The sequence below is a fragment of the Camarhynchus parvulus genome, chromosome 1, assembly GCF_901933205.1.
Source record: "Camarhynchus parvulus chromosome 1, STF_HiC, whole genome shotgun sequence".
Lineage (NCBI taxonomy): Eukaryota > Metazoa > Chordata > Aves > Passeriformes > Thraupidae > Camarhynchus > Camarhynchus parvulus.
Window position 1 is genome coordinate 87,915,015 of NC_044571.1, and position 119,776 is coordinate 88,034,790.

A 119,776-nucleotide genomic window follows, 5' to 3' on the forward strand; every position below is an offset into this window, starting at 1 on the left:
ACCAGTAAATTATTAAGTTAGGAGAAGGAAATGCAAGAAGATACTGTTATGTAATAGGTTATGTCATCAGCGTATGCATACAGAGAACGGTTTCTTTAAAAGGAAGGGAATGAAATGGAAATCTCCAGAGAAGTTACAATCAACTGTTGTCACAGGATCAGCAGCTTTGGTGAGTCTGTTTCACTAGGAATGAGAGCTATGTCCTACTCAGTGCAATTTGGCCTGCTGTTTGTTGCTGATTTTGCTGCTTCTCATAGAATTCTTTTCTGTTGAAGTTTGATATTCTTTTGTTTCCGTTCATCTGCATTTGTTACTTGTTTATGGGACTGCTATGTATAACTTGGTCTTCAGACTGTATTTTTGCACAAACTGTTTTGCCTGCATGCACAAATTCTTAAGATGACATCTGTGTAATTTACTACATATTTCAAAGAGCTCAGAGTCGCACTCAGATTTCTCTGACTTAGAAAATAGCTGGAACTACTGCTGTTTAGGCTGTGGGGTTTTTTTTTCATTTTAATTTTCTTTTGGCACTCTTAAAAGTTTTTACTTGAAGCTGCAAAAAAAGGAGCAACAGTAACACCTGCCATAAAAACCATGTTTTGACAAAGGTAAAGGTCACACTGCATTGATAAAATACTTGGATTTGGATCTGGATTTGGATCTGGATTTGTTAGGTGCCGGTGGTAAAGAAAAACACAAACTTAGTAGCTGTTGGTATTTAGTCACTTGTAAAGTCACTTAAAGAATGAGAGGGAAAGGTCACACTGAGCATAGGCTTAAGTTTTCTAAATGGATTCACACAGAAATAAACACTTAAGGAATTTTATAAACTGCCACTGCCTTTTGCAAGTCTGGCTTGGTTATTCCTCCTGTCCAGCCCAGAAACCCTGGGCTCTATGCCTTAGCAGCTGACCCAGGACATGTGCTGGTACCATCCTAGAGGCTGAAGCAGACACTCCTCCACTCCTGTTTTTAAGACCAGAGTTGCCAACACCCCTGGTGTGACCAGTTCCTAGTGCCAAGTCCCCTCACACAGGTCTGAGCTACAGCTTGCCACACACTCATTTAGTTGGTCCAGAGAGCTGTGGCTGCTCCAGCTACTGTTGCTGAGGCCGCACTTGCTTCAGCTCCTGTCCCCAGTCTACACCCCAATGTGACTGTAATTGGGCCAAATTCACTCATCCCAGTCTCACCAGCTGCTGGCACCTCAAACTTACAGCACTCATGTATGTGGGATAATGAGATTTCATGGAAGGATAGTTAAGGAAGCATTTAATATGAAGATAGGACAGATGCTGATCAGCCTTGGTTTTCATGAAGGCTGTCCTTTTCCATCTATTCCCCTCATCATTCCTCCCCAGCTGTCTTCCTTAACAAGTTTTGCATAGCTCCACAGACCTAGTTCAAATCCTTATGTTCCTTGTTTCCCTCTTTGTAATAGTTACAAACTCCAATCTGACCCTCTCCAAAGCTGTGAATGTTCTTTATTAATGGCTTGTCAAACAGTGACTGCAGACATTTGGTCTTTTGCATGATCTCTGCTCCCCATTGTCCCTGAGTCCTGGGTGGTTTTATTTCTGGCTTCCCGTCTGCATTGGAAAGCTCCCTGACTGGATAACCTTATTAAAGGCAACACTTTCACCTTTCACGTGCTCTTACATAACTCATTTTTATTTAGTGGGAGAAACAGCTTAGGAAGTGATGATGCTGCACTAAGTAACTGCTTTCCTAGATACAGAGTTTTTCCCTCAACGAAAAGCTTTACAGATATCAGATGACAGGGAAAAAAAAAAAAAAACAGTTGTCTGTGAAAAGAAATGTGGCCTATATTATCTGCTCCATTCCCCACAAACTTCTGTGCTTGCTGCTGCCTCAGGGTACAGCAGACAGTAGCTGTGACTCAGCTGAGGACGTAGCTGTTGCCACAGCTGCTCAGTGCTCTGTTTCTCAAGGCAGTAACCCACTGCAGCACCCTGGTTTTGTCCTTTCTACACTGTTAGTTCCTCCTTGCTTTTCTTGTGGCTAGGGCCCAGGACACACAAAAGGGCAGGGGGCAGGACCTCTCTACTTTGCACCCCTACAGATGTTCCAGGATCCTCAACAGCCTTCAAACCCTTCCTGACTATGCTGTTGAGCAGCCTTAATTGGCACAAACTGAAACCCACGAGGATCCATCTGAACATCAGGAAACACTTTTTTACCATTAGGGTGCCTGGAGGGAGTTACCCAGAGGCTACAGAGTCTCCATGCTTGGAGATACTCAAAAGCCATCTGAATATGGTCCTGAGCAATTGGCTCTAGAAGGCCCTGGTTGAGCAGGTAAATTGGGCCAGATGACTTCCAGAGCTCCCTTCCAACCTCAGCCATTCTGTGATTCTGGATATAAAAGACCCTGAGTGTTATCTGTGCCAGTGGATGAAGGTTCACGAAGGTACGAAGACTGCAAGGAGGGCTGTTTATTTGTGGTGAGGTAATAATGGGTATGCTTGAAGAAAAAAACCAGCAATGATGAGTATGCTTGAAGAAAAATTACATTAAATGTGGGGACAGCATAACAGTAATTCATATGAGGAATCGTCTTCCAAGGCCTGCTAGAGAACTTCCTCTCTCAGATGCTGACACTTCACAAAATTGTCCCTGAAACAGGTTGTGGAAATAATCCTCTTCAAAGTTGCAGGATGGTTCTCTTGTCTCTAATTTTGGTAGTTTGTCATTTCCATCCTTCTCTTCCTTAGTCTCTCTGCCATCAGTATCAGTTCTTTCTGTGGTTCCCCACTCTTTCCAAATGGAGTGAAGAATGACACTGCCTGAGAGAGGAGGAGGAAACGTTACCTCCTGTTAATTTACTGAGCTGTCCCATTGCCAGGACAGCAGAGAGAGATTAAAGCAGGGAAGCAGACAGAACAGGAGGGGGCAGGGAGTCTCTGGTTACACTCTCCCTCTGTGTCTTTCCCTCACCAGTAACCTTCTCTCTCGGGGTGCTCTGAGGGACTTCAGCTGAAGCCTTGTGCCTGTTTCACTCCATGATTTTGCTGGCAGACAGGAGGACATTGCCCTGAACAAACCCCGCTCCACAGGACGTTGTCTCTGGGGATATGACTGGGGATGCCTCTCCAACGAAAGCGTTCCGATACCAGGAAACTCTGGTGAGTACGATACCTGCAGCAGCACAGAATGTTTCCTATGTGAGAGCTGGCTTCCCTCCTCTGCTTAAGGGGCTGAAAACTTTCTTTGCCTACCAATATCCTTCCCTGTTTGCATTAGACAAACTCCCTGAGACATGTGCCCGAGCACATGCTCCAATAGTGGCTTCCTTCAAGAGAGAATGTGGCCATGTTCTCCTTGAATTCCTAATCCTCATGGGTGACAAATTCACAACACCAGGCAGGTTAAAAAATGCTGGCATGAGTCAGAGCTGAGTCTGCAGAGCTACACAGAAATGCAACTGCTGCTTGTGAATGGGTTTCTCTTATCAAGACAACCACAGATAAGGCACTGAAGCCATTCCCTGCCCTTTGTTACAGCTCCTACAAGAAGGATTCTTGTAGGATTCCACCATAGTGGTGGCTACAGGTGCTGTGAGAACATGGAGCATGTTGCTCTATGTCATCCTTTGGGAACATCCCAGTGGGGTCTTGCACTGCTTTGTTTTATAGGTATTTGGATGCAGACTGTTGAGCCTCTTTCTGCTTTAGCTACTTTAAAGAGTTAACTAGCAGAAATGAGATTCACTGCATGTCTGTGAGTCCTCACACTTTACTGGACAAGTGGAGGTAGCAGTTTGTCCTGTGCCTAAAAAGCTTCTTGCTTTGGTCCCTGAAGTGAGAATTAGCATCATACAGTCCAGATTGCCTAAGGAACACCATGTATGAAATCCCAGCTTTAAAAAGTAATAGCAGCCTTTTTGTGCCTGGGCATGCAAAGTTTTGGTAGCAGTGTTTAGAGAGAAGTAAGGCTCTGTTGGGGCTGAGGAAAAAAAATAAATCTCATCTTCTCTGAGCTGCTGCAAAGAAAGATGGAGACTTTTTTGAATGTTTCTTTCTGGCATTTCTTGACCACATCTGAGTAGGGTCTTGCACTTTGTTTTATAGGTATTTGGATGCAGGGTGTTGCCACACATTCTGGTTTTTGCTTCTAGAGCGCCTAGTTTAGTAAGGAGAAGGTATGGAGAAGGAAGGGATGTTATTTGGGAGCAGTAGGCTGAGGTGAAGAACTGGAGAGTGGCTCTTAGTCAAAAATATTCTGCTGCTGAATACTGCTCATGTGTATGACAGAGTACCTTAGACATGAATGAAGACTGTATGATCTTCAGTGTGACCATATAGCCCTTTATGACTGAAATCTTAATTTCAAATCCAGACTTACACAATGAAGGTAAATTTCTTAGTGATCCACAGTAGGCACATCACAAGCACACACCCTCAACTCAACAGTGGTTTATTAAGAATGCTATTTATCACATATCAAGTATTAACATTGCCAAAAGAGCCAATCAGTACAGTGGAAGGATTAGGATGTATTTCATCTCTCTTGGCCTGATTTTCTGCATTCAAATATAAAAAAGAAACATCCTCATGTCAGAAGTGAGTAGTGTCAACAGTAGAGCATCGAGGCAGAGCCTAATATAGGACATAAAGGGATTGCCATGACCTGTTTTATTGTTTGCACTATAAACAGACAAGTAGTGATTGCATAAAGTACTGAACTGTAAGGAAATACTACAAACCCAAACAAAAGCAGTGGTAAGGAAGAGAGCATGAACCAGCACAAGATGCAGAAGAAGTGAGTATGCTACTTGGATAAAATGGCTATATTTCTTCTGCAAGTATAACAAATTCATGGATCTCTACAATTTTCAGTTTTAGGTTCTTAGTGTAAAACTAGACTAGTCAGAGTAAACAGACTAATGAGAGTTTTCTTGAATGCTTGTGGGAAGACACAGCTAGGACCAGATTTCTTGAGTTCAAACAGCATGATTTGTATAACTGGAGCTAAGGCAAATCTTTGACAAAATATTTGTCCATTACTAAATAGCTGTTTGTGAGAGAAAGACATACAATGTATTGCATTATATTAATTTGTTCATAAATTTATCCCATATATTTGCCTCTGAGAGCTCTTCTAGGCTTCTGTACAGGACAGGATTGTGTAATAAATTATGTCTGATTCCTTGAGTACCTGCTTAGGTAAATCCCAAATGACTAGTTCTTTGTTGAATTCAAGTCATCCCCATCCCTGATAAGCTTTATGGCAAGGAGGCAGCAATGCTAGGACCTGTTTCATTAGAGATGATTCCAAAGTTAGGAATTCTTTGAGAATGACCATATATACTTGAGCCCTTAGGGATCATAGGCAGAGTAGCAGGTAGTTACTGGAGCAGCTATTTGCTGGATCTAATCCAGCATTAGTGCTAGGCATTAGTGCTAAGAAGGCACTGAATCACTAATCTCAATTGAAGATAAATTATTTCTCAGAACAAGCAAAATTAAGAACATTTATAAGGATTATGTAGCAAATTAAAAAAGGACTGTAATTCTGGATGTTGTTGCCTCAAGTGTTTTTGCCAGACGCTCTCAGGACTTGAGTATCTTAGCAATTTACACCTTAAAATGCTATCTTTAGGAGCAGGCTCCTCTCAAGTATCAGCATTACATCTGTTCACTCCATGTACTCAGTCATGTTGGTTTGTTCTTGTTTAGTGAGTGAACAGAAGCAGAGAGCACTTCTGAACTAATGCTGCACACATCAGTTTTCAGACAAAAAGCTACCACTGCTCTTTGGGCATGCTGCTTGGTCATAAAAGACAGACGGTAGGTCATTGCCTGGCTCCAAAGACTGTAGGAATGACTGCTATTTTCCTCTGATTTAGAAAATCTATTGCCGTGTCACAATCCATGGGCAAAGTCACTTATGAATCCAGTACATCTTGGGGTGAGGAGAGATGGTAGATGAGGTAGCTGCTGGTCAGCCTTCAAGGTCACAAACCATCTACATGAGAGTGCTGATGAGTCAACTGACCATTTCTTGGCCTTAAGTCCCTTCTATGACTGAAGTATCTGTGTTTGTTTATATACTGTGGCCACCTTATTAATTTTTTCTGCTCCTGGCTTTTTTTTTTTTTTTGCCATTTCCAATAATTTCTTTTAACTATTTGTTTTCCAGGTGTTCATGCCTCTTAGTCACTTACTCTTTTACCACTCCCTTGTTGCTCTCACATACCTTCTCCTCACTCTTGTGCTCTGCTGGTCCCCTCAATTTGTTTCTCTGCTCCTCTTGCTCTCAGTACACATGAGGCCAAGTGTTAGGTTTCACAGCTGTGTTTTTCTCTGTGCCTTCCTCACATCACTGCCATTGGATTCTGTTCTAAAAATATCCCATGTGACCCTTTCCCTGTGCTGTCCCAAGGCAGAGGGGGGATCCTCCCCAGCACCCCTCTCCTCTTTTTATTTTTGAAGGTGTTGTCAATCATACAGAAAAGTAATGTTAGAAGGCAGAAGAGACCTGGGAAACTGAGGTCATGAGAAAGATCCCTTGTGCAGATTTGTATTGCCAATTCCAAAGCTGGAGAGGACAAAAGATGTATATGAACATGGGGCCAAGTTGTATGTGGCAAGATGTAGGCTTCTGACAATGACAACAGAAAAGAAAAAAAAAAAAGGAATTCCTTCTTCAGTCCATCTCTGCATGGAAGAGATGTTTAGGGCTAACCTGCCTGCTTAAAAGATGGGGATGGGAATTTTTGCTATATTTTGCTGTGATTTTAAGCTCTGCTGTGAGAACTAGCAGCTTCTTGAGGAAATTTTCTCATTTCCAGTTTGTATTGCTAGTGGGTCTGGTCTCTATCGTTCTATTAATAATTGAAGTTTGCCTGCCAGTATTTTGGTTTTGTTGCCATCAAAGCAAAACCCCAAGAATCACAGAAGGATTCATAATGGAAGGGAACATTGGCAGTATCCAGTCCAGCCCCCTGCTTGGTAATGAATTTCCCTTATTTCAAGTCATGGCTGTTGCCTCTTGCATCTTCCTCATGCCTCTCAGAGGGGAGCCTGGTGCTGCCTTGTCTATACTCTCCCTCTGGGTGTATTTGCATTTGCTGTTTGCAAATCAGCCTCTTCCCTGGGGTGAATAAACCCTGTTCCTTCAGCTTGTCCAGTCAACCATCCAGGCAAGACTTCCTGAGGTGACACCCACAACTGCACACCCGTGCTGTATATTCCTGACTTAAACACCTTTCCCATAGAGAAAGTTCAGTTTAAAGTACCACATGCAACAGAAATGGTACCACAGGCTTTACTTTGCCTGAGTGTTGCCCACATTGTCCTGGTACTGGGTTATGGGAGCACCTACAGCCCCACAAGAGCAGGCTGCCTGCAGACACCACACCCTGGATTGCACCATCCTGGCAGGGAGGGCAAGGGGCCTTTTCTGCTACTTGCAGAAAAGCATTTTTTAAAACCCATTTCCAAAATCGTTCAGGTATTGGGCTCTGTTGTGAAGGTGTCCAGAATTACATTTCCATGAATTGTACAGGCCCAAAGAAATAAATTCCAAGGGCTGGCAGCATGCCAATCAGTCTAAACAGTGCCATTGATCTTGTGCTGTAGAAGGTAAAAAAACTTGTTCACGTGTAAAAGGCACATGGGGGTATCCCCCATTTGTGTGAAACCCAATAGGGTAGCTGCATGCTATAAGCTTTTTTAATATGGACAAAGAAAATACATGATTGCTTTGTCATCTGGGGTGTGCAGCTTTGGCAATATAGCAGATTAAATTATTTCAGACAAGTTTGGGGTAGAGGGTATATGTGTGGGAAGACCTTGTACAAGAATTCCTGACATTAGAAAAAGACAGACCTGTTGCTAGTATAATTCTCAACAATGGCAATAGAGGTGCAACTGGAGTACAGAGATTAGTGCCCCAGCTGTACAGCAGGTGGCATACAAAGTATGGTAGATGAGAAATAATTCATCAATACAGAAATGCACAACAAATAAAAATCCTCAGGCTAAAGTCAACTACTGTTGTGAATCTCCACATAATCACAGCAGAGAACCTGGGCATGCAGAAGAGAAGCTGGCAGTAAACATAACATAAAAATAAGTTATTTTGTCAGTGTTTACTTTAGCAAAGTAGCAGGGAGTTGTTGCTGTCAGTATTGATGGAAGAGCTTCCATGTACCTGTATGATAAAATGATCACTGTTAACTTGTTAATGCAGGGGCAGGACAGACACAAGTTGAATAATGCTGGACATTACCTTCTTGGAACTTGCTTATTTTAAGTGTTCATAATTACTATTAAGTGACACAGAGCTTCTTGGTGGAACCAGATTTCATTGCTGTTTCTTTGCATGAGAAGGCATATAATGTTTTTGTATTTGTTAATCACACAACTCTCAGTACTGAGCATAGAGGCAGCAAAGAGATCCTCCACACATTGTGACTGCAACAAACACTTTGGTCTTTGGACCTTGATAAGGACATAGTTGGAGTTAAAGGATTTGCTCATGTCTTTAAAACCCAGGCATTTATCTCTTCAACAAACTCCTGCCTCTTGGTGAAGAAATTGATTCTTACTCATTCTTCAGGGAACCAAGTGGCTGTTGGGATTGCTAGTCATCCACTTCCATGACACATTTGTAAAAGGTCATGGATCAGGAATGTTTGCCCATCATCTATCAGCACTGAGAGTGGATTCTAGAAGAACATAAAAATACAAAGCACCTTCATCTACTCCATGGTGCTGTTGTGAGTGTGAGTGGCACCTACACTTTTTAAAAGGAAGTCAAATGCCTGTAGCTCTAAAAACTCTGACAAATTACATGTGGTATGTTGTTTTCTGATTTGGTGCTGTGAGGAAACATTACTTTGTGCACCCCCAAGTTTGTTTCAGATGGAAGTTTGTCCAATTAGTCTTACCTGTGCATAGTCTGGCATACACATCCTTTGATTACATGTAAACTATTATTATGACTATAGATATCTATATCCTGAGACTTGGAGTTTCCCACATCTCTACTGGGACACTGAAGAGAAGAGTATTTGCCTGAAGACCAGTCACAGAGGCTGACAAAGTATTGAACTTTGAGGAGGAACACACTGCTTTTAACAGCTACAGAAAAATAACTATCCGTTTTTGAGTGTGTGGTGAGCCACAGTCCTGCAAACAGATTTCAGAATTAGATGATGCTTTCTTCAGACCATTGGAAAAGGTCATGTTCATAGTCCCTGGAAGCAAACCTGCTGCAGCAGTAAGAGCAGGGCACAAGCAATCCAGGAGGCTTCTGGAGTGCATTGCCAGTAAGTTCATAACAAGATAATCAAAGAGACAGCAAGAGGAGGTGCTCTGCTGGACCTGATCCTTACAAAAGAGGAAAGACAGGTTAGGGATGTGAACATCCAGGACAGCTTCTGGATCTGGGAAGGGAGGAGGACTCAAAATAATGTCTCAATCCTTGAGTTCAGGACAGAAGTCTTTCACCCTTCAGGGATCTTCTTGGAAGAATCCCATGGGAAATGGCCCTGAAGGGAAGAGGGGTATGAGAGAGCTGGTTGTTGTACAGGGATCATCTCCTCCAAACTCAGGAATGATCCATCCTTATGAGCAGGAAATCAAGCAAAGGCAGCTGGAGGCCTGCATGAATTAGGAAGGAGATCCTGACAAATGTCAGACAAGTGACCTGGGAGGAATCTAGGGACACCAGCCATGTGTTAAAGGATGAGGTTAAGAAAACCAAAGCTCATCTGCAGTTTAACCTGGTGAGGAACATGAAGGGCAACAAGAAAGGCTTCTACAGGTATATCAGCAGCAAAATTAAGGCAATGGAAAATGTGGGCCCTCTTCTAAAGAATCAAGGTAAATTGATTCTAAAGAAGATGATGAAGAGTAAGGACCTTCACTGGAGGAGGATGAGGTCAGAGAACATTTAAACAAACTGGGAATGCACAAATCCATGGAACCTGATGGGATGCACCCACCAGCATGAGAGAGTTGGTCAATCTCGTTGCAAGGCCACTCTCTATTTAATCTTTCAGAGGTCATAGGGATTCAGAGTGGTAACTGAGGACAGGAAGAAAATAAATGTCACTTCTATCTTCAAAAGGAGCAAGAAGTCCAGCAAACTGCAGGCTGACCCACTTCAGCTCAATCCCTATAAAGGCGATAGAGCAACTCTTCTTGGGAACCATTTCCAAACACATGGAGGACAGAAACATGATTGGGAGTGGCCAGCATGGAATTGTGAAGGGAAAATCACATTTAACCAACATACAGTTCAGTGATCAGATGAGACAACCTGGTGAATGAAGGAAGAGAAGTGGATTATATTTATCTTTACTTTAGCAAAGCTTTTGTCTCCCACCACATCCTCACAGTAAGCTGATTAAGTACAGGGTGGACAAGTGGACCTTGCAGTGGATTGAAAATTGGCTGAACTGCAGGGCTCCAAAGGTTGTGATCAGCAGCACATCCTTCTGCTTAGCTGTGGTGAGGCTAAACCTGGAGTCCTGTGCCCAGGTCTGAGCTCCCCAGTTCATAAAACCCATGGAGTTACTGGAGATGGTTCTGCAAAAGGCCACAGTGATGATGAAAGGACAGGAGCATCTCACATCTGAGGAAAGGCTGAAAGAGCTGGGGTTGTTCAGCAAAGGCTCAGGTGAGGTCTTATTATCTGACAGTAGGCTGAAGATGGTGGAGCCATTCTCTTCTCAGCAGAGACCAGTCACGGGACAAGACAGAATGGGCACAAATTTAAACAGAGGAATTTCTGTCTGAACATAAAGAAAGAGGCTTTTGTATGACTGAGCACTGCCACAGGTTTGCCTGGAATGATTGTTGCATTCTTGAAGGCATCCAAAAGCTGTCTGGACACAGCCCAAGGCAACTTTTGCCTGCTGACGCAGCTTGAACATGGTATTGGACAAGACAGCAGGTGCCCCATCCAAAGCTCAAAAACTCTCTAATTCTGTGATTAACTTAAGTACTCAGAGGAACAGCAGTGCAAATTACCTACTGGTCTACAAGATTATTGTCTTCTAAATATGACACAGAATGTATTTTTAATTCTTTGTCTGTAATGAACTCTCTTATCTACCCTTGTTGTTAAATGACTCATGCAAAACTGTCATTTACTTCTATTACAGAAAAGCAAATAAATACTGTTTGCCTGGATCTAAATTCCAAGGAGTTTGACTTCAATAGAGCAAGACCCTACTTCCTGAGATACAGCCAAATTAACCTTCTCAGCCAAACTAACCTTCTCACACTGCTCAATATTTTCCAGACCTCATTGTCCTTTCCAGCTTGGGAGGTTCTAGTCCATTTAACTGTTCCTCATACAGCAGCTATTCCATAATTTGACCACCCACTAAAAGTCTCCCAGTTCTACCGTATTCTTTTTGAGACTTAGGGAAAGAGAAAACAAACATTATTCAGATGTACTTGCATGTTGTATTTAATTAGGTATTATTATCCTACTTCTTAATCATAGTTCTAAATAAATGCTAAAGAGGTCATTATGATCATTCTGTGTAACCCAAAGATCTTATTCTTACATATTGAGAGCTTACATAGTTGAACAGTTCTTGTGTATGCAAAGCTAGAATGTCTGTTCCTCCTTAATCACTTCAGATTTATTGTGACTTTTCATCTGTAATTTTATTGCTCAATCATCCTGTTAAAGCCCTGTAAAATTCTTCAGCCAGTCTGTTTTTATTCCTCTGAATAGCTTGCTAGCATCCTGTGAGCCCTTATCCAGACCAGAGAGGTATTTGATATTAATTCTTCTTGGCATTGAGTTTGTTATCAACCGTAGGGGACATGGTACTGAGGGCAGGCTGCTTTTAGTTCCAATTCCATATAGAAATAGGGCATGTTGGAAACCTCATTTCCATTAGTTTGAAGTCCATAATGCTCCAGGCTCAAAGGGCAAAAGAGCTGCAGGTTCACCTAAGCTTTCCAGGAATGGGAAAGGCAAAAGCAGGATTAAACACACGGCAGCTATGCAACAGGGTAGTGGCAGAAGAAACAGTCAGTGTGGTGTAAGATCTTTATTCCAGAGATTCATGGAAATCTTACTCTTGGGAAGATGAAGCCAGGGCTAAGCAAAGTTCTCTTGCCTACACATGTGTTTTAGTGCTGCATGTGAGCATGTACATTTTGGCTGACATGATCTATTGACAGCCACGTGAACAGCTTTGTTCTTAAATGCTGCTTCCCTGACCTGCAGTGAACTCACTCAGAGCACGACTCTGAGCACTTAACTGTATGAAGACATGAGTGTTTTCCATCAGTTTACCTTTCACAATGCTCAGACAGACATATCAGAGCTGGTGCAAGGAAAGGAATACAACCATCCTTTCTTCATGGCACTCAGTTTTGAGACAGCTGTAACAGCTCAGGCCAATGCTGAAAAATCTTGAATCTCTGTATGTTCTCTCTTCCTTAACCTAGCTGTATTTCAAAAGCAGTACCATCTAGTCTTAAGCCATGACCCTAGAAAATATCTTTTTTTTTCCTTATAACTGCCTCATACCAAAAGATAAAAGACTAGACTTGACACTTTGTCTGGAAATGTGGAACAAGGGAGACTAAGAAGGTCAGGGCCTGATGCATCACTGGCTTTTGATTAGGCAGGTGCACAGTGTGACAGGCAGCTTTTTCTGTGCAGAGCTCAGGTACAGCATCTTGCTCCACTAGTAGACCCTCGGTGCAAGCCTCAGAAAGAGTCAGAATACCTACAAGGAGCATTCCTTCCCCTTGGGACTCCTCATTCCCCATTAGTTCTAGCCCTGAGCTGCCATATGTTATCTTTATTCTCCTTCACTTTTCCATCGCTGGGGGAACGACTTGAATGCTATGTAGCAAATAAGTAATGTAATAATAGTGTGGTGGATTAACAGAATATGCTAAGATACCCTCTCCAAATCCTTCCACAAAGTTTTTTCACTCAGAACCTCTAGTGGTTTCCGCTTCCAACCCGACTCTTTTTTCTATGTGTAGGCTTCTCTCTTCTTCTTTCCACTTTTCCAGATCTTTGTGTTTGGTCCTGTAGTAAATGGATGTTCTCTAAAGAGAATAGACAGTCATAATTTGATGATTGTTTGCTACTGCATATGGAGGACTGACACAACTGATTCCACAAAAATATTTCAGCTGAACCTGATACCACATTCAGCTTCTTAGCTGAAACCACTACTCCATGGTGACCACAATGTGCTTAGAGTCAATGCCCCCATGGAAACAGCAAGGGTCAAAACATAGACTAGAACGGATCAAATGGAAAGCTACATTAAAACAAAGAAGCTTTTTACCCTGTTAAGAGAAGTGTTCGAAAAAGTGAAACATTTCCAGAAGACACGAAAGGTTACTGAAGGACACCAGACTGGTATCTAAACAGAATAGGTCCATACAAAAAGGCCTCAGTCCTTCTTTAGTCTGCTTCAGATCCTTCACATGAGTGCTGTCCCCTTCCAGGATGCAGGTGATATGCTTATTGTCGGGTTGGAGGGTGTACTAAGAATCCTTTAGGGAGTGCTGACCTCCTGTCTTCTCAGTGATATCTGCCTCTTATTTCCAATGCAGCTCTGTGAGAAAAATTCAAAGCTGGGTCCAGACCCTCCTGTGGACAGACTGTGGACTGCAGAGGAAGGCATCTTGATAAAAATGACATTTCAGACCTGGTATCAGAACACAGATATTGAAGACGCTAATGCACTCCTAAGCAGATCTGAATACTCAGCAGCTGATTCAGGGCAATGATCATGTTCCCCAGCACACAAGAATATAGGTCAAGAGAGGACAGGACTGTAACTATCAGTGTGGCAAAACTCAGTATGAAATTGTATAGACAGACATGTCTGTTCATGGTCCTTCCACAAAGTACAGTTAGATTGGTGAAGATCTCTTCCAGGAAGACAGAGGAGGGAGAGGGAAGGAGGGTAAGGAACCTGTTGTCTGGCAGTGGTGGAGCCACTGGGGCCAGCTGTGCTTTCTACCAGCAAGTTCTGTAGCCAGAACTGTGGTCCCTGTGGTACAGGGAAGGCCCACAGCAATATCCTCTGCATCCCTTTTCTCTTTGATGAAGAGCAGGTTGAAAGCTGCCTGGGCAACGGTCAGCTGCATCTTCTTCCCCGAGCAATGAGTCTTCAGCACGTGGCATAGCTTGTCTGTCAGCATGATGAGTCTGAGGAGCCTGCAGATTTGTGTGAGCTCGTGGTCCTCATGGTGCCCAAAAACCAGTGGTCTGTGGCATTTCTGTCCTTCTCCTAAGTAAATGTCCCCAGCCCAGCCAGCGCACCTGCCAGAGAGCAACAGAGCAACAACTCTCTTCCTGATGCAAGAAAACCCAGCAGAGTGAGTAGGATTTGAAACATTTCACAACGTCCTTTTTTTTTTTTTTTTGTGTTACTGACTCATTCCTTTCAAAATATACTATAAACATAATGTGGAATAGAATCTGGCTCTGATATAGACAAGAAAATTTTTCTATACACCCCAGACCAAGAGCAGTGCTTGAAGAGGATACCACAAGTACTCTTAGGCATTGCTGCTGTTTCTGAACACCAGCAATGCACAATAATGCAAGAGCAAGACTGTGAGCAATGGTCTTGAACAAACACAACATCCAAAAATCTGTAATTTCTCCTGAACAGTCCAAGTTCAGCAGCTTGTAGAACTAATTTCAGGTCCCAAAATAAGTGAAAGTATGAATAGTTTCCACGATTTATTCTCAGCACCTTCCTCTTCATTGGACCATTATCTCACCACCATTCCTGACCTTAATCAATAGTTTCCAGCATCAACCTATAGCCCCTTACTGGACTCCTGTTCCAGGTTTAATATTTTTAGATGTCATGGGCATTAAATGCCAACCCTGGGACACAATGCCACTTATGGGGAATGTCCTGCAATTTCTTCTGCTCATTTGTCTTAATATACTGGACTTAATATACGAAGTTACCTGTCTCTTTGGCACTTGGAGATTGTATCCCCTCAGGGCCCAGGTGCACTTCTTGCACCACTTTTCCCCTTGTGACAATCTAAATTGGCTCTTGCTAATAGGTGTGCAGCAGCTCTAGTTTAAAAACCTTGACAGAGAAAAGATTTTTTTGCAGCCTTCAGGCCAAAGAGTGGCCCAGTACTTGAACCTGGACGCACGTGCTTGATGCAGTTCTTCTTCCCTTCCCCCAGCACCTTCCTGCAAGTCAAAGCAAGGGGCTAGAAGATAGAAGAGGGAGGGAGTCCAGTGAATGTCATGCTGACTCTCACTATCATCCCTGTATCAGCAGCCAGTGATAAAAACAAAGGTTATTGCTGCAGGGGAATTTCTTTGCCCTCATTTGGGATGGATTTATTATTCAGGCTGCCAAGAGAAATATTATCTTTCATCTGTTTACCTTAGTCTTTATCTCATATTACCACCAGGGATTGTTTCATGGAAAACAGGCAAGGCCCCTGCTGTGCTGGAGGGTTAGGTGTTTTTGTATGGGTATCTGCCTTTAGATGGGGGAAGATGAAGGAAAACAGGAAGCTTAATCAAAACTTTGCAGGATTAACAACTGTCCTAGTAAATAAGTATATTGAAAAATCTTCAATGGTAGTGATAACACATCTGTGCTACAGCCCTTCTATTGATATCCTGTATCTCAGTTGTCTGAGATGGGACAGGACAAGCCAGAGCTGCCAACAACTTGTACTTAGCAACCATGGCTCATGCAAGCAGCTCATAGCATTTGCTCTAACCATGTAAAGAGTCTGAAATGTAAGCAAGAGCCAAGTGTTACTGAGAAAATTTTTATGGTGGATGAAGGCTCTGTTGCAATCAGAAAAGACAGTCCCTTTTCTCATTTCTAGGTGTGTTCCTGATACCTTCTTTACTGCCATTCAGATGGCCATGCATCAGCAGGAATGAAGAGCTGAGCTGGCTGAAAATTATTTTTTTCCTTGCATCAAGCTTCTTGATCACTAGTTCCAGTATATAAAAAAATTAGGACTATCCTTTTCAACAAGTCTGCTCCTCAAGTGCGCTAAACTAGGCAATGTGATCAGTCTCATAGAGATCCACAGATCATATGGCTTCAGCTAAATTACTTTTCAGGCATTTGGAAGTGGAACATCTATCAGGAAAAAGAAATTATTTTTCTTGCATATCTCTGATCCTAGCCATGGCCTCCTGCAGGTACTCTGTCCATACTCATGGTTCCTTCTTCTTGACCAACCTCAGCTCATACACACCACAAACATGTCCTTGAAACTTTCCCAAAAATCTTCCCTTCACAAGCCAGTTCCTCCTCCTAAGCCTTTCAAATATGGCCACACATCTCCAAAGTTGGCCACATTTTACATAAGAATCATCATTCTCCAGTTGAAATTAGCCAAATCCAGTTCAAACCCAGGAGCCTGTGGCTGGCCAGCTCTGCACAGCTCATCAGTGCACTTTCTTTCCACCCTCGTGGTGTTGGTCAGGCTGTGAGTCATGGCATGACTGACAGATCTAATGGGCAATTATTCTTTTTACCTGTGCAACAAGCAATCCACACGGAGAAGGGGAAGAAAGGCACAAGCTACAAATTTTCTGTGCGGGAATAATAACAAATTTACTAGCTTAGAGGTGTTCTTAATAAGTTTTGATCATTAGAGAAAAGTCTGTATTTCCTAGATGTTCCTTGGTCCTTTCTGCTAAAAATATCTTCAAGCTGACTACATCAGAGAATGTTTGTGATGCAAAATTATTCTCCTAGAAAATAAGAAATCCACTGAATCTACTTCAATCAGTTATTTGAGTGTTTGCTAGTTCTCACAGACTTTAGCTGCTTTTGGATGCACAATCCAGTCAGAAAAAGTTTTCTCCTTCTCAGCAGTCTAATATTACTTTTTCATAATTGCTTTTTTCCTTCTTTTGGTACTTGCACGCACACTGTGCCTATTTGATTTGTTCTTGGTTTATCCTAAGACAAGACATTCATTTTTCTACCCCACCAGCAATACACCTCTTCATTTGAAAAGCCTTTTGGCCGATGAAAAGAAGAAATTATTTAATAGAAGCTACAGGGTGCTGTAGGGTATAGAATCACCAAGGGAATTGAGGGCTGCAATTTTAGAAGGGGGCAGCTGTAAGGGAGGAGGCATCCAAGCTGTGGAGATATGGAAACAATCTCCTAGGCAATAGAGTGTAAGCACAAAATTTTAGCAGCTCAGAAGGTCATCAACTTAATTGCAACCAAGGTCATAGTGGGTGAGGGAGAGTTGTGTGTAGACTATATATTTATTTCTGTCCTTTCTGATTTCCATGCTTGAAGTTTTCTCTATTTAAAATAATCAAATAATCTTATTTTTATTCTACTAAAGGCTGCTCTGTTTTGAGTTTTGAAGCCTGATGGTGTTTACCTGAGAGCTCATCAGGACAGTCAGATTCACTTTAAAGTCCTGAATGAGTTTGGATCCATATATAAAACCAAATTTTGCTGTCTTCTCTTTCATCTGGGTTTCTGTCTTGCTCTTATTGCTGGGTTTAAGTCTCTCTGCTGGTTATTTTTGCTCTCAGTTCCAACCTGTGACCACATTGTGATGTAGGACAAGACAACCTCGAGTTAACAAGTAATTTACCTTAGATGGTGTCATCAACATGGACATGGTGCTCTGTGCAGATTGTCACAGTCAGGTGACAGTCATTTGGTTTTTGCCAAGTCATGGCATATCATATTGTCATATCATGTCATACTGCACTGCCATCCTGCCCTATCCTGATCTGTTCAAATTCCTTCCAAATTCCTCTATTCCAACATCTGCTTCAATGGCTCCTTCATGTCCTTGTGTTCCTGTACGTATTTATCTGATGCCAGTTGTGAGATTTTTTTCCCCATTCTGCCTCTTTCTTCTTGAGTTATCAAAAGCTGATGATTTTCAAAATCTGCCCTGTTTCTGTCAACTCTGCTCTACTCAGTCTAGTATTAGTCAGTACATGTCCACTTGAATATCATCATATTATCTTGTTATTTCTCCATGATGAAAGCCCTTAAACTTTCTGGTCTTTTTCTTTTGAGTTTTTGCTGTGAACTCAACCCTTCTTTCAAGTGTCCTCTGAGAGTTCTCTGTCATTGTCTCTCCATATCCAGCCTGGCTTACTATGTGCCCCTGCACAGCCTAAATTTCTATCTTTTGCTGCTGTTCAAGCCTTGGTCCATGATCTATTTCTTTCTTTTACTATAAAAGCTGCCTTTTCTTCCAGTCTCCCTCCCTCATCCCAGACCTTTTCACAGCATTCTTTCTCTCCCAAAGCTCTAATTGCCTCCTGTAGCTCTTTGAAGCCTCCATGGTTATCTTGTCTAATAAAATGTCCTAGTCAAGAGCTTTGTTCTCATCTAGAAGCCATTGCCTTTTCTAACATCTACTGAAGTCTTTTTCCTGCTTTTTTCACTCTTTTTTGCTCCATCTAAAGGTACTGCTTGAAGCAAAATGTGCTTGCTGTATCTTCCTGTCCAGATTCTCATTCCCTGATGCCCTCCGGTGCTTTGTCTCTTATTGCCTCTGTGTTTCTCTTAGAGACTGTGTTAGTGTTAAGTAGTCATCCTTTTGTCACCTTTCTCCTCTTCCTCCTTTAAAACTCCCTTCTTCATCTTTATAGTTTCTTTTGTCCCATAGGCTATCTTTTCTATTATCTTCTTTACAGATTTGTGGACCTCTAGGGCCGGGCTTTCTCAAGCACAGAATATTATTTTTTCCTTGTTGTTAAATGACTGTTTCTAATCTGCATGCAGGATTCTATGTAACAATAACTCTGCCTCAGCAAATTCCACTCCTGTCAGTCTGGGGTGGCAGAGGGCTCTGCATCACCATCTGCTATAATGTCTGTGTATGCCGGGTTGAAAAAAAATAGATGTGGTGTTTCCAGAGGAGGCTGCAGTCTGCTGGTGGGCTGCAAGGCTTGTGTACAGTGATGTCATGAAGCGGTCTAGACCTTTCAGGACAAACCTGCTACAGCACAAACAAAAAAAAGCTCTAGCATAAACACAAGCCTCAGAAGCTGGTATGATGTCTGATAATTGTGTGGGCAGGGCGTAGAGAACATTAAGATTGTCACTGCTGATAAATAGCACTTGGATTATTCCAGGTTATAAATCTCTTGGGACCAGACCATGGGAGAAGCGTGAGTCTTCAGACATGCTTACCCCCCTTCCCACCAGCCTCTCAGAGTTTTCACTATCAAAGCATTAGGATGGGAAGGCTAGGAATTGTATTTCTGCATTCTGAAAAGCATTCAGGAGAAATAAATAAACGCAGAGAAAGGCAGATATGAGAGAAAACTGAGGAGTGAGAAAAATAGAAGCCTGACTGGACAAGAGATCCATCTCGGTTGACAGTTCTTCCAGCTTCTATTCTTTTCTTTATTGTCACTTAATACCCTAATTTGGACTGTAGCTGTATTTTCATCTATCACAAACATGTTTTCTTGAAACACATTTTGGAGTCCCACTAGGACCTGTAAAATGAAATGGACCAAAAAAAAAAAAAAAAGGTGTATGAGCAGGTCGTGTAACTTTCTTCTTGCGTGCCATGGGGAGGTCTAGAAACTTTTGTGAGCCTTTTCAAGAGGCTTAGGTGCACCTGAGGAGTCAAGCCATATGTGCAGGTCATCTGTGTTTGTGGCTAGTGCAAGATGGTTATGACACCTTCCTCTTATTTTTACGTCTTCCTCCAGCTCTGTGCTAATCTCCTGAGTGTGCTTGTAACCTTTGAAGCAACAGAAATACTCCATTGTGAGTCCTGGTGGAAGTGCAGAGCAAGGCCTGGGAATTAAAAAGCAAAACAGAGAGACAATAAAGAAAATATATAACGAAGAGCTGTGGCAGGAGATTGCAGGAGGATTGATAGGGGAGATTTGACAGCAGTTGCTGGGCAGCAGCAGTGCAGAAAGGCAGATTTTTTTTTTCAAGGTGTTCTCTATATTGTTTGTTTATATTTTTATCTGCAGATCTGAAAACATGGAAAAGATGATGAGTAAAGCCAGAATTTTACTTTTCTTTAGGTCAGCTGCGCCATCTGGAAAAAGTGGACAAAATTGGGTCTACGAGTTCTTCTGAGAGTGAAATAGAAGGAAATTGAAATCTCAGGCAAATACAAGTTGAGAGTAGCTGCTTGAATTTAACTAAGGTAGTGTCGGTGAGGCTGGAGGCTGTGAAAGAGATTATTGGTACCTTGTGAAATAGCAAGGATTGTTAATAATTTCCAGAGAGCTGACAAAGCACTTTCACCTCCAAGGGGAAAGAGGTTGATTTATAAGCTCAGTAGCATGGTAAGATTAATGTTCAGGACAAAGGAAATATTATGACATAAATCCAGTATCTCCAAAGATTGCATATATTTTGTCAAGCACTGAAATGACGAATTTCAGTTCTCATTGTTTCCTTGTTAGACAATATCTGGGTACATAGACTAGAGGCAGTGACTCTGTTTGATGAGAAGTGGGAATTAGTTGAGTATGAGGATCTTAGCTACAGATGAGCCAGGTCTTCCCTAATGCATAGGTGCCACCATGCACACAGTGATTGCTCAGGATCAGCTGCATAGGTGCAGCACTGCCATGCACTGGCTGAGGTGTGTTACACTGTGGGAAGCACGAGTGGGGACTCAGGGGGTTTGTAGGATGGCTTCCTAGTGAGGATAGTAAAGGTTTCTTCTTCAATAGCATCTGGAGTCACTTGGTTGGCCTTGGGGTCCTTTGTGTTTTATTGATGAGGTGAGTGAGGCCAGGGCCAGTTTGGAAGCTGAGGGGAAAAAAACTTTTCCAGTTCTTGGAAAAAGCCTTTCAGGGTAGAATTATCCTATTTTGAGCTATTATTATATCATTGTTTCCCATGGAAATTCCACAACAGTATCATGCTAGACAGGCAGTAGAGTTTGATTAGCTGGCAGTAGAGGGTTCATTTTTATACTGCAGCAATTTCTAATATGCCATTCTTGTGCCTCTTGGAAACAAGAGCTAGAAGAGTGCACTTTCAGCTAAAGGTTCTCACTGGTTTTCTGCAGTGGCTCTGATAAGTGTTCTCCTCCGGTACATATAATAGTGGCTGAAGATCTGGGGCTGTATTACAGCTTTGATATTTGCTGAGCTCTACTGTGTTCAGTTTTTAGGCTTCCTATACATGATGTATCTTATATTTTAGACTTTTTTTTTATTTTATACACTATATAGATTGTACTATGCATCATTTTTATATAAGCCATAATAACAATGGCCTTCCAAAAGCACCTCAATAGATTGGGAGCAATTAATACCTTTTTGATTGTAACCTGTAAGGGCAACCAAATGTTTTTCTCTGATTTCCTAGACACAGTCACTTAGAAACTCTTCTTTAAGGTGATTAATTTCAAGTTTTGTCCTGCCTATGGGACACAGTCTTCCTCCAGAAGATAGTGTTTGTTGGCAGTAAAGTGAGTGCTGGTGAGAATGAAACAGGAGAGCCTGTTAATTTTGGGGCAACACTAATATTGCTTTTGTAAATATTCAGTACATTCAGTGCTTGCCTGGCCTGATACGAGTTGTAGGTTGTACACACTAACCTTATCCATGTGGATATTACTCCTAATGAATATCTATATCTCAGCAGGAGCATGGAGAAGGTGGTTTGTGCAAGAAATTAAGTGTGTCTTCCTCATGGAGAATTTCTTTCTACCTTACTCTCGGGGACCAAAAAAGGCAAAAGAAGAAATGTTCTACAAGAGTCTGCAAAATGAAATAATGAGACCACTGTTCTGGGCCCAAAAAGGGGTGTTTTGCCCTTCTCTCTACCCCATCCTGCCTGCAAATCTCTTACTCAGTATGAGTAACTTGGCATATGAGGTCTTTTTTCTTTGTATACAGTTTCTGGGACCTTGAACTCTCTGCTCCTCCCTAATTAATAGCCCTCAGAAGAAATATGGTTCCAGGCAGCACTCTGACAGTACTGGGAGGTGTCTCTAGGCCAAGTTGCTTTAACATGCTTCTCATTCCTGTAGCTGGCTGGTAGCTCACTGGTGTTGGCTGAGCTTGTTTCTTCTCTCCCTGGCTGAGAAACAAGTGGCAGAGCGGAGAGGAGAAGCTGTTGAATGCTCTAGTCTGTGGAAAAGTGAGCATCAAGAAGAATTAAATTTCTGCATACACCTATAATTGAGTACCCACAGAGCAGTTTGGTGACGTGCTTTGAAGTGCAAAGTATTCCCCATAAGAACACCTGGGAAGGCTGAGATTAGACTGTAATGTTCAGCAGTTTACAGGGATGTCTGACTTCTCCATTAGGGCTTGCTGCTGTGAACTGTGCACTCAGAAAAATTGTCTTGGGACAGTCAGTGAACACCCATCTCATTCCATCTCACCATAGCTGCTGGCTTCTTTATGGTTGTTGCTCAGTCTTTAGGGCACCTGGTGTCTGGGGAGAAAATGAGGAAGCCCACTGACCTTTGTTCTCATTGCAAACAGAGTGTGTGGGATGGGGAGCTGTGAAAGAAGAGATATCCTGGATAATAATTTCTGCTTCCTCCTCTCTGCTTTCTGTCAGTGTGCTTGTAGCTCTGTCACACCACCTCCTTCCCCCTGCCCCCTCCCTCTCCTTCAGGAGTTCCCCTCTTGCTCACACCCGATATTCAATCCCATCAGAGTTATTGCCTTTTGCTGAGATCAGACACGGCACTGGGGAATCATGTGGCTGAGGAAGGTTGCTATAAATATAGTTGAACCCTTTGGGCAGGAAGGGAAGAAAGTGAGAGAGGCACAAGGAGAAGGAGGAGGAGCAGGGGCAGAGAGAAAGAGAGTGCAGGAACAGGACAAGGTGGAGTGGTCTGAGGAGAGAGAGAAAGGAAGGATCAGCAAAGAATGCAGAGGCCATGGTCTCTGCCAGAACATGAGGTGCTTCTAGGTAAGGCCCAGAGCAGCAACTCAGTCACAGAGGAGCGTGAGGAGGAGTGGAGGAATGGAGAGCTCAGAGAACAAGACAGAGGATCCCAGCGGGAAGCCAGCTTTGTGGGGGGGCACACCGCAGTATGACTATGTCTGCTTTGAGAAATGCACCCGGTACGGGATTCCCCTGGAGGCAGGACACGAGGCCGGGCCCACAGGGGGCGACCTGAGCTCCCCGGAGAACTCCCTCAGCTACCCACAGGTAGGGCTGGACAGCGGGATGGTTTGTGGCAGCACAGGTCTCCCTGGGGTCACACAGGCTCTGGGGCTCTCAGAACACACGTCCCTGTCCATCCCCAGTGCCACCAGCTCTCCCCTTGGCTTGGTGACTCCAGGTCGGGCTTTGACGCTCATGGCCGTACTTGCACCAAGGATCCCACCCGTAATTCAAGTCAGAGGTTATTGTCACCTGCCACGGATGCAATGAGACTTGGAATGGGCAAGCTGGGATGGGGAAAATTAACCAAAGCATTAATGTGTTTGTAACAGCAAAGAGAAGCTGCAGCTGCCTTCAAGCTGTGTAGTGATACTGAGTAAAGCACAGGAGTGAGTAAAACCAAAGAGTGCAGTGATATATGGGTATATGTACAGCTGTGTAGATGAAGTAAAGCTCTCTTGTGACTTTTCTCAGACCATGAAGCCCTTCATGGTCATAGATCCATACATGTATATTGGTATTTTTGATAACTCTTAGTGGAACTGTAAGTGAAGGATTTTCTAAGCTTGACCTGACTCTTCCTCTGGTTTGTAACAAGCACTGGTTCAGAAAAATGTGTGGGACATACATGTCTGGTTATGGCTTTTTGTTCATTATGCTCTGTATGTCCCTTACCTCTTCTTTTGGGACAGCCTCTTGCAAAGGGGAGGGTTTACAGAGGAGTCCTGGTGTCTTATTTCCTACCACTCTGTCCTGATTAAGCTGATCTAAGACAGCTTTGGTGCAATGAAAGATCCAGTCAAATTATGAGGAAGAGAGCATGAGAATGTGAAATTCATAAAGTGGATGTTTCTCCTTAAATGAATACAAATCCTCTTACATGGATGGCGAATGACTGGGGAATGAAGGAGATTGCATTAATTGTCTCCTAAAGACTGATGTGATTTAATGATAGGAAAACAGGCACATTTGCCACAAAGATCTCTTCCAGTAGATAAGCATCCTAGTGAGGATAGTTATGTGTCACATATTGCCAAAGTTCAGAGAATCAGCTCCATGGCCATATTCAGGAATTTCTCTTCTGAAACTGCCTACAACATCTGAGAGTTTGCATGTCTCCTCCACTAAAGTCTTCCCAAACCACCCCACTGGCTTACCAGCCCAGATGGATGGAGGTCTGACTGGAGCAGTTTAGGCTTTATTTACACCAACACAAGACAGAGCTTTGGCTGCAGCAGCCACACTAAGAGGGTGAGCAGGGGGAATGGGATGGGGTGGAGAGGTGTGTATGCCTGCCCCATGGGGTGCAAATGGGGCTGGAGAGCTGAGGTGGGTGAAGGAAATGCACCTTTGTGTGTTTGCCAGGAACCAGGAGTGAGCTGGAGTGTGGGGAGCTGCCAGATGCAAACCCTTGCTTCAGTAAAGCACATCCATGCACAGAAACATCCCAGCTCACACTGATCCAGCAGATATGCCAGTCCCACACACCTAAAACCACTGTCCAGTAGGCACAGATGACAAAGTGAGGCAACACCACCAGCTCTGTGCTCTTGCTCCCTGACACCAGAGTGTCTCTGTGCTCATTTCCAGAGGCTGATGGTCAGTGCATGTAGATAGATGATCTCACATACAAACAAGAAGACCATCAAACCCATTCCCATGCATATCTTCAGGCAGGAACATCCCCAAGCAAGCATGCATTCATGAAGACAATTTGTAATCTAAAACCCGGACAGCTGTATTTATAGTTTCCTGAAAAATATGTCCTAGAAATATTTTATATAAGCAGTCATGTACATGTGTGCATGTAGATTTATCATGGAACTTTGCATGCAAGCATATTCTGGCTAAGCCAGGTGTGCTGTGCATGTGTATATTTTGCTGGTCATTCATGCACATGCGAATAAATTATAAATATGCACAAGTACTTTGTACAAACATGCACACTTATTATCATGTAATTAGCATGAAAAACAACTCCTTGCACATGTTTTCGTACATTTCCACACAGAGTAAGCATTAAGATTTCTTTCCCCACTGTCATATGAAAAAACATTTGACAGAGATTTTGATTCTGTTGAGCTCTTTTTTTGCTACCTGTTGCCTTCTGTTGGACATGTGGTTTGGTTTGGTTTACACAGGCCCCAAAATAGTGAAATCTTCATCCTTGGCCTTGGACCTTCAGATAATTGATAGTCAAAAACCATATAGTGGTTAATAGATAATAACATAATAGTAGTAGGATGATAATGATGATGATGATGATAATATATAATAATAATAATAATTTTGACAATTAATATAAGAGATAGAAGATATATAACAGATGATGTAATATACCTTGTTAAAAATATACATTATCCTACACTGTAGGATTTTGTATTGTTTTATTTCTGCATGAGAAAGCAGTTACAGCTGGTGAAGTATTTAAAAGCTGTGCTATTTGTGGCCATAGAAAGGGTGTTCCTGGCAGGGAGCTCGTTCAGCAATACACAGATGGGGGTAGTGGGAGGGATGTGCAGTAAGAAATCAGGCAATGCAGTAATACAGAATAAGAGGCTCACAGAGAGAGGTAGGTGGGAGGGCCTCTGGAGCTCTCCAGCCCAAGCCCCTACCCACAGCAGGGCTGACTCCAAAGGTAGGTCACATTGTCCAGAGCCTTTTCCAGGCACGTTCTGAACGTCTGAAGATTCCCCAGCCCCCCACTGAGCACCTGCTCCTGTGCTGAACTATCTTCAAGTGGGGCTGGATGGGGACATGTGCTCCTTTGCAGGGGCTTTCCTTTCTTGCAAGCTGTGCTTTTTCCCTTTTGTCCATTTCTGTGCCCCTCTGAAATATCTCGCTCTGATGTCTCCCTCCAACCCCTCTCTCCCTTTAGGTAGTGGCACTGCTGTTAGGTTTTCCCTTTGCCACCTTTTCTTCAGGAACAACTATTGTTTTGTTGCTGTCCCCTGTCCCTTACATGTGCCTCATTGGCTCTATGTCTAAGCAGTGGACTGAGATATTTCACTGACATTTGAATTTGCGTATGTGCTGCATTTTGGGAGGTTTCACCTTTGAGGTCAGATATGGCTTCTTCTTGGTGATGCATCAGAAAAAAGAATCACCTAAGGAAGATAATTTTAGGAATAGCAGAATGGCTACAAGGCAGAAGTGAGAGGGAAAGGAGGTACAGGCTAAGGCTGCCTCAGTGGCTGGGAGCAGCAGATCATAAACAGGATGCACTGGCAGAGCTGGGGAAAGGGATTTCAAGACTGGAGTATTCAATGCATTGTTCAGTCTGAACAGCATGGGAGAGAGCTTGGGCTTTGGACTGTGGGAGGAGGGCAGTTTCATACAGGTGCTGACCCCTCAGAAAATAGCTCCCAGAAAAGTCTTGAGATTGTGATGTATTTTTTTTCCCCTGAGATTCTGTGCTGTTTTTCCTCTGTTACTCAAACAATGAAATTTCCCCAATTTTCGGAAAGACAAAAGATGATTTGCATAGATAAATGCTTCGTCTCTGAAAACAAACTTTGCCATGTTGTGCTTTCTCCTTGGATGGTTTGGTTGTGGTTTATTTTTGGGGTTATTTTGTTTGGTTTGTTTTTGTTTGTTTATGTTTGGCTGGGTTTTTGGGTTTTTTTTTTGGGGGGGGGGATGCATGTTCCTCCCGTCTATCCTGAGTGGTATTTATACCTTCCGCTGCTTTTACACCATTTTGGTGGTCTCCCTCAGCATTTAGCCAAGTAGGCATGATAGTACCTTTTCTGGTTCAACCCTTAGGTGGTAATTGAGAACTTTTAAAATTGTCTGCATTTTTTCTGGTGCTCAGAAACCCTGTGTTCCTCATGTTAGAGAGGGAGCAACAGAAGAAGGAACAGTCAGAGTCGTCCTGTGTTATATTTTTAGTTTTACATCTTCTAGTGGGTGGATATTTCTTGCCTAACCCAATTTTGCTGTAAGGTCATCCTCTGATTTCTGGATTCTTTCTCTGTTCCACAGTTTCCTACCATTTTAGATACTTCCAGAATCCTGGAGAAGCAAAGCACATGTGTGATGCATTCTTTAAATATATTGAGACTACCTGGTTTGCCAGGACAGCAGTTTCTTTTTTATGTCTGTGGACTAACTCCTTTTTTTCCCATATCCCAAATGCACCATTTTACAGCCAGGCAGAAGCAGTGAACTCAGATACCATATGAGGACTTTCAGCATTCATACTATTTTCCTGTCATGCTGTTCCATCTGACAGATGGAAGATTCTAATTTGAATCTCATACTTGACATGGGTTTGAGTTGTATTTGACATAAACCCATCTCTCATGACCATTTAACAGCAATGAAACTCTAGCTGAGGTGATGTGAAGATGCATTTGTCTAAAATCTGCTAGTATTTGGCATTTCTGTCTGAAAGACATTGTAAAAGAAAAAATGAGCTGTTTGCTAGGAAAGACTGCATTCGGTATGTGGCAGTTACTCTGTAGATGAAATTCTTCAGCCTGATGTTTCACTGTCCTGTCTGTTTTAACGGGGTCAGAGCATGGCCATTATTCCCTGCAAAGAGTCTGTGTAATTTACTTAGAACGTGTTGGTAATCATGTGGTTAATAATTGCATTAAATTTGTGTAGCATCCAATACAGTGATGAATGGAAGAATACTTTCAGCTGTTCAGACAGGATCAATCTGTTTAAGAGGCAGCAGGTGAGCCATCTTTAGAACAGGATGATTTAAAAAGATAGGGGTTCTGTGAAGAAAAAAAAAATCTACTAGGATTTCCAAAGGGAGCTATGGCACATGGTTTTTGTCACTTGATGAATTTGTGCAAATAAATAAAATACTTAGGACCTTCAGTCATATTTGTTATGTTGAAACACTAGTTGGTAGAGCACTGAAACAAGTGCTCAGAGAAGCTGGGTAATTTCTACTCCTGTAGTTGTTTAGGAGTTGCCTGGGTAAGGTCTTGAGCAGCCTAATCTGGTTTACCTGCCTCTGGAGTTTGCAGGCTGTGGGCAGAGGCTTGGACTAGAAACCTCCAGAGGTGCCTTCCAGTGTAAATCTTTCTGTGAGTCTCTGTATCTATTTTATCTCAAGGGAACAGGAAGATCAATTTTGTTACCTTGAAAGGGGGAGGCAGGAACTGCCAAATAGAAATGTCTCCTAAGTGTGTGGTAGTGCTTTGTCTCTGTCATATGTCCTGCCATTCTCCAGCTTAAGTGTCTGATTTTGCTGCCCAAGACATGGCTCATTCTCCTCCTGCCACTCAGAAAATCTCAGAGAAGCAGATGTGCTGGGGAGAGAGCAAAGGGTCACCTTGTCACAGGTGGGAAGTGCATCAGGTGGTGACCTGGCCTGAAGTAAAGCCAAACCTGGTTCACTGAAGGATATGCAAGGAGAAGAGGCTTATTCTCTACTTCTCAAATGCACACTTTCCCTAGCTATACTCTGAAAGAGTGAGGTGGGATAGCTGCTCTTCAGGGAATTTAGTAAACAAACACAGGGCACAGTCAGGGTTCTTCAAGCTCCCTTAAGATGTTGACAAGACAGCACAACTGCCCAGTTTACTGTAGCGTCGTGTAAGAAATGTCCTTGATAAGCACCTGCAGCTGATTGTGAACTGCATAAAACCAACTGCTTTTCAAGTTTAGTATCAGAAGAAACAGACTGGATTAAGCAACTAGGAATTTTAGAGGAATTGGAGATCCAGGGGTACTTAAAATGCTGATTTGGGTAAATAATGGTTGGAGGTGTGCAGCAGCCTGTGATATTTTTGAGATGATGCTGCTTCTTTTCCTCCACGAGCACCAGCAGTGGCTGTGTGCCCTGTTAAGCATTCCTTGGCAGCAGGAGGAACAGATGCAGGACATTCCTGCAGCCTGTTTGAGAGTGTAATGCCTCTCAAAACCTTCAGAGATGTTTTACAGTGCTGCTGAAATCTATGAGACAGCCCTGAGGATGGCGGCCTCATGTGAACTACTTTGACCTTCTTTTGTACCTCCAGAAAGCTGTCTCTTAATGCTCAAATGCTGTCTCTTAATGTTCAATCTCTCAGCCATTTTTTTTCCCCCAGGACATTAGAAAATAATGAATATTCTGTGATCACATCTTGTACTCCCAAAAAGGGGGTGAAAAGGTTTTGGAGAGATTGGAAAGAAGAAACTAGAAAGAAAAATAAGAAAAAATAAATGGGCTGCATCCGTCTGAGAGTTTCTATGTCTCAGTCTCCCTGCTTGGTACATGTGGGTCTGTACCTCAGGTAGATCTGCCTTGTCATCCTTAATGCTATTTGTGAAGGAGCATTTGCCTTGCCTTTTCCTTGTGATCCCTCTTGTTTTCTGCTGCTCTAGCTGTATGGCCGATACACAGACCGGATAACAGATAACATTTCAGACAAGGAAGCAGCGAAGCTGCTGAATAAACAGGCCCAAAGGAACAATGGAAGACCCCTAAAACGTGACAGTCAAGTACAGATCAAAGAAGTCCACTATTCCAAATGTCAAGGTAGGGACAATTCATGTTTCATTACCTATTACCAGATATTGGGTAGACCAGCAAGAGAGATGGGATTTAAGCAATTGTGACTGGGGAGAAGCAGAGAGGCAAGGAAAAGGAATTGAATCTCACTGGGTTGAAAAACCTTTTCTACATGAGCTTTCATCCTAGAAAAGATGTTTGGAATATAAAAAAGCAATCCCAAGTAAATAATTTTTTCCATAGCAGAGCTCTGTAATAGGAGGAAAAGGACCTTCTTGTATTAGACTTTGGCTGCTAGTGTACAAGATGTTAAATTCCACCCTGTGTGTCCTGTACATACCCCCCCCCCCCTTTTTTTTAATGTTTTTTAAACTACATTACATGTTACAGAACTGTGTGAGAGAGGGATGGGTATCAGTCCTTCAATATGAAGCCCACGATGCCTCCAAATAAATCCTTGTTTTAGTCAGGTCTCAGCACAGGAGAGACAGACACAGCTTCATCTGTGTTCACTCCGTTTTTCTGGTTCACTCTTCCCTCCACAGACTGTGCTAAACGCATCCAGAAATATGTCACCAAGAAGCTTGGAGAGGACTGGATTTTCTTGGTTCTGTTGGGTCTGGTCATGGCGTTGGTGAGCTGGGGAGTGGATTATGCCAGTGCAAAGACCGTACAGGGTGGGTCCCATTCAGGTGTTGCAAAAGCAGCCAGTAAATGATAGGAATGTGTTACAAAGCCCAGTGACCAGTGTTGCTCCTCCTTTAGCATCATTGTCCCATCCTCAACCCTCGCTGCTTGGGAAGTTTGAAGTTCTGGCAACATAGCAAAAGTTGGCTAGGGAGAGGTTCTTTAAAGGGATGGCAGGGAAAATTTTGGAAGTGGGAAGAAACAAGGGATATGTGTATGATGAGTCAAAGACAAACAATTATTTTGAGTCGCTTTTCTTTCTGCTCTCTTGAACATGCAGGAGCACAGGGAAGTGTTACTGTAGCCTTTCCTGTTCTACTGCTTCCCTTTCTCCCCAGGAATGTTAAGAATGTGGGTGATGGGGGGAAGGGGCTCTTAGATGCCCTCCTGGCACTGTTTCTGCTTTTTGGCTCGATTTTGTTCTTTCCAGTTTTTACTTATACAGTGCCCTGATTGGTTTTTTGCCATCTGGGCGTATAGAGCCCTCTCCTTTTGCCCTTTTCACAAAGATCTCCTATTCCCTGTCTTATACCCCTTCCCTGCATTTTTCCTGTGGTCTGTCTCCCTATGCCAGCTGCAAAAATTGCAAGATCTTTCAGCCCTCATCTCAGTGTGCACATACACACACCCCACCCACTGCCACATCCTTTTAACTGCACTGTTCCTTTGTCCTTACTCTCATGTCCCAGTCCTGACTGGCCCACACATACACCAACCTTTTCCTCTTGGCTGCTGCAATTCCTCAAAGCTCCCAACATTCCCTCAGCCCAGTGTTCCTCCCTCCAGAGCTTCCTCATCTACCAGGTGACTGGTATAATCTACTCTGACGGCTCCTGTCCTTTATACTCCCTGCAGCTGAGTCCTTTGGGGTTCTTTTTCCTTTTCCCCTGCCAAGTCTCAGCCCCTACTGAGCCTGTGTGGGGAGCCAGCTCAGGCAGAGAAGATGCAGTTGCAGAGGAGCTGCAGTTCAATTTGGATTCTCAGCAGCTCAAGTTGTTGTACCTGGCTGAGCAATGGTACCACTGCTGTTCTAATAGCTGCTGGCACAGCTTCCATTCTGCTGCTCTAGAAGGGAAATCACAATCAGAGCTTTTAAACTAGTTTTTTATGAAGGAATGGTTGGTGGACCACTTTATTGTCCTTCAGAACCCACACAAGACCCTCAGACTCCCAAATGAAGACACTGCACAGTGATTGGTCCTCACAGCTGCATGTAACACGCCTCTTTTTATGCCACACTTGTGCACAGGTATTAATAGTGTCTTCTATCCATCCCTGAAGAATGCCTGCTTTATTGGGGAACTCGTACTCAAAACAGGGCTCGTATTAGAAAAGGAGCATGAGGGCACCATTTCTGATGGAGCTTTAGCATGGGCACATTTAGCAAGTATGTGATTCTCTGATGCCTACCAGCCTGTTTGGAGCAGCTGTGGGCACTGATGGGCTCTCTGTTTGTGTGTTGCAGCCTACAAGTGGATTTATGGAGCGCTGCACCCCAATGTCCCCCTGCAGTACGCCGTGTGGGTGGCCGTCCCGCTCGGCCTGATCCTGTTTGCAGCCAGCTTCTGCCACTTCGTGTCTCCACAGGCTGTTGGTGAGGGCAGAAGGCAGGGCAAGATCTGTTTCTGTCTGTCTTGTTTTTCTTGTTCTGTTTGTCCGTGGATTTTGTTCATCCCTGGCTCTGCTGTTGATTTCAGGGTCTGGGATCCCAGAGCTCAAGACCATTATGAGGGGAGTGGTCCTCAAGGAGTATCTCACTCTCAAAGCTTTTGTGGCCAAAGTTGTGGCCCTCACAGCTGGGCTTGGAAGTGGCATGCCTGTGGGGAAAGAGGTAAATATTGCTCATTCTTTGTGCAGCAGTGACCAGGGTCCGGTAGGTGGGAGTTGTCTGTGAAAGAAGAATCTAGAAATGTTTTCTTACTTTCACCACCATTCCTCTTCTCAAAGCTCTGCTCTTTCCAGCCAGACCTATCTTTCACTGGCCATTTTCCTTCCACTTTCAAAGACATGATACAGGAAACATCAAAGAACCCAAGTCAGGTAGTCTTTGAGAGGGAAAATTATCAAATGGAGGTAGGAGAACTGAGGAAAATTGGAGGGTCTAAAGCACAAATCTTATGAGGAGTGGCTGAGGGAAATGGGGTTGTTTAATCTGGAGGAAAGGAGCCTCAGGGGAGACCTCCTCACTCTCTATAACTCCCTGACAGGAGGTTGTAGCCAGGTGGGAAAACAGTCAATTCTCCCAGGTAACCAGTGACAAGACACGAGGAAATGGCTTCAAGTTGCATCAGGCAAGGTTTAGATTGGATATTAGGAAAAAATTCTTCAATGAGATGGTGGACAGGCATTGAAAAGGCAAGTGGTGAATAAATATCCCATGAAGAGTTCAAAAGGAGTTCAACTGGCTGTGGCAGCTGGGGACATGGTTTAGTGGTGAACACAGTGATGCTGCATTAAAGGTTTGATTCAATGATCTCAGAGGTCATTTCCAACCTTAATGGTTCTATTACTGGCTGAGATGGCAGAGAAGTTATGAAGCCTGCAGTAGCTAAATGGTTGTCAGTAACCAGAGGGCAACCCTCTCTGATTTTCTCCTCCTCTTCTCTTGCAGGGTCCTTTTGTGCATATTGCCAGTATCTGTGCTGTGGTACTCAGCAAGTTCATGTCGATCTTCTGTGGGGTGTATGAGGTAAGGCACATATCTCTGCACACAGTTCTTCCTCAGGCTGAGCTCCTGAGACACCCAGGATAGTATGGGTAGGCCACGGAACACAGAGGAAACACAAGGATTGATGTTTTCTGTACTGCTTAGAGCAGTAAAATACAGGCTGAACAAAAGTAGTGCGAGGCCAGACATACAGGCCAAATAACTGTGCAGGACCACCAATGTTACCCAGAAATTACCCAGAGACTGGTTAGGAGTATGTGTTTGACAAGTTTTCAATCTCATGATTGATGCCTTTGCACTGTGATCATTGACTGTATAAAAAAGTAGCTGCAGACAAAGACCAATTTGTCTTTAAGCCAAATTTATACAGCATTGCTAATTATAGACACTGACACCGTCTCTGTGCTTTTGCTATCACCAAACAGCCTCTGCAGGCTGATCACCATATTGACTGGTTGTATAAAAAAATCTATTAACTGCACATATAGATAAATGTAGGAACTCCTTTATGTGGAGGCTCTTAGCAGAAAGTGACTGTGTAATATAGCTGGAGGTGCTGTTCTCCTTGGGTACGTCCTGTCTGTGCACAAGGAGCAGATGTCACTGCTGGAGACCAGCTGACAGTACTAAAGACCGCACTAAAGTGTGTAGAGCCTGCTATTTGTAATAGCAATGGCTGCCTGTGCTGCTGGCTGTTGCTTCTTTTCATTGTTCTGGGTCCTAACCCCGTGGCTTTGCTCCCTCTAACCCCAGCATGCCCGTCTCTGGCTGCACTCCCTGTTCCAGAATGCGCATAGGCAGCTCGACCTCCTGGTGCCGGCTTGCGCAGTTGGAGTCGGATGTTGCTTCAAGGCTCCTCTTGGAGGCAAGTGTCTTCCTATATGTGACATTTCATGTACAGTTCCTTTGACCTCTTGCTGTGAGACTTCCTGCTCTCATGAAAGGTTCTCCACAGATACCTCTCCACTGCAGCAACACGAGTTCTTTCTTTTCACATGTAACCGGTGGCAGTGAAAGGAAGGGAATGTTACAGGAAAAGGGGCACATATTTCAGTGCTGATTTCTAATGATGCAGCTTGTTCAGTCCCTGCCAGCCATTAACACTGCTCCACCTGAAGAGTACCAAGGGCAATCTAGAAAGTCAATAAGGATCAAGTAGAGAACAGAAGTAAAAAAAAAAAAAGCCAACCTTGCAAGAGGCAGCAGGCACAACTTGCAACAAGGGAAATTTTGACTCAGTTAAAGGAAATTATGTTCTTTTCTCCCAAAGGTGGTCCAGCACTGGCATAGGTGTTCAGTGTGTCCATGAAAATTCCACCCTTGGAAATGTGCAAGACTCACCACCTGGACAAGAACCTGACCTAGCCTTGAAGTTAACAGAACTAACAGCTCTCTGAGCAGGGAGACAGCTCCAGTGGTCCCTTCACAATTTTCCATGATCCCACTTGGAGGAGAAATTTGGAAATTTATGTCTCCCCCATGCATTTGTACTACTCTTCTAATTCACTGAATTTCTTTAAACAGAGGCACAAGTACAGAGGCCTCTTTCTAAAGCAGTGGAAACATATCAATAAATAATTTGCCTTTCATTTCACTTTCCCCTCTTCCCATGTGCTGCCCTGAACCTCTTTGCATGGTTATTGTGCCCAGAAGTGTAAGGAGTTTTTAAATGCTATGATTTTTTCTAAGATGGCTTTAGTTCTTCCATGCACTACTTTCCTGTTAGTCTTCAAATGGATGAGTTAGCTGACAAATGCAACATGGTCTTGCATCAGCAGTAATACTGATCTTTACTCTGGTTGGCTATTAAAAAAAAAATCAAGGAAGGAATATAGTTTGTCAGTTACAGATCAGAAGTTCTTCAGTTGATAACTTGAAAAAAGATGCCAGAAAGAAAATCAGGCTAAGCAAGAGAGAGGCTGAGAACTGTGCATATGTGGGCAGTCCAGCAAGATGTAGACAGCCTGAGCTGAAGCCTGAGGCTTCAAGGCAAAATTTGTCAGTCTGCCAAAAGTCTTGAGAGAAAGCAGTTTCAGAACCAAGGATCAGACCTCAGTCAGGTGGAACCATTGGAAGTATACAGGAGAATGGTATCTGTCTTAATGGTAAAAAAATAAAACAAAAAAAACCCCAAACCTAAAAAAATCTCCATAGAAGTTTATAATTCTTGTTTCTTTCTTTGGATCTGGAATTAACATAATCTCAGAGACTCCAGGATGCATCATACCTAGGTGACTGGGAGGTGCTAGAGGAGAACACAGAAGGCTAAGCAGGGACTGATCTAACTGCTGCATTTGCTAGATAAAGGAGATGTCAGACAAAATAGCCAAAGTCTTCTCAGAGGACAGCGAAAGAACAAAGAGACAGCAGGCACAACGTGCAACAAGGGAAATTCCATCTACACATGAAAATAATTTCTCCCCTTGTCCCAAAGATGGTTCAGGGTGGCACAGGGGTCAAGAGATGCTGAGGAATTGCTGCCCTTGAAGGTGTTCAGGGCTGCCCTAGCAGCCTGATCCTGAGCACCCTGATCCCATTACCCTAGAGCTAACCTTGCAGTTAGCCCAGTTCTGAACAGAGACATTGAGACACATTCAGAAACACAGGATTAAAACTTGCTGTGAATCTGTGATAACATTGTATTATGGGAACAAACAGAAAGTTATCATAGTTTCTGTAGGCCTAGTTCCTCTTTTGGATTTACACCAAATTGCCAAACGTGATTTCTATTACCTGGGAGTCATGTAATCTTCAGCTTGGTCCAGGATATAGCTTGCAGTTTCACTTCATATTGCCCTGGTGTGTAACTTCTTGGTGTTGTTGCAGGTAAATACCACCCTGTGTATTAAGGAGGATGGATTTGAGAAGCCAGTTTAGCCCTTGACAAGCAAATGGTACTCAGTCTCTTAGAAAGACTCCCCCTTTATACCTTCCAGTACTTTTTTTATTATTATGACCATTTTTGCCAGGTCAGCACAATGCTTTACTGGGTGATCTGTCACCCACTCACCTACCCAGCATGGAAGAACCTTCAGCAGCAGTCCACACTCTGCTCTGGACATGCATGTGCCTTGTGCACACTGAATCACTGGGTAGGTTTTTTGAGGCATTCTGTGGCACGTGTGCATCCTGAGATTCCCTGCCAAAGTAAAAGAGATGGAGTAAAACCTACTTATGCTCCTTCAACCCTCTCGAGGATTTTCCAGGAGATATTTCTTCCACAGTGGCAGAAATGTGTATGTTTCAAAGGAAAGTGAGGTGCTGCCTTCTTCATGTTTCTTGAATGTGTGATTCCAGGTATATGCCTGTCCTGTGCCAGGTCTTGCCTTTTCAATATTTTGAAGCCATCCAGAAGAGAGAAGTAAGACAAACATTGCTATAACTCTGAGACTGGAGACAGAGCTGGGTGACATCATGCAGTCATACCTGCCAATTTTGTTACTCACTTTCTGTTTTCTTTCCTTCTTTCTTCTGTTTGTCTGTCTCTCTTTGTCTCTTTCACCAGTAGCAGCCCTATTATTACACGGATGTCCTGACTGTGGGCTGTGCTGTGGGTGTTGGCTGCTGCTTTGGGACACCACTTGGAGGCAAGTGGCTGTTCTGTTTGCTTTTCCTCAGGTACCAAAATCCTCTCCCACCTAGTCCTCTTCTCCTCTGCCCCTCTCCTGCACCACATTTTTGATGTGACCTTTACTTTGGGCAGAGACACTTACCTTTAGTGTTTTCAACCTCCCCAGCATCTCTGATAGTCTCTTTTCCACATGTTGTCCACTTTCTGGAGGCAAGAGGAGAAGGCTCTCTAGAGCAGTGGTCTCCAAATTGGTGTGGATACCCCAGGGGATGCACAAGGTGATCTGCTGAGTGTGGGAAGGAAATACCAGCATTTCTATTTTTTTAATATAAAAAAGTGAATAGATTAAACTTTACTAATATTAAGTATTTGTATTGGCAGTGGTGCCCTAATATGTCACATGGCCACTTGTCACATGCACTGCATGAGGTGTAGAGTTGCTCCCAATGTGGGGGGTTGACCATGGTACCTTCAATCATTTATTCTCTTTAAGCATATTGCAGTGAATTGCAATTGATGTGTGCCCACACTGGATTAAGTGGATTTATGGATTACATTATCTAGTGTTAACGAAACTAATCGTCACAAATTGGAAAAATGGCTTTTAAAGGTTCCTGCAAAGAGCCTATGGATTGAAGATAATACTAATAATGAGAGCACAGAGAAATGACAAGAAATGGCAGAGCTGACACTTCTAGCACAAGCCCTTATTCAGTTCCATTATGAGGTACAAACAATGGCCAGCTAATCAGATCTGAGAGGAAGTTGGATAAAAAAAGATTAAAATTATCAAAAGTTATTTTAAATATTAATTTACATCTGCTATCGTTAATGATGAACTTTACCCTGTGTGTGCATTGTGCTTTGAGAAGTTAACTAATGAGGGTATGAAGCCATCAGAATTAGCAAGACATTTCAAATCTAGGCATCCAGAGCATGAAGACAAACCTCTACAATTTTTTCAGCGGTGTTTCAAGCCGTGTGACATTCAATCCAATACTTCACAAAATTCCACTGAACCTAATGACAAATGTGTAGAGAAGCCTCCTTTAAGGTCTCTTGCTTCACAGCAAAAGAGAAAATGCCACATAGCACAGGGGAACACCTGTTCTTCCTGCCATAAAATGTAAAAATGGCTGTGATAGTACACAGAAAGCAATAGGGCAGCAAGCTAAAATGTGTTCCTTCATCAGTAAACACTGCTGGAAGATGCACAGCAGACGTTGCTTAAGGTTTGAAGAAACAAGAGTCTGTACAAATTACACAGTAGGCAAGATTTCCTGTGCAGCTGGATCAGAGTACAGATGTTTCTAAAGTGCCTCAGATGATGGTATTTTCCAGATTCTGTTTCAGTGGTGAAATGCAGAACTTCTTTCTGTGAGACACTGAAAGGAATATCGACCACAGAAATTGTATTCCCGACAGTAAATTACTTCTTTAATAAAAACTGTTTCATGGAAGAGCTCTGCACATGTAACAACTGGTGGAGCAGAATAAGAGAAGAATTGGGGGGGTAAGGTTACCTAGGCACCACTACACCTGGAATTCATGCACTGCAGTGTTCACAGATGAGCTATTGCAGCAAAGAAATGGGAGCCAGACATGCACAAAGTGCTGCAGGATATTATTGATGTGGTACATTTAATAAAAACAAGACCCTGAAAGAGTAGAATCTTTACAATACTTCATAACAAGATGGGAAATGACCATGAAAATCCTACAGGCATTTACTGGTTATCTGATAGCAACTTCAGAGAAGAATAGAATTTAAAGTCCAGTTGCACTTTTTCTTTTACAAAAAGACAGGTGTTCTGAATTTGCTGATCTTTTCTGTGATGACAAGTGTCTGTCAGTAGATTGCTACCTAGCAGTTATTTTTGAAAAAGTAAACATACTTAATGTACTTCAAGGTGAACGTGATGTTCTAACAGTGGGTGAGAAACTGCTTTTCAAAAGAAATTTGTGGAGGTTTTGTGAATCTGTTGCCAAATACAATGTAAATGTCTTAGCTACAAAAACTGTCACTTTATAAATACTCAAAAAACTTGAAAACAGAGATTTCTACCTTTTTAAAAATCTTCAAGATTATGGTTTTCAGTGGGTTTTGAACCCACTTGTTAAAAAAATAAAAATTCAACATCATCTGATTATTTTGCAACAACAAATGATTGACATCAGGGAGGATGAAAATTTACTACCCAAATTTTAATAAAAATCTTTGCATATGTGGTGGGTGGGATTGAAAAAATAGTATCATGATTTAGCCAGCACAGCAAATGATACATTTCTTGCATTTGGATCTATGTGTCTTTGTGAGATATTCTTTTTAGACCAAGTATCAAAATAATTGAACAAGGAACCAGACCTTTGAATCCCTTTGTCACAGAGCATTAAACCCAGATTTTCAAAACTAAAGAATATTACTATTTTAGTGAGAACAATTTTTTGTTCCATTAATAAATAAAACAAATTATTTTAAAAATTATGTTAATTTCATCTTTATCTCATCCTTGTTTATTTTCTATTTTTGTACATGTTTGATATTGTACACAATATTTTAGTACATTAGTACACACACATTATTTTTAAATAAATAAATACATATATGGGGGGAGAGTACATGCTCAAAAACCTTTTATTGATAGGGGTGCATGGTCAAAGAAGTGTGGAGACCACTGCTCTAGAGAGCTATTTAGAACCCTCTCTCATGCTTCTAGCATGACACTTGTTATTTTAACTTTGCTCTCTTTCCAACCCTTTCTAGGGGTTCTTTTCAGCATCGAGGTCACCTCCACTTACTTTGCTGTGCGCAATTATTGGAGAGGCTTCTTTGCGGCCACCTTTAGTGCCTTCGTGTTCAGAGTCCTGGCTGTCTGGAACAAGGATGCAGGTAAGCTAAGAGCCATCCCTGGTCTTTGCAGAGAGGTTGCTCTGTTCATGCATTATTTTCCATCTTTCTCAAAACCACAATGTTTTTATGATGTTTGAAGCTTCTGCCACAGCATATGACTTCCAGTGGCACAGAAGGAAGGAGAAAGGGAAGTGTCTTGCCATCTTGTCAGCTGTCTAGCCCAACCTATTCCTAGGAGAGCTGGGGTGTATCTAACTGATAAATGACAGAATATCAGTCCTCAGCAAGCAAAAGACCCCCTGAGATGGGATTTTTTGCCTCTACTAAGAACAGCATCCAGGCTGCAACATAGAGATATCCTGTCACACAGGATGTAATCCTTGCTGGAAAACTCACGGCCTGCTTTGGTCATTTGTTGACTAAAAACAGATAGTCGAGAAAGTTGAGATGATTGAATGATTAAGAGAGTACAGGATTGGTAGGATCTGACTGAACGTCCTGAAAAAATAAAGTGTTTCAAGTAAGTGAAAAGCATGAGAGTGACATTTTTGCAGACAGAAATTGCACAAGTCAGGCTTGTTCAGGAGAGCATCTCAGCCACTGTGGGAATAGAGTTTTGCTGCAGAAGGCTGCCATTTCTATGTAAACTTCTTCCTTATAATGCCTTTATCTTTTATTCTTACAATTACATCTATTTTATTGAGCTCCATGTGGGCAGTTTATTTATTTATAACTGCTACAATATGTCTCTCTTGACTTCAGAGGGCTGGATTTTTTTTGAGTTTGAATATTCTCTGAAATATACCTGAATGTAGAAAGTGACTACCTGAATGTAGAAAGTGACTTCATTGTTCTTTGTATAAGCACTGCCTAAAAGTCAGCTGTATTTAACAATTGGGTCTGTCACAAAAAAACCAGAACCCCTATCTTTCTGTTCTTTCCAGAGAAAAATATAAGAAACTCAAAGACAGATAACAGGAGATAATGTCCTGTCCTTCACTTTGTCTGTTCTGACTCCCTTGTTGGTCTCTTAAACCACTAGAAATCACTAGAAATTAGTTTAATTTCAAATCACTAGAAATTAGCTTAATCCTGAAATATCTTGACTCCTGCCCCTTCTTCAAAATCATCCAGACAGCTTTAATACCCATATTAATGGCTCCTTAAGTTCTTCTTCATTGACTGTCTAGGTTTAAACGTTCCATGATTCAACTGGCTATGACAAATCATTCCTTTTCACAGTTCTGTATTTTCTTTGTGTTGTCAGTCTGCTTGTCCTTGTATTAAGGAACTAGGAACTTCTATCTAGCTAAGTCATTCATTATTTTATGATCTTTTATCATTTCTGCTCTAACTTGCATTTCATGTCTTTTCTTGCTCATTTGTTTCCCTTCAAAAGTTACACACCCAGCCTTTTCAGTCTCTGTTCATGTTCTATTATGCTTGCTGCCAGGAGGAAGGAGGTAGGGAAGTGATCACATCAGAATGACAGATGCAAGTAAGTTGTGCAGCATCTCACCAAAATTCTTTCATTTCTTGGACCCACAGAATCTTTGCTGGATTCTTGATACTCATGGCTTTGTTGGCTTACACCATTATCTGTACTTTCCAAATAGCATCTGGTTATTTGTCAACCACTCTGGTTGGCTACTGCAGATTGAGTTCCTCTTTGTCAGTCATGGAAGGCTGGAGTTCTGCAATTTGCAGGATTTCTGTTTTACCATGTTCCCAGCTTTCATCTTACTTGCCATAGGGCTTCATGCCTTGCCTTCCTCCTGCTCCTTCTGGTTCCTTCTACACATGGCTCAGTGTTATCTTAAAATTCAAATCTATTTTTAAATAAATGTTCACATTAACGAGTCTCCCATTCCTTTTTACTTCTAGCCTTGTAAGAATTGGACAGATGCTCTAAAGTAGTACATTTGGTAGCCAATGGAGAAAAAAGGGCTAAGACATTTAGTTTCAGGATGGCTTAGTCACTCAGGAAAGAGGATGTAGACAGGTGGGATGAATCTCTCTGTGCAAATCTCTTTCTCTTCTGTGGGAGTAGAGAAATGCCCAGACTAAGAAAGACCCAGACTAAATGCTGTGCCTGTTTTCCTTTCCTCTGCTCATCTTTGCCACCCTGTAGCAAAACTCTTTGAAAATGAGTTCACTGTACTTTTTAATGCTCTGCCATTTAATGGCTTGGACTATCTATTTCCTAAAACCGAATTGAGATGATCCCTTTCTTGGGCTGATCTAACAAAAAAGAGGGCACCCTGCTTTTCACCATCTTCCATCCCTGAGTGTTCTAACCCTTGCTGGTGCCACCTGGGTCTGTTGTTCCCCTCAATTCAACTCACTTCCCTGGCAAAGGAGTAATCCAGGGAAAGAGCAGATAGGTTTTCTGGCAGGTTTTGATGAGGCAAAGGAGCTCAGAGAAGGCTCAGAGTGTCAGAGTGGGCCCGATGGGAGAGGAGAACAATAGTACAGCCAGGAGGGAAGGAGGAGGGGGAAGAGACAGGGAGCAAGATCTTCCCAATTTGGATAGTAGAATGCAGTTCTAGGCTTAGCTATCTTAGGTAACATAACCCACTGAGACCTCATTAAATTATTACTCTGAACCTAGTTCTGTCTGACCAAGTAACAAGTACTTAATGCTTCCTGTTATTGTCATATGCTAGATTTTCACTGCTTCCTTTATTTCCTCATTGAGCAAATAACTTCTTCATCCAGGGCAAGTTGGGATTTATAGCCATACTCATTTGGCTGCACTTTCACTCTGTATTAAATTGCTGATTTATCCTTCACCTGTTGGCACACAGATGTTTATTGTTTCCCCATAATAACACACCTCCAGACAAAAGCAGCTCAGGTTTGAACATTTCATTGTAGCAGAGCAGCACTAGTGGGAGGGGTGAGCTGGAGAAGATGGGGCTTGGCTAATCTTTTACATCTCTGATTTCTAAGCTTTTCATTTTCAAGTTTTGGTACCAGTCAAAAATTTTGAATCTGTAACTTCAGTGAAGATCTGAGTTTTGTTTGTGGAAGGCAATCACAGCTGTAAGAAGTAATAGAGCTTCCTCAGCTATGCAGGCACTGCCTACCTCAGCAAAGAGACCTCTTGGTCAGTAAGGATACCAGGAAGAGCTTTTTTTTTATAGTGAATGGATGGTAGAAGACAAGAAAGAAAAACCCTGTAAAAATCAGGGATTGTTGCTAAAAATAATGCATATATTCTCTGAAAGCAAACCTAGACCATCTAGAGTGCTAGGGTTGCAAGTGCTCAGAAATAGAACCTACTAGATCAGAGCAGTCTGCCAATCTGTAATAATGTATATAACCACACAGGAAAACCACACAGGAGCATGTATAAACAAGTTTCCTTGTCCCCACCCTAGCTTTTATTGCATTTAACTTCTCACCTCATTATTTTCTTTCCTCCTCTACCTTTTGTCTCACAGTCACTATCACAGCCCTGTTCAGAACAAACTTCCGCATGGATTTCCCCTTTGATCTGCAAGAGCTGCCAGCATTTGCTATAATAGGGTAAGTTCCCAGGAAACTGACACCTTGCTCTACAAAGTTAGAATTTGATAACTCTTAGGAATTCTTCTGCCAAAAAGTTACAAACATCACTTTTAGTCACTTTGGTTGTGGCAAATTAGGCTTCTATTTGTTGGAATTCTTCCTTCAGAAATTGTGCCCATGTATCACAATGGCTAAGAAAAGAAATATGGGTATTATTAAGGTGTTTGTTATTTCCTTTCCATGTATCTTTTTCAGAAATAAAGCTTGGAGGTAAAAAAAAAAAAAAAGTCTAGCTTGGTCAAAATTCTTGGAATAAATTTACTGAATGGCCCTTTAATTGTTTTCACATTATCCCCAAGTGAACTGATCCAACAAGTATGGCCATTTCACATGACAAAGATGGAACAAAAGGTTTAACCTGAAGTTTCCTTTTCACAAGCTCAGACTGATTATCCTTTTTGAGAGAGTTTGGTATACCCGACATGGTGACAAGGGTAATTAACAGTAATTGGATTCAGTGAGAATAATTTGGTTAATTTGGAGGAAATGAAAGAATAAACTTAAGAAAAATAAAAATTGGGAAATACTAGAGAAAAGATGAATTTGGAATTACTGTGGGGAAAAATCTGTGGTTAGAGCTTGAGGGAGGCTTCGGGGAAATCACCTGAGAGCAGTAATGAAAGGAATACACTGTAGGAACAAACGCCTGTTCTGGTGCTGTGAACATATTCTCTTGCAAGACCTCCATCCAAGACCAGAAATATATTTGAGGTTTTCCAGCCTATTTTAGTAGGCTGCTCTCCTACTAATTTACTTGAATATGAAATCAAGTGGGTTTTTTAAAGACATCAGCTATATTGAAAAATCTGTGAATACACAGGAGCCTTTGCTAGCAACATGTATTCACTTTGTTCTTCCCCTTAAACAGACTTGCCTAATGAACTTGGAGGAATCTACTGGTTTAGATTGGCAAGGAAAAACATAATCCTTGTGATTTTACAGCTGGTTGTTAGAATGCAAAACTTCTTGTCACTGTGTTTTGGACAGAGTTGACAGAGCTGGCTTTTTTCAGCATTGCACATAGGCTGGGAAAGAAATATATGACAAGTGCGAAATGCTTTCAAATGCCTGGGTGTCCAGTGTGGTCTCTAAAATAAAAAACAACCCCAAAGGCTTGGATAGTCTTGGATAAAGTCCTGATGCCAACTTGGAATGCTCCAAATTCTCTTAAGTCTCAAAGTTGAACTTTCTTTCTACCCAACATATTTCTTCACCTTCAGGTGAGACAAGCACTATCAATGGGTATATCTTGTTTTTCTGTGACACCAAATGTTAATTTGCATAAACTGTACAGAAGGAGCACTTTTTTTTATTGGTAAAATGATAGATATGGAGAGACCTATATTTTAATATTAAATATTATAGAGCAATTCAGTTGACTATGCAGTCTTTAGGCTTATATTGCCTAAGGGACTGGTCTATTTTAAACACTGTTCTAATCAGTGCTGGCTTAAAATATTGAAGAGTAATTCATTGAACATGTTTGTCTGTGAAAAGCTTTATATTTAGTTTAAATGTGTTTCTCTGCAATTTTTAAATGATAAAGCAGGATTATTTTCAATGTACAATGTTTTAAATATACTAAATAATTTGTTGAATGAGATTGGGCAAAAGCATGCATAACATATAACAAAGCAGAAGTCCATTAATTTTAGAAATTAATAGAATGAAAATATTAACTGTTTATCCTCAATATTATGTGGGTTATTGCTTGCCACCTAAAAGCTTCCCCTTACTAATTTCAAATGCAGTATTTTTTCATTCTTCCTTTTCTTTTCATGTTCAAGTATTAGGCCCTATTTATCCAAGTCTCATTAAGCTACAGAGCCTAAGGATCACACCAATTCTTAGACAGCTACACTTTTTTTCTTACTTTATTAAAATCAAGAGCATAAGCCTAAGTTATTAAGATCGTAAAGATGATATACTTTGCTTTAGGCACAAGAGTTCCTATCACTATTAGTAATTGTTGTAGGCGTATAATTTTACTGAATCAGACTTAAAACTCCCCTCATTTTTACTATTTTCTATTCCAACCTGATGTTTAATTCTGACAATACTGCTCTTTGCCCCGTTGCTCTTCACGAGCCCCCACTGAGAACTGTCAGTCTCTTTTTATAAAGTATTTTATAGATTTTCCCCTGTCAGCAAGAGAAAATTGGTAAAATGGTAGTGTTCATGACAGAGGTCCAAGATAATTTCTCCTTTTTCATCAGGGAGTCAATATCTTCAAATGAGCTGCTGCAGGAGTAACCCTCCTGCTGACATTCAAAAGACTTCACGAGCAGCTGAAGATTAAACCACTTAAACTCATTTTCTTGGTTGATGGTTTGTGTATTATCTGTTGTTTGGCATGATTTTTTTTCTTTTTCTCCATTTTAGCATATGTTCGGGATTCCTTGGAGCCTTTTTTGTTTATCTCAATCGCCAAGTGGTCCTGGGCATCCGACGTCATAAAGCCCTGAGCCAGTTTCTCACCAAATAGTGAGTGCTTGTGACGATATTCTCTTTAGGGACCAGATTCTTACAACCTACTGGTACTGGGTAGTAGCAAATGCTTTCTGGAAGACAGCAGACCTATTTCATGTGTAAGATAGTAAATATATGAGAAGCTACTCCAGTATGAGAGAAAGATCTCTGCAAACATCAAGAGAATTTTTCGTGCACTGGATTTTCCTTTTGATCAGCCTCCATAGTTTCAAATAGCGTCTTGATTTGGAAGGGAGACTCTGCAATATTTGTTAAGAGGATAAGGCAAACTATTCATTGGACAGAAAATATTTTTAATTAGAAAGTCAATGATCATGCTTTTTAAAATCATGCTGTTTCTGGTTTGTTTGGGATTTTTAGGATCTGTGAAAAATTCAACATTATTTATATTTCAGGAAAATTAAATACAACTGAAATCTAACTATGTTTTTAAAATATGTAATTTGGTTTTTAATCCAAGTGTTGGCAAAAATGTAAGGAATGTTCTCCATTCTTATGAACCAAAAGCGGAAACTGATAGTAACCAGATGGTGTGAAATGCAACTTGGAAGAGAAATGCAAAATAAAATAAAAGTCTTGACAATAAAGTTTTTACAGGACACTTGAAGATATGTTTTTCCCCTCTGTATTAAAGTCCTAACCTTCAAAGTTCATAAATTGAACATGAAATGGTGGCTAGCTATAGATGTCTTCCGTCTCTTTACAGAAAAAGATCTGATACTATTAGAATTTTTGAAGTTGAGAGGCATGAAGGACTTCATTTCTTATCAAGTTGCAGGCCTGACAAGAAGAAAACCACTAAATAAACAGAAGTTCAAATTAGCTTACTTTCTTATGTGGAAGCAAAATTGTCTTTCCTCATCATGTAGCCTTACCCACAAACAGCAGCAGGGCTGTCAAATCAAGTTAATAGAGAAGTAGAGCCACACCTGAAAAATAGGAATCTCCTTTTCACTGATTTCTCAGAATTTTTTATGTCCTTAGACTGAATCAAATGAAAGGTTATATTTTGTCTTCCTAAATCTCAGCCAACGCTTCCTGTAGGAAACAGTAACTTGCCAAGGGACACGTGACAGGATTAGTCCAGCACGGGGAAGCAGTTTAGGCTCATGTTGTCTCAGTGCTTGTGAAGTGCCAAAGTGGAGCAGGGCATTAAACTGCCAGTAACAGCACTCCAGAACAATGGATACAAAAACAAGAGCTTCACAGAAATAGCATTCCTAGTCCTGAAGTGATGGTGCTGCAAGAACAGAATGTGAGGCCACGTTGTAATAACTTTCTTCCTTTACAGCCGACTGATATACCCTGCAGTTATAACCTTCTGTATAGCGTCTGTGACGTTTCCTCACGGGTTTGGGCAGTTCATGGCAGGAGAGGTGAGACTGGAAACTGTATTATCAATTCTGTGCAGTTCTTTGGAACGTTATCTCCTTATCCTCTGCCCCAATAACCTTGTGTCAGGGAAAAGGGAAGAGCGATATGGGAGGAGTTTGGACTGAGGAGGCATTATATGATCTCTGCTACCTCCTTCATAGAAAACTTGAAAAGGTGCACTCCTCTAAGCAACTAATAAGGAAGATGTTGTCCCATGTGTAAAAGTAGTTATTCACTCTTCTAAGCAAATAACAAGGAAGATGTTACCCCCTGTGTAAAAGTAATTACCTCTTCACCTGTTTGAGTAAAGTTCTGTCTCTCTTCCTGAAGATTAGAAATGTGAATTAAGTCTCATAGTCATGAATTCCCACTGTAAAAATCTCCTCCACTTCCTTGTAATAGAGATAGAATATTTACTTCATCTAATGTCATGACTCATACCTGGATTTTTTTGCTGTTTAGTTGATGCCACGGGAAGCCATCAGCACTCTCTTTGATAACTATACCTGGATCAAACACTCTGGGGACACCCATATCCTAGGGAAATCTGCTGCCTGGATCCATCCTAAAGTCAGCGTCTTTGTCACCATCCTGCTCTTCTTCCTTGTGAAGGTAGGCAGCCCAGCTCACCATAACCCTTCTCCACTCAGACTGAATGTCCTTCCCTTTTGTAAAGCAGTTTGTGAAGCGCCAATGAGGAGCTGCTGGGTATTGAATGAAGCACTACAGCTGCAATGGATTCCTACATCTTCTGATGTGATGTTTGTCTACCTTGAATGACCAAAATTATTAGGGAATAGTTTCCTTAATTTAGTAGTCTTTTCTGCTTCCTAGGTGTCCCTCCTCATGCATCCTGCTGAATGACCTGTGGTGTCCACTGTGTAGTAGCTGGTAGGAAAAACCAAATCAGGAAAGATTTCTGGAGTTCCACAAAAATAAATACTTGACTAACTAAAAAGCTCTCAGATAATTTATGTTTGATATAAATGAAGTCTGATACAGTCTATTTGATATTCCTGACTTCAGATAGGAGACAAATAGGAATATACAAGCACAATCTATAGCTGTGTGAGGCTCAAGGATTTGTTAGCAGTCCATCAAAACTTGATGGAGAAATGCAGCTGAAAACACTTTTGCTCACATCCCAGAAAGCAACAGCAGATTAAAAATTCTGAGCTGACACCATCTGTGGAAGTTGCAACTGTTCAGCCTTGAAAGGATCAGCTGTATAATAGGACGGAGCAAAAAAAAAAGACATTTGAAAGAAAAAATATGATATTCCAGTGTTCAAAATAAAAGTAGCAAGGAGGTTTTCCTAAGATGAAAAATAGATAGATAGATAGATAGATTTAAAAATATCATAGAATAGGTACTAATTCTTTTATTATTTACTTATTGCAAAAGGGCAGAAAAGCTGAGGCCACCTTGCAATGTCAGTTGAAAATTTCAGTACATCAAGAGCAGCTATCAATGACTGATTGACACAACTGTTTCCACCTGAAGTAAAACACTCTATCAATATCTGACAGGTAGTTAAGGGTTCTCCTTCTGTGATAATTCTTATTACAGTGCACCAAGCAGAAAAGGTCTTGTTTACTTGAAGAAAAGAGGAGAGGAGGAGTGGACTACCGAGTGTGTCTGTCCTGAGTCCATCTGTTTGCCTTTGGAGGAGCTGTACCCTGAGTCACTAGATTCATTGGCATTGTCCTGCTCACCAAAGGCTTTCTCTACTCACTAGATAACTGCTCTTGATTTTCTTCTGGATAAATTCAGCATTGGGATAGACCACATAAACAATAAATTGCTATTTTGACTCTGGGAAAAGGCCTGGCCTGATTCTCCACTGCAGTATAGTCAGTTTTCAGCTGTATTTAGCCAGGTTTGGTGCTGCAAAGACAGAGCTCAGTTAGCAGTACTACACCTCAGCAGCTTTCTGGTCTCTGTAGCCAGGCTGGGCGCAGAGTGGGGCAGCAGGAAATGCTACTGCTGCTCAGTAACAACTGCACCCTCTGCCTCTGTTCTAGTTCTGCATGGCTGTTATTGCCACCACGATGCCAATCCCCTGTGGAGGCTTCATGCCTGTTTTCGTATTAGGTGAGTTTCAATTTTGTTTTGCAGCATATTCATCTGACAGGGGGAAGAGAACAGGAGAGACACTGCCTACACACCCAGCAGGGTTCACCTGGCATATGAGGAGTCATCACTTGATGTCTATGACAACCTGATTAGCAGTCCATAGACCAGCCTCTGGGTCTCTGCTTTTGACATTTCCTCAACCCCCCAAAACCAAATGCCAAGTAGGTAATCCCTACCCTTTTACATAAGGAAGGTCACACCTGGGGACACATGCTGAGCCGTGGCCTTCTAATCTCTATGCCTCTTCACTTACAGAGAAACTTCCATCCTACAATTAATAGCAGCTGCTCCTTTCACCCCTGAAAGCCAGCCAGAAGAGATAACCTCAAAACTCGTACCCACAATGTAATCTAACTCCTTTCTTCTGACTGAAATGTGATAACATAAAAAGTTTATTGACTTTTAACTGGTTTTAATTCCAATAACAACAAAAAAAAAATTAAAAATATTGTGATGCTAATGTTTAGAAAGAGAGGCTGTGTTAGACTGAGCTGTACAAGCTCATGATGTTCAGCATTAAGTACCCACAACTCTCAAATGAAATAGGGATGCTCTAAGGACCTCTGAGTTCTGGCAGGCAGCAACTGAACATGAGGCAGTAACCATGCCCTTGCAGTGATGAAGGCTAACCAACATCAGGGCTGTATTAGGAAAAGACCTAGACAGCAATGCAAAGAAATTGTTTCTGTGCACTCAGCATTTTGGATACAATTCTGGAACACTGTGCTGTTTTGTGTCCACCAGTCCAAGAGATCCTTGCAGACTTGTAAAACCTGTCTGAAAAAGGCATGGGTGACTCCATCTCACTTTGAAATCAGCCCTTTTCTGTGCAGGGGTCAGAAGAAGACTTCCTGAAGTCCCTTCCCACAAAAACTCTTCTGTATGCTGGGATTCTAATGCTTAGACATTCACAGAATGAGAGTCTAAAGGGTCATAACTGTGATCTGGATTGACATTGTACACAGTCTGAAAATATGTCCTCCAGCTTGGGAATCACAGCTACTGCTGTGCCTGGTGTGCCCAAGTGAATGAACAAGTGGTCAGCTGTATTTACCAATCTTAGTACACCTCTTTCCTCTTGGAGTCTAACTTCTGTATTTTGTAACTGAGAACTACTCTTTAGTTATCAGTGTCATTTTAATGTAAGTTTTGGCTTTGTTTCTGTTAGAAAATATCCAAGTGATTGCACAGCACAGACTGGATGTTCCTTAAATGTTAACTCCATAACTGTCAGTGATATTTTTCAGGTGCTGCATTTGGACGTCTCATTGGGGAAATCATGGCATCACTTTTTCCCAACGGGATCCTCTTTGACGACATTCTCTACCAAATCTTACCTGGAGGGTATGCTGTCATTGGTGAGCCTTCACACCTTCCTTTTTCCTCACCTGGTCCCACTGCTGTAATTTTCCTGGTTGACATGACATGCTGTTTCTATATGACAGTCTTCTTCTCTCTCTATTCTTTCTCCTACCTGGGAAAGGTGCAGCAGCTTTGACAGGAGCAGTGAGCCACACTGTCTCCACCGCTGTCATCTGCTTCGAGTTGACGGGTCAGATCTCTCACATCCTGCCCATGATGGTGGCTGTCATCCTTGCCAACATGGTGGCCCAGAGTTTGCAGCCCAGCCTCTACGACAGCATCATCCAGGTGAAGAAGTTGCCCTACCTGCCAGACCTAGGCTGGAATCACATAAGGTATAGTAGCAAAACAGGCAAGGAATAAAGCAGGAGAGGGTTAAGACCAAAGGGAATAAAAGGTTATGAAAAGGGTCCAGTACTACAAAGGAATTAAGAAGGCACAATAGGCCTGCAGTAAGAAAAAACACGTGTTGGAGTAGAATTAGGTTTCATACACAAAAATAGAGAAAAGTCCTCTTCTTTTTTTCACTGAAAGGACAAGTCTGAATTGCCTGCAATGTTACTGAATTTGTATTAATACTTCAAAGTTGCTTCAGCTTAAAAATCTAAAAATCAGGCGTCTCATTTATCTAAATTCAGTGGGGGTTGGATTTTTTTCCCCAGAAGATGTTTGAAATACTTTATTTGGCTATTTTACTTGAAGCAAAACTCAGTTATTCCTATAAACCTCTTCCCCTCTCTAGTATATATCATACACATGGGTATGTATATAAAAACTATCTATACATATATGTGTACATGTATGTATTTTATGGTGAGGGTAACGGAGCGAAATACAAGTGTAATGGAAATCCATTTAATCTGTATTTATCCTCTTGGAAAGTCCTCTGATTACTCTCACAGAAGATCATTTGGCAGCTGTATTTTGAGCACTTTTTTAAAAAAGTAGTCATTTGGGTATTTCTTTAGAGAATTTATGAGCTTGGCATTTTAATATGCTAACTCTTCCTCTTATCCTCCCCAAATTCACAGCAAGTACAATATCTTTGTTGAGGATATTATGGTCCAAGATGTGAAATTTGTTTCCTCCAACTGTAAATACCGAGACTTGCAAGAGGTACTCCAAAGCACCACAGTGAAATCTTTGCCTTTGGTGGACTCACCAGGTAGGCAATGTGGAGAAACTGGTCCTTCCTGAAGACTGTCTGAGCTCGTAGAAACTAGCTTTCAAATTACATGGTGTGAAGCAGGCAGTGTGACCCACCACATTAAAAAAAATTCCTAAAAATCTCCCACTGTGGATGATGTACGGCAGACAGCTGTTTCAGCTGGCCAGACAGGGAAGCTGGAGTGTGGGCAGTGAAGCAGATCCAGCATGTAAGGGAGGTGTGTGGGAAGTCTGTAGACTGAACTGTGACAACAGGGCTCTTCTGGGATCCTGCATGAGCCAAGAGCATGTGTGGGGTGGCACAGCTCAGGACAGCAAGGTCCCTTCCCACAGCCCCACAGCCTAGGAGCCTCCACAGGGCGGGTCAGTGACTCTGGTACAGCTCTAGATAGTACAAGCCTGAGCACCTGGAAGAGGCTGGAAGGAGGAAGGGGTGATGTGTGGAAGGGGACCTTCAAAACCTGGAGGTGGTTTAATGGCTTCCCTGCTCTGTGTTGTGCAGAGTCCATGATCCTGCTGGGGTCCGTGGAGCGGTCGGAGCTGCAGGCTCTCCTCCAGGCACACATCAGCCCAGAGCGCCGGCAGCTCCTCAACAGAGAAAGGCAGCAGCAGCTGAACGAGACACCCTACGATGGACCCTGGGCAAACCTGCCCAAGCTGAAGCACGAATCTTTTGCTTATGTTGATGAGGATGAGGATACAGAGGAGAAGGGCGAGGTGAGGGAGAGAAGTGGACAGACTGCAACGTAGAGACTGCTTAGAAGCAGTTAGGCGTTTGGGGAGGCTGAGAAATAAATGGCACAAGGTGGACTTTATTTTCTCTCCTTTCTGTAACAGCTGCCTCAGCCTCCAAGTCCCACTCCCAGTTACCCAGAGGAGCCAAATGGCCCAACAAGTCCTCTTAAACAAATGCCTGAAACCTTGGAGCCCCAGCAACACTCAGGTATGGTAACTTCTGTCATGGCTCAACCACATCCTAGCCAGCTTGGGGAAGCTTTCATGCTAACTGTGTGTACCTGCCTGTGTGAGGGGCTGGCTTCCCAGAGACTGAGAGGAGGAGCTTTCTCTGCTGTTCCTGAGTGACACTTTGCTAGTGCATCCCAACATCTGTGTAATGTACCTGGAAATACCTTCTGGTATGATCCCTCAGGCAGCACGGAATAACTAGGCTCACTAAGGATGGCCTCTCTCTGTCTCCCCACTCCATTCTTTGCAATAACAACTCCTTGGACATTTTCTGTGGAGTCTGCATAGAACAGTCCCATCTCTTGGCTCCTTTAGCACATGAGTGCATCTCCCTGGGGAAAGCAGCCTGAGAGCTAAACATGTTTGCACTAAGTTTCTGAGTAACTTAGGCTGTTGCTCAGCCATCTCCAAAACGAAAAGGCTCCTCCCTTGGACATACATCTCTCTGATTCAGCTGCATCAATGTGATGGACAAACATTGATGTATTGTGCTCTTTTGTGTCACACCCCAGCTCTGTATTAGCTTTGCTTTCAAGACTGTACTCATAGCTCACTGCTGATTTATTTTTCATGTATATGTGATGCAGGATGGTGGGTTGTTTTTATCCTTTATGCATCCTGAAATATGCAGAGAGTGAGTAAGCACAGAGATGTAGCCTAGTCTTGAGAATGAGTACAGAGGATAGGGCTTTAGCTCATGCTTTTAGGCACCCAAGTGTTACATGTAATTGAGCATATAGCACATTCTGGTTCATTAACACCCCTCATGTGTGACTAAACCTCTAAGGCATAGAAAAATCCACTCTATGCTTCCAGAGCAGTAGAGTGGTGGGGCAGCCATCCACCTATCTTACCAAAGCAGAAAAAGAACCACATATGAAAACAAGGACAGTGTGTGAAACATTTTATGTGAAGCTAGAACTGGGTGACCCAGGAATGACAAAGGAAGTGGAACAGAAATGAATTCATGAGACCTTCCTTTTCTTTTTTTAGTTTGGCTCACAGCTAACACTGTTTCTGACCAAACTTCCTCCACAGCCTTGTTCACAACAGCACCAGGTCCCGTCTCCTCCTCTTTGCTAACTCCTTGGCTGGGAGTATAATTCTGGTATTTTCTATTCCCATCATTCCACTTCTGGCAGAACGCATGGACTCCTCATCCCTTGGCACCTGTCACATCCAGTTAGTTGAAATGTTTTGTTGCATGGTAATATTCATTCTGGAATGTCCCAGACACCATCTTACAAACTGAATGCCAGATTGTGACCAGCCCAGCTCTATCGTGTCCTTCATAGCATTTCCCAGCCTGCCTTGGCTAAGAGGATGCATTAGGTGTGGGGCTTTGTAATTTTGTCTCTCACTTGTTCTTCTCTCTTATCCACATGTTTGTTCTCATCCTTCAGGCAGTTTCAGGAGTCTGAGGAAACTGATCCAGCAGTTCTTGTGCCATTGCAGCCGTCCACACGAAACAGAGAGCACCATCCAGGTTAGGGCTACACAGAGCCTGGTAGTACCCCAAAGAGGGAAGGGAATGCAATGGAACTAGAAACTTGAGACATTCAGCATTTGGCTAAGGCATGGACACAGTTATGGTCCTGAACTCTGACAGCATCAGTGGGGAATTCCCCCCAAGGAGAAAGGCTGTGATTACTGTAAAGGAGTATGCATCTTCCTAAAGAGTCATCTCAGGATTGAGTTTGGGCATCTTTTCTCAGTAAAAAATTAATGATATTTTGGCTAACATGCAATAAAATGCAGTTCTATTCCATTTGGCAAACAGTTTTGGACAGATGGAGAAAAATGAAAAAAAAAAAAAGTTTTTGGCTCTTGCCATGTTAAACTTGCCCTTGGTTATCTGACACATCTGCACAGGGTTTGGGGATAACAGACAGAGCTCATGGGAGACCCATTCACTCCAGGACAGTGGTTGGGCCCTATGTGGGTTATCCTGAGAGCATCTAAATCAGTATTAGATGGTCATATTTAAGCACCTGAATTGCTCCAGCAGAACTCCATGGTGAACTGTCATTGGCAGGGGAAGCACAGTAAGGGCACAGTACACCACATAATGGATGAGTATAAAGAAAATCTAAGCACTTGGAAAATCTAATATACCATTTGGAACAAAAAGGGGACCACATGGGGTGAGGAGGCTGTGCAGATTTTCCCTTTCTGTACTCTGTGAAACTGTGGGTTCTTTGGCTGTCCTGAACAGTGTTTTCTCCTACAGGAGCCAGTGGAAGTCATTGAGACAATGACACCAGAAGAGGTAAGATGAAGTGCAGAAAGAGAGTGAGGTTATGTGAGTGCTCCTTGTACCCACTTCCTATCACTTGCAATACTCCAGGAACCTCAGTGCTTGCCAGACAAAGCCACAGCCAAAGTAATTTTCTTCTTGGAGTGGCACAGTGGGCAAGTCTCACCCATAAGAGAAGAGATTGGCTAGATGTGCTGCTAAGACTGACTAATCTGATCTAGCTTTGAAGTCAGCCCTGCTGGAGCAGGGTTTTGGACTAGAGGCCTCCGCAGGTGCCCTCTCATCTAAATCCTTCTGTGGGCCCACGATGTTCCTTCATTTCTTACACAATGGATCAATTACCTTGCAACAACAAAGGGAAGACGCATGCAGAAAGGAAAGCTAAAGATGTTCACTCCCTCTTTAAGAAGGAAAAAACAAAACCTCATCTTCTCAGAAAATCTCTGAATTGCCCTGTTTCCACAGGGACTTGACATCTGGCAAGAAAGGCACGGGAAACCTGAGGGGTGAGATAAAATGGACAAGAAGAATGCTGTACATAGGAAGGAAAAAGCATTAACAGGAGGAGGGGACTAGTTTGGGTACACAAGACAGCAATGCTGCAGGTAGCTGTAAGAGTGACTCCCCTTCTTTCCTGTGTCAGATAGATGCCTGGGAACAGGAGGAGCTGGACAAGAACGTGTGCTTTGACAGCTGCCGCGTAGATCCCTCCCCTTTCCAACTGGTGGAGAGAACCTCCCTGCACAAGGTGAGTGCAGATGTCTCCCTGAGACATACATCACTTTTCTCCACTCATTCCAAGTCCAGTCTATGACTTATTTCTTCTCCTTGTCTTCACCTACAACTACTATCACCAGCCACTTCCACATTGAGCTACAGAAGTGAGCTTGTTCCTGTAATCTTCTGTGTGTATCTCCAATCTCCTGCAAAATGAAAAGCCTTTGTGATAAGAAGTCCGAGTCCATTTATTAAAAAAGCTTTTGGACAAAAAAAAGTCTGCTACATTAACAGCAGCATTGTGAGCCTTGCTGCTGGGGCATTACACTGAGATTGACACTCTGCCCTGTCAGCGTGCAGCACTGGAATGAGCACTCCTGGATTTCTCAGGGTGTTTCTCAGAGGGTTTTCAGAAACCCTCTACTCAGAGGGTAGAGTCTGCCTGTGCCACAGGCTCTTCATGGAACTGAAGCACAAGGAAAGAGGAAGCTGGATCATGCAACACCTGGAGTCAGCATAGGATGACAGGGGAGTAAAGCAATCATTGTGTCAGGAGGAAGGTAGGACTGGGCTTTCCTTCAGTGGAAAGGGAAAGCAGTCTACTGATGCAAAAGTGCACAGTGCATGCTTTTACCAATATTTAATAGGAATGGTTAGCATAGGCCTTGTATTAAATTAATTGATTAATTACTGTTAAGATCTCAGCCTTGAGCAAAACAAGAATAGGCTAACATGCAGTTCAGATGAGTTTTCTGAACAGGTGGGTGAAGTAATCTGAAAACCACTAGCACTTATCTTTGAGATACATTTGAGACTTACATTCTCAAATGTAGACTTACATTTTTGTAAGTCTACATTTGAGAATGTAGACTTACAAAAAAATTATACTTGAAGGCTGATCATGGGGAAAGTTTTGTACCTGTCATACAAAAGAGCAAGTGAGAAACTCTGAAATAACAGACAAATTACCTTAACTTGGATGCACAAAAAAAAAAAAAAAAACAACAAAACCCAGGAATAAATAATCAAACTATGTGAAATATGCAGTTAGAGCAAAATGTGAGACTACTGGCAATGAAAAGAATACCACAATTTATCATGACCAAGCTATATTTAATCAGGTTTTCTTTTCTTTGGTTTTCTTTTACTTTAGAGTAAAATGTCTTATTCTTGAGAAATCAGATTTTTCCTAGTTTACACTTGAACATGACATTCAGTTTCTCATATGATACTAAAAATAAAGGGCAAACACTAGCTGTGACAGAATCATTTCATGGTAAAGGCCACAGGTAAAGTCCAGCTAGACCTCAGTTTCAAGAACCTGGAGGCTGGAAATATACCACAGATGAGCACTGAGAATGTGGAAAGTTTTAGAAACCCAGATCTGTGAATAATAGTAAAATAATGGGGTATATTTAGGCTGAAGAAAAGAAGACTGATAGCAGTGTGATATCTGTCCTTTCAAGGAGACTTTGTAAGAGAAAGGGAATAACTTGTTCTCAGTGTTCTCACTGCACTGGAGAAGCAGCAACAAGCTTAAGCTTTCACAGAAAATATTCTGGGACAGGAAAAAAGAAATCCCCTATTGATAAGGAAAGCACTATAATAAATAACCTAAGCAGCTTTTGACTTCACATATTACTATATGGTAGTTCAGTTTGCAGCACCAAAACGAAACAGGATCTGCATAGGTCTCCAAATGCACAGCACAGGGTGTTGTATGTGAATCTCCACCAGCTGCAGGATGAGAATGACCTTGAGAATGTGCTCTCCATCATCAGCACAGTCCCAACTACAGCTGCACAGCAGAAGGAGCAAAGAGCAGCATTTGGCAGATACAAAAGGGGAAGAAGGGAAGACATAATTTCTCACTGGGATAACTGCAGTTTTGTGTCTTTGTGATTGCCATTTCTAAATCCTCAGTCCCAGCTCTAGCACAAAGTTCTGTGTTGCCCATTTCCAAAGCCCCTGAGATGGTCTTTTGTGGTTTTGCTCCTAGACACACACATTGTTCTCACTGCTGGGCCTCAGCCATGCCTACGTAACCAGCATGGGGAAGCTGAGGGGAGTACTGGCTTTGGAAGAGGTGAGTACACATCCTCTGCCATCCTCTTAAATAGCTGCACGTGTCCTGTGGATGACTGCAGTAACTCACAGGTGCTGCAGGTTCCAGCTGGGAATATATATAACTGCAAGTGCTACATTTTCAGTCTAGTGTTGAATTCTGAGTCTGCTCTTTGGAAGCCACGTAAAGGAATGGATGACTGCATTTCAGAGGAGGCGGCAGGTGCTGTTTACAGGGATGTTAACAGGTTCATCTTTTGCATGAGTGCAGGCTTAATAGCCACTCTTAACTGAGTGGCTATTACTGTTTCTGAAAGAGGTGTGGAATTTGTTGTTTAATGTGGAATTTTTCATGACATCATCGGTGTAAAAGATTATCTCCACAGGCCCCAGAGGCAGAGCTGTGACTCCATTTGTGATCCCTTTACCCCAAGGAGTAGATGAAGTTCTGCTGGGTAGGGCTGGGCCAGCCTCCCTTTCACGTTTTTTATTTCTGAAGTGTTTCTCTTTTTTCAGCTCCAGAAGGCAATAGAGGGTTCCACCCGCTCTGGGGTCCGTCTCCGGCCTCCCCTTGCCAGTTTCCGTGACATCAGCCGGACTTCCAGCACCGTCAAGGCTGGGCAGGGCGCGCAGGCATGGGGCCGGGAGGACAACGGCATGGTGGCAGCAGAGGAGGCAGCAAACCTGGGCACTGAGAGCCCTCTGCCCCCCGGCTCACACTCCCCCCAGCCCTCACACTCACAGGAAGAGGGAGAAGTCCCCAGCTCCGCTTATGCCACGGATACCGAGTTGGAAGAGATGGAGCTGACAGGGCGAGTTGCTGAAAACATCTCGGACATCCTCAAGGACATAAACCTACGTACCACTGACCTGGATGAAGATGAAGATGAGGATGAGGATGTTCCCTTATAGCTGGTGTGAGGGTAGCAGTCCATCACACTCTTCAGTGAGCCAGTCTTCTTGTGTTTGCTCCTCCAAGAGAAGCTTTTGGATGTTCTTTGCAATCCCCACAGAGGAACGATTCAGCTGGGAGGAGGGACATCAGACTGACCCTTTCTTCTGGTGCTTTCCCTCTGGGCAGACTGTTGGGCTGCTGGACTGTTGGGGTGTGTGCAGGTGTCAGATGTGGACTGCAAGGAGCCTGAGTGCAGGCAGAGCACACAGTAACAGGACATGGATACTGCTGACACAGCCAGGATGCCCTGGGTCACTCTGCCTTGTGGAAAGGGGAGGAGGATCAGCTCTCACTCACCACTGGTGCCATCCTTCCAGCCACACCAGGCCTGCATGCAGCAGTGTAACACAGCCAGACCTCCAGCCTAGAAGCATACTGCTGCTTCTGACTGCCACCCTGTCCATGCTGCTGCAGCTCCTTTTCACTGGCTTTTATCTTGCACACCCCCAAACATTCCCATGTAGAACATTTTTATTCTTTCTCAATTTTTACTCTGGGATTTTCCTGGATGGGGATGCAGTTAGGAGCTTCTCCTCTGTCCTATAGCTGAGCCATGCCCTAAAAACAGATGGGAGGAAAGTATTTGGTGTATGTCTCATGTCTTGAATTCAGCCAAGGCTTTAGAAAACACTGGAAGGGAAAAAAGCTTCTTTGTTTTCCCATCATCTCTGAAATTTTAAAACAGAATGGGAAAATCTTAAGTGAGGGCATCCTCAGTGCTGGGGGAAGAGGAGTAAAACAGCATGTATGTACCTATATTTCAAATAACTGTTTGTCTCTCTGAATCACTGTTCACAATTTTCCACAGTTATAGTCTTAAAATATAAGAACTCAAGAAAAAAAATAATTATGGAGTGTTAGCAGGCTGCCAAGAAATACAGCAGAGGGAAGATACATTTTCTACACTTTGAAAACAGGTTTCTTTCTGAAAACTCCTGCTCTCTTTTCCTGGTAATTCTACCCTGCCTACTTTCCACATATTTCTGCATACCTCAGATCTGAGAATTCCAGCTCTCACTTTTGCCAGCTTGTCTCTGTTGTGACTAACAGCAGAGACCTCAACCCTTGTCTGCAGCATCCCTCTCTATTCCAGTTCTAAATCTGGAGCAGATCTGCATCTTGCAAAAAGATGTCTTGTCAGTTCGTGTCATGCATGCAAAACCTTGGCATCCAAAGGTAAGGTGCTGCTTTGTTTAATTCACTGCTCTTGTGAGGTTTTCTCAGTAAACAGGCAAAACCAAATTCTGTGTATTCTGCAGCTTCTTCTAACAGTCTACATCTTTTTCTAACATATTTTTGGTGTCTCATACCACTCAGATGCAGCCCCAAGCCATCTATCAGATGTGTTTCCCCTTATCAGCAACAGAGAAGAAATCCAGGCTCTGAAAATACGTTCTTGGGGGTAATCTCATTCCCCTCCTTGATATTAGTAAAGCATTATCTAACTTAGAGTGACCAGTTCTACTTTAACATGTGATTTTCCATAAGCTGTCTCAGGAGCAAGTCAAAAATACCATTACTTCTAACCCAGTCACCAAAGGAAAATTCCCTTCTGGCTTTAATTCCAAGGATTGACCTTGCACCAATTCCTCTCTGATGATGCTTATGGGTGGGAGAGTCTCTGACAAGCTTACAGTAAAAGGAAATCTTCCCTGCTAGTCTCTTGCAGAGAGAGAAATTTATTCTTGCTGTCTGGAGTACAGAGCCCACCAGGTCTGTTCTGTTTCAGGCACAAGATCACCCTTGATAGGGTGACAAGGCTGGGAACAGCCTTTCCTGCCTTAATAATGGTCTGTGCTCCGGGAGCCACCCTGTCCTTGTGAGGAGACAGTGGTAATGTGAGGGCAAGTCCCTTGCGCACAACAGCTGCTTGGCTCCACCAGAGGGGCACCTTTGTGTCTGCCGGGCACCAGCACGGCCTCCCCACTACCTTTGTGTCACCTTCTGCTGCCTGCAGGGAAGAGGCAAAACAACTGCTGCTGCTTTTTTTTTTCTCAGGGAATTGTGATAGTCCCTTATATAAGCAGAGGAGAAAGGACATTCCTTTTACAAAAGTATAAATATTCAGTGAGTGACAACACTGAGACCAAATGTGGTCTGAGGGTGCAGGCACACCCAAGAAGGATGAGTTTCTCCAAGTCATCCCCAGCCTTACTGTGCAGGCTTATATTTTACAGCTTAAGCACAGGCTTCCACTGAGCCAGATGAGACAAGGAGAAACTTTGAGGCTGGAGTCTGCACACCTCCCCCTCCTCTCTCCTGCATACAGAGATGTGCTCTGCTCCAGTCCCACACTTCTCCTACAGTGCGTTACAGAAGAACTGGGATGTGACTGGCTGAGAAAGCAGATGGGAGTCTAAATCAAAGCCAGTGAGTGTGTGAGTCATGACAGACAGATTGTGAGCTGGGGGAGATGAAGCTGGAACAAAAAATGATGCACATGGAGAGGCCTGGGGAGTGAAACACTGGCTAACCTGGAAAGCTTCTTGAGGCTCATCACTTGAGACTGCAAGAGAACACACGTGTGCCCGCACATGCACACACAGATACCTCTCCACTCCTGCTGCTTTTAGCAGTCCCTGGGTTACTGTGAGGAGCAGGATTGCTCTCTGGGGGAGAGCTGAAAGGTGGCTGTAACTGCTGCTCTTTGTGGACACTACTCAAGATCCATTCCAGGTATTGCCTTCACCCATGGAACAGAAGCAGCATCCATCTGCGCCATTTTCTCACCTTTACTCACACGTGAAAATGTGTAAGGAGCCAGAATGGGACAAAAAACACTCTGCAGAGATGGTTTGCAAAGGCTGAAGTTGTTTCCTCTTCCATCTTATCAATAAAATCTTCACTGAGCTGATGCCAAGTACATTAATAGGTGCAAAATGTGCAGTAAAATAATACTAAGCCTACCTTTGTCAAGGGAACTTTAGGCTTGCGCACTCTCAGGCTGTCCCATTACACCCCTCAAAGTTTAAACTTGAAACTTTTGTCCAGCAAACAGTCACACTGATCTGTCACTCTAAAACCTGCATCTCCCATCCTATCCAAATAGTACAGATTTGATTAGCTACAGGGAAAAACCTTTTTTTCTCAACCCAAAATATCCCCAGAATTTGTATCCGCTGTGAGGTCTTGCCATCCAGAAATTCGCATATAGCAAAAAACTAAACTCTTCCTTCACATGGCACTTAAGGGTGAAAGCAGAGTCTTGTTTTTAAATGCATCAATATAAAGAATTGAAAAAATAGGGAAGACTTAAGGATGGTAAGACAACAAGTGGGGCTTTAGGTAGGTATGACATGGCTAAGAGACTTGGCCATGAGCCAAATAAAGGAGAAAACACATGGGGATGAACTACTGAACAACAAGAAGGATTTGCCTCAACAAAGTGACATTTTTGATTGCCATTTGAGACTAAAGAAATTCTAGTTTTTTAAGCCTATGGATAACAACAATTAGTACAGGCAGAAACAGAGAGACAGATAGAGTCCATGAAAACGACATCCCCTTCTGCCCAGTTATGCAGATACTGTAAAGAAGTGTGTGTTTTGTGGCCAAAGAGTAAAAGACCAGCAAAAACCAGCTGAGCAAGAGAAGATCCCTCTTTGCCAATTAGTCCAAGCCCAGGAAGGGTATAATTAGAAACACACTATTAAAAATACAGTCACAGCAAGCACTAAGTTGCTCATGGCCACATAAGCAGATACCTGGGCACAGCTCTTATAAAAATATAATCAACACTAGAGACCAGTAATTAAAATTTACACATAAAAGCCGTGCCTGAGCATTAGGGTTAGGGTCTTAAGACGTAATGCAAAACTTTTTAATGCTGTGTTAGTGGGAGACAAGCTTCAACTGGTCCTGACCATGAGCCACAGGCTGTTCTTGTGTGTCCTCCCAGCCACTGGACAGACAACCCTGTGCATGTGCACTCAGGCACACACACAACATCACATCTGTCAAATCACGGCTGTGCAGTAGTAGAAAACTCTTCAACTCAGTTTCCTGTGCCTTGAGCCACGTATCTCCTTCCCTCAGCTTGCTGGATGTCAACAAGTCCCAGTGCAGCTTTGTCGTAAGACTCTGCTGGGGACACTGCTGGGATTAGTGTGATGGCTAAATGAGGTAGAGTCTCACCCAAATCTATTGCTAGTCCAAGCACTGGACTTTCAAATGAGCATTTGCTTCCATCCAGCATTTTCAGTGTGTTGCTAGTGCAAACATCTTGTGTGTAGTAAAACCAGTTACAGAAATATATCTAGCCAACCTGAAGAATTGCACCTGATATGGAGGACAATGTCCAGCTGAGGAAAAGTCCAGTAGCACATTCATAAATGAAACTGAATGCAGAAAAATGAAAATGTGAATTGCCTACTTTAGAGGAACAACAACCCAGGTACTGCTAGTATCTGACTCTTAACTGAATGGCTACTCAGTTGGAAGAACAGAAGGGTAAGCTACAAGGTATACTGAGATATATTCAGAATTAAAGCCACATAAACTCAAGTTAGAAGCTTTTCAGTTTTTTTTCCACACAGAAACAAATGCAAAATACATTAATGGAAGGTTGATGAGAAATAGATTTGAAAGAAAAAAAAATATCTGTTTTTCTCTCCTCCCTCAAACTTCTATAATGCACTTAAGCAAAGTGCTGTGAAAATAAATGGGAGCAGAGATGGCTGGATTGTGACCAAACATGTCACAGAACCCTATGCTTAACTCAAACTGGCAATTTCTCTGGCACAGAAGATAAGATCTGTCTGAGGAACCATGCAGAAAGTACCCTTGCAGCTAGCAAAGTGCAGATCCAATGAGGTGCACAGCAAGAATGCTCCTGTGCCCTTTTTAGTTACCCTTCTCATTAATCACTTAGAAGTAACATATGAGGTATTGTAAAACAGCAACGTGAGAGAAACATGTGGCAGGTTTGCCATCTAGTCTAAACAAAGAAATAAGCAGAAAGTGGAGATGAGAGCCTCAGGCAGATAGCATAGAACAAGGTTCATGCTGGGGCTAAGCAGCTAAATCCAGAGAAGATGAACTGAACTGAGGGGTAAGTCTAATCTAGTATGATGACAAAAGAATTCTTTTAGGTGAAACATTCAGCAGCTGGACAGCATCTTCACAGCATAATGTGAAATTAAGGAAAAAATATGTTTTTCCTGTGCAGAGGTATAACTTCCAGGACCAGAGACATTTTGTTTTCCCAGGGACTCAAGTCTTAAACATATGTGGAATAACTGATTTCATTTGACACACTACATTTCAAAAAGAAAGTAGTTTAGACACGATTTGGGGAAAGAAATAAAAAAAAAACCCAATAACAAAAACCACAATGTCAACAACAAAAAACCAAACCAAAAATCATACACAAAACCAGGAGAGAGTACAGGAGAGACTTACAAGGATTGACAAAAATAAAATTTTAAAAAACCCTCAAAAAACAACGAACAAAAACCTAAAGCAGTTAAGTGTGTCTTATGCAAGTCACAATTAATTCTATGAATGTAGTTATGCAGACATACATACCAAGTGGTGGGTGGCAATCTATTTGGTAGCAAAAGCAGGTAAACTGGAAAGAAGCAAATTAAATTCAAATAGAACACAGAAAGTAAAAATCAGTGCAATAGCCCTGATTGTAAAATATGCCATGCCTTGAGCAGGGCAAGAGACACTGCTTAGCTCTTGCAAGAAACAGAGTCTGAAAAGCACAAATATCTTGACAAGGAAATAATACCTTTTATGGCTGGAATTTAAAAGTCTCACATGGTAAACTACGGTGAACAAGCAACTGGATCTACTTCGTGTCCTGAATCAGAAGCAGATGACACAACAATTTTGGAAGTGCAGAGATGTTTCCTTTCCTCTGGGTGGACCAATTCCCCAATCTGCTATGAGGACAACGGGCTGAGAAGCATTTAAAACTGAAATGTGAACCCAGAGTCGTGCTACCCAATGTCAGTGCCTTTCACAACCTAAGCATCAGACACCTTTCTGTGTCCTAATGGGCTGTTGTGAAATTTCTGTCCAAGTCTGAGTCAGATGTGTCTGCATCTCACCAGTATTGGGACAAAACTTGTATGTATCACCTGGAAAATGCTTATTCAGTAGAACAGGGAAACTCACTCTGTGCTAAATTAGAGGATTGTGTTGATGTGATGATTTCTATTCTCAAATCTGGCCTAGGTTTCATGTCCTGGTAGTCACAGACACAGATCAGATTTTAGCCCTGTACAGTCAAACATGTGATGTTATTTCTTAATGAGAAATCAGGTGTTTCCTACTCTGGGGTGCTTCTCCAAGCCACCATGGATCCTTTTCAATGTGCTCCATCAGACTGTCTCCTTGAAACCCACCCCCTCTTCCTAATATCCTCCTTCCTGAGACGCAAGTCCCCTGGAACCAGTCCCACAGAAATAAAACACTTCCACCAGCCAGGAGGGCAAGACCACATTCTGTTTAATAACAACTCCATAAAGGACTGTACATGCTATTTTGAGCTACCTCCCCTCCTTTACTGTGGTTGCTGCCACGTACAGGCATGGAGGTGTGTAGTGCCATATAGTTCTCTAAGTCTATATGTAATGTGTGCACATGTATGCAGGTGGTTGCACATGGATGTATTTATATATAGCTCTGTAGAAGTGTTTATCTCGTAAGTCACATTATCAAAACATGCGAAGTATATCCAACAAAAATTTTCAGGCAAACATGTCTTGGAGCTGGAAGACCAAAGGCAAATCAGACTCATTTTAGTTATTAAGGGCTAGTGTGGGACAATGTAAGGATGAAAGCTTTCAGTAGTGGGTCCCTTTCCCTTTTTGTTTTACTTGCATTCAGTACCTTCTCCCCACACATCAATGCACCTCTGTAAACACTAGCTGAAAAGGATACAGAGAATCCCCATGCAGCCTCCCCTCTACAGAAAACACGTCCAGGCTTGGGGGAAGCCCTTGAAAACTGCTTTGCAGCAACCTCCATTGTCCCATACACTTATGCTAAAGGAGTTTCAGATACTGAGAATACAACATTTGAAGACCCAAGCCTTTAGTTATTTTTACACATGCTTCAGGAATCCATTCTGCATGCCACCCCTGAGACTCCCATCCACCACCCTCGTACCTCCCAAATCCTCTGCCTGTACCCACCCACGTCTGAAAAGAGCTGAAACAAGAGGAATCTTGTTCCCTGTAAAATTACTTTTGAGTTCCAGTTTTATAGTGTAGGGATTCCCAGAGACCTCCAATCATGCACAACATCCACAAATCAGAGAAGAAAAATTAAAGCCAAACAAGAATATATACCTGCAAAAGAGCTTTTGGCTTGCTACGTTGCTCAAGCATGCAGTATCTGAAAAGAAGGGAAATCCACCTACACTTGCCTCATGGGAACATGGCAGAGCTCTGGAAGAGGGTTCTTAACCTTGTGTCCTCCAATCCAATCATGACTGGATTTCCATGCCAAATGAAAATTAATCCAGAAGGCCAATGAATCTGGACTACATGCCTTTATCTTATTAGAAGCAAATCTTGATGCACAATCTTGTTTCCATAATGGAGAAAAGCCTTTTTAGATGTTTTTGTCTTGCAAGCATGGACATTTGATCCCTTATGGGAAAGCAAAAACAAGACTAGGTTTCAGAGGGCATTTAAAATGTCCCCAGCTGAAGGAGATGAGGAAGATCCTAGCAGGAGCATTCTTTCCACAGAACACTGTAACCCCTCTCTTCCCAGAAGACGGCAGCTACTACACATCAGTGGGTAGGTCCTGCCCATGGCAGAGGGGTTGGACTTGATGGTCCCTTTCAACCATTCTGTGATTCTGTGGTATCTGCACTGAAAACATTATTGAACAAGACTTTACAGTTTCAGTAAACATGCTCTCTCTCAGAATCACAACCAGACTAAATTTTTCCTCTTCCAACAATGTGTATCTGCACTGGAAAAATACAGCACATATTTCTTTTCTTTTGTGCAGACCAACACTGACAATCATAGAGCTTCTCTTCATTTCCAAGGGAAAAATAACACTTTGGTCTGCCTATGCTGGGGAAAATGTCAGTGCAAGGATGTAAATAGACCCTGATGTTGCAAGCGCAGATCTTCCATGTCCATTTGTTAACATGGTAACCCTCACGCCTTACCCCAGTCAATCCACGGGGCTGGTTGTGCTGCTCAGGGAGCACAGTGCCCCCAGGCTCCAGGACATATTCTGAGACACAGAGAGACACTGATCTGGCACAGAAGTGCAGCTCTTCTGCTTCTGCACAGGTTCACTACTTCTCAGCCTGGGAAAAGCCTGTGGTACAAAAGAGGCACCTGACATTGACTTTGCAGCTTGCAATCGTATTTGAGACTGTGCTTTAATGACTGTAGGCTGTCCTACACATACATTTAGTTCTAGTAGGCACCATTTTACTCACATTTTCCCTGTTTATTTTTCCTTTCCCTGAGCCATGGCATAGAAATCTTTCCCTGTCAGATTGCTACAGGGGAGGAAAATCAAAGATGAAAGTATTACTTATTTACATTTTTCTAGCTGTAAGCTGCTGATAATCCCTGTATTGGAATTAATTTTTTTCTTTCCTTTCTTTTCTTTTTTTCTTTTACAAAAAGTCAAGTTTGTTTAAAAGGTATGCCAGAGTTGTCTGAACAAGGAACACTGGAAAATCCACCTGGGAGAAATTAGAAGGAAGAGCTTAGACTTTGCCAACGTTGCTCCGCTTTTTATAGCATTTACAGGCAGGTTATCTGAGTTTACTTCTCCTTCTACAACAGTTAAGGCAAACTAAGCTGAATTTAGGTATTTTGGCTTTCCAGTGAGATCAGAACTCACACTAACTTCATTTGGGCAAGGAATAAGTTCTTATTTTGTGTATTACTCATATGATTTCCCTGAAGAACAAAGCACATTTTGAAGACAATGAAGACAAAGCTAGCAGGTACCTAAACTCAGGGAGGTCTCCTTCCTATCACTGTCTTAAAAAAAAGTGTGTTTGGACTAAGGAGTACCATAAGCTGCAACAATCCTGGACTTACAGCTTGGATAGCAATTCTGTACCTCAGTCCACTCTGCTGGGAGTCTGCCATGAAGCTTCTTACCTGTGTTGTGTAAAAAGACATCAGGCTTTTCTGGACCTTTTTCCAAGCCTTTCTCTCCATGTCTTTCCCTCTCTGCCACACACAGTGGTGCACAAGCCTGTGCTGTTGCACACAACCTTGCCTCACCACAACACCTCCTACCTCTGTCAAACAGAGAGATGACTTTCCTTCTCCAGTTCTCCAGGGCTACATTGAACATTTTTCATTGCTGCTGTACACAGTCTCACATTGGACTGGAACTGGCCTGAAAACAGGGATAAATATCCCTTCCAACAGTTATGCTTCACTCTTAAACAACTCTCCCCTCTTGCAATTGCAGGATAAGACTTGTCAGTATCTTTAGCTGCCATGGAGTTTGATCACTGAGTGCATACACGATTTGTGCATGTTAATTTTATTAATTTCATGCATATATCAAGTTACTCATGTCCTCCTGCCCAGTTTCCAGGGTTTACCTCAAAGGAGCCTGTGGAAGGGAACAGTGAGGGAAACAACCGGGCATAAATAACAAAGACCAAATCAAGTAAGAGCATACTAAAAATTCCAAGGAAAATACTAAGGAAGAAAATGGGGAATAATGTCCTTCTTGGTACCCCAGTGGGTCTTATTCTTTTCAGACAGACATATCAAAATCAGCTTAAGCCAATTTAAGTTGCATCTGCAACCAGTCTTCCACATGACCATCTACACATTTCACCGGCCCTCAGTGAAGCCTGCCTCGCCAAGAGAAGCAATACGAAGAGTTCACCTCACTGAAACCTTTATTTAGGTAGGGGACTGGGTTAGTTTTCAATGGGGCCAGTTCCTGAGCAGCCAAATGAGTGTTAGTGCTGGTGCTTTTTAGGCAGTACAAGTACAGAGCTGGTGGTGGTGGAAGAGAGGAGGCAGGACAGCTCCTTTGAGCAGCTTAGACTCATCATGAAGATGCCATTTCAAAGTGCACCTTTCCAGCTTCTCCAACCTGATATAAAGGAAGGCCAGCTGCTGAGAACAGCATTCTCTCTCCCTCTGCTCACAGCTCTTCCATCTTCACTTTTATAGCAGGGTAAAAGTCCCTGGCTTGGTGTGGGCCAGCTGTGCATCAGCACCTGCCCAAGGGTTGTGGGAGGTGAGCACGGTCAGAGCAGAGGTCCTCTTCCTTCAAAGCAGCTCACCACTGGATCAGCTTAGAAGCATGGCTAAACTTGTTCTCTGCAGCAAGCCTGTCCTGAAAGGTGATGTTACCATTTTTAAGGGGAAAAAGCAAGTGGATGACATTTCAGCAGCTCTCCAAAAGAAGATGATGATTTAGAGGCACAGAAACTGAAAGAAGCAGATAAACTTCTCTGTCCCAGAGCCTGAGGTAATGGAATTGAAGAGAACCCAGAGGGCTTGTAAAGAAAGCTTCAGATTTATATAAAAGAAAAGCTTATCAAAGAGTATAACTAATCAGGTATGAGCAATCATGGGAGAAGGAACAAGAGAGAATTTTCTTCCAATAGAAGATTTTAAATTAGGGTCACTTCTGGTTAAGCCTTATTTCATGTTTAGCACAGTAATTTCAACAAGTTCCTACTGAAGACAAAGGCTTGGAGGAAAGATAGGAATCTTCTATCTCCACTACTTCAAGAATATCCAAAATTTTCTGTAGTGCAGCTTTGCTTCATAATGCATTTGTGGCAACAAACAGCAGAGCGCAGTTTCTTAGTAACTGCAGATCAGGGATACTGAGCTCACCTTTCCTTCTTATTTACAGCCTCACAAACACAATTTGGGCTCTGACTATTTGGCTGGACTCTCTCCAACTCATCCCTCCTCACCAGGATAAAGGGACTGCAGGCCAAATTTCGCTCACAGAGCACCTGTGCCTCCCATATGCTTGAATAGGTGTATCTATATAATAACAGCTTTTCTGGGAAACGTACAGGAGGTTCCAGGTCTCTCTCTCTGGTATTGGATACACACAGGCAGCAGGCCTGTTATGTAAGAAAGGGCCAGATTACACAAACAATTTTCCACTTTCAAAGAGATTCAAACTGCCTTTCCAGTTCAGCTCAGGCTGCTCACTCGGGTGGCAAGTGTGAACTGGAAGACCTGCTCTCTCTAGTCAGACTCCTAGCAATGAGCTCTTTTGGACTGTGGGGAGGTATGGAAAATAGCCTTTTTCTTTCTTTCAGGAAAAGGCTGAAATTTTATTGTTCACAGAATATTAAGTCATTTATGAAAAAAAAAATTACAGAATTTAGTAAGCTGGAAGGTTTTTACAGAGAGTGGTGTTCAAACCAGTCTGCACTCACAGAGAATGAGGCTCTCTACAGGTTTCTAAGACAGCAGGTTATGGAACTATAAAGCAGGGTATAATTCTTTATCCCAATTCCATAGAGGCTAGAAGAATCTACAGATTTTCTCTTCCTATTGGACTCCACAGAATTTTCTATATGGTCAATTTTTTTTACACTTTTCCTTATGCAGATAACTCCCTGACACTGCTTTCCATGGAGATAAGGTATATCTTTTAGACATCAATCAGACATCTTAGTAAATGTACCACATGTCCATCTTAAAGAAAAAGAAGCCCGGGACAAGTTGACCTGCTTGTCCCAGTCCTGTAAACAACACAAAGGGATGATCAGAAGCTACTCTGAAAGTTACTGTAAACATCCAGATTGGTCCTGGAGAGGCACATGGGAACAAAATGGTTTGGAGAAAGAAACAAACAAGCCACCCAAATCTCCACAAAGGTACACACCTAACCATGTTTGTTTCCCTAAAGACCTTTTAAAAGAGAAATAAAAATAGCTTTAAACTTACTCATTTACTCATCTGCTGAAGTGCTCTTGGCACTTGCCCCATCTCTGGCTAGTGTGATTTCCCAGGCCCTGCTCCACAGCTGGACCCAAGCCAGTTCAGGACAATGAGCTACCACTGGCCCTGCAAGAACTATAGGAGATGATTTTTATCAAGCCTTGCTGCCCAGGGGAGGTTAGTACCTGAATGTGTAAACACCTTTGAAGAGATACTGAAAGCTCATCACCCAGGAGAAGAGCGACCTGCTTAGAAAGACAGAAGCAAGACCAAGCAAACAGGTAAAAAAAGATGGGTCACACAAACGTTTCTCTCTTACCTATGCCAAATTACCAGTGTAACTTAAACATCCCAGAGGTCTTTCATTTAGAGGTGCAATGGAGAGGGAAGACAGATCTGCTTGAAGTGGACTCGGCTGGAAAGACCTGGGTATTGAAAAAGGAGTCCCTCTTTTTGCAGCTGCCTGTGTCATTGGGAAAAAGCTGATTGGGGTAAAGTTCTTCCTGAGAGTCCCATTCCTACTTTTCACAATTCCTGGACATCATTTGCTTTGCTTGCCAGCTGTCTAAACTCTGAGACTTGATGATATTCCTCCAGTGACATTTTGTTCGCCTTAGACATTCTTCCCTGAAAATATGCAGGAACTGAACCTGAAGCAGGAAAGAAGCATGTATCACTCTCCTGTCATCCAAAAAACACACCAAGCCTGAAGAGGAGGCAAAGAAGAGACAAATGTATCATGAATTAAACAGAGCAAATATGAGTCAGAGTAAGTGAGAAAAGAGTTGCTCCTGGAACAGTATGGCAGTGTCCAGGCAAATTCCTGTCTATAGCTCATCAGATCCAGCATCTGATCTACACCCATGCTCTGCTGATGCTTCCTTGCAAGAGGTCTTGCAATTAAAACTCAGCACTTGGGTAATCTCTGCTGGTTCTGTTCAGTCCTCCAGCAAAATCAATAACCTTATACAATTTTTGCTTTTGTCCCTGTTTATTTTCTGGTGAGAGCTGAAAGTGAAACAATTTCCTTTCAAAACCTCTCCCTCCCAAAAGGAGGTCTGTGAAAAAATGGCGAGGAATTGCAAGAGACCAAATTCCCTCTAATCAGAGAATCATGGTTTTTTTTAACAAAAAAATATATACCCCGTACAAATACGGGAAACTCCTGAAATCAGCTTTCTCCACACCTAAAAAAGAGATGGGAGGGAAAAACAAACAGACCAAGTATTGAGCATTATTTACACTGCTTGGGGGTAGGAAAACAAAAGAAGAAAACATTGGCAGAAAGAAGAAGACAAACAGGAGGAGAAAATTTCCTCTCACCCCTTTTCATCCAGCTATATTTGGCACTGCAGGAGTGGCAGAAATGAGAGAGGTGCAGTATTTCTGTTAAGTCATGACTGGAGTACAGGCCTTTCCCATTACTAACTGCTTTTTTATGAACACTTATCCAGAATATAAAAAGGTTAAAAAAAAGTGCAAAAACTGAAAACTCTAATGTAAACTAGGTATCTGTGATCTCATAGCTGTACACACTGTTCCTGGACCTGCTGCCTACTCTCTGGGTCTCCACATTCTGCTGGCAAGGAAAAGACAGAAGGACACAGCAGCAGCACCAAGATGGGCATGTCCTCAAGCCCCCTGCAAGAGTCAGCTTTTTATGACTGTCTCCATAGCTGAAAATGTCCTTTCCACTGGCTTCCAGTGCCCACTGCCAAAAGGACACATCGCTCTTGCCAGCTCCTGGGAAGGCAGAAATGTCAGAGAGAAACAAACAAATGGAAGAGACCAAAGCATGAATATCTGAGAGCAGGGTTAGGTTTGTATCTGCGCCCATTTTTCCATGCCACAGCAGAGCCATGCCCACAGAGCCACTCTGGCAGCACAGCCCAGGCTCTGGGAGCACAGCTCATATCCATCAACCCTACAGCTCTGTATCAAGGTGCTACTGAGGATCTGGTTACACAGCACATCCTTCATGGCCTGATCCTCTGCATCAGCCACCTTCCCAACGCTAGTGCAATCTAGATCTGCAAACCCACAGCTTCATTTTAAACCAGTTTATATTCATATATTCTATGAAATAGAAGGGGGCCATGTCCACAGAGCAACGTCCATTCTGCCAAGATGAATTCTAGCCACAAAGTTGCTCCCTACACCAAGCCTGTCTCATCAGCCACATCCCCAGTACCAGAAGAGTTTGTATCCACAGCCAAGACTTTGTTTAAAAAGACTTAGAAATTATTTACCAATCCAGATCTCTCCAAGCACATCACATGTTGCCCAGAGCAATGAAAATCCAAAATATGTGTCCATGGGGGAGGGGAAGAAAAGGTTTTTATGTGTCAATCACTTTGAGATTTTCCTCGTTTAAAAAAATAATTAAATGTCAGGAATGGAAGGTATGTCTGCCTGGAAATATGGGGAGCTGGAGAGAAGAATCCCTGTAATTGCATTCCTTGCCACCCCTCTCTTTGTTCAGCAATGATGAGTACTTCACAGAAAGCATCAGTTGTTTGTTTCTCCCTCTTCCTCATCAAAGGACTGCACCCCAGAGGAGGTGACATCTGAGACTTTACGGCTCAGTGCAGCATGTTCCATCTCCTCTCGAGGAGACAAAGATTCCAGGTCCCGGCACACTGCATCATCCTCCTCTGGAGAGGGCTTCTTGTTTAGGAGAGGGGCCTTCTCCAGCCTTGGGTTCCCTTCATCCTCAATGTGGTCCTCCATGTACGTGCTGGACTCAGCTCCACCCCCACCCTGAGCAGTCTGCAGGGGCCACACGTGGACCAGCCCCGTGCTCTGGATGAAGTTCTGCTCCTGCCGCTGTTGCTGCAGCTGCTGCTGCTGGAGAAAGCTGCTCTGAAGCAAAATGCTTTCCTGAAGGTTTGTCTGGGACTCATCAAAATTCTGGCCTAGGTAGGAGCCAGTGGCTGGGGAGGCGATGAGGGACTGGTCACTGGCCTCCCAGGCGTCGGAGGAGCCTAAGCAGTACATGCCCTGCGAGACGTAGGAGTGAGGCCAGCTGTCATACTGCGTCTGGGCCATGTGCTCTGCAAGCAAAGGAGGCAAACAACACACAGTTAGACACTCTCCCTAGGCCAGGCTGGCTCATCCTGGTAGCCTGTGAGCCTGAGCATGGCACTGTACTGCACAGGGTGGGTGAATCCACCTTTAGAGGGAAGGAGGGGAAAGAGAAAACACAGTTCTGGCAGTTGGCAGGTGACCTTGATACCCACAACTGACTGTAAGAGCTGGTAGCTTTCCACAGTTGTGCTCTAAGAAGACAAAGGAACTGGGCTTTGGAAACTCTCTGCTAAGATTAGATTCCTTGGACAGCTCCACAAACAGGGACGACTCTAGCAGATCTGACTGGGGCTACAGAATAAAACAGAGTAGAGCAGAAGAGAGCAACCGGAGCAGGAAGGGGGTGTCTTAAGATTAGCAAGAAGCACTAGAGCTCACCTTGGCTCTCCATCAGCTCCTGATAGTTCTCAGAGTAGTTGCCTGCTGGGTTGTCCTGATTTGAGTTTACACTCATATCCTCACCATCCATGGAGGACCAGGCCATGAGAGTCGCTTCAGAAATAGCAAATTGCTCCATCACCCCTGTGCCAAAGGAGACAGGGAAGGAAAGCAAAGATGCATTGAAGTCTCCACTTCTCACCATCATCCTTTACCCCACCTTTTGGTCACACTGTCCCACTTTGGTCCTATCTCAGCAACACCCATCACCCACAACTGGCCCTCACCCTCTCCACCTTGCATTCCACTGGCAATGTCCCAGCCACCAAAGTCTCTCTCTCTACTTCAGCCTCTCCCAGAGTGCTTTTCACAAGCTTCTGCATTTTGGAATCTCTCAGGGGTTCCCCTCTGGGGGCACCCCAACCGACCCAAGGCAGGTGCCAGGAGGCAGGCACAGCTACCTGCGAGGAAGCGGGCCTCCTTCTCGCCGTCGCTGAGGTCCGAGTAGGCGTCGGCGTCCTTGCGCGCGCTCTCGTGCGTGTGCTGCTGCTGCTGGCTGTGCGCCTTGCCCCAGCCCTGCCACTCGATCATGTGCGCCACGCGGCCCTGCCCCATGGCCGTCGGCTTCGTCACGTGGTCCTTCATGCTGCGGGATATCCCTAAGGGGCCAGACATTGGGAAACAAGGCAGGGCTATTACACAGCTCCGGCGCTTTCCGCCGGGGTTTTTACTTCTCTCAGAAGTGGAGCTTCTCCCGTCCTGTCCTGACAGGATGCGTGACTAGGGCTGGGTGTCTCCCACCTCTCATTGTGTCACTCTCCAGGGCAGTTTCTCCATCTTTCCCTGGACAAACTCTCAGAAGGGGGAAAAAGGGGAACCCCAAATATGAAGGACCATTTCCTTCCTTGCCTAGAATCCATTTAGGATAGAGCTGGGCATGAAGGATGAAGCCTGGAAGTGAACAAATTAAGAAACAGAAAATGGGGTTAAACCCAAGACTGAGGGGAAGCAATTGAAGATGTCTGAGCAGGGGTGCACAGTGAGAAGCCAATGGTAGTAAGACAAATCTGTTCTTTAAAAGGGCAACAACTGTGAGATTTCTGTATTTAGAACCATGGTGGTGGAGACTCCTCTAAGGCCATGAAAAGGTGAAAGCCAGAAAGGAGCAGTTGTGAGAGTGACAGAGAGATATGGGAAGAGGCACAAAGGCCTGTGGAGAGAAGCTGCCAAGGATAAAGTCAAATTTTGAGGACCTCACCAGAGAAAGATGATTTAGCCAAAGCCCCAATCCCATAAGCATTGGAGTTGCGTTTCAGCTTGGGAAGGATGGAGGTCGTATCTTCCATGGAGAGCTGAAAAGAGAGAGAATATGAAGAAATGATATACAGGAAGGAGAAAGGAAGTGAACTGAAGTGAAAAAACAGTAGGTAGTTGGAAGATGAGGAACAGAAGCAAGCAGTAAGAACAAAAGAAGGAAAGGAAAATGAGAGGCACTTTAACCAGGACTGGATATTGCACAGCACTGGGACTGACTGAGGCAAGGCCAGAGGGAGAGGCAGAAAGAGGCTGTGAGAAGCCTCCCGTTGGCAGCTGCCAGCCCTCCACAGACACGCTGCACCATTCCCAACTCTCTGTTAGAGATGCAAGACATGGCTGTTGGACAATTCAGGGATCTTGCAGTGGGGAGCTGTCAGTGAAATAGGCAAGCCACAGTAATGTATCATATATGCATCATACTACCAATATTTTGGTACTTTGTTTTTTTTTTTCTTCTTATATAGTCTTAATAAAATTATCATGACGATATCAGTGATGGGTCCTGTTTCAAGCACCTACATCTGTAAAGAAATTTGGTCTACAGCTCTACTTCGTTTTCTTGACTGTCTTTTCTGTGTTCATCCTCAGTCCCTGAATAACAGGGTCAGGGCACTATTGGGACAGGCAGCCAGCACAAACATCATCACAAAAATAATCTCTCAAGATGAATTCATCAGGCTTCTGCAGAGATGCCAGGCATTGCATATGAGGCTTAACTTTCACAAGGGCTAAATAAACATTGCTTCTGCTCTTCATTTCAACCTCGCTGAAAATCAAGGCCAGAATCTTTCAAACACAAGGATACTCAAAAGTAGTGACTAAGACCCTGAAAATTTTAAGTCCTGACAGAAAACAAGCACTTGGACATAGGCGCAGACCTCACAAAAAGTGAGCAGAGCAGTAACTGGGCAGTGAAATAATCGGAGGCAAAGGAAGGCATTGTAAAGATCTCACACTGAGTATAATTCCAGTCAGTTGCTAAAATATGAGAGGTGAGATTTTCTGGAAACTGAGTGTAAATGCAGCAACTAAGGCATCCTGTAACTGTGGAGGCAGGAATGTGCTGTGTGTGTAACATGAGCTGAAGAAATCAGAAAGCAGAGGAAGAACAGTAAAAAGTGAGAGCACAGCCCTTGTTCCATGAAGCATTTCCTTTGGTGATGAAGCTTGTTGGAGAAAGTCCATCTATGCCCCCACTGGTCATTCCTGCCCAGGTGCTCCTGCTCAGTATCCACCCACTTGTTCCAGGAGAGCCTGGGGGCTGTGCTGTGAGCTGCCTCATAGAACCCATCAAAAAAAAGAAAGTAAATTGCAGAGGGCTCCCACTACTGCAAGGCTGAAGAGCTGTGACATGAAGGCAGGAATGAATTGGAAGGGAAGAAAATTCATGATCCAGCTTCGGTACCAAAGAAGATCTAGGGAACTACACTGGCTAAGAGCTGCCTTATGAAAGAGCTCCATGGATTCTGTATGGGTTGGAAAATGGGAAACTGCAAGTAAGGAAACTGTCTTCTGCTTTCTTTAAGGAAACACGACCTTGTGTACTTTGCTTTCAGCTAGACATAGGTGCAGTGAGGAAAAAAAAAGGACAAATTTCTTCTAGACAGTTGCTGCATGCACCATTATTTTCCAACACAATTTGTTCCTGTAACTGATTCTAGGCAAAAGATCCCAAGCCATAAGTGCCACAATGAAAGAGGTAAGAATTAGTTTAAAATTCTATTCAATGTCCCCCATGCTTCCAAATCACAGTAAAGAAGAAAGCTATAGGTATTTTAAAAGTTTTGAAAGAATCTAAAATTTGAAAACACTTATACTACTCAAAACGGAGCTGCTAATCCTGTCCTTCCAAGTGTACAGAACTATGAAGTTAATTTATGCAAAAATATTTTATAAGTACCCTTTTAAAAAGTCCAGTAGAACAAATATGCATTATTCCTTTTTCAGGATGCTGTTTCTGCATTAGAGAAAAATATTTTTTTTTTTCATGGCACAGGTACCAAGAGCAAAAGGATCATGTGTAATTAAATTGTTTGTTTCTCATCCGCTTTTTAACTGAAGTTAACTGGTACTCTCCATCTACCCTAGGAGACATAAGGAATTCTCTTACTTCTGTATGCAACTGAAAATGAGGGAGACATTTCTCCCAAACTTCTCCCTGGAGAAGATCCATGATACCCTAATCAAGGACTACTGTTTTTTAAAATATGCTGGACAGACACCTTTCTTATGTAGCAGTGCCCAGAAATCTCAAAAACAGAACATATGAAATGGCACACATTTGTCCCCAAAAGGATGAAAGCAATTCAACAGCCACCTGCAGATCAAAATATCTGCCAGACAGCAAAAGACTCAGAAGCAAACAAAAATCCATCACCATCCTCTGACTCGGAGACAACTCCCAGAATTTCAGCAGCACTAAGGACTTTCAGCCATGTTCCCATTCTGGCCTCCACTGTATCCAATGTCAGACAAACCCTGGTCTTCCTATGACTAGAAATTTGAAAAGTGATGCAGTTCATACTCACATTGATACCATCCCAGGAGAAATCCGTCCGTGTTTGCTAAAGAAAGCAAAGAAAGGCACCACGTCAGTGTAACAAACACACTTGCAAGCAGCCAAGCAACTCCAGTAGTTTGCCACAATCAACAGACACTACTTTATCTGGTGTATTCTAAAAACTTGTGTCTCTCAAGATGGTTTTATTCCCTGCTGGTGAATATGGTGCCTGTAAAGGTCACAGTGTTTGAAGGTGAAATAGGGAACAGGAGGGTGACAGAGTAGGAAAGCGGAGAGCACCTTTTCACAAGGCTCTCCTCCTAAGTGTGGGTTGCACCACTTTGAGGTTAACACAAGGAGGAGCTACACCACCTTGGTATTTTGAGTATCCTATAAGCTACTCAATTCTGCTGAAATTATTTTCTCCTGCCATGTTTTGGTTTGTCCATTCTGACTCACTCACCCCTTGTGAGCCAGAATCATTTCCCACATCAGCCATCACAGCACCAATTCAGAGTGTGTTTCCTGCAGCTGGGAGGACTCATCTCAACATCCTGGGTTTGGGGATGGAGACACTCAGGAAAATTTAGATGACTCACGTTACACCTATGGTAGCCATTCATATAAATCAAAATGTTCACTGAGGTGTGGTTTATGCTCGTTGACTTTTAGATCTGCTTTGATTTGACTGAATTCTCCATACAGGATTGGGCCCAACAATTTCCTGCCAGGACTCCATGAAACTCTAAGTGTCTTGAAGGTGCTTTCCAAGCCAGCAAGGTACACAAACAAAATAAAAATACTATATCTATATATATATGTACACCTATTAACATTTTTCAAGGTTTTGCAAACTGTATGCTATTTATTAAGCTTATTTGTGAACATTATTTGCGATTCTTCAAATATTATGCATTTAAAATAGATTTTATCTTTCTATTAATCATCATTGCATACTCTGAACCTTACAAAGCTGAAAATTCAGGTATCCAAGAATGCAGAAGCTGCAGTAATTAAATTAACCAGCCCTCAAAATACTGCATGGTAAGTCGATTGTCTGTGAGTTACTAGTGAATGCATCTCTAAAATTCAAAATGCAGACAAATGTGTTTCTTCAAAAGATTTCATGGCTGTGCTGCAGAAGCTGGGACAGACACAGTGCTGGACACTGTGAATCCAATGTGAATCCCTTATTCAAGGGATGCAGACCTACAGGCTTGTCAGAACTGTCACTGTTTTCTCATGTGGTGTTCCACTCCCATCATGACTGGTTAAAAAGCACTTTCATTTGCAAATTCTTACTCACTATGGATCTTGTGAAGGGAGTGACTCAGTTCTGTTCAGAGCAAGCCACACTGCCTAGGTATGATCCTCAGGAGCTCACTGGCATTCCAGCCGTCCCACAGATCATGCCTCAGTGATGCACAACACCCATTTCTCAACTCAGATTTCAAACTTTCTCATGTCCTTGGCTCATTAGCTCTGGGCCAGGTACTCACCTCAGTGGAAGGTCGATGGAAGCTGCTGCCATGCAGTGAACTCGTGCTGTCCATATTGATTTGGTCCACATCTTTCAGTCCCTTCCAGTCTACTGCAATCACCTCATTTCCTGTGGGAACACAGCTGGTCAGGCTTCTGAATGCCTCTACAATTTGTTCTACCAGTCTTAAGCCAACTCAGCTAAACAAGCAGGAGAATCATTGAGTTTAAGGCCACAACAGACTTAAATCAGACATTCCATTTGTAATCAGACCACCTGTACCCCATCAAGTATTGTATTTCTCAAGCTTTCTCCATATGAAGACAAGTCACTTGTGTTTTTCTCAAGCATGATGTATGCTTGGCTAAAATGCAGATTCATCCAGCCATGATGTGTGACTGGGAAAGAACCAATTCCTTTAATATCCCCTTTCAATATTAAACCATCATCTCTTAAAAAGGCATTTCACCATTATGGCTTGAATTGGTTGCACATCAGCTTAGAGCTGCTGGAGCCTTTGCTTTGCCACCCTCAGCAAGATAAAAGACCTTTGGAATACCTGCCATTACACTTCAAATGTTAAATATCAATAATACAAAATACACATGATAAAATTTTATTAAGATTTAAAAATTAAATAATATTAAATGTAAAAAGTGAAACTAAATGCTAAGAAGCACATGTAAGTAGTCAGCCAGGTAACCAGGACTGCTTTGTGCACTCAGCAATTTACTCTGTCTTCAGCCTGTGTGCCATCCTCAAATTCTGCTTGAAGTTATTTGCTCCCATGTCATGGAGGAACCATTGTACTGTCCTTAAACCTGAGCCTCCTATAATCTGTCAAGAAACATAGCTGTCAATAGATGACATCTATTCCTGGGATCAATTCAGCAAGGTCTAGTCCGGTTGGATTGAATGTGAATGGTTCTACTTTCACGATCTTCTAACTTTTTTTTTTACTCTTTATAGAAAATTTCTCCTCCACAGACATATGCAAAGCCCCTTGCTCATTCTAGCAGCTCTGGCACATTTATGGAGTGCTCATCACTGCACTTCCCCAGTACAAATCTTCTGACAGGTGAGAGATGCTGCACTCCACCCCACACAGGCCTGCAGGGGTCATGGAGGCACTTAAGGGTGGGGAAAGCTGAGGCACTCATCACCAAGAATTCAAAATGCAAAAAAACCCTGATTTTGTCCCCTAAAAAGACTAAACATGGCAATATGAAAAACATCAGGAAAACAACGTTGTTTGCATATGGTGGGGTCCATCACACCTTCACATCTCAAATTTCTGCTGTGCAGGAAGGTCCATTTCTGAGAGACCTAAAGGATATTTTTTCCTTCACATCCAAAGTACATTTCTGTTCATCAGAACCAAGTGCTTTAATAGCATCCCCCATATGTTTCTAATTAGGCTGAGTAAAGCTGCTGTTCTCTGAGCTGCAGATCCTTGCAACTCAGGGAACTCAAAAGAAAAAGGATTCCTGTACCGCATGTTACACAGGTGAGCACAGAGGTCAGACACAGCCAGATCTCTGGAGAAGGCAGGACATAGCTATGACAAGCATGACCAACACCACCCTTCAGGGCTGTGATCCTCTTGACTGGTTTTCCTGACAAGCACATCCATGTACTGGGCCTCACTGAGCTCTTGTTGACTGCACTGCCACAGACTGGACTGGCAACCTTGAGTCCAACAAGGCAAGAGAGGGAGATATGGGGACTTATGAACTCAAGCAAGAAGAGCAAGGCTTAATGGGCCACTTGGGAGTTGCCTGTTACATCTGGGGTCCAAGTGAACCTTCTAGGGCCAGAAGACTCTCTTATAGCAAAGGGAAGTTCCAGGCAGAGCTGTGAAAGCCCAGCTGACTGACCCAGGCACCATCAGCTGTAAGGTCTGGCTTAGAATGGAATACATCTGTCCTCAGTCCCCCTGAAGAGGGTAGGGGTAAAGGGAAGAAGGAGGGAGCACTGCCAGGAAGAGCAAATCTAGAGAGGAAGGATGGAGGGGTGGACTGTGATCAGGGTGGACTGAGGGTCCAACAGAGGTCAGTGGGAGGATGAAACTGGTGCAAAGAGCAGAGTAGGAGCCTGCCCCTGCACACTGGGATCCAGCTGCCTTTTCCTGTCTGTGCTCCTTCCCTCCACCTGCAGCCCTGCACACTAGAAGGGGAGAGCTGGGGCATTCCTGCCACAGAGCTGAACAAGACAGGGATGCTGGAGAGCAGGAGAGATGTCACCTCTCCTGAGCAGAAGGCGGCTGTACAGAACCCTTCGGTGCAGGTAACAGTGTCATACCTGCTTTATCTCTGTTTACCCCAGGTCTTTTTCCGGTACTGTCAGCTCTTTCTGAGCACAGTGCTGTGGCCCTTCTGTGAGTCTGGAGCCACCCTGGCACACACTGCAAGCAGGCTGCAGCACCATTCTGGGCACACACTGCAAAGACACCTCCGCCCCAGCCAAATAAAGAGGAGCCTCTTGCTCAGCACATGTCACTTGACAGCCCCAATGTTCCACAAATGACACTCAGCCTTTGCTCTCAATGCTGCAATCCTACTGATGGTTTTCTTGAAGCGTTAGAATGTGGAAAATATTCATAGAACCAGTCCATGATTTGTGTTGGAAGGGACCTTAAAAATCATCTAGTTTCACCCACCTGACACAGACAAGGATACCTTTTGCTACATCAGGTTGCTCAGAGCCACATCCAACCTGGCCTTGAGCACTCCCAGGGATGGGGCACTCACGGACCTTCTGGGCAACCTGTGCCAGTGCCTCACCACCCTCACAGTAAAGAATTTCTTCTTATTATCAAATTTAAACCAACCCTCTCTCATTCTGAAGCCACTTCCCCTGGCACCATCCCTCCATGCCCTTGTAAAATGTCCCTCTCCAGCTTTCAGGCCCCCTTTAGGTCACAAAAGGTGCTATAAAGTCTCCCAGGAGCTTTGTCTTGTCCAGTATTGATACTATTCTGGCAGATGGTGGCATCAAATGGTTGAAGAACATCAAACAATTATTTGTCTCAAAGTCCACACCTGTTCTATAATAGTAGAGCTGAACACCTACAGAATTTATTTACTACTGTTTCTCTCCAGTTGAAACAGCTCAACAACCCAGTTCAGAGAAGAAGAATGAGTAATATGTGATTCTGCATGCTCTATAGAGACTGAGTAATTTTTGAAAATAAATTCTTGGTCTAAACAGTTTCACAGGTACTAAGAGAGAAATATATTGAGAGAAAATAACTCTTTAACATCTGTTAAATGGTTTTAAATGCAGTCATATCTGCTGAAAAGTTACAGCATCACACTCTGTTTGAAAAGAAAATGTCTAACTGATGTTGGGCCTGGGGCAACATTACTTTCTCTTATTGAAAGTTGGATAAAGGTTAGTGTTTTGTTTTTTTTCTCTCCTGCTAGAAATAGCAAGAGCAACATTAACTCATGTTAGATCAAGACATGAAAAAATAAGTTCTGCTCTGGCAAATGGAAGGAAAGAAACATGGAAAATCAGAAAAAAAAAAGTATGGAGAATGAAGTGGGAAAACAGAAACTGAAAAAGCAGTACTTTGTAAATTAGTATTCTTTTTATCCAGTCTCTTGCCAACCTCTTTCTCCCTGCAATTAGTAGAGAGTTCTTTTCTTTTGTAATGGTATGTTTCTTCTCCAGTATAATTTCTCTTATCCATCTCCCATTCCAGCTTCTGCTAATCATCATGACTATTCCACTTGTAATTCTATGATCAATATCCCCTTACAGAATAGTATTTGCTCTTCTCCATATAGACCTGATAAGAACTTTAAAATGAGTGGGTCATAAAGCTAATTTTAAAGTGGAATTTTTACAAACATGCTATCATTCTCGTTCAGATGTTCTGAAATGAGGTGATGAAAGTTGAAAGATAACTGGGTTTCTGACCTTGTCATTGTTTCTGTACAGAAAGGATATAGAGGGGATTCATTTTCACTGAACTTCTAAAAGTTGTCTTCATTTTATTTAAAAATTTGTTATTTGGTTTGGGGTTTTTTAACATCACAGATTTCATCCTTGTTTTGGAAGACTCAGTAGATGGCTGAAGAAAAAGTAGGAAGCTGATTACATGAAGCAGAGAGGGGAAAATGAAAGCTGTCGAAATACATTAAGACGCATTATTTCAGATCATGGCTGCTTTGTAGTTTTTAACACAAATTAGATAAAAACAAAGTCGGCAAAAACACTCATAAGAAAAAGATGTCTCCATTACAACTGACGTAACATTCCAACTCAAGTCATTTAAGCCTTTGGGGAAAATATCATCCCTCTTTCTCTTACAGTACTGTTAAGGTAAAAATCAAGATTTAAGTCAAGCCTTTCTAAATAATAAAGATGAAAAACATTTAAAGAGGGAAAAATGTGAGGGAAAGGAAATATCCTTTTCCCCACCTCTTGCTTTATTCTGGGTTTTTTGAGCATCGTAACTTTGGACTCTTAGGAAGTAGGGAATACATGTAGTAAGCATTACCAAGCAAAGTGAACATTTTGATGAATGTACTGGAAGAATACAAAAATCATCTGGATGACTGCACCTCACCTTGCTGATCTATTACTACTACTTTTTTACCATTTCTGTAGCTCGTTTTGCCACATGCCTTAATTTACCATGAAGACGCTGAGCTTCTTAGTTGGTCATATTTTCAGTTTCTTTGCATTGTATGACCATAAGAAATTCACCTTGTTTTGAATTACTCAAAACTTAATCTAAACAAGCCCATTCTCCTTGGGTTTCCTCTTGACATTTTCTCAATTGCTGTTTCCACTGTGCATTAATTGATTCTATATTTGGTACCTGTGCCTGCATTTTGTTCATTTACCAAGGTCCATGCTTAAATCAGGCTTCTGCACCTATGACTTCAATCTGCATCTACAGCCTTTAATAATCTATTGTGTTGTAACTTCTGTGCTGGATGTTAAACATCATCTCCAATTTGTCTTCTCTATTTTGTGCCACACCAAATAGATGAACAGAGTTTGAGAGTCTCAAATTTTGTTTTTCCCTTTTGAACATCATGCTGGTGAACATCTACACCATATACCAAATAAGTATTTGTGTTATTTGCTTTCTGATGTGTCATGCCAATTAACACAAGAAACATTTTAATTAAACAATGATTTTCCAGCACTGCTATTATCCCCTGTTAGCACACTTTCTTCTGTTTCTCAAATATTACTTTCCAGCAGAGTGCAGAAACCTTGTCATTTGATACTGGTAGCCAGCATTAATGTTGGTAAAGATGAATATTTAGAGTAAATGGTTCAATTATTCCTTTCCATTCCCTTTTTTTCCCCCTGAACAACTAAGAAAACAACAAATGTAATTGCAGTAATTATGATCAGTCTTTAAATTGTTCTTTCCCTGATACCAATTTTCATGATACTCGTGGGAGTGTGTTTCTTTGTCAAACACAACATCATCGCGTCTTGTCAAATGTGGTTGAAATTAAAGCAGTTGAAACTACTGGGAAGGACTGACAGATGGGTGGCTAGAATAACCATAGAAACCTTATCCCTCCCTGCCTGCTTTACACAGAGCCAATCAAAGCTATCCAAAAGGTCATCAAGGAAAGGAATAAACCCCTTTCACTGGAGCTGTCCCTGAGGTGAACCTCTGAAGGAAGCACTCAAATTCTCTCAGGTAAAGCTGAGAAATCCATCAACCCAAGTTATTCACCTAACTCTGTAGGAATTCTAGCTTGTACTGCATAAAGAAGCATAAAAATTAGTTATCTGCTGGCACCTACCAACAGGGTCAATTGTGGAAGAGAAACAGAAAAAAAAACCTGTTTAGGTGGAGGAGACAGAGCATAACAGTTTGGTGCTCATCAAGGCAATGTCTTGGTGTCCACAAAACAGATGTTTTTCAAATTTCTGATTAAAAAATGGAAACACCTATAGCTCTGACCTGTCTCTAAGATTAGGAATCGGATGGGCAGTTCTCAGGATCTTTGCTTTGAATTTGGATAATTTGAGTACTTTTCCAGACCATTCTACATCTTCCTGCAGGCAGATCCCTTTTCAGAGCTGTTTAGGAGACAGAATTAATGAACAAAGCCCTAACACCTACATTTTTCTTCTTGACTGGAAACACTGTCAAACCAATACTGAAGGCTACTGCATATCTTTCAGTAAAAGATGAGCAGAGAGCCTGATGCTAGACACAAGAAGCTCTGCTCTCAGAAGCCATCACGTCGTGTGGGCTAGGGAGGTACTCCAAAACGAAACACAATTGGAAACAGATCCAATTAACACAAACTCAAAAAACCCAAACCTCAGAGCACCGTCTCATTTGCAGAACAAGTATCAGCCAGCAGGAACAGCAGCCATGGGTTTATCCTCATTCTTCACTGCTTCTCTGAAGTGCAGGGAATGTGTCCCCAGGGCCCTCACTCAGCACAGTAAGTATGAAAACGTCGATATGAACCAAGGTAGCAGCCCCTTCTGGCTGGCCTGCAGCCAGCCTCACAGAAGTAATATGCAGCAGGCAATTGCATACGTTGCTCTCCATAGGTGTTTAAATTTTAATCCCCCTGTAGCCAGCACATCACGTGGGCACTCTCCTGGAGCACAGGAATACTATTAGATGTGCCATCTTTGTGCTGTAGCTTCATCCTTAGCAGTGGGGAAGAAGAACCACCCCCAGCGCTCCTCAAGAGTCAATCAGCAGAACACAAAGCACCTTTCCCACCTCAGGGATGCTCCTGGTCCCTCTTTGTGGAATGGACAAAACCAGAGCCTGTTCCGAGCACCGGCACATGAGGGCAGTGGCAGCCTGAGAGTTTCAGGCTCCACCCTCCTCACCTGCCCTGCCTCAGCTGTGGCGTGTCACCCTGGCACCCCCAGGGTTTACAGCCAGGGGGCTACACCCTTCACCGCTTGGTCACAGTCCCCACAAAGCATCTGGTCTGGGGACAGCAGCAGTGGTCAGAGCCAGACAGGAAGCACTGAGGCTGCTGACCCCTGCAGCACTCTCCTGCCACCACTCTCCCTCAAAAACAAAGCGTATACCTCAGCCTTTTTCTCTTTTTTTTTCCACTATATTTTCCTCCACATCCAATAAAGGATGAAAATTCTCCTTAGCCCTCCTTTGGCTGCTTATGCATTTGCAGAAACCTTTTTATTGCCTTTTATGGCAGCAGTCAGACTAAATTCTGGTTGCTCTTTGGCCTTTCTAATTTTCTCTCTGCACACATCTCACAACACCCTTGCAGTCTTCCTGAATGACCTGCCCCTTCTTCCCAAGGTGAAACACTCTCCTTATTTCCTGAGTTTCAGACTAAGCTCTGGTCTTTCTCCCCACCAGCTCATCTTTCAGCACACAGGGATGGCCTGCTTCTGCACCTTTATGATATCCTCTTGAAGAATGTCCAGCCTTCCTGCACCCCTCTGCCCTTCAGGACCGCCCCTTAAGGGACTCTGTCAAACAGTCTCCTAAACAAGTCAAAGTTTCACCTCCTTAAGTCCGAGGTGGCAGTTCTGCTGATCCCCTCCTTACTGCTCTGAGCATCAAAAAGTCTCTCATTTTGTGACGGCTGTGCCCAAGACAGCCTCCAACCACCACATCACCTACAAGTCCTTCCCTGTTCACAGACAACAGGTCCAGCAGGTGCCTCCCTAGTTGGCACACTCACCAGCTGTGTCAGGAAATTCTTACACACACTCCAGGAAACTCCTGGTCTGATTCCTCTCGGCTGTATTGTATTTCCAGCAGATATCTGGTAAGAGAAACTGTTCCCAATCCTAGAAAGCCACCAGCAGGGCTTCAGGTGTCCTCTCCAGACAGAGCTCCACAGCTCCCGAAGCAACTGGGGAAAATGACCAAGAGCAGCTGGCACTGAGACTGCAGGGGCTGAGCTCACCAGGCAGAGCTGCAGGTACTCAATGCCCAGCCCTGCACCTGCTCAGGTGAGGCCACATCTCACCATCACACACACCATCACACCGACCCCTAACCCCACCCCATGATTTTCCCTGCTGTCCCTGAGGGCATCCACACCTACACAGGGGGTACCTCCTGTTCAAGAGGCCCCTCTGATCTCCACTCAAGGGAACAGGCATCACCTTTTCCAGGTATGCACATCATTTGTGCAACCTTCCCCTCAAATCCAAACACAGTTAACAGCCCCTTAGACCCAGGATAAGTGGTTGCAGGACCACTCATTGTCAGAAGAGAATGAAGAACCCCGGTGGCCAGTTTCTACTTTGAGCTAATTCAGTGGCCCATTGGGAACATCATCTGGGAAAATCTTTCATCAAGCAGAAGGTTCAAGTTTCTTCACAGGACTCCCCAAGTCAGGCCTTTTCTGCAGTCAGAGGGAAAACTGACACACCACACATGCCAATCTTCTGTCTCCTCCAAAACTCATTATTTTGATTCTGGCTGCACTTCTCGCACCTTTATTGCACAGTTTCTATCCCAAGACCTACTAAATTATGGGTCCTCTTTATCAACTATCCTGTTTCTCACCAAGCTGGATATGTCCAGCTCCAAGATCCCGGCAACTAACAGTGCTATTTCTACTCCTGTGCTCTGGGCAGGGCATCACTAGGCAGCATCTACCAGTTCCTGGATATCAATGGAAATACATGGGCGCTCTGCTCACTGTTCCCCCTTGGTTCCCTGTTTTCCAGGTTTCAGCCTGTTAGTCTGTTCTCTTATTGTTTTCTTCCCATCCCCCCACTCCTCAGTGATTGGGTTTTTCCTCACCAGTTTCTTTTCTTCATTCTCTTCTTCTTTTGGGAAGTGGTGGGAAAGGAGGTATTTAGTATTTTTTAGGGATGGGTATCAGCTTGTCCTTAAAGTGGGAGTGGATGTGTAAGAAAGACAGGGAACGATTCAAACAGGGGAAACAGCAGCGGTATTTTCCCAGAATATCTGTCCTAACCTGTCACAATTTACACCTCAAGTAGCGCCCAAGACAGACATCATCTCTGTATTTAGTCATCTTTAAAGGATTCATCTGTTCACTTCTAAAATCAAAAAAAGTACCCATGCCATCCTATGTCAAGTACTTCCACAACTGAATTCTGTGTTACATGAAGAAGTGCTGAACTTTTATTTGCTTTAAAATTGGCACTTGCTAGTTTTGTTTGATGTTTAGACTCTGCTTTAAAATTGATAATTAAATGGTCTTCCCTCATCATTTTCTCCATGCTGTTCCTATCCCAGAGAAAATTCATTATTTTTTAGATATCTGTTCATATCCTTAACCATCTCATTTCCATACTTGAGAAATCCTTATTTAAATGGCTCCTTTCATATTAGCCACACAATACCTTTGATTGTCTTTCCTGCCCTTTTCTGAATCTTTTCCAGTCTTTGATTATGGCCTTTCTGAAATGGGAATAGACCATTAGGATCAATGCATTATAAAATGTCAAAACAAGGGAACCATATGGATAGATGCATAGTATAATGCTATTTCTCATTTTATTCTCTCATTGTTTTCCTAATTGCTAACATTTGATTGGCATTTTTAGTGGTACTAAGCATTAAGCCACACATTATAACCACAAGATCTTGTTCCTGCATGGCAACAGTGAACTCAAAACCTCCATCATTGCAGATGTAACTCTAGAGTTGCTTTGCCTGTGTGCATCATTTTACATTTATCCACATCAAATTTCACCCATCATTTATGTCATTTGATATTGCGAGATCAAATAACCTAGTAATTTGATATTGTGAAATCCTTTCTCAAATCATTCCATGCAGTTTTCTGTCTGCACCCCCAAATGATTACTTTATTACCATAGTTTGTTACCTCATTATGTAGCCCTTCCCCTTTTTCATGTCATTTACAGAAATGCACTTATCTGAAAAAACATTCATATCATTTATGGATATGCACAAATCTGAAAAAAATATTTCTGTGAAAAACTGACATTTCATGCTAATCCTTGTTTCCTATCTTTACCCAGCTACTTAAGGAACTTCTCTGATTCAACAGCAGATTTATGTCTTTTAACAGCCTGGGGTGAGTAACCTTTACAAATGTGCTTTGCAAATCCAAGTGGACTATTGCCACTGGACCTCCTTTGACAATATTGCTTGTTGACCCCTTCTAAGACTTATAAATCGTGATATCAACTAACAACTGTAGGGTTAACTCTTTCTCAATACATCTTATCTCTCCATGCTGACAATAATTATGTTCATCAGAGTAATGTTTATTAGCTTGCCTCCTAGGCATATCTTGTTTACTAGCTTACAGTTCTCCTGATCTCAAAATCATTTTAAAAACTGGCATCACATCATCTACCTTCCAATCTCCTTGTACCCAAGCAACTGGAAAGCATTACAGATAACAATCTGCAGTTCAGCTCCTCCAGCCTCAAACTTCTCCAGAAGTCTCACATGAACATCATCTGACCACTTTTTTGTCTACCTGCTCTACAACCTCACTGAGGCTTTGATCTGAAGCTGATGTGATGCACGTCAAACAAGAAAAGGTTTCACAAGATAAAATTCCACAACTTCTTCCACAATGAAGAGATACAAAATTGTTGGGTTTTTGAGGCTGGGGGCGGAGGCTGGTGATGTTCTGCTATGGTCTTAATCTCTCTAAGTCACCTGAAGCCTCTTTATTAGTAACACCACGCACTAAGTCCTCCTAATCATTGCAAAAGGCAAGTTATTTGCCTTTTACAGGCTCTTTGAATAGCTCCTGAAGTAAACATTTAATCCGCAGCCTGCCGAGCTTCCTGCCTCCACAGCCTCTTTGATCCTCCTCTGCCTGTCACAGCTTTCTGTCACCACCCTGGCCAATGAACATAAATGGCCAGTAGTATAAACTCTAAAACTCTTTTTCCTATGTGGAATGTCAATCCATATGCTCACCATTTGGGTCACCAAACTGTTTTGTCCAGTGCACTTTAGAAATTTTGAACTGAAACTTTCCCCATGAGCCATGTCTGATCAGCATCTGCAAATACAACCCCATTCGTTAAATAAAAATATATATAAAAAAATTATGTTTCATTTAAAAGTCTGGTATACTCCTGGACCTGGGAATGTGTAGCTTAAACTCATGGAGAAACATCCTGATCATCTAGTCTGACCTCCTTAAAATAAGAGAGGCTAAATGTACTCCCTTTGTTAATTATACTTTCTGTTGCTGTGCTTCAATGAGGGCATTTTTTAAAATCTTGATTTTATTGTGTTCATGTGACAGAGGGCTCAGTACAACTCTCAGTAAATTATGCCAATAGTTCAGTATTTTTACTGTTTGATTTTTGCCTCATTTCCAATCTGAATGTATCTGCCATCCTTTTCTCACATCTTAACAGCTTTCTACTAGGTTGAAGAGTCAGATGACTTCGAGGTCGTTTTTTTCTTCAATCAAACACTTAAGGACTGTCATCAAGTCACTTCTGTAAGTCTTTATGCACGGTTCTATGTTTATTTTCTTGTCATACTTCAGTTTTGCAGTATTTCTCAAAGTGATAATAATAGAATTAGACAAAGTAGATGAAAAATAATTTTTTTTCACAAGTGCCAAATGCAGAGAAAATATGCTTTTCTCTCCTCCTATTCAATATTCAAGATCAAAGAAGCACATCAGCTTCCTTGGCTGCAGCATCTCAGTAGTAGCTGTTGACCTACTGATTACCAGTTCCAATATCTATAAGCTTATTTAGTGTGACTGCTCACAAAATAGAATTCTGATCCCATAAACAGTATTCACACTCTGCCATTAGATATTTAGATTAACTCATATTTGGTTAATCTAAATTTGGTTAATTTGTGTGAAACACACACTGTCTGCCAGTACTTAAAATGAATCAAACTGTTCCCTATCAGTGATTTATCCCTTCCATTTGTTACTTTCATTTTTAGCAGTTCTTCTAGTCATTGCAAATACTATCAAGTTTATCAGTGTTTTAGATCTCCCTCGGGATTTTGAGCATTATATAAAATTCACACAGTACCTGGCAAAATTAGAGCCACAGGTTTTTCAACAATGATTCTTTCCTTGTTACTATTTTGCTATCTATTGAATTTAGATGCACTTAGAATGTACTGTACTCATATATTAACTAACTATGAATCATGTGGTTCTAAGCTGACTGCTAGCTTATTAGAGGTTGTATCTTTTACCAATCTCATATTTTACCTCCATTACCACGATTGTAGGTAAAGTACTTCAGAGAACTACTTGGCTGCAGGGAGTCTCATAAAGTCATGAAATTAAGTTAGCTTGACAGGCTCTGTTTTGTATAAGCCCATTCTCACTGATGTATTTGCCTTCTAATATTTTATTGGAAATTTTAACTAATCGATAAAATTAAATACATAGGTCATCTCACAAAACATTTAAAGCCGTGCTAACACCCCAGCTTTTCACTTGAGACCTTCTTCACTATTTCAAGACCTTATAAAATAAAGCTTTGACTTTTTATCAAAGTGCTTAAAAACTCATGAGTGCGAATTATCTTGAATTGGTTAAGTATCAGTCTAAAATCACTGTTGTTTACTGTTGGAGAACACAACCTTATTAAAGGACCTGAAAACTATTTTTTCTACATCCCCCCAAGAAAGTAGGCCTAAAACACTTATTGATTAGTTCACTTCTTCTGCTTCAATACACATCAGTCTACAGAATTAAGACTCCCAGCTTTGTCATGCCAATGAATTCATTACTTCCATTTTTCCACCAGCTCCTTGGTAATTTCTCTCATAATTCTTTCAATATTACTGTCCATAGGAGTTCACAAAATGAGTATGCTCCTCCTCAGTTCTATTCCTCAAATCACATCTGTTGCATTGTACATACACAAAAGTCTTACATCAATCAGCAACATGCCAAAGACTGTTTTCTGTTACAAATGAATGTTTCTGACACACACTTACCTTGCACATGTATTTTTTACTACTGTTCCCTTATAAAGCCAGGCTTATGCAATCATGCTCTTTGCCAGCCTCTCCCCACCACAACTTTGAAACCACCCACCTGTATTTCAGACGCCCTGGTGTGAGAGGGAGGTCTCAGAGATCACCTGTTTGTACAGCCTTCAGGAGAACTGGCTGCTAGGTCTGGGAGATGATCTCTGCTCAGAATCTTACAGGGACAAACAAGTTCTCACCCCTGAGCCCTCTACTTGAGTTTCTAGAAGTGATCAGATTGAGAACTGCTTGAAAGAGGAAAAGCCAGATTGGGAAGAAATACAAGTAGTGAAGTGAGACCAACCACAAAGCGGTCTGATCTGAAGGTGTCCCTTTGTTCCTCTGTTCTGTCTCTATCCCAAGTAAGGGAGGAACAAGATACCCAGATGCCCCTTTTCATGTATTCCCACTCTTTTACTCACATCACCTACAGTTTCCACACAGACGTCTGTACTCCTTCCCCTTCCACCTGTGCGCATGCAACTAAATGAAATTATTCCTACTTCCATGACTCAGTTTCCTTCTGCATTACCATCACCTTTCCAAGGCTTCTCCTCTCTTTATTCCTTTTCACTGACTCACTCAGATGTTGAAGGTGAAGGAGGCAGGAACGGACACCTTGATACATACTTGGTATGTGTGAGGTGTGCATGCAGAGGGGATGTCTCACTTTTTCACACCCCAAGTGTGTAGACCACACTTGCCATTCCAGATCTCACTTCACACACCTACAGATCTGTGGGGGGGGATAAGTAAGGAGAAAAATGCAGGGGATGTTCACTGCTTGCTCCAGCTGCTTTACCCCTCTCCTGTCAGCCTCCTACCCTGCTCCCACTCTGCTGAATCTAAAGTGGCTGGATTAGGAGTGGGTGGTCCTTGGCTCCATCTCTCCTGCTGTGGGTGCTATGAGCCACTCATTTACACCTAGCAGAGATCATCCAGTGGGAAAGCAACAGAAGAAGTACATAATCCTGCCTCTGACAGGACACTGACCATTCCCAGTGAAGGGGAGCCCAGCAAGCCAGGTACCTGGCTTTGGCAGGTCACACCTGACGCAGAGCCTGAACAGTTCATTAACAATGGAGAGCGCTGCCTTTTCCAGCCTGCAGGTCAGTGACTGATGCTCTGTGCACCAGCCCAGCTGTCACTTGGGCTGCTTCTTGCAAAACTGCCACACCAAAAGCACTCAGAGAGGGAGGGCTGCAGCGGGCAGCTGGGGCTATCATGGGGAGGAATTCTGTGACACATGGCACTCCCAGGAGTTAAAGGAAAGTGGTGATGGGGGCAACATGTAGGAGTGTACTGATGACATGCGGAAGACCTGGGGTCCTCTGGCAGAGCAAGACCGAAGCAGTGAGTCCAACCTGACTCAGAGAGGCAACCACTCCAGGGTTTAGACCCTAAGCATAGGATCACAGGCTGACTGGGTTGGAAGGTGCCTCCTGAGGTGAAAACTCCAGTTCAAAGAGAGCCAGCTATGAGGTTAGACCAGATTACTCATGGCTTTACCCAGTCTGGTCCTGAAAACCTCAAAGAATGGATACTGAACAACCTCTCTGGGAAACCCATTACAGTGCTTGACACTTCTCATAGTCAAAAAGTTTTTCCCGACCCTCAGTGTGAGCAACTCTAGTTTCCCTTCTCCCACACTCCAAAAGTACTATTAGTTTGTAATGGTCTTGGACTATTTTCCCACCATTTTACATCACATTCACAAAACATGTTTGCTGCAGGCTTCTGTGCAAAGATGTGACAGAAATCAGAGAAATCACTGGGAAAAAAAAGAGACAGCAATCTTGAGCTTAACAAGCTTGAGCTTTCTATTAATTTAAATCCATTCAAGGAACTAGGAGAAACCCTGCCACGCTAATCAGAACAGCCAGTGTTACGAGATGTCTAAGCTGTAGTCAAAGGTACACTTGCAATGCATCCAGACACCTAGCCCGACGTGAAACTCTAACCTTGGCTCAGTTACTGATAACAACCAAGGTAATCGTTGGCATTTAGCTGGTTGGCACTCAAATACCCACAAGTTCCTAGGTGGATTTTACAGCCTTAACTGTCTAGCAACCTCAGTGAAAATTCTCCTCTACATTCCTGAAACTGAGACCCAGCTATGATGAGAGTTGCTAGGTAGCTCTCTAGGAACTATGATGGGGTATCACCAATACACAGACACGACCTGCAGCCATTACCAGAGGAAGAAGCCACCTCCACTTCTCATTGTGTAATTGCTATATGCCAGGTTACACAAAGCACATGTATGACATTGAGATGTGACTGTGGAGAAGGTGACTGGATATCAGGTTAGCCTTTTAAGATCAATTTTCAGCTTTTTCCATACCTTAGGAAATCATAATGTGATCATTGCCATTCTGGTGTCCTCTGTAAAATTTAAATATACTCTATGACTCTATTTTAAATTATCACATATGGAGCTGCTCTGTTATGATCCTCTCAATTACTTTTCCCCAGGGAGAAATAACCAGAAAACTCATATTTAGGAAAGAAAATGTAAAGTTGCACATCACTAAACATGTGCAAACTATGACATCTAACTAGATCATAGTAAAACATCCCTGCAGGAGATGAAGAAATCATGTGGCTTGCTTAAAATTGGAATGGAAAAAGGCCCGGAGCAAGCTCAGGGCACAATCCTGCACTGGCCCTTGTGTGGTGAATAAACTAAATGTGACTGATTATGAGCTTTCTATCACTAATTAAAACCTCTTGAATTCTGAGTTCAAAATCAGCTCCATGTAAATTTCAAGGTAAAACCAATACAAGCATAGCGCTCCCTTCTCTGGGACCTACCTGGTCTTGGGAAGGCAATACAGAGGCTGTATACTGAACTAATTCTGCAAAAATCTAACCAGATAGACTTGGAAGAGAGAACACAAAGCTCTGCTCACGCTACGATGTTAGTTTCCAACCACATCCTAGAGCTCAGACCTAGTACTTCAAAGCATTGATTTCCAGCTCGAAGAAAATATGTCTGAAGAATCCTCTCAATAACTCCAGGAAGGCTGGAGCCAAAAATCTAGGCTGCCAAGTAAGAATTGTTCTGAACAAAATTCCTTAGGTGGAGTGGTCCAAATAAAATTCAAGGATCCCACCTTCACTAAATCCAGCGTCTAGGACTGACAGGAGAATTAGCCCCTTCTAAAGCAAAGCAGTATAAAAGTTTCACACGAAGCAGGCATCAGACAGTATTACTACACTCATATCTGACTCCCACAGAGACCAGAATCATAGCTGTGCAATCCCCCTTAGCACAGGCCTTCGTAACACCATGGCAAGAAAAGCTCCTCAGTTAACTGTATAAATAGGTCCCTAAAGTCCACTGAGCTATCACCATCAAGAATGAACGTGTATCACACTAACCAAAAATTGCTATCATATGAGAAGTCAAACATCTGTACCATTAAGGTCTGTATTGGAGGACTGCAACTTGCAAAATGAATTTTCAGCTATCATTATCCCATCGACATAGCATAGATGCTATTTTCTGTTTTCATCTATGCCCACACAACTGTATGACATTTATAAATATATATACAAACATATATATATATATAAATATATATATATATAATCTCATATGAGAATGATACTTGCAACAGCTCAGCTATACCAGGGGTGTTTTTGTAACATAGACTCCAAGTCACAGATCATAAAAATGCTGCCATGCACAGGAACAAACACCTGTAGTTTGTACGAGAGCTTAACCACATTTTGCAATGGAGAGTGGATATTAGTAAATGCATGTTTGTTCTTTATTTCAACAGCACTGTGGGAAGAGAGACCAAGAATTAACACTGCCAGTTCAGACAGACATCGATAAAAGGCGTACCAATAATTACCCAGCTAACAGAATAATAATGTCCTCGGCAGCGTGGGTATGGGGAGGATAGGGGCAAGGCAGGAGATGGAGGCAACACATGTCCTGATGTGCTATAGAGACACTGATCCAGGTGAGCTTGAAGAATCTCAAGGGAAATATTGCAGTGATCTTTGCCATGTAGACACGCAAGAGATTTCTCTAGGTCATAAGGACATTTGAGACCACTGAGAGACATAGACTAGGTACAGGAATTAATTCCTGAAGTAGAAACTGGATTCTGTAGTTTAAAGTTTGCTGCTGCAGGAGTAGATGGTTCCTGGCAAGTGCTCACAAAGGGCTTTCCCGCTGAGACAAGAAGCGTCACAGCATCAGGCTTTGACATAGTCCCTCAGATTTACTCTGGGGTGACACAGTCCCTCCATCTGGGGCGGTGGTGCAATTCTGATGTCCTCAGAGGTCTCCTTTTCCCACAGATGCCCGCGTGCTCTTGGGAGAAACAGAGCCGACAGCTTGGGAACGAGATGTACTGCCAAATGAACTCTGTTCGGCTCTCAGAGAGTCTTTTGACATATTGAAGTATATATCCCCATGTAACTGATAGAGCTGTACCTGTGGTTTGCACAGAAAAAAAAAATCCTGAAGGCAAGAAAGTGTGCCCAGAATGCTGTGTTTACCTGTAGATACCTCTGCTTAAAGATCAAGGGACCTCTCGGTATCTGCATGTGTGTAGGAGGGGAGAGATGGGTTACACACCCTGAAGGCTTGGGATCCTTTGGTTAAAAATGTGCATGGCGTGGCCCAGCGGAAGGATGCGGTCCCTCCCCGCGTCCCCTCGCAATAGCTTTGCGAGAGGGAAGGGATTCAGCTTTCTTTGCTCTTCTCCATTGAAGTCTACGCAAGGGAAAGGGGGAGACAAGAAGACGTGCAGATCATGCAACGTTATGTATCCTCGGATAACAATAAACCCTTACCGAGCAAAGGAGCCAGCCGCCGGCCGCCTGATCCCGCTCCGGGAGGCACGGCACGGCACGCCCCGCACCCACCCCCTTCTCTGGAGGCGCCGCACTGACCCACATGTTCGGCGACCTTTCGTCACGGGTGACACGGGCAGACGACCCCCGCCCCGGGCACGTCCCGCCGCCCCGCTGCCAGCACCTAGGCCAGCGGCTCCGCGCAGCCCCGCCACGCCACGGGAGACCGAGGTGGGGAAGGGTCGCACGCAGCTAATGGCGCTGCACGGGCGGCAGGGAGGGGGGCTGCGAGGGGCGACCTGCCGGGGGCTGCCGTGCGGGTACCCGGGCGGGGGCCGCGGCTGCCCGAGCATCCTCTGGCGCCGTCCCCGCCAACGCCTTACCCACGGTGCGGGATCCGATGCAGCCCATCACTCCGGCGGGGCTCCGGGGAGAGGCGGCAGCCTCAGCAGCGAGTAGGCGGAGAAGGCGGGGAGCGGCGGAGGTCGGAAAGGAGCCGGTCCCTTCAGCGGGAAACGCCGGGGTGGCCCAGCGGGGACCGGCGCGGGGTCATGGTCAGGTAGGAGCGCGGAGTGCCCCCGCCGGGGCGAGGCGGGCGGGCGGGCGGGGAGCCCGCGGGCCAGGCTGGCATCTGCCCCCGCCGCGCCTCCGCGCTTTGCGCCGCGCCCCGCGCGGCTCCCCGTCCGCTGCCGCGTCCCCGCCGGTGCCGCCGCCGAGCCCCCGCTGCCCGCCCGCCCCCCGCTCCCGGCTCCCCGACGGGGGCGGGCTGAGATTGGGTAAACAGCTCGGCCCGGCAGCGCCGCGCCGATTGGCTGCCGCCCTCCGCGGCCCGGGGAGGGGAGGCAGCGCCGGCCGGGCCGGGCCGCCCCTCTGCCCGCGGGGAGCGCGGGACGGGCCGGCGGCGGGGCGGAGGCGAGGACCCCGGCGGGCGGGCGGGCAGGACGGGACAGGTGCGGGCGGCGCGGGATGCGCACGGAGCGGGGGACGGCGTGGGGCCCCTCCCGCCCGCCGGGGGAGCGGGGCGGGCACAGGTGAGCGGCGGGCGGTGCCGCAGGCCGGGAGAGGAGGCGGGAGGCGAGTGGGCAGCGGGCTTGTCCCTGTTAAGAGTAAAGCAAGTGGGGATGGGGGAGGTGGGTTAGCAGCTGGCGCGTCCCCGTAAGAAGAAGCAGTAGCAGCGAGGGGCGCTGGGGATGGATGGATGCATGGATGGATGGATGCATGAATGGAGGCGGGGCGGGCGCGGTTTCCCGGTAACTACACTTGCGGACCCGACTCAGTTACCGGCAGCCCCCCAGCGGCCGTGCCGCGCCTCCCCCGGGGCGCGCCCGGCGCGGTGCCGGTGCCGGTGCCGGTGCCGCCGCAGCCCAGCCCGCAGGGACTGCGGGAGCTGCCGAGGGCAGGCGGCCCGCGGAGCCGCCCCAGCCGCCATCCGGCGGGAGGACGGCGGTTCCCCGCGGTCCGATCTGCCCCCGGGCGGGCCGCGGGGCTCAGGCGTGCGGCGCCGGCCGGCCTCTGCCCCTGGCCCCGCACCACCGTGATGAGGCCTTTCCCACGTCCTCCTCGCTAACACGACAGTGAGGAGGGATCTCTGCAGATGGAGAAGGTGTGGTTAGGTCAGTTCCCTTCACAGCCCAAATTCTTCTCACCTGATGGCACCATCAACAGGCAGTGTCCTCCTGGCCCGCTTCCCCAGCCCCACGGACTCTCTCCAGCCTGGTCCGTCCACCTTCACTCTCTGAAATGCTCACAATTTCTCCCTGGCCCTTTTTGTCTCCTTCGCCCAAAAAGCCTCTCTGATCTCACCAGCATCCTTCCACCCATCTCTAGTAATGGCAAATTGAATTTTGCTGATCCCATATGATCCATTTTGATCTCATCCTCGTGCTTGGAGAATTCAGTTTTTGTCAGCATTGCTGAGAAGTCACTCAAGACAGCTGATCAATCTTCATTAACAGCAGTACCAAAGAATAGGTAAGTTCATTCATTTTTCCATTCACACCTTACAGTCAGCCTAAGGAAGGAAAAAAATAAGGAAAAAAAGGGCTTCAGACAGAACGTGTTTTGCCTGACCCTCTGAAACAATAAGCAGGAAGTCTACTCAGATAAAGTCAATTTACAAAATAAAATCTACGCGGGAAAGATAAAGGCAGAGAAAAAACCCCAAATCATGGTCTGAATATAGGCAGCTATTTTATCTTTTTCCTTCTTCATGATATTGAAGGTATTACTATGTATGGTGAACATGATGCTGCTGAAGTGTGAGAGATCAGAGTCCCCTCCTCTCTGGTGCCCGAGGCCAGCCTGCTCTGCTGCTACAATGCTTATCACTGGGGACAAAGCATTAGATCCCTGGTGAGGATGAAGTTTTTCCACAGTTAGAATTCTTTCCCTATTTCACTCCTTCCACCTCCCCCATATATTTCCAAACCTATCAGTTTTCATCTCGTTTTTCTGAATGACTTACTAAAGATACTTTTCCCAACATGTCTACGCTCTTCTAACCTAGGTTGTAAAAGTACTGGGAAACAATGGGTCTGGCAGTATGCTAACCAAGGTGTTTCACCATCTCTAAAAAGCAGATCTCTAGGGCTAAAAATGCGAGGAAAGAGGAAGCAAAAGCAGATTGCAATGGGAAGAGTGGTATATAACAACAGAAGTCCTGTTTTGGGTAAATGTTTTTTAAGTTGGTGGCTGCCCAGCCAGCTGCTGTTGCCCTCAGTCTCCTGTGGACTGATCGATCAGGACAGCTGTCCTCAGCAGTTTCACCAAACCCCACCAAATAGCATTTGCACCTCACCCTGGCCCAAGAAGATGTATTACTGACACAGCTGTGGGCAATTTCTTTTCCTCTGTTCAGAGAGTCTGGTTTCATTTTAATCCCCTTCTCCCTCTCACCCACCCACCAAATCTAAATCTGGTCCTCTGTGAACCTTTTTTGTGCACTGAGTGAACTCTGCTGTGGTTTCCTTATCAGTGAAGATTTCAGACAAGTCACATTGACTCTTCTTTCTTTATTCCCCCTGAGCTTGTCTATCGCTTTATCTCAAGCTCAAAGTCATATCCCAAGTCCTAGCAAATGCACATTTGGCTTTCCTTTCATTAAGGTACAATATCATCTACATCAACCTGCTCTGACTTCTGCCCCAGGGTGTGATTCCACAGGCAGGTGAGCAAGTCCTAGCACTTACCCTGCCTGAAAAGCTGCTTTCCAGTTCTTCATGGGTTTGTCTGCTGCTGCTTTAGTGAGGTGGTAGTTTACACAGGATCTGGCAAGCACACATGCTGCTGCCAGACATGCACAGCAGAAAAAAAAAAGAACTGGAAAGAAGGATTACACCCAAGTGTCCATTCATTCACTCCACAGAACTATTGGTCTGTCTTGTGGCTGTCTCGCATGTCCTGATGCCACCAGCTCCCTCATTTTTTTAATTTGAAATCAATATCACTTAGCTGCTGGAAGCAATACCTGTCTTGGCACCTAGAGCCATGCTTCATCTCTCATATCTAATACAGTCAGCTTAATGAAAGGATAGACTCTTCACCATCTTTTGGTTCTTAATCACACCTTTATTCATTATGTTTACATAACATTATGTGTTATTTATATTTACATAAATCTACATATTTAAAGTCAATTTCATTCTCATTAGAAGTTGAGAAGATTTTGTTAAGACTCAGCTTTCACCCAGTTGCTCAGCTCTTCTGTACAGTGGGTTCTATGCAATAGGGAATTCATAATCAGTGAACAGTTTCTAGTTTTTATCAAGCCAATAACAAACTTTTTAAAATCAGTAAAAATGTTTATCATGTAGCACCAAAAGAAAAGTAGGTATTTTACATTTTGAAGAAATACATGGTTTAATAAGAATGTGATTTCATAAGAATTATCTCGTAGGAGGGAAGTGACAAGACTGAATCTCTGAACAAGGGACTGAAACAGAACATAAATCTAACTGTCCCCCACAGTTTTTGTCCTTGCACTTTCATGAGCAACAACATTCCCACTGCTGCTTCAAGGAACTGGGGGTAAATGACAGAACATAAACAGTTTTGTTTTCTTTGAAATACACTTTCTGACAGGCTGTGGATATTTTCTCTGAGCATTGTGGGTTGGTTCTTAAACAATGAGGCTGCAATTTCATGTAGGAAATTGTATACAAAATTTGTTTGATAAGTGCTGATTTAAATGCTGGTCTGAAAGATCTTCACAAATCTAAGTTTTTGTACAGGTTTGGGAGAGGGAGGTATTTAAATATCTAGAGAGAAACATGGATAGATCTTTTTACAAAGCTGGGTACCTCAGAAGAAAGGAGCAGTAGGAGACAGCTCCTTGCAACTTCCTAATTTATTTTTATGATGGGTGAAATTATGTGCCCCTCTGAAAATCTCCCCTTCTACAGCCCCTGTTGTGAGAGGCTGTGCTGGCAAAAGGGAAGGAATATTTGACCTGTTGTGTTCTGTAGGTCAGTGCCATTAGCAACTTCTGTTTGCAAAACAGAGCTTCAGTGCTGCCCAAACTAGGTCAAGGATGCTGCTGGAGGAAGTGCCACATAAAGATGCCTTGACTTTCGTCTTCCTCTGTTCCTGCAGTTTTGCAATGAATATGCCTTGACTTTCTTCTTCCTCTGTTCCTGCAGTTTTGCAATGAATGCAACAGAGAAATTGAGATACCATAATCAATAAGCGTGTGCTCCTAGGTGAGGACCACCTATTTCTGGGGTTGTATGCCTAGGTGAATTGGGAACAGACAAGGATCCATGCCTCTCTTCCCCCATGCTCTGCACACAGAATGGTCACTGTAAGTCTGGGCAGGGATGGGTGGGGAGGAAAACACAATTCCAGCAAATCTAAAAATAGTCACCTTGTGACTGATAGAGTCACTAGCCTGATAGAGGGGCTGATAACAGCACAGAGCAAACCAGTTTTAGAACTAGTCTAGTTCTCAGCAAGTTGTTCTAAACCTACCCTGAGGCTTCCATCATATCCCTGAAGACCAGCTTATGCTGTAAATTAACTGTTTGTTTGTGTTTTAAGAGACGGCTGTTCATATTTTCTATAAGCCATTGATGAATCTATTAAACCTGTTCTACCAGATGTTCCCTATATCTCTATATAAATATAAAGATCTTATAAATTATAAATACTGGAACAGCATCTTCCAAAGAAACACTGCTTATAAAATACAAAGGTATTGTCACTGTCTTACCTGCTGAGTAAATTTATTCTTTTCATCAATTAATTATCACGGATGCAGATTATATCACAGTAGGTAATGTGCCCCTGTCATCTTCCTTAGCTACCACTAAAACCAGCTAAAATTAAAAGAAAAAATAATATATATCTTGGCAACTAATGTCCCACTTTCAAGTAAACATCACCAAGCACCAAATAATGCAAAACGTCTTCCTTTTGCCTATTCCTCAGAGGTATCATGGGCAACCATGTCTATCATCCCATGAAAAGACTCTGGAAAATGAATGTCCACATTCTCCTTCTCTGATCCTTTTTAAAATCCTTATGTAATACCTTGTGACCAGCTACTATCACAGAAGACATGGAGAAACTTCCTACATGCTTCTTGCAAGATGTGTCTTCAGCTGTGGAAAATATGCAGAGGCCTGTGAAGTTCATGAGTAGGAGATGTTTACAAAAATAGTATCTGTATCAGATCTATAGAGGCAGGAATCGTCCTGCAGGGGCTGTTGCTCCAGTGTGCTTCAGTGCTGGCCTCCTGCCACTGGCAGTTTGGATTCCCCAGTAAAAGCTACTTCTGGCAGAGATCTCAGTAATTGCTTCATGGAGGTAATGCAGTAGATGCCATAAGAGTTAATTCTACGTCAAGCTGTATTAGCTACTGATAGGATTTTCGTGTGGACCGAAAAGGAAATGAGATAGCAAAATGACTCATGCAGTTCTTCTTTCTTCAGAGCTCCTTTGCTGCAGAAGACAAACAGAAAGTTTTTTTATGAGGTTTTAAAGAAGGAAAAAAAGCAGTGCCAATGTAGTTCAGATCCTGAAAGTGGTGCAACTTATCTCACGTAAGTGAAAGGCTGGGTCCTTTCAAGCTGAGAAAATATTTGAGGCTGTTTGAATCAACTGAAGGGATAACAGGTGGAGAGAGGTAGGTTGTGTTTGCATTACATATTGTGATATATGCTCATGCTTACCTACACTCACACCCCAGCAAGTTTGATCTTGTTCTTCCTGCACCCAGAGACCACAAAAAACTTTAGGGGAGCATATTAGTTCAGTGCTGAGATACAACTAATCAGTCCACACCCTCAGTAGTGCATTTATCAAAAACCCCTCCTGGGTATTTTATCCCATATGGCTGAAGAGATGTAATGGTGACCACCATTATTTTCTCATCTTTCACCATAAAATATTTTCTCCTCTTCATAATGGACCCTCAAATTGGCCTATGCTGCCACAGTAGAGACACATGCTCGGGACATCCTGGCATCATCTATTGGAAACTGAACATTTGGCAGAGTCTCCCAAATTAAGGACAGTCTTACCCAGAGGAATTAAATACTTTGATGTTCGCAAGATACCTTAAAAACACACTTATTTCAACACAAGGTGAAATTAAAAAAAAAAAATCTGAAACAAATTAGAATTTCCGCAGTGGGGAGGTCTTCCCAACACATAAAGCCCTGCCAAGGAGTGGGCCACCTGTAACTTAACAACAGACAGGACTCACATATGTGCTTTGCTGCAAAGATCCCTGTTGTGTGACCTTGCTTAGTGTGGCAGTATTTTACTAAAATGCAGTCAGCTTTCTGTATAACACCTGGGTTTGAAGTATTGCAACAGAAATAAATGTTCAATACTCAAGTGTTCATGATTCTTTTCTCATCTTACATTGATATTTGCCTTCCATTAGTTTTTCTTAAGAATTTGTAGCTTCATGGTTTTTCAGAACAGTACTGGTTTGCAGGTTTTTAGGAAGTGTAATATTCTCTCAGCATCTTCATCCTTTTTTGGTTTTTATGCAGAGTCATGCAGAAGTGTCATGCTGAGTTCTAGATATATTAAGATCTCATTTTTGTGCAGTTCCCATTTCAAGGCTTTATGGAAGACATAGGACAGGAACTTACCATCTGGAGCTGTGGTGGTGCAGCTTGCTCTGGTAGCATCTCCCCCACACCTTCGTAGCACAGTGACCTACTGCACGTGACCATGCATCACCTGCCACTCCAGCAGGAGACCCAGCATGCTCTGGAACTGCAGCTCAGCACCAAAGAACTAGCAAGTCTAGGCTGCCTCATCTGTCACAAACTTCCCCCACTCAGCAGCCCCCTCCTGGCAAGTATCTTTCATAAATCCATTCTGCATCCTCGTGTGTCCTCACCTTGTGTCTGAGCCAGCTAAATGCCTGCTCACACAGAGTGAGACTGGAGGTAGGCTGGGCCAGGCTCTGAAATTCCAGTTTCTTCTGCCATGGCCTGGGGCTTTTCCAGCAGCAAGTGAAATGGGAAGATCAGTGAGTTCAGATAAGGGACTCTTTCCCACTGCCTGCCTGCCAGGAAGGGCTCAGCAGATGCCAGTGAGTGAGGAGGAGAAAAGAAAGGAACTTCCAGGAGTGTAAAAAAGGAATTTGTTGAACCTCTGGCAGTGACACTGAGACTGTGAAGGCTCCTCATCATCAGGTAGGTAGTGACAAGAGAGGATGTCTGGGGAGGTTGCTTTGGAAGGCCAAAAAGGCTGCTTGATATGCATTCAGAAAGGAGACACTACCAATGACATAAACGTGAGATGTTTATTAGGGTGAGAATATTTTTGGTGCAGTCTGAGTCTTATTTTGCCTTTTTTTAAACATTTACTTCATCCTCTACTGAATGTCTCATTTCCCAGCAGTGAAGCTCCTTCTCCTAAATGTCAGTTGAATCTATACTAGTGGTGTTGCTCAAACTGCATTTTTAAAAATAATCTGCAAGCAGTTAATGTGCTTTTTAAATTCCCAGTGTTATGTAAAAAGGCACAATATTTTTAGCCTTACAAAATATCAGTTGTCATCTCCTCACTCTCTCCCTTTGATATATTGGAGATGGGGGCCTAGAAGCTCAGCAAAACTGTGGATACTAACTGCTTTAAAAATAAGGTGGGGAGTTTCTTTCTCCAATGTGGTTTTGTAATTTTACAGATCTTAATAAAAACATACAAAAATACCCCAAACCGTGAAAGCAAGTCTGAACAAAGAAAAGTACTTTTTATTTTAAAAGCTACTGATTCTGTCCTCGCTGCCGAATTGTAATGTCTGGAATAATGACAGTATTATGTATCCTGAAGCAAAATATCGACTTAAAACTGTTCACTCATGCACTGGCAGAATGGCCCTCCTATTTTAAAAAAATCTCCAGAAATTGCTCTCTAGCATAGAGCACACAGCTGTTGTGAGTAGGCTCTGGCAAATCAACATTGACTCAAACTATTTTTGGAATCAAGTCAGGCCTGCTGCTGTTTCTGGAAGATGTGAATACATCTACCTGCTCTGCTCTGCTACTGCAGTCCATAAGGAATATGGTGGGATCCAGGATGTTTCCCTCTGTGCTTATTTGGAGGTGACCTTTCCATTCCCATCTGTTTACAAGTCTTCTGAGGTCTGATGTTTTTACCTGCTGGCAACCACCTTGATAAGCACATTTGGACCTTGCTGCTCTCTGTGTTACCCACTGAAATTTGAGGAACAGGGTCTCAGAAGGGGCTGCCTCACTGCTTTTTCTTCTTATTGTCTTGTAACACTTGACATCCTGATGGCGCTTCTGGCAAGAAGGCATCACCTATCAGAAGCAGCTCAGGAAACAGCACCCCATCCTCAGACTTGCTGGGATCATAGCTGATTCTTGAAAGAAATCCACCAATGCAATGCAAGAGATGGCTACTAGAAAATCTTGGAATGATAATGTTTGGTGTTGCACCACACGGTCTGTGCAGGTACTATGTACCAACACAAGGCTAGGGCAAAGCCTCTCAGCTTTTATCTGCTCTCACAGAAGGCTGCTTTTCCTTTCTGTCTCCCCAAAATTCATCTTAATCTGCAGTAAGTAAGATAACATTTATAATTTTTTATATTTACCACTTCTTCCTCAGTTTACTGTCAGCTGGGAGAAGGAGTTGAAATGATTGTAGATGAGGAGACTTCTGTTCTCATGGTCCCTGGAGTCACATAAATAATTGCTATGTTTAGGAGAGTGGAATTCTTCAGGCACCAACTATGTAACTTGAAATTCCATTCCTTGCTTGGAGGTGCAGTGGATTTGGAGAACAACAATTTCTGAGTCAAAAGCAAACACAAGTGGAGACTCTTGGACTCTGGTATAATCTGCTAAGACAGCAAAGCAGGATGCAGCATACTGTAGGCTTCTCATCAGTGTAGACTGAAAGACAAAATGAATTCTGAGTCTAATGAAGGAGTCATTCCAGCCTCAAAACCAAGCCAGGGGCCTGAGAATATGCAACATTAAAGAGTAAAAAAGTCTACAATTTAGTGTCCCTCTAATCTTGACCGCAAGCTAAGGTCATTAAGTTGAATTTAGGCTTTTGGCACCAAAGGGCTGATATCTGTCTGCACTGATGTAATCTAAGAAGTTAGAGGCAATGAACACTATCAACTAGATCTTCATCATATTCTTCACAGATGAACTGTACCCTCTACCTTTCCCAGTCTCCTTCCTCAGGAAGACTCTCTGGCAGTGTGTAGTCTAGCCCCTGTGGAACGCCTCCTTCTGAAACTTCAGAGGGAGACAGTATCCCATATGTGCGTTTAAATTTGGACCTCTCAGCAGATTTCCTCTTTCTTGGATCAGGAGAAAATAGGAGCTGTTTTACTGCATTGGAGAAATGCAGGCTGTCCAATGTGTCCAGAGCAAGTGACAAGTGGAACTAAGGCAGCTCCTTCCCTTTCAGGGTGTTATATCTGAGGTTGCAGTGCTTGTCTGTACATTGACTGGATGTAATATGGGGCTCTTGCACTGCTTCAAATTTGACACACTCTTACACAAATACACAATATTTTCTCGTTTACTTCTAAACCAAATATAGCCCTCCTTTTTACCAGATCTCTCTTTTTTTTTATATTCTTAAAGATAGAGGCTTGATGACCACCTTGGGAGGGCAGAGTTTTTGGAAAGCATGGCCACAAAGCCTAAATAAACAGGAAGCAAAATAATTAGTGCTGGTAGGACTAAGTAATTCTTCTCATGGCATTGAACACTATGTACCAAGGTGTTGGAAAGAAAGCTGTTGGTGGGAAGCCCAGGAAAAGCAACACTGAAATAGCTTTGTAAACATCCCGTTCATTTCCTCTGGCAGCAGCAAGTCTAACACTGTCTGAAACCATCAGTCACACTGCAAAAATGGTTTGATAGGGCTCTCCTCATAACCTGAGCCTATTTTCATTAGCACCTTGGTGAGATTCTGCTGGCTTAGTTTCCAGGCATCTTTCACTACTTGCTGCTCCCAGCCTTTAGCTGGCACTGTCACAAACATTACCTGGGACTCAAGAATCCCAAGGAAAAAGTATATTTGCAGATGAAGCCTAAATGCAATGACCTTCATGTAAATTGCATCTAAATGCAATATCTAAAGTGGCTTGTAGGGAAACTGAAGTGTTTTGGGTAAGGTTGAAGGTTCCAAATGACTTTTTTTCATGAGCTATGAAAGCAAAGGGTCAGGTTTGCCCAGTACCACGGTCATCATATTGACCTTCATCAAGGCAACTGAAGAGTGCCTTCATTGAAGGAAATGTACCTCCACCAGAGTATGTGCAGATGGTCAGTGACTCAGTAATACAAGATGGAACACTTTTTGAGGACCTCTCCTGCCTTTTGAGCAATAGCTGTGGCTGCTGATCTCTCAATATCACTTGGATTAGCTACTGGCCACTGGCACTGCTACTACCCTATCCTCCAGTCAGTGGCTTTCATACCATGCTCGATCACTTTGCTGCATACAAAAGGAACTTAGCACAGATCTTCAGAAAGGCTCTCTCCCATAAGTTGTCACTTGTCACAGACTTCTAGCTGCCACTGGAAGGACAGTAACTCCATTGCAAGGCTCTGTTAATTTTCCTGAAAACCCCATGAAACAGTCAAACATTTTTGTCTGGTCATCCTTCTAGTCATACCATCAGTAAATTCGCTAGCAAAGGCACTAGTAGCTACATGCACTGAACCCAGGAACTGCAAGAAATTTCATATAGCCCCACACTGTTTTCTTTTGGATAACTGGACAGCAAGGGCTTGAGGGGCTGCACCTCTTAAAGCTGTACTTAAATCGTGTTTTACTGTGCAGCTAATGGATAACATTTGGCTTTTTTTTTGCAAGCAGACTGTTGGACCATATGCCTGTATTGTCTGTTTGGTTGGTCTGTTGCTTTGCTCCAGGGCCTTGGTTCCGTGATCATCTACACTGTGTACATACTAGATTTTGCCAGGACTCCAGTCTGGAGTTAAATAATTACTTGGTTTTATGAGAGGCTGGCTTGCTGCAGGATCCACGCCCTGTAGATAATGCAGGCAGGGACTATATCAAGCTTCATTCTTCCTCACCAGAGCAATCTGCTTGTGTCTTCCTAATGTGCTCTCAAGTCCAGCATGCCCTGGCAAATGCATGGCACATCTTTGTAGGCACACTTCAAAACACAAAGTTAGCAGTTTCCAGAGCCTGTCCCTGCTTATTTGGCTACCTCAGTTCTTATGCAAGAAAATAGTAGCACTGGGACAGACTGGAGTGACCAGGATCTTGTCCCAGGTTAATGTTACTGGGACTGTAGCTTGGCATCTTTCTCCCTGCAGTACCAAGCAGCTGCACCAGGTGCTGCCCTGGGAAGCCACAACAGCACTTCTACCGCACCACATGGGAGGAGGCTCAGTATGAGATCAAGAGAGTTGAGCACCTGCTTTTGTGTCTCAGCTTTGTCACAGGGAGTATGGGGTGAAGAACCCTTTTCCCAGGAAGCAGCACCCTCCCCCTGACACAGACACACTATGGGATTACTCCTGGGAATTTCTGTCTAGATCCACTAGGTTGCAACATCCAAGAGTACCTACAAATGATGAAACTCGTTTGTAGGAAGGAGCATGGGTTGTTTGTGCCATGCTTACAGCTCTACGTAAGTGAAGAAAGGAGACTTCTACCATGGGAGCATGGTACTTGGGTGGAAAGAGGCTTGCAGCACACACAGGAACTCTTTAATTAGCAGGCTGACAGATGTGTTTCTTTGACAGTTCTGACAAGCAGCAATATTTGCCACAGAACAGCCAAATACGTCACTGCTTGTCTTGCTGGTGGCAAGGGGTGGGGCATACAGCCGAGGAAATGGCAAGGATGCCTTGGAATGTGGAAATGGCAGCTTTCCGAGCAGAATGGGCTCTGGCGGCCATCCACACTCAGCCACACACATGGCCATGCCCCAGGAGCCATCTCACAGCTCTCCAGAGTTGCAGAACAGGTCATGCAGCACCTGAGGGAAGAGATATCCACTGGGACAACCTGCTTGCATCTCTTTCTTTGGGGACAGAGCCCAGCAGCAGAGCAGGAGGTGTGGGAGGGCTGTGTGAGGGGAAGGAAGCCTGCCAGTGAGCCAGCCCCAGGAGCCACGGAATTGCAGGCCGCTGCCTGCTGAGAAGCAGCAGGAAATTTTGGTGGAAGGAGATAAGGAAACAGCAGTGGTAATTCATCTGGGAGCTGCCCCAGAGCCCCTGTCATGGCTCTGTCTAGGAAAGATCTGCCAGCTTTGCTGGAAATGGACCTTCTTCCCTGGACAGACATCACCCCAGTCCCCTGTTCTCCCTGTTCATTGGCTGCTCCAATGGCCGGTCACATCCTGGCACGACCAAGGTCATACCACAGGGATACTTTGCTTCCTCTTATGTGTATATGGCTGTTTTGCCCCACTAAAAGAGTGTTTCATGACATAGCAAAGGTTTGAGGGGTTTTTTTTTGTGTTTACAGCTTTTGGCCTATTCTGGTATTTCAGTCAGGACAATCTAACTGTATGTGTGGGTGGAATGCCTTTTGAAGTGTGTACATATGTGCATGTGCACCATGCAGCACCTTCACAGTGGGATTTGAGCACCTTCTGAGAGATCACAGAGGCTCTGTAGCTGCTGAGCAGCTCCCCTTCTTGGGGACCCACACTTCCAATGTGCTGTTTGCACAGCAAACCTGGTTCTGAAGAGAACCAGCAGAGAGACACTCCAGCTGTATGTCCTGGCTCTCTGGTCACCCAGGGACGTCTCTAGAACTCATGACCTTTGCAAACAGTGTTCCTGACTGTGTGCCAGTTGCACAGAGGCAGGGAGATGACGAGGCTTGTGAGGACTGCTGTCTCACGAGCTCTGGTGTCCCCAGCACAGCTCTCTGTGTGTGGCACCCAGCTGTCAACACGCAGCCCACAATGGCACTGAGGCTTTCCAGCTTGAAAGTGCTGTTTGGTCAGAAAAAAGACAGCTCTGCATGTCATGGCCTCCACAAGGGCTGTGAGCAGCAGCCTGGCAGGGGACAATCTGGGCCAGACGTTGTCTCTCACACAGAGAACACCCTGCTCAAGGGAGGGAGCGAGGAGCACGCCAGGAGAGGCTGTGCCGTGGGAGCACAGCAGATCCCAGGAGACCTCCTGCCAGGGTGAATAACAGAGAATCACAGAACTGTTCAGCTCAGAAAAGAACTAAGATGACCCAGCTGTACCATCTGTTGGCCCATGTGGATGCAGGCAGTTTGCTGCAGGTGGCCCTGCCCTGGACAGTGCAGGCCCAACTATTTGGCCTGGAGACCAAAGCAGATCCATTATATATTCCCACCCCTTCCAGTTGGCCCAGATGTAGCATTTAATACAGCATGGGGAAAGCTGATTAAGTAGCAATTTAACATTAATCAATAAAACGTGGTTAGACTAAACAGAAGTTATGTGATTAAAGAAGCATCAGAGATTCAACACAGACATGAGTCAGAACTTTTTGTTGCTTAGGAAGAGCATGGGCTCCTGCGTGGCGTCACTAACTGCTAACTAACTCATGCTGAGATAAAATGGCACTAATTGATCTGTTGATATGGATGGAAATTATACAGATGCAGACATTTTGCATTTTTAACAGAAGTAAAGCACCCTGTCCACATTCCAGATTGCTTTCCTCTGACCTTGAACACATATTTAACACAAGATTCCCATCTCAGCTACCTAAGCCATACCTGGCTATCAAAAAAGATTTTCTGCCCAATAAGTTTAATTCCCCGATAGCGTTCTTGCAAATAATTCTTCCTTTTGTATTCAAGGACTTATTTTTTCTTCTTACATCTATTTTTATTTTAATTTTATAGGCACCTAACCAGTGCTAGCACATACCTCATCCCAGTGCAGTACATGAATTTGCCACACCACTCCTGTGTGGTCTTACTCTTTATTTACTCATTGTGTTACGGGACTGAATTGCCAGCAAAGATTCTCTATAACTGTCTCCATTAAAACTTAGTCTTCCTGAGATGGCTGCCTTGAACTCTCAGCATTTCTAAGCTTTGATTTGATGACCAGAAGCAGGGCTTGCTTCCTGTCACTTGCCTCAAAAGAAGCACCCAGCCAGAACTGAGTGTTCTAAATCCCTCCAACACCTGCTTTGTAGTGGGCTGTCACTTCACCCATGGTGACAGTAGCATTCACACCACAATAAACTCCAAAAGACCAGATCACTTTTATTCGTGGCATGGAAGAGCCAAAGTGACTTATGCAGAGGACAGCTGCTAATTCCAGAAATAACAAGGTCTGGCACAAGCCAAGTATACCTGCTGATCCATGTCTGTACCCAGGTAGCTAAATGCCTCTTCAGGACTAAGATTTTGCTTCAGCTAATGAATGTCGGTACAACTGTGTGCCTCTCAAGGCTCTAATTTTCATCTGCAGCAGAAAAATGCCTACTTTTTCAAGCCAATAATTGCATGAAGGAAGACTGCTAGCATAAGGAGATTGTTATTTTCTTTCTGGAGGAATCAGAACTAACAGGGAAGTTAGTTAATTTTCATTTCCAATTACAAAAGCACAAACTTTAAATTCACTATGTGGCAAGCACAAAATCAGATTAGTTTCCCCCTGTGAATTCTATGTATTCTGATTTGAGAATTCTACTTTCGCACATGCAACCTGGAAAACATTTGTTTTGCATTTGTTTCCTGTAGTGAGGAGTTCATACAAAATGTCTAAGAGGGCTGCTTTTCTTTTTCTTATTCCCACTTTCCTTGATCTGCCTTCATGAGCTTTTAACATCAACACACTGGTAAGAAAATGCAAGCATCTGGATTTATGGGGATGTGACCAGAATGTAAGAAAGCATAGATTTTTTTTTTTCATATTCACTCAGCACTTTTTTAATCTCAGTCTGAGACATTCTTTGTTTTCTCAGAAGTCAGAGCTAGCCCAGGGAACAGTGGCAGAGTTCTCTGACGTCAGGCTCATTGTGTAGGGTGTGTTGTGATGTTCCAGAATTTGGTTCGCAATTACGCAGTGAATTCTTTTTAGCTCTGCACTGACATCTTTACCTGAACAAGAGGGAAGGTTGTCTGCAGTAGAAAAGTGACAGTGCTAGAAGACCCGTCACAGAGATACATTCTTTATCCTACATAATTACTTTGTGCATTAATCATGGGAGATAACAGAACTGATGCCATGCCTACAAAAGCAGCAGTAAACAGGATTATTTAGCAGCCATAGAAGACCTATATTTCTCTAAGAAATTCAGAGCTATAGATCAGTGGTTCAATGGTTGCAGCCGTGTAAGGAGTGAGATGCTCAGGGCTGGGCGCTGCTATGAGTGGCATTTTCAAATGGTATGTAACACTGAAAAACCTCAGAGAGACTTTTTCCAATTGTATCACCTGGTTAAATAAAAGATACGACCTCTTTGTACAAACTTGACGTGTAAAATTAAAGATTTGTTTACACTGGATTTAAACCTTGGACGAATCTCTCTGCATAGCTCTCTCATGTGAGAGTTCTGCAGCAGTACAGACTGGGAGTGTCACTGGTGTGGTTTGTGGCTTACTCCCTTAACCTGCAAGTAAATTAGCAGTACTGAAAGGTACCTGTGTTGATAGGTAAGTCTTGGGAGCAGACAAGCCCCAAGTCCCCTGAGCATTACCAAATACAGTAATTCTCCAAGGAACTTGCAACAGTAGGGGTTTTAACCCCGAAATTAAGGCCAGATTCCAAAGTCAAATGCAATGATTGCACAAAGCACAGGAAATATCTTTATTGGTGTTCCTCCTTTGTGAGAGGCTCTGAAGCAAGGAGAAGCAGCAAAGGCTAGGGTTGAAAATTACGTTCTGTTGGGCTGGGTCAGGCTGCCCCTGTTCTACAGCGGCCTGAGCCCCAAGCGAGCACTGGGATAAAAATAAAACCGATGTGCAGCGCTGGCAATCCAACAAAGCAATTCACGTGGATAGTGTTTGATATAAACCAGCTAATAGTGTTTGCCTTGCAGCCAGTACGAGGAGAACAAGTCGCTTTTCTGCACGGTGGAGTCATCTGATGTTTGCTTTAATTTCTGGCAGATCGGGGCAGCGTGAGTCAGATGCTCTCACAGCTGGCTCGGGCGGGGAGGAGGCCAGCAGGGACCCTGACTCACCAGAGCCGCCGCATTCCTTCCCAAAATCCAGCTCAGCGACTGGAAGTGAAATCGCGGCCTGGGGGCAGCTCCAAGGTTAGGCAAGACGGGAGGAGCGGGGCTCTCCGTGCGGGGGGCACCCGGCCCCGGGTGGGCGCCGGGGCAAACCCCGACAGACGCGTCTGGCTGGCGGCCGCCGGCGAGCCGAGCGCTCGCCCCCTCCCCGCCGGCGGCAGGGCCCGAGGCTGCTTGCCCCGGCAAGCCCCAGCCCCCGTTACCTCATTGCCACATTCCCCAGCGAGTGAGCTCAGCTGTGCCGCGGCCTCGCGCCTTTTATGGTCAAACAACTTTGCCTGGGCGAGGCTTTTTTCGCGAGTTGGGAGGAAACGCCGGAGCTCGGCAGCTCCTCCGCCTCTCGCTGGTGCTGCTGCTCCCGGCGGGCGGGCCGGGGCAGCCGAGTAGCTCGGCCCCGACAGCTGCCGCTGCTGCCGGGGAGGCACTTCCCGCTCCCCTTGAGGTGAGTCCCTTCGCTCGGTTTGGCGACGAAGCCTTTTTCTTCTCCCCAGGGGTGGCGCCGAGGGGTGCGGATTTCCTGCCGCTCCCTCCCGCACGGCTCTGCACCTCGGACACAGCCCTTCGCTCCTGGTGCTGGCTCGGGGGGGAGGTGGTGCTTGGCCCTCCACAAAAAAAGCAGGTTCGTGTGTGTCTGTGCGTGTGTGTCTGTGTCTGTGCGTGTGTGTCTGTGTCTGTGCGTGTGTGTATGTGTGTATGTATGTGTGTGGTGACTTTTCTGCCCTGCCGGTAGAATGAAGGCGACTCGGCGCTCCCGCACAGCCCCAGCAGCGGGGGAGAAGGAGGGGGTGCTGCTGCCGGGCTCTGCTCGGGACAAGCTCTCTTTTGTGTGAGCTTGGATGACCGAGACACCTCCCGAGCCTTTTTCCAGATGTGCTCGAGAGAGGAATCTAGGGCCCTTTGTGCATGAGATTTGCCTAATTTATGAGTTTCTGGCTCCCTGGGAGTGCCCTGAGAAACTGTTTGCAAAGTCGTGGAACTTTCTAACGTTTTAAATATGTTTGCATAGCGTTTTGGAGTTTTTCTTCCCGGTTTTTCTTCCCTCCCTTGCTTAGGGAGGAGGCAAGCCTGTCGTCTGTGAGAGAAGTTAGTAGCTCCGAATAACCCCCTCCCCCAGCCCGGTCGCTCTGAGGCTTTACCTTGCAGCTTGCATGGCTGATAGACTTTGCTCTCTTTGAAGCTTTGTAACTTCGGGGCAGGCTGTGAGAACTTTCTGGATGAAAAGCAGCATAACTCCTGAATCCGTTTAATCTGTTCTTAATATTCTTGTTTGTTTGCGGGTATTTTTTGTATTGGTGGAGTTTCTTAGTTGTTTTTGGTTTGTTTTTTTCTCCTCTGACTCTCCTCAGTTGGGAGGAAGTTGGCCCATGGGGAAGTGTAGATGTGATGTGTGGAGCTATAGGGGCTCCCAGCGTGGCTGCAGCCAAACTGCTCTTAGCAACAGAAGTGAAAAATGTCACTTGACTGGCTGCTTTTTCAGGTTCCTCCTGCTTTTGCTACCACAGGAAAGGAGCAGGGCTGTTCAGAGTGGTGTCATGGCATCAGAGAAGTGAAAGCTGTCGCGATATATAATAGGTGGGAGACCCACCATGAGACCTGGGAATTGACCCTCTTGCTAAAGGAGGTGTCCCTTGGTTCTGTCCTCCTGCTTCTTCCTGCTGTCAGAAAGAAGCAGTGTATGAGTCAACGTAGGTATCCTGACTGTGGCCTTTGGGGGCATCTTTCTTCATAGCTCCACTTGAGTCATCCTAAATGCTGTTAGAGCAGGTAGAAAAATCTCTCCCCTCGGGGTAAATGTGAGGATGAGAAAGATTTGAGATTAGTTCTGTTGGCGTGACACTCCCTCTCCCACAGCTCTCACAAACTGCGCCACAGGACCTGTGTGAGCTCTGTGTTTCTGCTAAGGCTTAGATGGCTTTGGCAGCACCCCGGGGCTGGAGGGGGTGACTCTTTGCAAGGCCAGGCTTTCTCAGCCGGTTGGGTCTATGTGTGGGTGGACTGATAACCAGCAGTGAGGATGAGCAGGGGCAGCTGCTGGGTGGAGACAGCCCTGAGCAGCAAGTGCCCTAAGTGCGACACTGCGTACAGGGAAATGGGCTGCTTTGGGTTCAGGGAGATGGCAGCTGCTGGTTGCAAAACCAGTGGGTTTTTTGTGGAGCAGCCAATGTCTCCAGACTGTGTGTTGACTAACCCCGTGATTAGAAGTGACATTGTCACTGTAGTTTTCTGCCCACAATCCTGTCAAATCTGGTAGAACTACTGCCAAGTGGTTCATTACACCCTAGTGAAATAATGGAGAATGAGGCAAAAGTCTCTAAAGAAAGGCTGGGGGTGTTTTTAACAACTTCTGAAGCTTGGTGGGAACTGCAGAATGGAGGGAGTTGGTCAGTCCCTTCTGACTGGCAAGTCTGATGACCCCTAGAAGTTTGGAGGAATGAGGACAGACCTTGCTAGTTACTCTTCTGCCTTGGCCCTTTCCAATTCTGAATCCAGGGGGAATGCTCAGCACAGCTTTTTGGCTCCTGCTTATTGTTGTGGCCTCATTCTCCTTTTGAAACTCCCAGAAGAGTTGTCCAAGTGTATGCATCTTATCAGCACCGCACAAAGGGAAGGAAAAGTTCAGCAGCATGGACTTTGTTTGTCTGTGTTGCCACATGCTTATGACCCGGGGAAGGCTGGGACAGGTTGCTGCTGTATTGTGGCACACTGCACTGAGCCGTGGGAGCGCTTAGAATGGGGCAGGCAGTTCTTAGCAGCAGCCAGGGGTTATCGGGGCTGGGCGGATGTTTGTGGCACCAGGGCTGTCTGTGGCAGCAGCTGTTATTGTCCGTGGCAGAGGCTGGCAGCGCGGAGGGGCACTGATTCGGACATGCCAACGCGAAAAGCTGGCACGGAGCCCCTGTGCTGACGGCAGCCCTATTGTGCTGGGTGTTAGGAGGGCTGTGGGCATGCCAGGCTTTACAACAAAGCGTCTGGCTGCCTGGAGGCTTCTAGCACGGGTGAGCTTGCTGGCCTGGATCGCAGGACCGGGGCAGTCCTCAGGATGCGCCTTTCCTCAGGACAGCCCCGTGCCCCGCACAGCCGGCCCGGCCGGGCATCCTGCGCTCGCTGGGCCCGGGGCTCGGCCCGGCGGGCGGGCGGGGGCGGCGGCATCCGGGGAGCGCTTCCTGGCGGGGGCGGAGCGGAGCGGGCGGCGGAGCCCGGCCGGGGCAGGCAGGAGACGCAGGCTGGCATCGCCCAGCCCCGGGAGAGCCTCTCCCGCCCGGCCGTGCGGCTCCGGCGGCATGGAGGGGCCTGGAGGTAAAGGTGCGGGCTGCTGGGGGAGAGGGGGCATTGCTGCCGCTGTCACAGGCTGAGCTCGAGAGAATCCTGGCGTTATCGGGTAAAGGGGGAGAGGAAATGCTGATTCCCCTTCTAGGGGCATCCTTTGGGGTGCGGGGGATCGCCCTCCTTCGGGTCACCACGGGTGCAGGGCTGCAGTGCAGTGGAAATCTGGATTTTCTCTGTTGCAAGAACCCATTTGTGGTTAATGCTATCCTGAGTTGAAATGGTGAAGTGTGATGGCTCATTCGAGCTGTCTGCAGTTTCTGTTCTTCCTTTCTCCTGTGCTGGTGTTGTAAGTGCACTGCTCAGGCGCCTCAGCCTCTGGCCTGAGTTAAATTCCTCTATCCCTTTGTTTCACATACTCTTCTCCGTTAATTTCCACTCTGGCCCAAGGATGACTTCATGCAGGTTTCCTCCCTCTTCTCTCCTGCTAGGTGCTGAGAAGATGGCCTCCCCAGGTGCCCCAGGGACCCGCATGACATCCACAGTCAGCATCAACATTTCTACCCCTTCCTTCTACAACCCACAGAAGAAGTTTGCACCTGTGGTTGCCCCTAAGCCCACATTGCCAAATGTATATAAGGCTATTCCACCCAGCCTCCAGAGAGCAGGAGTCTGAATGTGGCCTTTCTCTCTCCACCTCTTGGTCTCCTTTCCAGACTTCTATTTTTCTGTGCCTGAAGAGTAGCTCTCGTTTAAAACAGTGCAAGACTGCAGTTCAGTACAACAATATTGTAGTCTGCTTTACGTATCGCTCAGAGGTGGGTATTCCAGTGAGATGAAAATGGATTGTAATAAAAGTGCACTTTTTTTGCTTTGTCCCTAACTATTGCCTCTCAGAAAGTGTTTGTGCTTGATGTTTATGGTTCTAAGCATGGTACTGTGACGGTCACTGCAGGTGAAGCTTCTCTTTGTGGTAAGCACTAATGTTTCTACATGTCAGAGACCTGAAACCTACTCTTGATCTCTTGCCAATTTGGGGAAAATCTTTAATGACTCCTTGTAAATTGATCCAGTAAATGTCTTGATGTTTTCTATAGAATGAGTAGAGAATAAATCATCTATTTATTTTTCTTACTGTAGTTGTTGCTAGTTTGTAGGCATTGTTGTGAGAGTCTATTTCTAGACCGTGTTTGTGGGACCGCTTGTGCCCACAAACACCAAGGAGTGCAGGGAAGAACAATGCTGGGGTAGAGAAGCACTAATTCTGCTCCTCCCAAAACTATCAGAGGACCATAGCCTTGGTGTCTGGGTAGGAGACCTATCCAGTGGAGTCAATGGGATGGGATTACATTGTGGGTTAAAGGGAAGTTTCCCCTCTGAGGGGCATGGGATGTGTAAGGGGGGATCAAAGGCAGGAAACAGGAGTGATCAAGGATGGGAAGTGCCATGGGGAAAAACTGACAGGAAGAAGGCACAGAAGGAGGTGGCTGCACGTACGCAGTACACTTGTCTGGCCATGCCCTGTGTGTCATCAGTGCAATCTGTCCTGCCTTCATAGTAGCATTTTTGTTGTTCTCTGTATGGGATCTATTCAGTGCAAATGGATCTGAATGCCAGCGACCGGACAGACCTGAGTGCATGTATCTTGTGTGGGTGTGTATGTCCTTGTGTTACCGGCAATAAAATCAAGTCAGAGTAGCTAGTGAGTAAGGTAGGAGATTTGAGAGCCAGGACATGGCATGGCTGGCTAAATGCTGCGAAAACGTGTGGGAGTGAGCTGCTCAAGCTCTCAGGAGCCACTTCTGGGTCTGGAGACCAGCTAAAAGAGTAGAGTTTGCATCTGAGTGTGAGGACACTGGCTCTACCCAGCAGCTGGCTCCAGGACTCCTTGGTCTCCCAATGTCTGAGGCTAACTCCTGGAGGGCTCCAGGGTGTGTGTGTGTGCATGTCTGCTTGCCCAGCACTGCAGCAGAGCTGCAGTTCTTGAGGATTTGCATATCCTGGTGCCAGCAACTGAGGAGAGCAGCTCAGGCTCCAGGGCTTGGAGCTAGCTGCAGGATGTCTGGTCTTGGGCACTAGAGGGATCCATTGTGTACTTGTATGTGTTTCCCTCTAACAGGTTCATCCTGATCAGCCAGAGCCGGGAAGAGGATTAGGCTGTTTGTGCTGTGCTTGCATGTCTGCTGTGCTCTCTGCCTCCGGCCAGTCATGTACAGTGTGCGCATTTATAGACGTGCACCCATTATAGACTCGGGGATTTTCTGTGCATGAGTGCCTATTGGGAATACATGCTCAGGCTTGCTACTGGCTGTACCCTGAGGACATGGAACTGAACAGCCTTTTCACTACCTGGCCAGCTGATTCAGCAGCTCCTAACACTTGAAGTTGGAAGGGACCTCCCTGCTCAGAGCAGGGTCAACCACAGCAGGTTGCTTTTTAATACCTTAAAGGATGAGATCTGGATAATCTGTTCCAGTGTTAACAACTCTCACTGAAAGTTTTTCTCACCTTCAAAAAGAATGTACTGCATTTTGGTGTGTTCTCACAGCTGCTTCTTTCACTGGATACCACTGAGGAATGTCTGGCTCCTTTTTTACTCCCATCAGGTATTTATACACAATGATAAAAGCCACCCAAACATTCTTCTCTTGAGGCTGAACAGCTTCCAGCTCTCTCAGCCTTTCCCTGTTTGTCAGATGCTCTAATCCATTCAACACCACAGTAGCTTTTCACTGGACTAGCTTCATTAAGTTTATATCCTTTTTTTGTACTGGGAACCCCAAAATTGGACACATCACTTCAGGTGTCTGACCAATGCTTAAATAAAGAGGAATAATTGCCTCCTTCCAGTTACTGGTGATGCATTAGTTGAAATGCAGCCCAGGTACTGTTGTCTTGCTTTGCTAAAGGGCTCAGGTGCAAATTGCTGTTCACAATGACCAGCATGTCCTTTCTTCCAAAGTTGCCTTTCAGTCCTCGGATTGCACTGGTGCCTGAGACTATTTCTCCCCAGTCGCGAGGCTCTGCCTTTCCCTTGGTTCAACTTCCTGAATCTCCTCTCTTCTCATTTCTTCCCT

General features: G+C 43.8%; 2 protein-coding genes across 5 annotated transcripts; one reads left to right on the plus strand and one right to left on the minus strand.

Moving 5' to 3' along the window:
• The first annotated feature begins 3,098 nt into the window (after positions 1 to 3,098).
• Positions 3,099 to 58,408, plus strand: CLCN1 (chloride voltage-gated channel 1). Its single transcript, XM_030947473.1, has 24 exons — positions 3,099 to 3,149; positions 22,892 to 23,134; positions 29,417 to 29,570; positions 30,089 to 30,220; positions 31,696 to 31,824; positions 31,928 to 32,061; positions 32,842 to 32,919; positions 33,652 to 33,763; positions 39,234 to 39,359; positions 42,767 to 42,851; positions 45,276 to 45,377; positions 46,675 to 46,759; positions 47,220 to 47,369; positions 48,782 to 48,851; positions 50,141 to 50,251; positions 50,377 to 50,590; positions 51,287 to 51,420; positions 51,925 to 52,139; positions 52,260 to 52,365; positions 53,792 to 53,874; positions 54,619 to 54,657; positions 55,289 to 55,393; positions 57,362 to 57,448; positions 57,943 to 58,408. Exons 1-24 carry the CDS (start codon positions 3,099 to 3,101, stop codon positions 58,336 to 58,338), a joined length of 3,141 nt encoding a protein of 1,046 aa, XP_030803333.1. The 3' UTR covers positions 58,339 to 58,408.
• Positions 58,409 to 63,800: 5,392 nt separating this feature from the next.
• Positions 63,801 to 97,359, minus strand: FAM131B (family with sequence similarity 131 member B). 4 transcript variants are annotated; one of them, XR_004061695.1, is made up of 8 exons: positions 97,149 to 97,359; positions 79,045 to 79,154; positions 77,574 to 77,609; positions 74,987 to 75,080; positions 74,190 to 74,387; positions 73,729 to 73,872; positions 72,513 to 73,316; positions 63,801 to 70,913 (listed from the first exon to the last, which is right to left on the minus strand). XR_004061695.1 is itself a non-coding variant. In XM_030971308.1 (7 exons), exons 1-7 carry the CDS (start codon positions 97,174 to 97,176, stop codon positions 72,772 to 72,774), a joined length of 1,155 nt encoding a protein of 384 aa, XP_030827168.1. In that variant the 5' UTR covers positions 97,177 to 97,359; the 3' UTR covers positions 72,466 to 72,771. The 4 variants fall into 4 exon arrangements, 3 of the variants coding, with proteins under 3 accessions (XP_030827168.1, XP_030827181.1, XP_030827190.1); XM_030971308.1 differs by lacking the exon at positions 63,801 to 70,913 and having other exon boundaries at positions 72,466 to 73,316; XM_030971321.1 differs by lacking the exons at positions 63,801 to 70,913; positions 74,987 to 75,080; positions 97,149 to 97,359 and having other exon boundaries at positions 72,466 to 73,316; positions 79,045 to 79,147.
• Positions 97,360 to 119,776: the final 22,417 nt, after the last annotated feature.

Bases quoted from the DNA above. Each gene is read 5' to 3' on its own strand.
- CLCN1 (XM_030947473.1), top strand. From the start codon at position 3,099: ATGACTGGGGATGCCTCTCCAACGAAAGCGTTCCGATACCAGGAAACT. The intron at 29,571-30,088 runs GTAGGGACAATT...TTCCCTCCACAG, and splicing joins CCACTATTCCAAATGTCAAG to ACTGTGCTAAACGCATCCAG. The intron at 54,658-55,288 runs GTAAGATGAAGT...TTCCTGTGTCAG, and splicing joins AGACAATGACACCAGAAGAG to ATAGATGCCTGGGAACAGGA.
- FAM131B (XM_030971308.1), bottom strand. From the start codon at position 97,176: ATGGGCTGCATCGGATCCCGCACCGTGG. The intron at 74,388-74,986 runs GTGAGGTCCTCA...CTGGCCCCTTAG, and splicing joins GGCTAAATCATCTTTCTCTG to GGATATCCCGCAGCATGAAG. The intron at 73,317-73,728 runs GTGAGCTCTAGT...CTTTGCTTGCAG, and splicing joins GGAGCTGATGGAGAGCCAAG to AGCACATGGCCCAGACGCAG.